The 144,179-nt window shown below is 39.6% G+C and overlaps 5 protein-coding genes across 5 annotated transcripts; 1 reads left to right on the forward strand and 4 right to left on the reverse strand.

Moving 5' to 3' along the window:
* Positions 1-971: 971 nt before the first annotated feature.
* LOC129245745 (farnesyl pyrophosphate synthase-like) lies at positions 972-20,850 on the reverse strand. The gene is made up of 7 exons (XM_054884106.1): positions 20,474-20,850; positions 3,861-3,955; positions 3,288-3,358; positions 2,343-2,483; positions 1,869-2,230; positions 1,579-1,805; positions 972-1,461 (listed from the first exon to the last, which is right to left on the reverse strand). The coding sequence occupies exons 1-7, from the start codon at positions 20,665-20,667 to the stop codon at positions 1,280-1,282; spliced, it is 1,272 nt and encodes a 423-aa protein (XP_054740081.1). The 5' UTR covers positions 20,668-20,850; the 3' UTR covers positions 972-1,279.
* A 1,289-nt stretch (positions 20,851-22,139) lies between these two features.
* On the reverse strand, positions 22,140-24,892 carry LOC129245786 (uncharacterized membrane protein DDB_G0293934). Its single transcript, XM_054884174.1, has 3 exons — positions 24,391-24,892; positions 23,664-24,329; positions 22,140-23,600 (listed from the first exon to the last, which is right to left on the reverse strand). The coding sequence occupies exons 1-3, from the start codon at positions 24,551-24,553 to the stop codon at positions 22,924-22,926; spliced, it is 1,506 nt and encodes a 501-aa protein (XP_054740149.1). The 5' UTR covers positions 24,554-24,892; the 3' UTR covers positions 22,140-22,923.
* A 2,602-nt stretch (positions 24,893-27,494) lies between these two features.
* Positions 27,495-46,584, reverse strand: LOC129246163 (mucin-2-like). Its single transcript, XM_054884735.1, has 8 exons — positions 45,902-46,584; positions 38,838-38,927; positions 38,648-38,761; positions 38,202-38,572; positions 37,929-38,140; positions 36,722-37,867; positions 27,802-27,918; positions 27,495-27,733 (listed from the first exon to the last, which is right to left on the reverse strand). The coding sequence occupies exons 1-8, from the start codon at positions 46,100-46,102 to the stop codon at positions 27,645-27,647; spliced, it is 2,340 nt and encodes a 779-aa protein (XP_054740710.1). The 5' UTR covers positions 46,103-46,584; the 3' UTR covers positions 27,495-27,644.
* Positions 46,585-58,708: 12,124 nt separating this feature from the next.
* Positions 58,709-94,011, reverse strand: LOC129245762 (uncharacterized). The gene is made up of 23 exons (XM_054884133.1): positions 93,872-94,011; positions 93,424-93,771; positions 93,247-93,341; positions 92,997-93,106; positions 89,617-89,693; positions 89,210-89,342; positions 88,940-89,082; positions 88,443-88,629; positions 81,075-81,187; positions 80,740-80,991; positions 79,422-80,552; positions 78,822-79,290; positions 78,579-78,742; positions 78,410-78,503; positions 78,265-78,349; positions 78,048-78,187; positions 70,746-70,982; positions 70,340-70,674; positions 70,201-70,268; positions 68,637-68,806; positions 68,324-68,539; positions 66,826-66,951; positions 58,709-58,944 (listed from the first exon to the last, which is right to left on the reverse strand). The coding sequence occupies exons 1-23, from the start codon at positions 93,945-93,947 to the stop codon at positions 58,890-58,892; spliced, it is 4,824 nt and encodes a 1,607-aa protein (XP_054740108.1). The 5' UTR covers positions 93,948-94,011; the 3' UTR covers positions 58,709-58,889.
* Positions 62,402-62,909, forward strand: LOC129245761 (uncharacterized). The gene is made up of 2 exons (XM_054884132.1): positions 62,402-62,501; positions 62,773-62,909. The coding sequence occupies exons 1-2, from the start codon at positions 62,426-62,428 to the stop codon at positions 62,898-62,900; spliced, it is 204 nt and encodes a 67-aa protein (XP_054740107.1). The 5' UTR covers positions 62,402-62,425; the 3' UTR covers positions 62,901-62,909.
* Positions 94,012-144,179: the final 50,168 nt, after the last annotated feature.

Consider the following 144,179-nt stretch of genomic DNA (forward strand, 5'->3'; position numbering starts at 1 on the left):
GTAGAAATTTCAAAAAAATGATTTTTTTTTTATAAGCTTAAAAAATTCTTTGAACCTTTTAAAATACAGAACAAAAAGTTTTATACGTTACCGAAGTCTATTTCATAAATATTTTAAGCTTTTAACCAAGCGTTAGTGAGTGCTACCTAACGACTTCTCCAAATTTCCAAACTTTAAACGCGTTTTTCTCAAAACACGTTTTCTGAAATTGGCACGCAGCATAACTCAAACAATTTTAAATATTTTTAATCAGGTTTTTCACTACGTCTGTATAATAACCTTCTTAAGAGAAGAGCGTAGGGGATTTTCGATAGATTAATTTAAACGATTGTTATAATTATTTAAGTGCCGTTTTTTAGTAAAAAATAGAGTTTTTTCCTTCAAATGCTTGCTAATTCCACAAAAATAATTTTTTTTTAATTCCCCTACGTGTTTCTCTAGCTATTCTTATCCAGATTAAGAAAAAAATGTTTCTTTGTTCCAGATTAAAATTTGCACCCTCTGTGCTGCGTGCCGCGGAGCTCCTTCAAGAGAAACCACATTACAAAAATGTCTCCAATGCCGCCATTTTGTAAAATTTTTCGATCAAACTTTGTAGTTTTGTATTTTAGTATATAAGTAATAACTTCCCAAATCAGAGTGATTGTGTCCCCTTTCCTTCTATACAAAAAAATTCTTTAAAAATCGTGTTTATTTTACGCGTGTACAGTGGTGTTACCCCTTAAAAACAAAAATCTTGTTTAATTTTATAATTATTAAAATCTGACAAAATAGGCACAAAATGGGCAGTGCGATCTTAGACGATCAGTATGTATGAATAAGCGAATGTATCTAAGGACTGGTGGTACGGGTGAATACCACATAAAAACAAATAAGTGTATATTTTTTGGTTATAAAATAAATTTAGAAAAAAAGAAAATTCAATATTTTCTTATGTTTTCAAATATTCCATAAAAAAAAACAGTATTAGAAAATGTACTAAACTAAAAAATTTATTATATTAATTCGTTCGTTTCGCAATCGTTTCAAATTTATACATAAATTCCCTTTATTTACTAATATTGATACCAGTTCTTAGGTTTTCAATGAAGTGTAAAAACCTATTACTTTAACTAGATAAAATTAAGTTTGTGTTCCAGATTGCACACAACCCGACCCCATCAATGTTTAAACATAAACATCCTCATAACGCGTAAAAGCCCCACACAGATTAAGAGCTGCTCGTTTAACTGCACAAATCAGCTATATTCGTTTTTGGGGTTTCTTCTTGTGTTCCGACTTATGAGTCTCTGCGATATATTTTATTAAGTAATTGTAAGAACGCTTCCTGTGGTATGCCACACGTGGCTTGCTGGATATGTGCTTTAATCATATTGTATTTTTCTTCTTCGTATATGGCAAAGCTCCTGGCAATGTCTAATTCTTTATAGAGCTGCTTAACACGCGCGATTTTCGCGGAATCTGAAATGAAAATGGGGCTCGTTTGAAATTGCTGATGTTATAGCATTTATTTATTCATTATTAGTGAAACAGCTACTATTCAGGATTTGCTGTTAATGTGTCCACCTTAATACTGACCATTTTTCCCATAACACTCCTCCATAATAGCTCTCTGCTCCGGACTAGCTCGCTGCATGCACGTCACCGCCAACCAGGAACACTTATTATCCTGTATATCTGTGCCTATTTTGCCACTAATCTCGGGATTGCTAAAACAATCAAGGAAGTCATCTTGCACTTGGAATAAATGACCCATCTCCAATAGAATGGTTTTGGATTGACGGAAAATGTCCGGATCTTTAACGCTGAAAAGAAACATTTTCTTTTTGATTTTGGAGTTTAAATGTCAATTGAGGTTGTCTACTAACCCCGCTAAATGTAAGGCCAATGCTACTGGAAAATAGAAAGTGTAATGAGAAGTCTTGTTCGAGACAACCAAATTATATTTGTCCATAGTGAATGTGTTGACACTCTTATTAGCATTCAGTAAATCCATGGATTGCCCACAAGTTGTGATGAATGTTATTTCATGGAACAATTCGAGCAGATCAACATAGCAATCCAAGTGGCGGAAATTATTGCGTAGTAATTCATAAACTCCACTCTCAATCATAAGCGCATCATTGATGGCTATAAAGCCAACCTCCTCCAATTTGTGCCAACACAGTTGACCACGACGTGTAGTGCTGTTGTCCATCATGTCGTCGTTAATGAGGAAGAAACATTGTACCTGTGGAAAATCATGCAAAATCACTGTTCACGAAATTGACAAATATTGTCTGCGAGCGCAGTTAAATCAAATAAGTAAAATATTTGATGCCTAAAAGAAGCGAAATGCTTACCATTTCGACACACCAACCCAGGTATTGGGCCAATTTTAAATTTTCCGCACCGAGCGCATCAGGTTTGACTAGATTCTTATACGTTAAAACAGTGAGTAGGCCACGATTCTTTTTGCCGTGTGGCAAATTGTACTGCAGAGCCTACGAAATATTTAAAAAGAAATGCTTTAATTATTTTTGAATGAATTAAGGGGTTATACGCAGTTATGACTTTCAAAAAAATCGATTTTTTTATTGCATTTTTGTAATGTACATATATTCAAAAGTATACGCACGAAATTTGAAGTAGATCTAAGCAATACTTTCGGAGTTATACCTAAATATGTAGAGATGCCTCGGCACGTTTTAAGGTAGGTATTGAAACTTTAAACGTGTTTTTTTTCAAAACGGCATTTTTCAAGTCGGTGTACACGATATCTCGAAAACGGCTTGTTTGATCGGTCAACCGTTTTAACTCAATCTTTAAAGATACATTTTCTAGTAATTAATCGTTCCTTTTGTAAATCTGATACTTATTTTCCATTTTATAATCAATTTACGGCCAAATTTTAACGTAAAAATCGAAATCATTTCTTTTAAAAGCTGCCATTTTGTGAAAATTCACTATTTTGATTAGCCGAACGATTAATTACTAGATAATCTAATATATTATTATAACAAAATTTGTTTGGTTTTTTGATTTCAGATAATCCAATCCTGAGTTACGATGTACACCGTAAATCGTCTTTTTTTAAAGGAGGTTCCAGAAATCGCCTGCAGCGCGCTCTATAATCAACATTTACATAAATAAAAAATTTTGTTACGTTCTTGAAGGATGCTTTTATAACCGCCAAAAATTTTCAAATTAAAATATTCTGAAGTTTCTTCAGGATAAATCCTTGACAACCCGTCTTTTATTTGCTACATAACTGCGTATAACCCCTTAAGCAAATAAACAGTTAATACCTTTGTGAACCAGTTTTCGGTCTCAGGAGTTGTGTATCTTTTAGCTGCCTCGCTGAGTTCGCGCACAACATCTGTAAAGGCAGAATCCATTACAAATTACTAATATTTCATACACAAGTACTTGGCGTGCGTGTGAGTACTGAGTAGTTTTGATGTAGTCCGATAAATGAGCTGTAGGAAGATCGCGCGGACTTTTAATGGTTTGAAATACCCAAATTGAGTAAAGTTTTAGGAAAATAAATTTACATGAAAAGGTGCTTACACATAGAAATTTATTATTTCAGTTTCAAAGGCAGTTGCAAAACTGAAATATTTATCGAGTAGCCGCACCTAACAATGGAGCATTGAAAAAATTGTTTAAATTATGCAAACTAAATGCAAGAGTTGTCTAGAAATGATTATTAGCTTCGGTTATTTCCGTTTTGTTGTAAATCTGTTAGCATTACAAAAGTAAAAGTGAAGCTGTGCCCTTTTTTCTGACCCTTCTGCGCTCAAGTGAACACAAGTGAACAATTCAAGATAACAAATAGAATATATGACAGACAAAAACCTTCTTTTTTGCTTTTAACTGACCTGGAAATACGGCCATGAATGCATTTCTCTCATCTTTTGAGGCCGTTATGCGTGCAGCTTTTGGCTCTGAATGGTTCCCCAATGTTGATAAAGAGCTAAAAAGACAGAAAAATTGAAAAATAAACAAAAATACAAATAAATTGCCATATATACCGGATGGATAACACAGCCACAAGTAAAAATAGTTAAAAAATATTTAATTCTGACACACACCACAATATATACATACATACATATTATGTAAGAATGTACTATGCACATACATATTTAGTTTTTGCTTGCCATATACAGTGGCCGACAGAAGTCTACATACACCCCTCCCTTTCGTTGTTTACAAAGTACCAACACTTTGCTTACAGATGTGTTTATGCAATTTCATTTGAAATCTTTTTCTAATCGACTTAACTAAAACCAATCCATTCTTTAACATAAAAGAACACAGTTATGCCAAAAAAACGCAAAAACAGCGTTGACAAAAGTGTCCATACAGAACCGGTTTCCTTGCTGGTACTCTGATATCCTATGTTGTGATAACGGTAAAATACCGTTTGTCTATTTCTTTCCTTTTCTTTTGTTTGTTGCTTTGCTAGTATTGATTTTAGTTGCAATTTGAATACATACAATGGCTCCTCGAAAAGAAATATCAGTTGACGTTAGAAATTTAGTTATTCAGCACAGGAAAGAAAAAAATCATATGGCGAAATTTCAAAAATCTTAAACTTAAGTCGTGCAACAGTCCAGAACATGGTAAACAACTTTAAAAATAGTGGTTCCACCAAAAATAAGCCGCGCAGTGGCCGCCCGAGTAAACTATCTCGCAGAGACGTGAGCTTGATTCTAAAAGAAGTGGACAAAAATCCAAAAGTTTCTGCTACGAAATTGGCCGAGGATATAGCAAGCTCATCCAGCAAGTGTGTTCATCCAAGAACAATTCAAAGAACTCTGAACAAAAACGGCTTTCATAGTAGAACACCACGAAAAAAGCCTCTTATTTCTGAAAAAAAAACCCTAAATTTCGCTTGGAGTTCGCCAAAGCACACAGAGAAAAGGGGATGGAGTCAGGGTCGAAGTTTAAGGGGGGGGTAAGGGTTTGTATTTTTAAAAAAATAAAAAAAATTTTTTTCTCTTATCTTATTGTTAAACATTTCAAGAATATATTCCTAAAATTTTATGTCGATCTGAGCAAAAGTCTTGAAGTTATTGTTTATTTAGCCTCTTGTCCTTTATCAGAATATCTCTGGCAGCTACGGGTGTTTTTTAGCTTACAAACTTTCAAACGCGTTTTTCTCAAAACTGCTTTTTCAAAGTCCGTGTTCACTGTCATTTAAAAACTACTTGACCGATTCATTTCAAACTTAGTATACATTTTCTACATATAAAATACCTCCCCCCAACGTTTAGTTAACATTTTTTTTTTAATTTAAGAGTGTTTTACACCCTCAAAATGGCGGAATTTTTTGCGGAAAATTGTAGTTTATATTTTAGATGGCCATAAAAAATTTTGAAGTGAAAAAAAAAATAATCAGAGAACGTTGGGGGGAGGATTTGATGATACTTTAACTAAATTTTAATGCTTTTTGATTTCAGATAATTTCCGACCGAGATATAGTGAACACCGCAAATTGTTTTTTTTTAAGACGTTCTGGGAAAAGCTTTGTCACCGGCTGGTTTTTCAAAATTTTCTCATAAAAAAATTACAGAATATTGTTAAAAGTATACTTAATAATATACAAAAGGTTTTAGTAAATTTGCTTAATCCACATTTAAAAAAAAAATTCACAAAAAAGATGTTTTTTTTACGCTGAAACCCTTACCCCGCCCTTAATATATTCGGAAGCGATGGAAGAGCAAAAGTGTGGAGGAAAAAAAATACTGCACTGAATCCGAAGAATTTGGTATCAACAGTGAAGCATGGTGGTGGCAATGTAATGGTTTGGGGAGTTGTTGCTGCATCTGGAGTTGGAAGATTAGTATTTATTCAAGGTAATATGGATCGTTATAAATACAAATCACTATTGGAAGTCAATCTGTAATCTTCGGTGGATGATTTGGAGCTTTGTCCAGGTTAGGTCTTTCAACAGGATAACGATCCAAAGCACACAGCACACATTGTGAAGGATTGGCTGCTTTACCATGCTCCAAGGCAATTAAATACACCACCGCAAAGTCCAGATTTGAATATTATTGAACATGTCTTGCAAATTTTAGATCGAAAGATTAGAAAAAAACCGATTTCAAGCGCATCAGTACTCAAAGAACGACTAATAGAAGCTTGGAACAATATAGCTTCCGCAGAGTTATCAAACTTAGTCACCTCGATGCCACGACGGCTTCAAGTTGTAATAGATGCTAATGGTGGACTAACTAAATATTAAGAAGCAATATTACTTAGAGTTAAGTGAAGTTTTTCACACTGGATAAGATATTTGTACAAAGTCTACTTCCACTACGACTTTTGTCGATAGAATAATAGTATACAATATTGGGTTTGGGAAAAAGAAATGTCGTATTTGTGATCAAAATTTGACGCTTTATTTAACGTACTTAGAATTATCCGATTCAAGTCAAATATGCCCCGTTTTGTTCGCAAACTTGTTGCCATTTAGAAGGCAACTTCAACTCCCGATGTAATAAGTACAACGCAAGATATGTTTAAATGTCATGCTCAATTGACAAAATACGACATTACTTTTTCCCCAGCCCAATATTTCATTGACTAAAATTAGGTTCTGCCTCTCTCGGTGCAATAACTGGCGGTGTTAGTCCTGGGAAAATTAAGTCAATAATATAATATTAGAACACAGTACTTATGTATATAAAAAATGTGCTTTTTTGATTAGAAGTAGTGCATTTCCTATGCCCTAAACCATAGATTTTCATCTTACCGGAATTCGGATTTGTTACCACTCAAAATGCGAGATCTTTGGACGTTTCCATTGGAAAAATGTGAATTTCAATCATATTATCTCTGAAGACAACAGGCTAAATTTCTGATTCAAAGGTTAGTTTTCCTTTAAGAATCAATCGCATTAGACATCTTTACAACATCTGTACAGTTCATGAATCTTGGATGCAGGAGTATGAAACAGAAACCCAATTTGCTCCCTTATGAAGTATACGTTGTGATCGTAACAAACTAAGCTCTGTCAAATTGGTGGTCTATTTGGAGAGGTTCGGCTGGAGGGGAAATGGTTGCAGAGAGAGGGAGAGATGAGTTGCATTGAGCGGTCATGTGAAGATTAGGTTAGTATGAAGATTAGGTCCTTCCACATGTTGGACTGATTTCTGATATGTCCAGAACTATAATACATATTCAGGTAGGAGTTTAACTTACAGAACGCGATTGTGTTAGTATTACACTGGTCTCACGAGTCAGCTAGAGCACTTCCCCTGCGGTTGTTGTTGAACTCTGAGTACAGTATGCACAGAGCGAAAGCTAGTGAGGGAGTTAGTCGCCTCTTTGTGAATTTAATTTACGAATAAGGAAGCACGAATGTTTTCAAAAGAGAACTTCCAATGTCCCTCTTTTAGACTTTTCTGTGTGTAAATCGAGACAATTCAATTTAAATTTATATCGAACACAACATACAAACATACGTAGGCCATCCTCCCTGTAGGTCTGATTTGGTATCAAATCCTTTTTTTTAAATTTAAAGTTTTTTAAAGCTCATGTTTTGGTGGCTCTTGAATCAAACTGGTAATAATGCTGTGACGTATATAGCATCAATACTATTGGTTATTATGGAGAAAATTTTGAAAAATAAAAAAATATATGGTCGATGCCAAATATGTCTGCTCTATACACAAAATACATACAAGGTGGCGCAAAATTAGTCAATCCATCATAATTTTTGCAGTTAGCATCGTACGTCAGTTCTATTTAAAACTAGAGAACTAGACAGTGATAGAAATTGTTTCACTATTTCCTAATTCTCATTTTTGCTCTTGCTACTGCTCTGAACTTGAATTTTGCTCCGCTCTAAGCTACGTTTCGTTACTGCTTATTGCTCAGAGCAATAGCCAAACAAAATTTTAAATGCTCTCTCACTTAGACCGAGGACCACAGTTGTTAGTTGCCTAGTTTTACAGTTTATTTATGCAATTTAATTATGTAAGTAAATTTACTAAATAAATAAATAAATGCTCTCTCAATTTGGAGTAGTAGCAAAAAACTTGGAAACAGCCGGAGCGCTACTAACGAAATTACTCATGTATACTCCAGCTACCCCTGTTGCTATGCTCCTGTTGCTCTGCTACTATTCTCATAACTGCTATTTGGGCATTGTTCGTTTTCGTTTTGTTAGAAATATTTTGTATTCGTTTTCACGGTGTTAAACTGAAAATATAACTGACAAATTAGGTATGTCAGTATACTGCAAGTTGTAGGTATGCTTGAACGCCACTTAAAATTATACTTTTTATAGTTCCTGAACCCCCTAAAGTTTCATGCTTAAAAAACCAGAGCATGGGATAGAATTAAATGGCTTTAGAGAAGAAATATTTGCAGAACATGTTTCTACTACTACTAAGCCGAGAGACTGGGATGAAATATTTGCCTAGAATCTGAAGTTCTCGTAGCTTCGTCCTGAAGTAAGGAATCTTAACGTAGCGAATAATCTCACGTTTAGCGTGCGGCGTTATCAATTCGAGAATTCGAGTTATTAGTCTCCACGTCCACACGCAAAAAATTGTTATAATTTCTAGAATCACGACAATTCAAGATAATTTAATAGCTTTACATGGTATCTTTCTCCTACTTCCATTAGCCAACCATTCACGCATACTCTTCTGCGTTTTGCTTTTGCCCTCTTTCTTTTTAAATAGGCATAAATAGCAAATGAAAATTAAAAAACAGGTGGACAAAACGTGATTCTATTATTTTGTCTACAAGTGTACATATATTTTTTTATATACTATAAAATCAACCAAAATTAAAAAAAAGAAAGGTGGTCAAAGCAGATCAAAATACCGCGATTCTATTATTTTGTCCGTAAGTGTACATATATTTTTTATATATTCAATGAAAATTAAAAAAAAGGTGGTCAAAACATGATTCTATTATTTTGTCTGCAAGAGTACATATATTTTTGTATACAAAATCAACAAAAGTTAAAAAAAAACAAAAGAAAGATGGTGAATGAAAACGGGTCAAATTACCGCGATTTTATTATTTTGTCCGCAAGTGTATATATATTTTTTATATACTATTCAATTAAAATTAAAAAAAAAAAGAAAGGTGGTCAAAACAGATCAAAATACCGCAATTCTATTATTTTGTCTACAAGTGTACATATATTTTTTATATAAAATCAATGAAAATTAAAAAAAAGGTGGTCCAAATGGATCAAAACATCGCGATTCTATTATTTTCTCTGGAAGTGTACATATTTTTTTTTTGTATAAAATCAACAACAATTAAAAAAAAAACAAAAGAAAGGTGGTCAAAACGGATCAAAATACCGCGATTCTATTATTTTGTCCGCAAGTGTACACATATTTTTTATATATTCAATGAAAATTTAAAAAAGGTGGTCAAAACGTGATTCTATTATTTTTTCCGCAAGTGTACATATTTTTTTTTCATATAAAATCAATCAAAATTAAAAAGGAAAGAAAAAGGTGGTAAAAACGGGTAAAATTACCGCGATTCTATTATTTTGTCTGCAAGTGTACATATGTATACATATAGACTACAGTTAACAGTTGGTAGCCTACAAGTTTTTATGTATCTTACTTAGCGTTTTTTGTGGGCTTGCATGTACATATTTTGTATTTGTTTAAATAAGCAAATATGCATATTGTTTTGTTTACTAAAATTAGTTTGAGTGCTGAAGCACATATGTATGTACGTGATTGTACATACAGACATATGTATGTATGTAAGTATGCTAATGCTTTGTGGATGTTTTCATTTGTAGAAATCAGTGGTGTGTTTTACAAAAAAAGGTAAGATTCGGCATAGCTTAAGTACAAGTACATAACAAATTAAAAAAATTTACAAATTATCTTTTGTTATAATACATAGTTGTATATTAATATGCAGGAGTGAGAAGTTTTGCTGCTAATCGAGATATCGGAATAGTTTACTTCCGATAATAACAGAAGACAAGTTTGCGCGGAATTTGGAGAGTAATTTTGCCATGTAGAAAATTTAGGTTGAGCTGCGAGGGAGAACGAAGTGAAAGTTGTAGAATTACAAGCTTATAACGGTTATATAACAAGCAATAGCAAGAAGAGAGAATGAAAATTTTTGTATTTAAGAAAAACTTAAGTGTAACTAAAAGCTACGTTAAGGAGTTGTTTCTAGTGGTAACTTTCAGAATATTGAATTTATTTTATTACACTTTCTTTAAGTATAGCTTTTTGAAAATATGTCCAAAAATTCAAAGTCAAAATTTACAATATTTGCTCATAACTCAAAATGCCAATTTTGAAATTGGCGACCTTTTGTCTCAAACAGCTGATTTTAGTTTACATTTGAGCTTTGCTGACGGTCATCAAAGCCGTTTTTATTTTTATGTAAAGGGTATCATCTTCACGTCTCATACTTTTGATTTGCCTCTTTAGTACTGGTTATTTCCAAATGAAGACAGTATTAAGGGGGAACACCACTGTGAGCGCGTGAAAATTAAGTGATTTTCATGAATTTTGTGCTATATATAGACATGATTATTTGAGGATCGGGCAAATTATAATTTATTTAACATATATTCAACTAAACTGACACAAATATTTATTAAAAAATATTAAAAATTACACCCTGGTGCCCAGGATACAGCGGGGAAAATCATCTGAAAGCAAAAAACCAAAAAAATTCTTAATCTATACATCAATGGCTGTCGTCGTAAGTGGCGGTTTTTTTTATTTTTATTATTATTATTTTTTTTTTTTTTGAGAAAATGAGTTCGTGTTTTTACGCTTTTTTTGTTTTCGAAAGGCTTGAAAAAATTTTAATTTTTGGAAAATTTAAAAACGGCTATGTACGACTTTAGCCAATACAGGTACAAAAATTAAAAGAAAACATTGAAATCGGTTCATAAGCCTTCGAGAAATTGAGGCCACCCTGTTCAGAAAAGTCGTTTTGAGAAAAACGCGTTTAAAGTTTCCATTGGCCGTTGTAACTCACTACCTGCACTTATTGTATTGGGTATAACTTCATCAATTTTCAAGATTTTAAGTAAACATTTTTTTTACATATTTTATTTATTTTAAAAAATTGATTTTTTTTGAAAAATCATAGTAGTGTTCCCTCTTAACTTCGTATATTGCAGAAATCATTATATAATATATTTTTATGCTAAAAATTGTTTTTTAAACCTGCAATTCTTGTTGCGCCTGAAAATGCCTTGTGAAAAATTTTAGGTTTCTAATACTGCTATCACTGCGAATGGAAATTTTTCTATTAAACCAGTAAAGTTGAGTTAGCTATTTTCTGGAAAAGATTTTACGAGAGATTGTCGGCTCAATTTCAAGACTGAAATTGTTATCGGTATTAATGCTGACTCCTAAATAAATGTAATTTCTTACTATTTACTATAAAATTAAGTGTCCTCCCTAATACTGACTTAGTTGGTGGTATTTCTCAACGTCATTTTAGACAGCCGTATTGGTTTTTTTGGGGATACTAAATCGAGACAACGCGGCGTAAAGGTAACTCATACTGTCGACTTTAAAATAGACAAGGAGATAGTGCTTGTCGATAATATTTTTCACGGGAAGTATAGGTATATAGTTACACCTAAGATATAAGATATACTTTTGATAAAGCCACTTATAATAACTCGACTAAGCACTTTTTCTGTACAGCACTAAATTACTTGCTTTTCTTGAAATATTTAATCAATTTTGAATGTATACTCGTAGCTTCAGTAACCATCTTAACAAAAGTTTAGTAAATACAAAATTTTTTTATGAAAAATGTATTGGCCGCAAAGCAAAGCCTTCTAAATGTAGGAGGAATGATGCTGAAGTGACAGTCCTTGGCCGAATATAAATCCGGGTTGTTCCGTTAACGTAAACTGTTTTCAGCGGCCTACTTAATTGGCGGCACAGTTCTTATGGAAGATAGAATTCTATGAAGCAGTATAGGACAGCATCAACTTTTTGTTAACATTTGCAGTTTTGTTTTGTTTTCTATCTGTCAAAGTTCTACCCAAGAACCGTTCCCCCCGACAGTCGGTTCTACGTTACCGGAACGACCCGGATTTATTACGTGTATTGTATATTCGGCCAAGTACTGTCACTCCAGCAGCAATCCCCGTTCATGTTTGGGGAATGTTTTTGCTGCTACAACAAAAACAACCACGTTTTGTAATATTTTTCATGTACACAAATCTACTTTTGTGTGTAGTAACAATTGTTTCATACCAGCATACAGCTACTCACACTCACAGTGAGACCCTAAGAAAATATTTACCTTGCAATAGTTGAAACGCTAAATAAAAGCCTGCGTTGAAATTAATAATTTACATTTAAAATACCACTCTATTTTATTAAGGAAATACAAAAGCAAAACAAGAAATAGTTAATAATAATAAATTCCATAAATCATTCTGAATTAACCACTTCGTATACCAACTGAAAACACAACTCACTGTTAGTAGTCCAAAGGGTATTTCTTTTTGTTTCACTTGTAAGAGGAACCTAAGTAGATTATGTAGATGTTAGAATCGAGAAAAGTTGGTAACACTCAAAACAATGATTTTAACTCAGTTGTGGATTTTGGCGTTAGGCTTTTTCATACAAATTATAGGTCAGGTTAGGCAGTGATGGTTGCCCAGAGAGTGGGCCCACTTGGACCAAGGAGTTTGGTTCATCCTTTGTGATACCATTGCAAGAGGGGGAAAAGAGGTGAAAGAAAAGAGAGGACGAAAGGTAAAGGGATAGGGAAGGTTGACTGTTTGGGGACTACGTACGGTGACTAGTCTGCGGTTGCTGATGAAGTTCATCAGATTTTTGTTTTCAATACCTGCTATATCAACAAGCGCAGAAAAGAAGAGAGAACCAAGATGCTTGAATCTTAGTCCCGCGTGAGCGGGGCAGCTGAGGAGCAGGTGCTGAGATGATTCAACCTCATCCTTCATGCAGCTGACGCAAAAAGGACTCGAAGCAATTCCGAGTCTCACGGCATGCATACCCTGCGGACAGTGCCCCGTGAGGATGCCCACGAAATATGAGAGATGAGATTTTGTCATCCTCAGAATATCCCTCGATGGCCTCCTATCCAAACGTGAACTAAAGAACTTCGCGACCTTACACGTTCGTGTACTTGCCCAGCGCTCGCTGAGTTGGTGCAAAGCCCATACTTCCAGGAGTAGAGCGCAGGTTGTCAAGGGGATCCCGATCTTCCCCTTTCGCGGGCACACTACCTCACAGGTCCCTTGTTTGGCCAGCTCGTCGGCTTCCAGTTTCCAGTAATGTCACTGTGACCAGGTACCCAAATTATCTTTATATCGAAGAATTCTGATGCAATCGAGAGAGAGACCAGGCATTCCCTGACCAGTTTCGAATGCACCATCATAGAGCCTAGGGCCCTAATTACCGCTTGGCTGTCGGAGTAAATATTTACCTTCTTAACAGTTATTACGCAAGTAAGCAGCCAGTCAGCTGCTTCTTTAATTGCGGTAACCTCTGCTTGGAACACACTGCAGTGATTCGGTAGCCTGAAATTGAGTTTAATGGGGAGCTCTTTACAGAATACTTCTCCCTCACCCCTTCCGTTCAGCTTCAAGCCATCCGTGAACAGGTTAACTAGGCCCTGTCCCTAAGTGTTCCCCCCTGTCCATTCCTCCCTTGGTGGAATGTGGGTGGAGAAAGTTCCGCTTAGACTAAGTGAGGGCACACACTGATCCGTCGACGAGGGGATGAACTCAAAGCTTCTGAGGATGCTTGAGTGCCCATATGTGAGATTGAGCTTATAGCCCAAGCCCCTCAGTCTGATTGCGGTTCGTGCAGCGGCAATTATACCTGCGATGTCTATAGGTACCACATTCAACATTACATTAAGCGCCAGAGTAGGAGTAGTTCGAAGCGCCCCACTGATTCCAATGAGTGCAGACCTCTGAACTCTCTCTAGCTTTTTAACTGATGTCGTCCTCTCCAGTGAGTTCCACCAGACAACGACTTCATATAACAGGATTGGCTTTATTATGGTATTATAGAGCCAAAATACAACTCTAGGCGAGAGCCTCCATATATTGCCAATTGCGCCCTTGCATCTATACAAGGCGATTGTTGCCTTCCTTACTCTCTCCTCAATGTTGGGCTTCCACGTTAGCTTACTGTCAAGGATTAGACCTAGGTACTTCACCTTGTCAAAAAACACCAACGGAGCGAGGGGAGTTGATCTCTGGGTATTTTATATTTCCTCGTGAGAAGGACGAGCTCCGTCTTAAGAGGATTCACCGATATGCCGCAGTCTGCTGCCCATCGAACAACTACGTTCAGATATCCCTGCATTAAATCGTTCAGGGTATCTAAACTTTCCTCTAACAATTAATCATATAAATTATATATTCCGTATAAATTAACTCAAGACTCGGTGGACTGTTTCAACGCATCAAAACTTTTTTTATTTGTTTTAAGCTATTTTTTATGTTAATTGCTCATAAAAGCGGGTCTTGTATTTGCTCCTATTTACATGTATGTATGTATATTTGCTTATATTTTAATGCCATTGGTGCATTTAAAGCATTTATTTCAATCATTATACTTTTGCCTTTTTGCTATTGTAATTTCTCTCATACAATTTATTGATATGTAACACTTCGATTTTTATTACTTTTTTTTTTAATACTTCGAACAGATTAATATATCGCACCCTAAATATTATACAAGAGGGTCACAACTCAAAATTTTCCAAAACTGACTTTTTTGCATAAATTTATTCAGAGTACACATTTCTAAGACCCGATTTACACGAGGAGACATCTGGAAGGGAAACATTTTGTTCAAGGGCGAAGGACGGTCGGGGAAGAGAGAAGGGATTTTGTCTCCTGTACTCGGCGACACGCTTTGCTCTTCTTATTCGTATTTCCAATATTAAAGCAATTTTTGACAGTTGCTTCATTCGTTTTCTTCTTTTGTGGAAGAAAGTTCTAAGTTATGTATTGGTTTTCAATCAAATGGAAGATAACAACGATGACAAACATCCGAACGCTGTTTGGGAAATGCACGATTATTTTTGCTAGTAAAGTAGGTATAATTTAAAATAGTTATGGGACATATTTATGTTGATTTCAAACTTTTCCTTGCATTTCTAGATACTCGAGTTAATTTTAAGTTAATTATTTACATATGAAGTATTTTTAATTTAATTTTTTTTATTCAAGTATAAGAATTTATAAATATATTTCAATAAAAAAAAACAACAAATTATTTATTATTTAACCAGTTTGCATTTTTCATTCATATATTTAAGAAACTCTTGTCGAACGCTCTCTGCTTTACATGTAAGCGCGTGTTAGAATACATCCGAACCAGACGATGCTAAAGTATTGAATGTCAAAATGTCGCGGAAACATTTTTGCCCGTGTGTACGCGAATGAAACATCAAAAGAGAATTTCCAGTGTCTCCCTTCCAGATGTCTCCTCGTGTAAATCGGGACTAATTGCTGCAAATATTTCGTTCACATAACTATCTTCTTTAACTGGAAAAATACAGTGACGTCTATTTTTATGTCAAGTGTGTTGCTTTTGCACGATCAACCAAAGAGAATTACTTTTAGTTGCGTTAATGGGCTCAAGAACAGCTGATTACTTTTATTACATATAAAGAGTTTTATTTTGAGTTCTGCCTCTATAACTGTAAAAAGTGATAAATTTCGTGGTATATTATTTTGCATTGTGCCTCTTTAATTGTAAAAAGTGAGTTCAATTAGGTTAGGAAACTTATAAAATTAAAACATTTTATCAGTTAAAAAGGCACAACTTAAGATAATATCACTAGTTAATCGAAAAAATTTCAGTTAAAGAGTCATAAATCAAAATTTTGTTTTATTTTCGCAAACATAATATAAAATTGAAAAAAATATAGTAGAACCTTCTTCAATGTTGTATATTTTCATGATGGAACAATATTTTCTTTAAATATAATATTACAATAATTTTTACATAAAACGTTTTTCGTCTCTCCTGAAAATCTTAGTATTTTGAGTTGTGAACCTTTTGTATTTAGGGTGCGATATGATTACGATGAAATAACATAGAACACTGATTTAAACGTGTTAAAACACGTTTCTGCTGATCGTCTTACATCGGTTCATCAGGGGAATGTTTTAGGATGTTACAATAACAACAGCAGAATAGAGACAAATCTTAAACGACATTCGCTGAAAATTCATTACAACAATTACGTTCTGGATGTCGTATCAGGTTGAACTTTTTTCTACACGGAATCGACACCGATCCACTCAATACATTTCCGACACGAGAAAGTACTCTACAGGACACTAACCATACACTCCTCTTTTGGCCCAATCCCGTCGATATCGCTCGTTTTCTGGGCCTATCGTTAAATGATAACGATGATAACGACTGAAAGCAGGGCTTTGCAAGCTCCTACATCATTAACAACAACAATAACTATTACATATTTTACAGTATTTGCTTTAATTTCTTTTTTATAAAATGCATTTTAATATAATTGGAATAGATGACTATTCCAACCGACCACGCTTCCACGACAGTCGGTTCTACGTGACCAAAACGACCCGGAATTATATCCGGCCAAGGACTATCATTCCAGCAGGATTCCCTGTATGTAAGTATGGGGAATGTTTATGCTGCTACAACAACAACAACTAGTAGTAAGTCAGGAGCTATAGTTATTTGAATAAATATATTTGAATAACAGTTTTCAAAGCAACGTATTTCTCGGTCTTGCTGGTATTAGCAATTTGGGGATTCTGCTGTTTCCGTGGCGCCGCAATCTTATGGCGGATTCTTATAGAACTCGACAAAAGAAAACGAAATGAAGGAGTAAATTTTTTTGATATCTCGCTTAGTTTTCGAGATATTGAATAAAAAAAAGGCTGGAATTTAGAATAATGTAATAGGACTATGAATAAGTTCCTTGCGGTTTTACAACAGATGGCGTAACTTGATTATTATTCCATCGATCCACATTTCCAAACATTCATTGGAGAGCTACTGTCGTAAGGCACAAACCTCAGTATAAGTTTTTTATTTGAAGCGTAAACAACAATATTTTTACCACACTTGAAAATGTCGAATTTCGTGCCAAATAATGTGTTTTTGCGGGGAATTCTTCTTCATTATTTTAATATGAAGAAAAAAGCAGCCGAAAGTCATCGTATCTTGGTGGAAGTTTATGGTGAGCATGCTCTAGCTGAGCGAACGTGCCAGAAGTGGTTTGCACGCTTTAAAAGTGGTGATTTTGGCTTGAAAGACGAAGAACGCGAGGGTGCGCCGCCAAAGTTCATGGATACCGAATTGGAGGAATTGCTCGATCAAGATCCGGCTCAAACGCAAGAAGAGGTTGCAAAAACTTTGGGAGTTGATCAATCAACCATTTCCAAACGTTTAAAAGCCATGGGAATGATCCGAAAGGTAGGCCATTGGGTGCCGTATGAATTGAAGCCAAGAGACGTTGAACGCCGTTTTATGGCATGCGAACAACTGCTTCAACGGCACAAAAGAAAGGGTTTTTTGCATCGAATTGTGACTGGCGATGAAAAGTGGGTCCATTACGACAATCCAAAACGTCGGGCAACGTATGGATACCCTGGCCATGCTTCAACATCGACGTCGGCGCAGAATATTCATGGCCTGAAGGTTATGCTGTGTATCTGGTGGGACCAGCTGGGTGTTGTGTATTATGAGCTACTGAAACCGAATGAAACGATTACGGGGGATGTCTACCGACGACAATTGATGCGTTTGAGCCGAGCACTGCGAGAAAAACGGCCGCAATACGCCGATAGACACGACAAAGTTATTTTGCAACATGACAATGCTCGGCCACATGTTGCACAAGTGGTCAAAACATACTTAGAAACGCTCAAATGGGATGTCCTACCCCACCCGCCGTATAGTCCAGACCTTGCGCCATCCGATTACTATCTCTTCCGATCGATGCAACATGGCCTGGCTGACCAGCACTTCCGTAATTACGATGAAGTCAAAAAATGGATCGATTCGTGGATTGCGGCAAAACCGACCGAATTTTTCACAAAGGGAATCCGTGAATTGCCAGAAAGATGGGAAAAAGTAGTAGCAAGCGATGGACAATACTTTGAATATTAAATTTATAACCATTTTACGTCAATAAAGTTTCAAATTTCGAAAAAAAACCGCACGAACTTAACCATAGTCATATTATATTGGGCAATTTTTGGCAAACTATTATGCTTTATTAATGAAACTTGATGGAGATGTTAGTGAGGTGTTAAGGAACACACTTTATAACTCCCAACTATTCGGGAAATAATAATTTCATAATTATTTGCCTTCAAAATGCCCTTTGCAACTTCACACAAAGAAACTTTGGAACTTTCGGCAATCCACGCGAAAAGGAGTTCTACGCAAAAATACGGTGGATTGCGTAGCCGGAGTCTGACTGATGAGGGTTATTTTTTTGGTGCGCGACCGAAGGCCGCCCACGTGAAAAGTTCTACTCAAAAATACTGTGGATTGCGTAGCCGGATTATATACAGTGAGTCACAGTCAAAGTGAGCCACCAATTCCTTGAAGATATTTGTTTAAACAACTTTTGTAAATACTTTCAAACACCCATTATTTTTTGTCAACTTTATCAAGTGAGCATGCTTGTGTAATCTTACTGTATTTTTTCTGTTTGTTTGCTGCCGAAGTAAGAGTAATAATGAAGAACAAAAACAAACGCACAAACTAACGTCACACTCAAAGTGAGCCACCTAACATTGTTTCTTTTAAAATAACGGGATATGTATTTTTGGATATTAATTTTCGCTTGCATCTTATTCTTAGTGTTTTAGTTGTTTATTATCAAGCTGGTTATAAAGATGGGTCGACAAACAGGTGTTGAAATTAGACAGTTAGTAATTGATCTTTTTAAAAAATGAAAATCCCAAAGAAAAATTGCGGAATATGTGAATAAAAGTCGAGGAACTGTCCAGCACATCATACATCGCTTTACTAGAGGAGGAAGAGTAGGAAACAAGCAGTAAGAAAGCAAAAAAAAGGCGTTTTCAGAAAGGGACGAGGCATTTATTTTGCGGGAAGTGAAGAAAAATCCTCATCTTAGTGCTCCAAAATTGACGAAGATGGTTGAGGAGCAGCTAAATATCCACGTTAACCCCGAAACTGTAAGAAGAGTTCTCAGAAAGCATGGTTATAATGATCGTACGGCCAGAAACAAGCCATTTATTAGCAGCAAAAATCGAAAAAAAAGGTTGAAGTTTGCGCTGAAATATGTCTACAAGGATATGAGTTTCTGGCAAAAGGTTCATAACGGTATAATGCACCGTAGAGGCTATAATAATATTTTTGTAGGTTCTCTTTACAGACGAAAGTAAATTTAACTTATTTGGCTCTGACGGTAAGAAGATGGTATGGCGACAAAAAAACACTGACTTTCAGCCGAAAAACCTAACTCCCAGTATGAAGTACGGCGGTGGCTCCGTCATGGTTTAGGGCTGCATGGCAGGTGGTGGAACTGGAAATCTTCAACATATTCCAGGCATAATGGATAAATACGTTTATATAGACGTTTTGAAGCAAAATCTTAAGCCAAGTGTCGAAAAACTAGGGATCGAAGGCGACTTCTATTTTTACCAGGACAATGATCCTAAGCACAAGTCGTTTGTTGCGCGGGAATATCTATTATATAACTGCCCCCACGTATTGGAAGTACCACCGCAGTCTCCAGATATAAATATAATTGAAAACTTATGGTTCTGTCTTGACCAAAACCTGCGGAAACAAAGCATTTCTTCAAAACAAAGTCTTTTAGATGCCTTACAAGACGAGTGGCGTACAATTCTTTCCACATATACCTGTAAGTTATTAGAATCAATGCCCCGACGTCTAAAAGCCGTTATTTCCGCCAAAGGTGGCCCAACAAAGTATTAATTTGTTATTTAAGTTCAGTTCAGCTAAGGTGGCTCACTTTCACTGTGAGATAGATTTGTGAATTATTTTAGTTTTTGTTCATTTTTTTATAATAAACAAAGAAGGTTCTTCATGTAAGCGATGAATTATTGAAGCTAATATTCAAACAATAAAAACACATAAACCTTTTTTCCAATCTGTGGTATTTTTAAACAAATTTCTGATGACTAGGAAGTGTGGCTCACTTTGACTGTGACTCACTGTATAATATTTTGTCTTATCTCGCCGAATTCTATCGAAACTGAAGAAAAAATTATTATTATTATTATTTTTTATTTAATATCTCGAAAACTAAGCGAGATATCAAAAAATTCTACTCATTCATTTCGTTTTCTTTTGTCGAGTTCTATAAGAATCCGCCATAAGATTGCGGCGTCACGGAAACAGCAGAATTGCCAGTAATTTATACAAATAAAACTAAAAGGACCTAACTTGTCTTATCAGATAAAGAGCTTGTAACTTTAAATAAACTTAAAAGTTGACACAACCAACTATGCACATACCGTTGGAATCTCTTCCCGAGTGTGTGCCTTTTCTCCGCTTTCACAATTAATTGTTTATCACTGGGAGTTATTGTACAATGGTAACGTGCTGAATTGCCAATATTGTTGTTGCTTCTGGTATTGGTTGCACTTGCTCCTGAGATTGCATTTATGCTGGAGCGTAGTTGTGTCCATTTTCGCGACAAAGAAAACATTTTCCACGTGATCGTTTATTTGCTAATTCGAGAATGTAAAACTAAAACTAATTAAAACAAATTGTGCTGTTAAAATATTTGTTATAATTTAATTCACTTTCTTTTTCAATCTAGTTATCACGCGAAGATATGCACTCCATACGAACTGCACTTTAAGCGTTATCTATGCTTTACGCCTTGAAAACCAAATCTTAAATAAACGAAAGCAGCTGATTCGCCAAGAAAGTGCAAGCGCCTACGAATTCAAATATGACGGCGTTGAATTCTTTTATTCACTATCAGGGCCGGCACCTCTTTACCGACACTACTTAAAGGAAGTTTTACCAGATGCTTAAGAACGGCTTATGCTGAAAACAGTGAACGACGTACACAGTCCCTTACCACAGCCCCTAACGAGCACAAAAACTCTACCTATGAGAACAGCTGCGTTCTTTTTATTACATGTTTACACAATACATCGGTTTGTGTGTGTATGTGTTTGGTTGTATCTACACAATGTTGCCATAGATATTTTTGCTAACACACTTTTTCACACATTCGCGTTATCGGTTGCAATTTTTAATTGTATAACAAACCAAAGCCAAAAACTAACATATGTGTTTTTAAGTTATTTTAACAAAAATTATAATTTTTCCAAGTTTATTTTGTAAATGATTTCGAAATGTACTGCTTGGCAACACTGTGTGGTGAGGGAGCAATCAGCTGACAGGGTATTACGGGATGTTTTAAAAATCGTGAAATAAAATCTACGATACGGAAGGAAAGAATTTTTCATTTACATGAGGTTCTCATTAGTTTGATCGTAACAGCTGACAGGGGACTGCATTTACGTCGTTCACTGATTTCAGTATTACACACATCCGCGTTATCAGTTACAATCTTTAATTGTATAACAAACCAAAGCCAAAAACTAACAAATGCAAATAGTTTTTAAGTTATTTTAACAAAAATTAAAATTCGAAATGTGCTGTTTGACAGCACTGTGTGCTCAGAGAGCAATCAGCTGTGACGTTTCTACGGAAACAATCCGAAATCCCACGTCAACGATCTGTGATACAGCAGAAGGGAACAGTGGTGAGAATTTATTTACATGAGGCTCTCATGAGTTTGATTGTGCCAGCTGATACGGTCGTACGTTTACGTTGGGGAGTGTAAGCACCATATGGCAAGGATTGATAACTACCAAAAATACTAAACTATGAAAGACAAAACTATTACTGTTAACAAACAAAAACAAACAAGCAAAAAGAACGTTCCCACAACAATCGGTTCTACGTTACCGAAACGACCCGGATTTATATCCGGGCAAGGACTGTCACTCCAGCAGCATTCACCGTATGGAAGTATGGGGAATGTTTATGCTGCTACAACAACAACATATCCCATTCCCCCTACACGTGTGGGGAATGTTTATGCTGCTACAACAATAACAACAACAACAACACCCCTAAAAGAAAATGCATGTGCAAGAATTAAATTATAGTTTTCTTTATTGTTTCGTAATATCTATAGTCGATATCGATAGATCTAAGACATATTTTTATATTTTGTATCTTATTTTGTAGTAAATGGGTCACAATTCTGCTGCGTGCACTTATTTACGTAGAAGTTGGCATAACTTTTAGTTATACAAAAATGCGAGCATACAATTAAAGTCGTCAAGTAAAAAACCATATATATGGATACATTTGTAGTTTTATGCGAAAAACTGGTATTATCGATATAATAATTCTTTGAAGTTGTATAACAGATACTCTTAAGCAAGATTTACAGACTGACTAGAGTAGAAAAGATAGGATACACATCTAAGTTTACTATGTTTAAAAAAAAGATTTAAATTTAATTTAGGTGGGTTCTACATACACACATAAAAATAAGATTCTAGAGAACTCATAATCAAATAATTATTCTTATATCTTTAAATCTAGCTGTTACGTGGAATGAATACACTTTATGCACTGCGTCCAGTTGAGAGATGGCAAAATATACCGCGTTACTATGAAGCAACTTTATTCATGTCACTTAAAATAAATAATTGGCGCGTACACTCCTGTTAGGTGTTTGGCCGAGCTCCACTTCCTATTTGTGGTGTGCGTCTTGATGTTGTTTCACAAATGGAGGGACCTACAGTTTCAAGCCGACTCCGAACGGCAGATATTTTTATGAGGAGCTTTTTCATGGCAGAAATACACTCGGAGGTTTGCTATTGCCTGCCTTCATGTCGCTTGGCGTTTAGTATTGTGTAAATTGTTGCGTTTAATCATCAAAAAATAGAATTTCTAGAATACGTTTTTGAACATGCTTGCGCCGTTCTTTTGACATTTTTAATAGTTCTGTTGTTACCAATTCACCCAACAAGTGCTCGGAACAACGCGCCGGTGCGGGATTCTGTGGTGCTTGAAACTTGTTGAAATGCTGCTGCTGCTGTGGTGTATTTATATTTTGTTGTTGTTGGTGAGGCAATTGCTGATAAAGCTGAAATAGAAAGTCGGCATTTGCGGGAAACATGCCTTGTTGTTGTTGTTGTTGACCGCTGTTGGAGGAACTGGGATTGCGTTGTATTGCCGCCGCGGAGGAAGTCGAAGCCGTATTATCATAGTGATTATTGTGATTATCATTGAGTATTGCTTGCGGTTGCAATAAACCATTACTATTATCATCGGACTCATCGTCTGTATCATCAATAAAGTGTGTATTTGTGGCATTGGAGGTATTATGGGAGCCAGCATGTTGATGCTGTGAATGATTGTTATTATGCGACATATTGCCAACATTGGAATTCAGCTGTACACGTGGCTTTTTCGCATGATAATTACTGCCGGTCGAAGAATCCAGCTCATCCGTATTGGAGTCACCATATGGATGAGTAGTAAGTTGATTAGAGGATGATGAAGCGATTGCCTGCTGCGCACTACTTGTCGAGTGGTGGTGATCTTTAACATAAAAATGTGCGAATTAACACAGTTTTGGAGCATGTGAATTTGTGTTACACTTACTTGTCCCATTGTGATTGCCATTCACACCAGCCAATGGCGAAGATAATGGTGATTTCATTGAAGACGAGGATGACGATATACCCATACCGCTACTGTTGCCATTTTGTGTTACACTATTCCCACTTATGTTGTTGCCATCACGATAGTTTTCATTATAGTTTTGAGAAGAGTCTGCTATAGCCGCTGCTACTGCAGCTGCTTGATGATGATGCAGCTGTGTTTGTGATATTTGTTGGAGTTGTTGTGAGGCTACTGCAGCAGCAAAATCGCGAAACATTTGATCGGCTTCTATTTTCACCTGACCGTTTCCGGATTCTGTTGCCGAAGTGGCCGCTGCGCTGGAACTCAATGCATTCATAGGGTGCTGATGATCTGGTTGGTGGTAATGATGTTGAGAGTTGCCAAAATGCCCTATATTCTTTATAGAGCCATTTGACTTCGAATCCATATTGAACTCACTGTAATTGGAACTGTTCACCGAGTGTGGGGATGTAAGAAAATTGGGCACATTTCGGTATGACTTGCGTGGCTGTATGTGCTGGTCGAGAAATTTCATCTTTTCGAGGTAGGGACGCGAGAGATGCTCATACACCGGCGGATCGCCTTGCTTGCGTTGCGAAACGTATCGTTCTCGTAAGTACTTCCAACGTTTCTTACAAGTTTCAACTACAATAACAATAAATTTAATAACGAAAAAAAGTTTGCAAATCACTTAAGTCACACTTACCATCTGTACGTAATTTAATTGCAATCGTTTGCCAAGCTTCATCTTTTGTTTCATACTTTCCCCCTCCACTACCAGGACCATTACTACCATTGAGGTAGTACTTTTGGCGATTGAAAATAACTCCGTGCTGTGCGACTTCATCAATTAGCTGCTCGTCCATCATTTTCTGCGCGTTGAAATCAATTTTTGTTTTTTTACTTTTGATACGTTAACGCAATTACAGCTTCAGTTTCTTGTAGCACTGTGATTCTGCTTTAACAGCGCCTCACACCGATAGTTTAATTATCGCTTAATTAAATTTGTTAATTAGAGAGCAGACTATTGCCGACATCACACATTTCACGATTACAATTTGTGGTTGAGAATATTATGAAGTGTAATATTGATCGAATTGAAACACATACAAGCACAAACTACTTTTTCACTTTATTTAAATATATTTCGTTAGTATATTACAAAATAAATTATTGGGCATGAAAACTAACTGCAGCAGAAAAGTCTTTAATTGTTTGACAATAGCAAAATGACAGTTGTGGCTGATTGTGGTTTTTTAATTGTTTAACCATCTTCTCTCTTTCACACCTCTTCGTAAAAATCTCACACAGGCTAACCCAAGTGAAATATTCTTAATGATATTTTACTCAACCTACAATATTTATAATATAATTAAATTCCGTAAGGTTTATTTAACATACATTGTTTGATGAACTAATTTTTTTCTTTGATAGTTGCAAAAAAGTGAAATCTGCAGCACAAAAAAACACGCTTTGAAAAAAAGTTGCAAAAGGGGAATAGAGGGGCGTATTCCCACCTTAAAAATTAAAAAAAAACACACGCCCTCCGGAGGTTTTTAAAGGGTTTTCCAATAACAGGTGTTATTTTGAATAGCCCGTTATTTCGGTAGATGTCACTTTTGAAGCTGTCATTTTTCGACATTTGACAAGTAGAAAGTACGCCATTAATAAAAATGGAACGTTACTCGCTTAAACGACGCATTGAAATTATTAAAATTCACTATAAAAATGGTGAAAATTTGGCAGAGACGGTTCGTAAAACTCGAACAATTTTGGGTCATCGTGAAGCACTTCGTCGGGCTGCAATACAGAAATTAGTGAAAAAATTAAAGCTGTTGGGACAAGTTAGTGATGTGAAGAATAAAACTCGTGCACGTCGCTCAAGAACAGCCGAAAATATTGCTGTTGGAGCTGAAAGTGTTGAAGAACATCCAGGTTTGTCCATTCCTCGTCGTTCTTTGGAATTAGGCATTCCACAAACGTCATTACACCGTATTTTGCATAAAGATTTGGGTCGTATGGCTTATAAAGCCCAGTTAACACAAGAACTCAAACCAGCCGTTCATCAACAACGTCGTGCCTTTGCTGATTGGGTCGTTGAAATGCATGAAATTGATACGGAACTTCATCGAAAAATCATATTGAGTGATGAGGCCCATTTCCACCTCGGTGGACTTCGTCAACAAGCAAAATTGTCGGATCTGGGGATCAGAAAAACCAAGAGTTATTGTTGAAAAGCCTCTCTATCCTCAACGTGTGACTGTTTGGTGCGGTTTATGGTCCGACGGAGTCATTGGACCTTACTTCTTCGAAAACGAAACTGGAGCAACAGTTACGGTGAAAGAATTGCGCTATGGAGAGATGATTAACGATTTTGTATGGCCGGAATTGGATGGCATTGATCTGGACAACGTTTATTTTCGACAAAACGGCGCTACGTGGCACACAAGCAACGAAACCATTGATCTTTTACGGGAATAACACCTCTTATTGGAAAACTCTTTACTCATACTTATGTGGCGCTACAATTGTGTGTAGGTTTTGGCCGAATGCAAAATGGCGCGCCAGCTATTTCTGTCCTGCGCTCGTTGGTGGCAGTTGGAAATCTTGTTCCTGCAGCAGTTGGTCTTTCCAACTGAGATGTGATCTTCCTTTTCCACGCTTTCCTTTTTGGGATACCGTGTCGTAAATTCGCCTTGCTGGAGCGTCTTCTTTCATGCGGGTGACATGGTCAAGCCAACGTAGCCGCCGTATTTTTACACGCTTAAGGGGGTCTTCTGGTCTCGAGGCCCTGAAATGAAGGGTTTTTTTGGGGATTGATTGTGACAAATCCTGTGAATATTTAAAAAAATTTTTTATTTTATTTTAAAGGTACATGTCTTGGCTTTCAAAAAATGGTTTTGACTTTGAAAAAAATTAACACCCGCGACCTTGAAATGGCGCTGAAGACGTCCCCCTCCAAACGAAACAGGTCTCCATTTTGGTCACGGTTTTTCCACCTGGGTAATCAGAAAGCAAAAATTAGATATGCGTTGTCTTCAGAGTTGCCTTGGTTAAGTTTTCCCGTGACAGATTTTTTTTTTTAAATTTTTTCCAAAAGTTATGCAACAATTTGCAAAAAAAATTTTTTTTTGCTCATTTTTTGAACTTTAAAAGGTTATAAAAATGGAATGAAAAAAAATTTCAAAAATCGTACACGGGGAAACTTAGCGGTAAGTTTTCCGAACCTTTTAAGACCAAAACCATTGAAATCGGAGTATAACTACTATGAAAAGTGTGACCAAAATGCTTAAAAAACACGATTTTCGGGGAAACGCGTTTAAAGATAAAGTTTATGATAAAACGGCCGGAGGAGGGTACACTTCGGTGCCCAGAAAAATGTGAAAAAATGCGATTTTCAAAAAATCCTTTCTGTGGCGTATTCTCGCATACACATACAACAAAATTATGCAAAAAAAAAAATCGATTTTTTTTTCGCTGGAGACCAGAAGACCCCCTTAACTATGTCCATATCCCCATATATAGCTCATGCAACTCGCTGTTCCGCCATACGCGGTACTCCTCACTAACGCGGAGGGGCCAAAGATCTTACGCAGAATTTTTCTCTCGAAAACTTCTGCGCCATATATTAGGACGGAAATGATGAGCGTTTTGTAGAGTGTCAGTTTAGTTCTTCGAGAGAGAGAGAGCTTTACTTCTCAGTTGCCTACTGAAGTTCCAAATTTATATGCAAACATATTTTCAACTGAGTTGTATTTGTTTTCATTTCATTTTATTAATTTGCAACACTTCGGATGTTAAAGTGAAATTAATTGAATATTGTTAATATTAATGCCCTAACCTATTGAAATAAATTAAAATTATTTTTAACATTTTGCTAATTATACTAAATTTAACTAGAATTTATTATAATATTTTCAATTATAGCGAATTTAAGTCTCGGAAGTGCGATTAGTTCAGCTAACCTGTGATAAGACTCATGGTTTTGTTCGATTTTGCTGGATCCCAATATATGCCCACCACATGCTGATCCCCAAGTGCTTTCTTATCTGAAAGTAGAAAAGCTATTTTATAGAACAGAAATACAAAAATACAACATTTGAGTATTGATGCTGACCATATTTGTGTTCATGGGTTTTGGTACAATCCGTTGGGCAGAAGAGAACTGATAAATCGAGATCGCCAAAGACCAACAGCTCTAACTTAGGTACATCTGTGGAATTCGCTGGATATCCTATAACATTTTGGGAATTTGAATTAGCCTCTGGTGTTTGAGTATTTTCACTTTTATTTTTTCGTAAATAATGTATTGAATTTTCTGCATTTCGTGTCGTACGCAAGCCCTTGGGCTTGATGTTTACAGAGCTGTCTTGGAATAGTAGGCCTAACTCGGTTTTGTGATGTGTTGTGGTTTCGTAATTTTCTAATGTTTTGGCTGATGCTTCATCAACTTGGCTTGTTGTTTGTGTTGGCATTGTTGTGATTGTGTTTGTTGCCTTTGTTGAGGGTATACCATGCGCAGTTATTTCACTAATAATATTTGAATTGCCTACAGTGTAATTCGGCGTCGCAATGAAATCTTTTGTTGGAGCTAACCCCGGATTGCTTTTGATGACCTTGAAAGTAGTTGACTCAATTTGTGTTGGGCAACATTTTCATTTAAGGCGTAATTTTGTAACGGATCATCTATTCTTATGAGACCAGTGCCCTACTTTAAAGAAGTGGCAGCACTAACCTTTTTGACAGTTACAGCACTTAGGTTAGATTAGGTTATGGTGGTAGTCGGTCTACACGACCAACTCACTTAGAGCTACAGGTCCGTTGTGATACAACTGTGCTACACGGGAACCTCATTTAACTTTCTTCGTGGAACCATTTTGTGGCTCTTATGAAACGTAGTATTGATCCCAATCCCACGCCAGACAGCTCGGTAAGAGAATTAAAAAAGTATTTATCTAGACAACCTGCTCTGATTTTAGCTAGGGCTGGACAATTGCAAAGGAAGTGCTCAACTGTTTCTTCATCTCTGCAATATTCATGGGAGAAAACTCCTAGGAATGCTTGCCAAATAGCCAGTGACCGGCTAAACAAGCCACGACCTTCGGGATATCATCTCTTGAGAGGCTAAGCAATTCCTTTGTTCTTTTCTTTTTGAAGTGAAAACTTCTTTAGAATCGTTGGGAGTGATTTGAGAAAAAGTGAAACGAAAAAAGCGACACTCTTGGCTACGAATATTACATATAAACGTAGCGACGAACTAAATAACTTTTAGGTCAGCGCCGACAGCATGGCGCCTTAGCCGAGCGGCTAGCAATGTGAGCTTCCGATCCAAAATCCTTGGTTCGAAACACAAGAAAAAAATTTTTTTTATTCAGTTATTTTATTTTATTTTATGATATGTTTATGAGGAGCTTTTTTTCATGGCAGAAATACACTCGGTGTTTTGCCATTGCCTGCTGAGGGGTGAGCGCTATTAGAAAAATAGTTTTCCTTAATTTTGGTGTTTTCACCGAGATTCGAACTGACGTTCTCTCTGTGAATTCTGAATAGTAGTCACGCATCAACCCATTCGGCTACGGCGTTTGTTTAATTTTACTGATGCAAAAATGAGGAAAAATATATGATTTTCAAACAAATACGAGTGCATATGTGTAATTGTGTTAGAGTTTCGGTCACGCAGGTTTTGCTGGGGACGCTCATAATAGCAACCGCGTGTGTATTTTTATATTCGTAAATATTTTCATTTTTAAATATTTACCGCAATTATGCCGAAAAATAATGCAGAAAAGTGTCGTGAATATCGACAGAAAAAAAAAATCAATAAATAGCATCACGGAATTCATTCACGAAAATTTAATAAAGTATACACCAGAAGTATCGCGGATACTTAGAAAAGATTACGATAAAGTTCCAATGATTTTAAGTGGCGATTATAACGTAAATTTTGCATTGGACACAGCGGTTTCTTTAATTGACGTTCTCAATACAACATTCAATTTAAAAATGTGTAACAATCGCACTGAATCGACAACACGATCAAAAACAACCATTGACGCGGTATTTCAAAGATATGTTGACAACATCGAAACCAAAGCATTTGTATCATATTTTAGCTATCATAAGCCACTCGTATCATTTGTGGAAATTGAAAACATTGAGGATGAATAATAATAAAATGAAGAAAATAAAATATGAACTTTATAGCAATATTATAATGAACCTATAATTATCCCGCTCCTAATGCTGCTTTCGTCTCATTCTCTCTCAGTTTGTTTTACGGAAGTTTCACTTCTATCGCGTCTAACCGTTAGACTGGTATTTTTTTTTTTTCGTTTTAAGCGATTCCTAATAATTTCAGAATATTCACACAAAATTACAGAGCCTAATTCTCAATATTTCCGTATATACAAAGCCAAAGGTAGGCGAGCGTTAGGTAGTTACGCTGTGACCGGACAGCTATAGTACAAACTTTATCTTCTTTTCTCTAACGGTTCTAAATTGAGTCTTTTCTGTACTGCAGTGCGCGGATGATGATGTATCTACTACACTCGTAGTCGTTGTACTAAGCTCAGTAATCAAAGTTTTCATTAAATTTATTAATGCATTTTTCTTGCTCTCACGGATTTGTTGCTCAGCTAAACCATTCACATCAGCCACGATTGCGCTTTCGGAATTCATCGTAGGCTTGAATACAGTTGGTTCGGTTGCTTGAAGAGGACGCAATAAACTCAGCGAATTCAAATCAAAAATAGTTGGATTAGTGATGGGAAGCGTCGTGGTGGCTTCACCGCCTACTGCCATTACAGCTGGTTGTAAGGCGTTTTTCAATAGGTGCGCTTCAACTTTTTTCCGATAGGGAGGGCGAACGACGCAATATTTTTTATTTTTCGCTTGTCATTTGTAAACTTCATTAGTATACATTTCATCATGGAACGCTACACACTTGAGCAACGATTGCAAATCGTGCAAATTTTTTATGAAAATAATCGTTCTGTTGCTGCTACTTTAAGAGCATTACGGCCATTTTACGGATCTTCAGTGATGAAGCTCACTTTTGGCTCAATGGCTTTGTCAACAAGCAAAATATGCGTTACTGGGCAGAAAGCAATCCACACGTGATTCATGAGGCACCGTTGCATCCCGAAAAAATCACTGTTTGGTGCGGTTTACATGCCGGCGGCGTAATTGGCCCATATTTTTTCGTTGACGAGAACGATCGCCACGTTACTGTGAATGGAAATCGATACCGCGACATGATAAACGATTATTTTTGGCCGCAATTGAATGGTATGGACTTAGACGACATGTGGTTTCAACAGGACGGGGCCACAAGCCACACAGCACACGCTACAATTGATTTGTTGAAGAGTAAGTTCGATGAGCGCATTATTTCCAGAAATGGACCGGTCGAATGGCCGCCGCGCTCGTGTGATTTGACGCCTCTAGACTATTTTCTTTGGGGTTATGTGAGGTCATTGGTCTACAGTAACAAGCCGGCGACGATTTGTGAGCTCAGAGCCAATATTGAACGCGAAATTGCTGGAATTTCGGCCGATTTATGCACAAGAGTGGTCGAAAATTGGGTTCAACGATTAGACTTCGTAAAACGTGCACGCGGTGGTCATGCAAAAGAAATCGAATTTCATACTTAAATGTATATGTTCAAACTCGATAATAAAAAAAAATAGTTAAAAAAGTCAAACCGTTTGTGTTTTATTAAAAAAAAAAGTTGAAGCGCTCTTACTGAAAAACGCTTTATATGTTTTCTAGGAGTGGTAGAGGCATTCACTTTGAAGCAAATTTCGTTTGTAGTTTTTGACATTTCATGCTTGGAGTTTTCAGGAGTGTCAAAATGCGTCACCGCTTTGTCCGAAGCGTCGACAGTACAATCGCTATTTTTTTGGTTATTCCACGAATCGTTCGCTGGCGGATTTTACCACCCTAATTTGCGCGCGTTGGCAACGGCGAATATCGCAGACGATGGAACGATGAGCTGTATGCGCTTTAAGACGACATAGACATAGCGCAGCGAATAAAGATCCAGCGGCTACGTTGGCTGGGTCATGTCGTCCGAATGGATACAAACGCTCCGGCTCTGAAAGTATTCGATGCGGTACCAGCTGGTGGTAGCAGAGGAAGAGGAAGACATCCTCTGCGTTGGAAAGATCAGGTGGAGAAGGACTTGGCTTCACTTGGTGTGTCCAATTGGCGCCGGTTAGCAAGAGAAAGAAACGACTGGCGCGCTTTGTTAAACTCGGCCAAAATCGCGTAAGCGGTTATCGCGCCAACTAAGAAAAAGAATTTGCGCGCCCACAAGTGCCATTCGCGCTAAACTCAATTGGTGCTACTGTCAAGAGTAGCACTCTTTTCTTCTTCACTGGGCTGGGCTAGTCTCGATCTCGAGCGGTTGTGTTGTGTTTAATTGCGCGCCACTCCCGCTAGCCTCGTTACTTGTGATAACTAAATTATTTGTTTCATGCCTTCCTAGAGAGCCAGTTGTTGAAAGGTTTTGACTGTCCTTCAAATTCTTTGCTTCATTTTTTTTCTGTACAGCAGCGCTAATTCTATGCGCATGGCGTCTGAATTGGTTTGCCGCAGCAGGTGCGATCTTTGCGCTTTCAAAGGAACTGTGCTTGTGTATTGTTTTCAAGTACTCAACTTTATTCTCGGTTGTATTTTTTTCGGTTTCCGTATTTCCAGATGTAGCCTCAAAGCTTTCTGCTATGGGGTTTTCGGTACTTAACCTCTTTGCAGTACTTGTTTTACTCGGTTTTTTAGCCACTTTCAACCCTTTCCTATCCTTTTTAGCTTTCTCCGTCGTGAAAATTAAATCCGCATTAGCATTGTTAGCCTCGCTTGTCTTTTCTTTAGTAGTCACCGATTGTTCAACCAACGTTTTTTCTGTACTAGACCCCTTCATGGATCGTTTCGCGTTCTCTTCAATTTGTCTGGTAATCACATTTTCTTCATGTTCACCAAACGATCTTTTGACTATGGGAATTTGAGGAGGCTTCTCAGCTTCCAACGTCATCTCAAATCCTTTATCAGCCCTTCTTTGTTTTATAGAACTTACAGCTGTTGGCAGTGTTCTGAATTCTTCAGTTTCCTATTTAGATGTTGGCATATTGGTGGTGAGTTTCAACAATGTAGACTCTATACCTAAACCGAAACTTTCCTCAGCATCTTCTACTTTGGTTGCATGGGAACTGGTAGTGAAGTCTCTGTAGGTTGATCGTTCAGTTGTCAACACAGCCTCAACATTTGGCCAAACTTTGTGAATTGCAGCTAATACTTCATTGTACTCCATGCCTGCATCGTAGTAACTAGCATCCTCAGCTCTATTCCCTCGTGGGTGATTCAGTTTGGCCTTTTCGTTCCTTCTTTCGGTGGCTCGTTTTGAATTTTTCGGTACTACATTATCGGTACTTGTTTCCGTCAATTGGATTATTTGGTATAATTTTTGTAGTTTGAGTTCTATTCTCGTTTGTGGAATTGTTTTTTCGCTTATTTTGGGTTGTTGTCAACCACGAAGAATCGTCCGCATTGGAATAGACAGTGTTTTCTACTTCGTCTGACTGGACATCACTAATGTCTGTATCGTCGAATTCATTGCTTTCGGGTTCCCCAACTAACATCGTCGCTGTGTTTGACCTCGCATATCTGATTTCATTCTGCATTACATTATTTATCTCAGTGTTGTGTGTTTCTGGTGGAGTTTGTATTGAGTTTCGTATGGAATTTTGTGTATAGTCTGTAGGGATGTGAGAGTGAAAGTGAAAAGTAAAATGTTAAAGTGTAGAAGGTATATAAATTTTTAATTTATTTTAAGCTTAACTTTAAAATCTTATAAATTTCCAATAGATTTGAAACCGAACATCGATTGAAAACGTACAAAATATAGATGAAAAGTAGTGAGTGTGAGGAGATTGAGCTGCTGGCAGGTGAAGGAAAACGTCCGGTAAGGTCTTGGACTCAAACTTGCAGCCAACAGGTATGGTATGCGTGCATTGTTTCCTGGTATGTAGGTTACACTTTGAATAACGCAGGCGTTGGAGCGAAGAGCTTTACGACGCCAGAGACATAACGCAGCGGACAAAGATCCAGCGGCTACGCTGGATGGGTCATGTCAAGCGAATGGATATAAACGCAGAGTCGGCTGAAAGTATTCGATGCGGTACCAGCTGGTGGTAGCAGAGGTAGAGGAATGCCTCCTCTGCGTTGGAAAGATCGGGTGAGGAAGAACTTGGCTTCACTTGGTGTGTCCAACTGGCCACGGTTAGCACGAGAAAAAAACGACTGGCGCGCTTTGTTAAAACCGGCCAAAATCGCGTAAGCGGTTATCGTGACACCTTGAAGCTTTTTGGTACACTGGCGCAGCACAAGTCTTCTAATTAGAGATGATCTCTACATGAAAGCCTTCCGTCGCTCAATTGGTCATCTTTCGACTCGACAGATGCAAACAGCTTCCTCAGTGGCACGCGGCCAACGGCCATGAAAATATTCTTTTCACAAATGAACAAATTTTCACTTTTGAAAAAGTTTTTATTAGGCAAAACTAAAAAAAGTCTAAGCTAAAACTTCTAAACACGCAACAATGTTGTTCCAAGGGTTCAGTATTCAGTCACCATCCAGCCTCCGTAATGGTTTGGCGGCGAGTGGGTTTTGTGAAGACATTCCTTCTCTTCAATTCTGCGAAACAGAGGTTAAGACCGGGACAAAAGTGTACCAAGAGCATGTCTTAGAAGACGTGGTGAAGCAGTTCTCTCTTCAATGCAAAGCGTTGGATCTGCCAGCAAGATTTCGGTGTAGCCCATAAGGCAAAAACCACTCAGAAGTGGTTAAAAAACAATAATCCTGGGTCCATAGCCGCAGCAGATTAGCTGACTGGAAGTCGAGATCTGAGGCAGTTTGTGGCCAGAATCGGCGAACATGGCCTGTTGAAGACCTCACAGAAAGTTGGAGAGCCTCAAACAATCTTTGGCTCGAGCAGCGACGTCAATATGCATGGAAACCGTGCGTGCTGCAAAAGCTGAATGGCCGAATCGTTTGAAGACTTGTGTAAAAGCAAATTGTGACCTTTTTTTTAATATTTAACTGATTAAATAAAACTAGCTTCATTAAAAAAAAAAAAAAAAAAAAAAAAAAAAAAGAAAAAAAACTATTATAATTTCATATTTATAGCAGACTTAACTTGTAACAGAACTTATGGCAAAACTAAGTATATAAAGGGTGTTTTTTTTAGAGGTTAGGTTTTCAAGTTGGCACTACTTTTTTCGTAGATGGTCTTTTTGACAGCTGTCACTTGATTTATGCTCAGTTTGGTTTGCCATTTCATAATGAATAGACTTACACCTGAACAACGTTTGCAAATCGTGCAAATTTATTACGAAAATAATGGTTCGGTTCGCGCGACGCATCGAAGAAAATTTTGTTCAGCGATGAAGCTCACTTTTGCTTGAATGGGTATGTCAATAAGCAAAATTGTCGCATTTGGAGTGAACATAATCCACAATCCATTGCTGAGACGTCGTTACATCCTCAAAAAGTCACTGTTTGGTGTGCTCTATGGGCAGAGGGAATCATTGGTCCATATTTCTTTAAAAATGAAGCCGGCCATAATGTTACAGTCAATGGAGAGCGCTATAGAGCCATGATTAATGACTTTTTCGTGCCTGAATTGGACGATGTTGATGTGGACGACCTTTGGTTCCAACAAGACGGCGCTACATGCCATACAGCCAACGCAACAATCGATTTATTGAAGGAAACTTTTGGTGAGCGCATTATCTCGCGCCGCGGACCTGTGGTGTGGCCTCCAAGTTCGTGCGATATAACACCGCTGGACTATTTCTTGTGGGGCTATGTGAAGTCGCTTGTCTACGCAGATAAGCCCGATACGATTGACGTCTTGGAAGAGAATATTCGGCGCGTTATTGCTGACATACGGCCCCAATTGCTGCAAAAAGTGGTCGAAAATTGGGCCTCTCGGCTGGAATTTATTCGAGCCAGCCGCGACGGCCACTTGCCCGAAATCATTTTTAAAACATAATGGCAAACCCTTATCTTTATAATAAAGCTAAATTCTTGGCCATAAAATTAAATTATATACGTTGTATTTCATCTTGAAAACCTAATCTCTAAAAAAACACCCTTTATATAAAAATGGTTCATCCTTTCTTGGGTGTTTGGCCGAGCTCCTCCCTCAACTTGTAATGCGCGTCTTGACGATGTTTTATTTCCTTCAGTTTTATGCCGCCTCTGAACGGCAGATGGCTTTTCATTAGAAATTCTTTCATGGCAGGTTTGTTTCAGTCGAAGGTTTGCCATTAGAAAAATCGTTTTCCATATTTGGGTATTTCAAGACCACAGCGGGACTCAAGCCCGGGTTTTGCCGAATGGCAATCACGCACTGCGTCCGCCGTAGCCGAAAGGGTTGCTGCATGACTACCACCTCGAAAGTGTGCAGGTTCGAATCTCAGTGCAAGAAACCCCAAAATTATAGACAAAGCTTTTTTTCTAATAGCGGTCGCTCCTCGGCAGGCAATGGCTAACCTCCGCGTGTACTTCTGCCATGAAAAACCGCCTCATAAAAAACATTTGGCGTTCGGAGTCGGCTTGAAACTGTAGGTCCCCCTATTTGTGAAACAACCTCAAGACGCACACCACAAATACGAGGAGGAGCTCGACCAAACATCCAAAAAGGGTGTACGCGCCAATTAATGTTTTTTATTCACGCAACGAACCATGCGGCTACGGTGGCCGAGCGTATTACAACAATCCTCATAAGAGCATATCCCTTTTCGATTTACGAAAAACTCGCCATATTAGCAAGTTTAAAATATGTAACCTAAATCCAACTGAGGCTACTTTTCGGTATTGTAGCCAGAACTGAGCGGATTTCAGCAAGGGGCTCCGGTATAAGAAACATTTTTCAAGTCACATGTGTACTATTTTACATTTCCAGTTCGTATGTACCTACTACAACTTGAAAGTAAATTTAGATCATAGTTACATTGCATATATTGGCCCCAACGTACCTGTAGTTTGGAGTGTTTTGGGCAGCGAATATGGATCTGTGGTAGGAGCAGGACTGGAACCAGTAAGGTCAAGTGATTCCAACATCAATTCTTCACAAGAAAGTGCTGGTAATGGACTTTCTGTGGATGGGCTAAGCGTTGAAGGTTCCATTGTAGATATGGGAGACTCTGTTGCAGGTGTAGTTATTGGAGGATTTGAATCGATGGGGGAATCAGTTGACATCGTAGTTACTGGGTCGGAAGTGGTTAACGAATCAGGATCTGTGGTAATAGCAGCATTGGGATTAGTAAGGTCAAATGGTTGAACGTCGAATTCTTCATTCAAAAATGTTGGACTTTCTGTGGGTGGATCAAGCGTTGAAGGGTCCATTGTCGTAGTTACTGGGACAAGATTGTCTGGCAGTGCATCAACATTTTCTTCTTCTGAAAACTGCGCTAGCGTAGAATGGTCAGGGCCTTCATTTGAACCGATGGTTGAATCAGTTGACATCGTAGTTACTGGGTCGGACGTGGTTACCGAATCGGGATCTGGGGTAAGATCAGCATTGGTATTAGTAAAGTCAAATGATTGTACGTCGAATTCTTCATTAAAAAATTTTGGACTTTCTGTGGATGGACCAAGCGTTGAAGGGTCCATTGTCGTAGTTACTGGGACAAGATTGTCTTGCAGTGCAGCAACATTTTCTTCTTCTGAAAACTTCGTAGTTAATGGGTCGGAAGTGGTTGACGAAGCGAGATCTGTGGTAAGAGCAGGACTGGCAGGAGTAAGGTCAAATGATTGTACGTCGAATTCTTCATTAAAGAGTGATGGACTTTCTGTGGATGGGCCCAGCGTTGAAGGGTCCATTGTCGTAGTTGCTGGGACAAGATTGTCTTGCAGTGCAGCAACATTTTCTTCTTCTGAAAACTTCGTAGTTAATGGGTCGGAAGTGGCTGAGGAAGCGTGATCTGTGGTATGAGCTGGTGTTGTCAATGGACTGTCTGTGGATGGACCCAGCGTTGAAGGTTCCATTGTATATATAGTGGGCTCTGTTGTTATCGGGGCAGGAGTTAGTTGCGGTAGTCCAAAATATTCTTTCCTTGAGAAACTAGTTTGCGTATTTTGGTCATTCTCTTCGCTTGAACCAACGCTTAAGCTAAATGTATCTGCACGGAATGGATAAAAATTTTAAATTTTCGACTACTTACAAGTAATTCTAAATCATACCCTCTTTGGAGGACGACTTTGAGGAGTCCATTGGATATTCGCTATCCTCTAGAGAGTCCCAGGGATAATGACGAGGATAAATAACCGGTAGGTGGGGCAGCGGTGGGGGTCTGGGATATACCAATTCTGATAATTGTATGCAATCGCAAGCAACTTCGTGTTGCGGCCAACACGCTCCTCTAGTTCTATCGTAGAAAGTGAGTTCAGGACACCTACAAATGAAATTTAATCAATATGTATGTGATCTCGTTTGAGGCTTTTCAATGCACTAACTTGAAACGTGTCTGCAAGTAGATCCCTTTCATTTGCATGGTGCAAGTATAGAATAGCGAACAATCAGTAGGTGAGCGAAAAGTTCCATCATGCAGACATGGTGGGAATTTGTTCACGCAATCTTGTGGAATATGCGAACCATAAGGAGAGACTTCCGTTGGATAACACTGTGCACCGCTGATGCACTTTTCTTTCTGCGGCGAAAAAACGGTATTTTTCGGACAAGTGTGGATTCGTGGCTTTAGGTTTTCGTCACATCGGTAGTAAATCGTACAGTCGGATAAAATGGGGAAACGGCCGGGTTTCGTGCAAACTGGTGTGTAATTCGGCGTGGGATAGGGAGTACATTGGTTTTTGGTTGCATCGAAGTACTTAAATAGAATATATTAAATAATGAATGAAGGAATTATAGGAATTGATATAGAGTTTTGCATTTCGTTTGCTACCTGTAGATTTTGGCACTTTCCAAAAACGACACAATCCCGTTTGCAAACGTAATAGTATTGACGTTGTTTGGGATGCGGTTTAATGCCCACGAAATTATTAGAACAACGCTTATGCTGCAGAGGCGGGAATAAATGAAATATTATAAAAAAATTACAAAAAAAAAAATTGTATTAGAATTTCAATACATACATAGTCGACTAACACTGGCAGTCCACCACCTGGGAATGAGCGCAGTATGCCGCGTTTGCTGTCATAAAATGTACCAACTGGTTGAGGGGGCTGCAAAAAAAATGCCATATATATGTAGGTACATACAAAACATAGTGCTTAATGAATATAAATTTCTAATTCGCTTTTATTGTTAAAACTATACATATATTGGGTTGGGGAAAAAGAAATGCTGTATTTGTGATCGAAATTTGACGCTTTATTTAACGTACATACTTAGAATTATCCGATTCAAGTCAAATATGCCCCGTTTTGTTCGCAAACTTGTTGCCATTTAGAAGGCAACTTCATTATCCCCCCTTTATAAAACCCCCCTCCTTATTTGCAAAAAACTCAGACAACCAGTTTTCGCAACCTTCTTTTGAGGCAAACTTGGTATCACCAAAGGCGTTTTGCATGGACCGGAAGAGATGATAGACACTTGGTGCCAGGTCCGGACAATATGGTGGGTGCGATAGGACATCCCATCCGAGCTCCAGTAGCTTCTGGCGGGTCATCAAAGATGTGTGAGGACGAGCGTTGTCTTGGTGGAACACAACACTATTCCTATTGACCAAATCTCGCCGCTTCTGGTCAATCGCCTGCTTTAAACGGTCAAGTTGCTCACAGTAGAGGACCGAATTAAGGGTCTGGCCATAGTTGAGCAGCTCATAGTGGATAATTCCCTTCCAATCCCACCAAACACACAGCAAAACCTTCTTGGAGGTCAATCCGGGTTTGGCGATGTTTTGGGCCGGCTTGCCGCTTCTCGACCACGATCTTTTTCGCTTGGTGTTGTCTTACGTGATCCACTTTTCATCGCCAGTCACCATCCGCTTCAAAAATGGGTCAAGTGCGTTCCGTTTTAGCAGAGAATTCCAAGCGTTGATTCGGTTCAAGAGATTTTTTTGCGTCAACACGTGTGGCACCCAAACATCCAGCTTTTTTTGGATTCCAATCTTCTGCAAATGGTACCAAACGGTTTTGTGGTCTACACTTAGTTCCTGACTAATCGAGCGAATGCTCACATGCCGGTCTCTTTGGATAATTTCAACGATTTTATCAGTCTCTACGACGATTAGCCTACCAGTAAGGGGTGCATCTTCGACATCTACTACACCAGAACGAAATCGATCGAACCAACGCTGTGCTATGGGAATCGTTACAGTATCAGGCCCATAAACTTCACAAATTTTTGCCGCCACCTTCGTTGCATTTTTACCTCTAAGGTAGTAAAAACGTAAAATATGACGAATTTCTTGCTTGGTGGACTCCATCTTTGACGCGCTATAACTTAAGACTGAAACGTACGATCACAACACGGTCAAAGATACACCTGTAGTACAGATTGTCGTCTTCAAATCGCCGTTTAGTGTGACCCGATGCAATACGTACAACGCAAGATATGTTTAAATGTCGCGCTCAATTGACAAAATACGACATTACTTTTTCCCCAACGCAATATTTCATTTTTTTTATGCGACGTTTTTTCATGGCAGAAATACACTCGCATGTTTTAAATTGCCTGCTGAGAGCGACCGCTATGTGAAACAACTTTTTCTACCCTTTGTTGTTGCATGCAAGAAGATGAAGGAACGACGGTGCACATCCGACTGGTACTCACGCGCCAACCCATTTGGCAACAGCGCTCGTTCAGAATCGGTTTAAAACTGTACATCACTCAATTTGTGGAATAACATCAAAGACGCACACCGCAAATAGGAAATGGAGCGCGGCCAAACACCAATAAAAGGCGTAAGAGTCAATACAAATTGACTATTCTTATATAATATATGTATGCATGTATGTGCATATGTGTGATTATATGAGAGCGAATGTAGGAGTTGATTTAAATCTCTTGATAATTTCAAATTCATTTGAGTAATTTATAAATTCAGCATAATTAAACCAATTTTGTTTTTGAATAACTTTTTTTACAAAATACAAAAAAAAAAAAGATTTCAGTGATGGGAATCTGTATTTTGAACTTTAAGCGCTCTAGCTTGAAGAAATGTTAACGATGTTGCAGAGTGGAAATCAGCCGAGAAGGAGAAATGTTATAGTGTTAGTTGGAGCATGCTTTGGTGTGACGGCACCTTTAAAAATGTTTTGCCATTTCGATGTCAACCTCCTTACAAAACAATAAAAAAAAGACACTGTAGCTGCTTATTTCACAAGCGCCAAATATGATTGACGTACGACGCAATTTGCAAAAATTATAAATCTTCCGATAGAGCAATAAATTTTGCACCACCTTATATTTTATGTATTTCATAACTGCGATCAAGCAGTTGTGTTTGCAGAACTCGGAAAACCAAAAAAAATATCATCTACCAAGCATGACAACTAGCCTCTTCTGTGCCTGATTTTTCACCTAAAAAGTAGTTAAAAAATCTGTAGTCTTCACTTGTTTTAAGCTGAGGTGTGTGTGTGATTTGCTCCCTTCTCTAGAAGAGGCTTTTGTTGTATTGTCATATTCCGAATGTCGTTCGGTGTTTATTTTTTTTTCTTAACAAATTTCATTATAAAATTTTATTTCAAACGATACAGTTATATTCCCTATGGCAACAACGAGCCGGGTGCCAGCTACATTGAAATAAAAAAAAACAGCGAGAAATTAATGCAGACTACACCAATTGGGCGACATACCGTCCATTGAACTGGTCTCGTATATCTTTTAGTCTCAATTTATGAATAAATTTTTGAATTTGTGAATTTTTGAGTAAGTTTATGAATAAATTTGAGTGGATTGTTGGGTTAAAGAGCTAAAATCTTCTGCTAGCACTTGCAGTGGTTTTTACAGCCAAATGGGACTGTGTATGCCGAATAGATTTGGGAGAGCGGCTCATGAAAAATTGCCGGGCATCAGTCACAAAAATCTGCTTATATTGAGATCAGTCCCGCAATATTAAAGTATTCTTATCTCTTTATATTGGCGTGAGTAAGTTTTTCTTTTCATATGGATTGCTCTCTTACGCTCTCACTTTAGCTAGAAACGAAGACGAATCTGGTTTCGCTCTGCTAGAAATCAATTTTTATATATTTCATAGAGAAAATTTTAACAACTGATATTGATTTGTATTAAAATGTGTTTCAACCTTGGACTATGACTGAGGGTCAGTATTTTCATTATATTTTAGAATATCCTCGAGGGAGCTGAATAACTGTCGTAGTTGAGTAAATTTTGAAAATTCGTACGTTGTGATGCCGTTCGTCTAAGTGTGCCCTAAACTAGGGCAGCCATTTAACCTAACCTAACCTCAGAAAATTTTCATAGACTACCTTTTTCTTTTGGTCCCTATAATGTCAAAATCTACAAGCAAAGATTTGCAGTTTAACGTAATTTAATTAATTTTAATTTTTAATTTTTTTAACTAAAAACATCAATTCAGCTGATCTACTCTCACTATCTGTTCAATGCGTCTTGGTGAAACCTGATGCATGGATTACCCGATGATTGCATTTCTTTGCTGCCAATGCTCCGGACTTTTTCAATCAAAATATTCCCATTCAAGATAAAGCCAAAAATGGCTGAACGCTTACAGTTTGTGTAAGTAATAAGCAAATTGAAAACTTGCCGAAATTTAGTAAACCTAGAAATTTATATAACTCGTAATTTAAGCGACTTTGTGTCTGATAAAACATAGAAAAAAAAATTCTGTGTTAAAAAAATAGTTTCTAATTTGCCTTGCATGTTTTTAATTTTTATTATATATTAATTTTGGGTTTTTTCCAATTTTCGACACTTCTGACCGCAAAACATCAATCTAAAACTTGGTTTTAAAGTATAAAAATCACGTTCATGTTCCCGTGAAACGTGAAATGTCTTTTTAGAGATAAAACCTGTTTTAAATTTACTATAACATAGTTAAAACCTGCCTCTTTGTAATTACTCGCCATTCATGGCCGCTTAATTTGATAATTTCCACTATGCCACAAAAGAGCTTTGTAGTTTACACCACTTCAGTCATAAAATTAATAAAAGTATTTTCTATATATTAGCTTCAAAGCTTATTGAAGAAGTAGGTAGCAGTCAATACTCGTAACAGACCGTTAACCGGCTCTCAGCGTATTTGACAGAACTAGCTGATAGGCTAACGAAACATGGGATGTTGTGTTGGTGATATACGAAAAAGATCAACACAGTCTCCGCTTTTCGTTGTAAGTATGCCAAGGATGATAGATTATATGATTGGGCCCTCAGCTACGGTGAAAAACGAGCGAGTAACTTCGGCTGCCACGTTACGGGTACTCGCCAGTGGATTTCTGCCCGCTCATTTCACACGTATTCACACACACGTCCAACCAGTCGTTTGTTCAGACCGCAACGAAGTAGCTTGAGCGAGTACTGCGTTCACTTTTTTCTTACTTCACTAACACAATGCCAGTTTTTTCGTAAGCCTACCACCGGCAGAGCCACAGTTACGCCAGCCAATCAGCTGATTCATTCAAATTCGTTGAAAGCCGGTTAACGGTCTAATTCACCTTCTGTATTTTTTCAGCCAAAGCAAAAAGTGGGGAAATTGTATTTATGAGATTATATATAAACTGTTGCTTTCTAAAGAAATTTCATCTAAATCTAAGTCATATTTACGCATAAGTTTTATTTATTTATTTATTTATTCATTATTGCCTAAGAAAATTCAGAACAGACATTTAAGAATTTAATTCAAAACTGAATTTAGATGATTTTAGATTATTTAAGACTAATTATAGTGCAATTAATTATCAACACAAAAAACCATTAAATTGGTAAAAATACATACAAGTTAAAATTCAATTTTATCGAAATTAATCATTATAATACTAAAACAACAAATATTTTCAAAGTATTATTTGGATTTATTACATAGAAAGTAACTTTTTACTTGCATTTGAAATACCTGTTGGCCCCAGAAAGGTCCAACGCCAACAGGTTGAGAGATAATTAAAGTCGGGCAATGTTCTAACAATGGCGCATTAAATGCCAACGCGAAAAATCTTAAAACAACGAAAATGTTTCCAAGGAATATTAAACTTTATTCTTTCTAGAAGAGCTGTGCAGTCAATTTCGCCATTGACGAGAGCAAAGATAAATTAGACTGCCTCCCTTTCAATGGGAAAATACTCATCAATCGACAACGGAATTCGTATGATGTTTTCGGGTCTGAGAAATTGAGTGAATGTAGTGCGAAACGCACACAAATTTTTTGAACCCATCAACTCGATTGATATGGACTGCATGATAAGGTCTCCAAATAAAAGCAGCGTAATCTAATTTGGACCGAACAATAGGCCTCTTCTATTCGCTATTTCGCCGCTCGCTATTTCTATGCTCGAATAACTTGACGAAAAATTTGCATTCGAAAGCAACAACAAAGTTATCGAGGAAGATTCACCGCTAGCGAGTATGGCTATAGCTCATTAGACTGGAATAACTCACTGTCGCACAAATACATGCAATTTAAGGCAGCTCTATTCGTCTATTCGCCACTTGCTAACGCGAAAAGCGGAGACCTGTAATTGAGGCTTGAATCAAAGAAACCCCCTACATCTTTAATCACATCAAACGATAAGAAGTATTCAGGGGTTTTTGAAGCTTAGAAAATGTGATTTTATGACACTTTTCCATATTAAGAAATAGACGATTCGTAAGGCACCAGGAAAATAAATCATTCTGCTCAGTCTGTAGAACGGCTGAATAACTAAAAGTTTGTATTCCAGCAATAAACTTTTAGAATATCAGCATAGAGAAGAAATTTAGCAAAGAAATTTGCATGTAGTCTAAAGCTTTGATTAATAAATCGCACAAATTTCGCCAAAGATATTTGAAAATGTTTACAAGTCCATCGAAATTATAATGAAAAACCTTTGGCTTCTGCCTGTTATATAAGTATAAGTAAAAGATATTCTGAATAAAATATCAAAGAGTGCATGCAGAATATTTATTTTTTATTATGATCTGTTTTAGCGCCGCCATAGGCCAATGGGTTAATGCGTGACTACTACTTGGAAGTTCAGTGGCGCCAAACCCCGGGCACCAAACATCAACTGTAACTTAAAAACCGCTTGGTAGATTTTAATAAAATCTGAAAAACATAAAAAACTCGTGTCTTATCGAAGGATTTTTTTCAAAATTTCGATTTTTTTTAACAATCGATTGTCGGTTTTTTTCTCGAAAATCTGAAAAATATTTCCTGAGACCGCCATATTGATAATTTTGAGAAAAGCTTCCATCAGGCGCAAGATTATCTATTAATAAAAGTATTTTCTCTTGTCCGATTGATTTTAGATGAATCTCCAAGGGCTTGTGATGATCACCGCAAGGGACTTCTGAAGAAATGGGCTCCACACAAACAGCGATAACTTTAACAATTATTAATTTTTTTTTTTAAATTTTGCTTAAGTCAAGTCGAAACGGGAGGTATTAATGCTATGTTTTTATTTTTGTAAAATAAAGCAATTGACTAGTAAAAACAAAACTATTGAAAATCATAATTTTTTTGGGCCTCTGACTACCCCTAACCCCTTATAGAAATTCTTTTTATAGGTTTTTGAGTAAGAGCCTATTTACACGATGACTTTTCATCATGGGGGTTTTGCACATTTTCGTTTAAAAATGTCTTCGAAAATCTTTACACTATCACTTTTTGTTTGCAGCATTGCTTATGTGTTTTTGATGTTTGAATGGACACTTTTCTTCGGTGATTCACTTGTATGAATATGACACTTAAAATAAAATAAAAACATGTGAATACGATGAAAGCGAAATGTAAAAAAAGTCCTTCGATTTCGCTGAGCGTGCGTGCATGTCTGCCCCGTTGACTTCTCTACACTTTTTTGCCATCAACCTTGATACGCATGACCCAGGGTGAAAAGCCATCGTGTAAATTGGCGCTTACTTAGTTTTAATTGATTGCTGCAGTTTGAAGAAGCTCTTATTTTTATTATCTTTTACCTTATCTTTTCTATTAACGCATGAATTTCTACATTTAAATTTTTAAAACTTTTTATTTTTTTTAATTTTTAAATTCTTAACCTAAAAATTTCTATTTGCAGAAACTCACTTGATACACTTGTGGAATTTGAGGATTATAATAGCCACCAAGCAGTGCTGGAGTGCCTTGAAAAGGATATGGATATTGCAAAGCTGGCATTGGACATGGCGCATTTCCAGTTGGCAAAGAACGCGAAAACACATACCCCAAATTTGCGATTACAACTATTCCGAAAAGGAACTCTTTCACTTTATAGTCACCAGCTGCCATTTTTAAAAGTACATTCACTTGTTAATTAACTGGGCTTTGGTTTTCTATTTTCTATACACAAATTGAATGCATATATGGGCAACAAATGTCAAATGCGTCAAATCATTTAGTTTTGCACTCACTCACTGCGAATATTCCACTTTCACACTCAATTCAAAATTTTCAAATATATTTATTTTTTTATTAATTAAATTATTCTTTATTCAATTCTTCAATGGCTTTCTTTTTTAATCGCCCCTTTTCTTTTCACTTTTCAATTTTTGTCCTTTATTTGAAATGTAGCCGTTAGGAAAATACTACGGTTGGATTTCCAAGCCACTCATTAACACTTCCGTTTCCTCTCACTGTACGTTCGTGCACTTTCGTTGTTTTGTGTTGTTTTAGTTTTTGTATGTGTTCGTTAAACTTATTCCGCACTTGTGTGTGGGCGTTCGTTAATGTCGATTGCTATTGACTGAGTTTGGTTCTCGCTGTGCGAAGCGTTCACCTCGAATGTTGTGTTTACATTTTGTGTCAAGCGCTTTTAATGCATTTTTACTCCACTCTGACGACTACTTGCATAATTCGGTCAGAACGTGTAAGTTGTGATATTTTTGGGAACATTTTTATTGTGTATTTGCACCTCTTATCATGTATGTATTTATGTACACATTCGTTGCAGTTCTATGCATGCGCGGCTGAGCCAATACAACGAATGTGACGATGGTTATGCGAGCGAGCACCCGCTCACTTTTTGGCAAATGCTCTATGTTGCTTAGCGCTTAAACGTTTGATAAGCCGGTGTTCTCTTTCAATTGTATTATTATGGCGTCATACATACAAGTGTATGTAGTCGGTCAAATTCGTTGATGACTTTGGCGGCACCACTTAAGAACTCCCAAGTTCATGACTCACGTAATGTTTTGATTCGTTCAACACAATTTTGTTGCTGGCCATTTGGCACTGTGGCAAAACAAGTAAGAGCGTTGATGTCTTCGGCTGTGTCGTTAATTGAAAATGTTTACATATTCATAAAAACGTTTTTTGTTTTTTCATTCAGAAACGATACTCAGCTCCCTAGCTGTGGGGTCGTTAGTTAATGGGTTATATACATACAGTTAGGATTTTCAAAAATCAATATTTTTACTTATTTTTTCTTAATGTACATACATATACTTAAAAATACACACAGAATATTTAATATCGTTCCGGTGAATATTTTCGAAGCAAATATGAAAAGGCGTTTCAGACTTAAGTAGACTCAGTGCTTTTCAAACTTTAAACGCGTTTTGGTCAAAATGGTGTTTTCAAAGTCACTGACCAACATTACTCGAAAACGGCTAAACCGATTACTCTCAATTTCTAACACGAGCTTCTTAAATATATTTTTTAGTAATTAATGGAAGATTTTTTCTCACCGATAAATATATATATTATATTTTTATAGTATAATAATAATAATAATAATAATATAATAACGACCTCAAATTGCCGAAATTTCGATCAAAAATTAATTTTTTTTTTGAGAAACCACTATTTTGTCAAAAAAATTTATTTTGATTCTTACTTCGATTAATTGCTAGATTTGACATTGCTTTAGCGAAATCTGTTTGGTTTTTTAATTTCAGAGGATCCAGTTCAGAGATATAGTGGTCATCGCAAAACGTCTTTTTTGAGAGGAGCTTCCGGAGAGTATCTGCAGCTCCTTTCTAAATAAATATTTTTACTAGAATACAGTTAAAAGATAACATAATATGTGTTAACATTTTTCGATCAATAAATTTAAAAGTTTTCTCAGAAAAAAATTCTGGAAAATTCCCTTTTTTCGGCCTTCTAACTGTATATAGCCGCCGTAGCCGAATGGGTTGGTGCCTGACTACCATTCGGAATTCACAGAGAAAACGAAGGTTCGAACCGCGGTGAAACACCAAAACTAAGAAAAACATTTTTCTAATAGCGGACGCCCCTCGGCAGGCAATGGCAAACCTCCGAGTGTATTTCTGCCATGAAAAAGTTCCTCATAAAAATATCTGCCGTTCGGAATCGGCTTGAAACTGTAGGTCTCTCCATTTGTGGAACAACATCAACACGCACGCCACAAATAGGAGGAGGAGCTCGGCCAAACACCCAGAAAGGGTGTACGCACCAATTTTATATATATACCTTCTGCTCAAATATGAACGAGACTGATGTAATAAAACACAAACGGTTAATTATTGTTCAATTTTTATTTTATCTCCTTCAAAGTAATCACCATTGGAGGCGATACACATATGCCAACGTTTTTTCCAATCATCATAGCATTTCTGGAAGGCCGATTTCGGTATGGATTTCAGTTCCTTTTTCGAATTCTCTTTTATGACTTCAATTGTCTCAAAATATTTTCCACGGAGTGGCAACTTGAGCTTGGGAAACAGGAAAAAGTCACATGGAGCCATATCAGGCGAATACGGTGCTTGCGGAACGATATTAACATTATTTTTGTTCAAATAATCGCGAACAAGACGTGATGTGTGAGCTGGTGCATTATCGTGATGTAAGAACCATGACTTGTTGTCCCACAATTCCTTCCTTTTAAGACGAATGTTCTCGCGCAAACGCTTTAAAACGTCTAAATAATATTCAGCGTTAACCGATCGGCCTTGCGGAAGGAACTCCGAGTGCACCACACCTTCGTAATCGAAAAAAACAGTCAGCATAACCTTAATTTTTGAGCGACTTTGGCGTGGTTTTTTGGGTTTCGGCTCCTCCGGGGAGCGCCATTCCGATGATTGTTGGGCTCGTGCACGCGATAGAGTCCCCATAGGTTGTCTGCAACATTTTTAAGGCGTTTGAAGCCGAAATTTTGTTGGAATAACAAAATTTCAAACAAATTCTTTGTTCAACTTGAATTTCCATCGTTAAATTCGAAAAACACACTCGAGCTTGACTTGTTTACAGTAGCACAGAAAACAAACTATGTGACATATCACGCTGACATTTGCCATGTAAGCTTATAACAGTCCTACCATCCAACAAAAAATTTATTTTTGCCATATGTCATTCGCGGACCGTTTTATTGATAAAGTCTCGCTCATATTTGAGCAGAAGTATATATAAAGGGTGGTTAAATTTCAAGGGCCAATGTTGAATGTGCACCACACCTAAACGTCCAGCTTTTTTCTGCATTTCATTTGATATTTTTCAATTTCAGACTAACTCAATTTGAAGCATGGAAAATTGAGCAACGCGTTAAAGTTATTCAGGTTTATTATGAAAACGGGCGTTCAAATCAAAATGCATATCGCGCACTTCGTCTTCATCTTCATCTTCAGTGATGAGGCACATTTTTACCTCAGTGGATTCACAATAAACAGAATTGCCGCATTTGGGCGAATGATAATCCAAGAGTGATGGCCGAAAAACCAATGCACCCACAAAGAGTGACTGTTTGGTGCGGTTTATGGGCGTATTGGGACGTATTTTTTCCAAAATGAGGCTGGTCAGGCAGTTGCTGTGAATAGTGTTCGCTATCGTGAGATGATAACGAACTTTTTATGGCCCTCATTGGAAGATATGGATGTGGACGATATGTGGTTTCAACAGGATGGTGCCACTTGTCACACAGCTAACGGAACAATGGCTCTTTTGCGCGAAAAATTTGATGGCCGAATAATCTCACGTCGCGGCGAAGTCGATTGGCCGCCAAGATCATATGATTTGAGACCGTTGGACTTCTTTCTTTGGGGTTATTTGAAAGGAAAGGCGTACGTCGATAAGCCAGCAACAATTCAAGAGCTAAAGGATGAGATAACTCGGCATATTAATGGCATAGAACCTCAGTAATGCATCAGCGTCGTCGAAAATTTGGACCATCGGATGAAGGTGTGCCGCTAAGGCCGCGGCGACCATTTGGCCAATATTTTGTTACATGCGTAATTGAGCCGTACCAATTTTATCATAATAAGGAAAAATGACAGTAATTTCTTACAAAAATTGTATTTTCTTCAAAGTCAACACCGGCCCTTAAAACTTAACCACCCTTTATAATACCCAACGGATGCCCAGATGCGTCGCCCAAAGAAGCCATTTTGAAACAGATCTGCTGTGGGGGTCACTGTATTCACGAACAGACGACAAGCACGAACGCGTGAGGTAAAGCATCAAGACCAACCCAAACAGACGACAACTCGATATCGAGCAACAATATTGCAATTTTCCGATGCCCCATTGGTGACAAACCAATGGATGCTATCGATAGCGTATCACTCCAATACGCAATTAATAGAGGAACCTGGTACCTACGGTGTGTCTAAAAGGCATAAACACGGCTCCACCTTGATGAAATTGCTTTTAGCAGTCCCAGGGTGGAATCAGCCGAGAGAGGAGGAATGTTATAGGGTTAGTGGGAGCATGCCTCACATACTACTGGTGTGACGGCACCTTTGATGATGTCTGACATTTTCGATTTTAACCGCCTCTGCAAAAAAACAAAAAACAAAAAACAAAAAAAAGGCACATACATTCAAATAATACTTTAAATATTCCACACATTTTCATGAAAGGTATACAAATGCCGTTTGGCTTCCAGGAAATACATACATGCATACATATTTGCATTGCTGGAGAAGAGTCAAAGCCAACACGATTTCTACGGTAGCATTACATTTCAAGCGAATTATGTAGATTTATAGCGTCCGATTATTTTGACGCGCTTGCTTATGTAACATCTTTTTGCTCTTATATTTATTTTAAATAATATATTTTATGATCAAATGTACGTAATTTCTCATTCAACTTTCTGATTGTTGCGCTATTGAGCCAATCTTTCGTTTTACGTAACAGAAGCCCGGTCTTCATATGTAATCACCACATTGTGCGCACCAAAGTTGAAATGCGAAACTAAAACGGCGAAATTATAGAACGGCGCAGCTCCAAATTGTTTCTATGTTTAGCTGTCGTTGCTTGGTGCACGTCACTGCATTACTCAATAAAACCTCAGATTTCGTATAAAACGCGATATCTTCTTTCTTTTGTTAGGCATTTCTGGAGCCGCTGATGCAAATATATAGGGTTTTTCAGTAAGAGCGCTTCAAATTTTGAACTTTTTTGAATAAAACACAAACAGTTTGACTTTTTTAACTAATTTTTTTTTTATTATCGAGTTTGAACATATACATTTAAGTATGAAATTCGATTTCTTTTGCATGACCACCGCGTGCACGTTTTACGAAGTCCAATCGTTGAACCCAATTTTCGCCCACTCTTTTGCATAAATCGGCCGAAATTCCAGCAATTTCGCGTGCAATATTGGCTCTGAGCTCACAAATCGTCGCCGGATTGTTACTGTAGACCAATGACTTCACATAACCCCAAAACGGGACGGCTTGTTAAATGGCCGTAATGCTCTTAAAGTAGCAGCGACACAACGATTATTTTCATAAAAAATTTGCACGATTTGCAATCGTTGCTCAAGTGTGTAGCATTCATGATGAAATGTATACTAATGAAGTTTACAAATGACAAGCGAAAAATAAAAAATATTGCGTCGTTCGCCCTCCCTATCGGAAGCGCACCTATTGAACAACCCTATAGTATACGTATAAATATATGTGATCCTCTTCAAAGTACTCCCACTCGGTCTTATAGCAATCAACGTGCATTGTATGAGTGGGAGAACTAATTCAAGCACCATGGGTATGTCACAAGCGTATTTTTGGTCTAGGTGCTATGTCATGGGCCCAAATACTTCATTGCGAAGAGAGAGTGAGACCGCGAGCTGTATTAACATGCCAAGGTTGATCGAACACACGATGTTAAAAGAGCTATGCTCCAGAGATATCTTTGTTGCAAAAATAAAGTACTGGAAGAGTGGGAATAGTGTCGAGACTATTATAGTTTTAGCCTACCTACCCTACGACTCTTTACAGCCACCTCCTTCGAGGGAGCTAAGAGAAGTAGTCAAGTATGCAGAATTCAATAATCTGGGGCTAATAGTGGGCTGTGAGCGGTATGGGGAAGCAGCAAATGCAACCCCACCCAGAGGTCGCAAGTTACTGGATTTTATTCTGCCATCTGATTTGGTCATTCAAAACACTGGTAACAAACCAACTTTTGTGACCAAAAGGAGACAAGAGATGATTGAGTTAACACTTACCAATAGGTCAGTTGGAAATCAAATTAACCGTTGACGAGTTTTGGAAGAGGACTCTCTTTCTGATCATCGTCTTATCGAATTCCGACTGGGAATTGATACAATATCAATACCTTCCGGTAGGAATCCTCGAAATGTGTACTGAGACAGGTATGGTGAGCTTGTAACAGAGCGATTACCAAACCTGAAAAAACTCAAATCAATAGAAATACATAATTGAAGATGCTACTGAGAGATTAGAAGGTACTTTAATCAATTGCTTTGAGGAACTGTGCCCACTCAGGCAAAGTAGACAGGGGAAAGCGGTTCCTTGGTGGAACCTTGAACTCTCGAAGCTTCGTGTGCGGTCCAGAAACTTTCTTAATAAAGTCCTAAAACAGAAGAGGACTGGACCAATCATCGACTTACACAGGTAGAATATAAGAAAAAAGTACGGAAGCCAAACTCGAATCCAATAGAAATTTCGGCAGTAACGTCGAAGAATTGAGGGAAACAGCAGGACCTTGAAAGGTCCTTCATCTAGACTCCTCAGTAAGGTTTGATTCCATTCGAAAACCTGATGGTCCATACACCATTTCCAAATCGGAAAAGTTTAATACTCTACTCGAAACTCATTTTCCGGATAGTAAAACACTCTCTAAAGTAGAGAGTGGCATGAACAATCACGGTAGCGACGGTGGAACCTCTAGGTATAGCTGGTATATTGCTAGTCGGATAGTGACAAAAGAATCGATAAGCTTTGCCTTATCTTCCTTTGAAAACTTTAAGTCCCCGAACTTAGACGGATTATATCCAGCAATGCTTAAGAAAGGAGCAGACAGGCTGATTGAGGTCCTGAAAAGAATCTTCACAGCCCGTCTTGGACTTGATCATATGCCATCCCAATGGCGACGCATTCTACGTAACCGGAACGACCCGGATTTATATCCGGCCAAGGACTGTCACTTCAGCAGCATTCCTCGTGTATACACGGGAAATGTTTATGCTGCTACAACAACAACAACAAAAGTAGTATTTATTCCGAAACCAGGAGAAGATGACTATTCCCTAGCAAAAAGTTTTAGACTAATCAGTTTGACATCGTTCGTGTTGAAAAGTCTAGAACGAGTGGTGAAGAAACATATTCGAGTGAGGGCATTAGTGGGAAGTCCACTTAGTAAAAATCAACAGGCTTACCAGAGCGGAAAATTATGTGTATCAGCCTTATGTACACGATATTTCCAGCAAGATTAAAGCCGAATTCGAAGCTGACGAGTAGACATTGGGTGTGTTCGCGGACATTGACTCAATATGTTCCTCTATTGAACGACACGGAATTAATCAAACCATTGTAAAATGGATACATTCCATGCTCTCTGAGAGGCTCCTAACCGCTGGAGTGAACAGTGACGAACTAATTACCATCAGGGCCAAGCAAGCATCTCCCCAAACGAGTGTTCTTCCTCCGCTGTTGTGGTGCTTCGTCGTAGACTCTCTGCTAATGGAGGTGCAGGAACTCGGATTTCATGCCCAAGCATATGTGGACGATGTCTGTGCGCTAATATCGGATAAATCACTTAGAAGACTTTGCATGAAAGTGCTGAGAATTCTGGACAAAATCGATGACTGGTGCACGAGACAAGGTCTTTCCGTTAATGCGAACAAAACTACCTTAGCCTTTTAACGAGAAAACGGAAATTGGATGGAGTTAGTCTTCCGGCACTGAAGGATGTGACTCTCATTCTTGCTGTCGAAGTTAAATATCTAGGTGTAATCTTGGATAAGAAACTGACTGGGAAGACACATGTTGCGCTGAAGGTGGATCGTGCATTGACGATTTTTCAACAATGCCGCAGAGTCTTTGGTAAAACCTGGATTTTGATGCTGTGGTCCTGTGAGTATGCACACCGCTGAGCAGACCAATCCTCACTTATTCTTCTGTGGTTTGGTGGCGACGGACCATGGATAAGTCCACATGCCAGGAATTATACAGACTGCAAGGAATAGTATGTTTATGCATTACGGGTGCCATGAGTACAACCTCCGGCGATGATCTAAATCCGGAACTTCGGGACACAGGGACATCTTTAAGATGCTGTCTGAGCAGTATCAACTCTTTTTGGCACCTAGGGACGCTCCGGGAGCCGAATTGTACTTAAATTGTGCGTAACTACCATTCGGAATTCAAAGAGAACGTAGGTTTGGACTTCGGTGGAAGACCAAAATGAAGAAAAAGTTTTTTTTCTAACAGCGGTCGCCCCTCGGAAGGCAATGGCAAGCCTCCGAGTACATTTCTGTCATGAAAAAGCTCCTCATAAAAAATATCTGCCGTTCGGAGTCGGCTTGAAACTGTAGGCCCCTCCATTTCCTGGAACAACATCAAGACGCATGCCACAAATAAGAGGAGGAGCTCGGCCAAACACCCAGAAAGGGTGTACGCGCCAAGTATATAACCTCAAGCAAATCTCAAAGATTGTTCAAGAATGTAAGAAGAAGCTTAATTTTGTTGCAAGATGGAATAAACTTGAACTTATATAGGTTCCAGGACAATGCGGTGTTCAAGAATATGAAATTACGATAAATTGGCCAACTGCGGATCAACTTTTTCACCACTGGGACCAGAGCCAATAATCGGAATCAGTTCTACAGGAATCATGAACTGGATCAGCGATTATGTATGCAATTTACATAAAGAGCGATGGTCCGGTCTATAACGCTGCATGCAAAGTGTTTTGTGACAAGTACGAACAGAAAACTGTCCATCTTTTTTCTAAAACTTGGTAAAAAGACGTTCGGCTGATGTCGATATTATTACAGGACACTATCCATGGGGTCAGCATATGACCATCATTGGAATATTTTTTGTTTTTCCTTGTTCACTCCTCTCGGGAGCATAGGACCTCGACAAGACTCAGTCTTGAGTTGGTTTCGTTAATCTATTTGATTTCTGACAGGGTAGGTGATTAGCCTGCCGCTGTCGTCACCACATGTCGTTGCTTAGGAACAACGCCTTCTTACTGCTTGGAGCGCCATCTGTGTTTTATATTTTTCTGCTAGAAGGAACGCACAGATGGTTGAAGACTTCGCTAAATTTGGTATGCCTGCGCTATTACTGCGGTTGCCTACTTCCTCTTGCTGGCGCCACTGATGCAATTGTATTGCTGTGTGTTTTTTTTTTTGCTTGTTTTGCCAGCCACTATGCAAATAATGCGCTATTGCGTGGGAGTAAGGATGGAAAGGATATGCTTTTGGGGTTGAGGAATGAGATTTTTATTTTTATTTTTATTTTTAGAAACAGGGAAAGTAAGTACATTTCAAAAGTGCGAGGACCTTGCCTTACGTGGGGTTCGAAGCCTCTGAGATGGCGGGCAGTGAACCTACGTTAGACTACCGAGGCCGGTTGGAATAATAGAGGACCCAATTAGGCTGTCTTACTTAGAGGAGCCTGATAGCCCTGAGATTTTCTCTGCAGTGTCCTCCATTTGCTAGAGCAAGGCTACTAGTTTTGGGTTTCGATGCCATGGGAATGGGTAATATTCAATCTCACATATTGGAAAATATTTTCAAATTTGCCAAAGAATCTGAAAAATGCTCACATGACTAGCTACCTAGCGTGTACTATATATTATTTGAAGGATGAATATTATTTTAAGGAAATCGCAAAAATATCATTACAAGAATGAACCGTTTGCGTTACGCTGACGAAATTGACTTGGACTTTTTGAACAAAAGTTAGTATGTCTGGTATCCACTCCAATTCGACGTCAATTTGATGAAATTTAAAAAAAATTTAAAAGCTACCAAATTTTAGTTTTGTGGATTTATGTAATTTACGAAAATGTGCCTTGATTTACTTTTATAATAAGTGGAATCAGAAGGTTACGCTTTAAAATGAACTGCTCATTGTCACGTAATTAAGCTCACACTCCTAAAAAATGCATAAATGTTTAGATGCTGTGCACTCAAATTAAAATTGTTGCTTTAAATGTCTGGTCAAACTAAGCTACGTGCAACTGTTATGAATATTGCAAGCAATTATTTGCACAACTAAATCCAATGGCAAATTAAAGTATGCTACGTTGAGTTATGTATATCTATGTATATGTTTTTGTTGTTGTTGTTGGAGTTATGTAGTATTTCTGTTGAAGTAATCCTAATTAGCGACTAGCGCCGTTTTACTGCCACTGTTCTCGTGTGTTGTCTTGTTTTTTTTTTGCTTTTTTTGTGAGTCAGATGTCATTAATTTGCTGTAAGAACGACCTACCGAAACAGCGAGGTCTCACTCTAGCTAGACCTGAACATTCGCATAAGTTGTGGAAAAGACTTTCTTTCACCTCGTCCTTGTCTGCAGATGCGATTGAAACGAAGGCTGAGTCTGGCTGCAAGATCCCCTTTTTTTGTTTTTGTTTTGGTTCATCAAAGGAGTATCAAAGGTGCTGTCACACACCCTAATGCTATGTGGTTCATGCTCCCACTAACACTATAACATGCCTCCCCCTCGGCCGATTTCCACCCTGGGACCACGTTAGCATATCCTCAAGGTGGAGCTGCGTTTATGTCAATTGGTCAACAGGTTCCTGCTTCCAGGTTCCGCTCATGTGCGCGTATGGAGACTTTACACCATCGATAGTATTCACTCCTCCCTGCCTTTTCAGGCCATTGTGGAGGAAGTGAAACATCGGAAAATGTGCAATAGCCTGATACTCACAAGCTATTGTCTTGTCTTCTGTGTGGTACTGTTGTGAGTGTTTGGCTCAAGCGTCTGTACCTGTCGTCGGTTTGTCTAAAGCATTTGATCTCCACTGTCCACCTGTTAGCAAAGGTACAAAAACTTACTGATAAACGAATAGACTATATATAAATTGTATTATTTATATGGTTGTTTTTTGTTTTTTTTTTTCTTCCTTTTTCCTCAAAACTGCGCGAATTATGACTTAGCTAGATTGAGTACACTACTTAAGAAATAATTTAGCTGGCCTTACTACCTAATTAAATATTTTAATAGTATTGAGTACTTAATCCATCTTTCTGTTTCTACTGTTGCTGTCGCTGTTGTTGCTGCAATTGCAACTGCTGCTGTCGTTTCTGCGCTTTCCTTTCCCAGTCATTGTGGTTGAGCCTCGATACGTCTGTAGCCGCGTACGTGTTTGCGGCGACGCATTTAGTGATGGTCCCAGGTCACATATTCTGGACAAATCTTGTGTGGGATGGCGGGAATTCCGGCCAATTGATATCGGAATTTCGGCTGATTTTTCGGTTTTGAAAAAACGGTAGCCAAAAGTTCGAGTGTAACTTTGGCAGTGTGACAAGTTGCACCGTCCTGTTGAAACCAAATGTCGTCCAGGTCATCCTCTTCAAATTTTGGAAACAACTCGTTGAGCATGTCACGGTAACGCTCGCCATTTACTGTAACCGCGGCTCCTCGCTCATTTTCGAAAAAAAATGGCCCGATGAGGCCGCCAGACCAAAAACCGCAAAAACCACCCAACAGTGACTCGTTGTGGATGCATTTGCTTCTCTACAGTAACGTGTGGATTTTCTGAGCCCCAAATCCGACAATTTTGCTTTTTGACGTAGCCACCGATGTGAAAATCAGAAAAGAAGAAGAAGACTCACCACTTTGGAAATAGGTTTTCAATATTTCCAAAATTTGTTCAAGCGGATAGCGTCCCATTTCGTAAATGTCAAACCTTCAAGTAAATTATGAACACATTTGACATGTCATTTGTGTTACCATTCTCAAAAAAATTGGTGGTTCAAAAAGCAAACGCTATATGGTCCACCCTGTACAATTTCATGCAAAATTAACGAAACCAATAGGTTAAGTTTAACAAGTGATTGCATAACTTGAAGCCGACTTCTTAATCAAACGGATTTTACAGTGGATGGCGAAAAATTACTATGATAAAAAAAAACGTGGGCACTTAAATAAATTTAGAATCTTAGTAGTGCTTATGGCTCATTATAAAGGGTGGTTAAATTTCAAGGGCCGATGTTGAATGTGAACCACACCTAAACGTCAACGACACCGTTGGACTTCTTTCTTTGGAGTTATTTGAAACAAAAGGTGTACGTCGATAAAACAGCAACAATTCAAGAGCTAACGGAGCTACTAGGATGAGATAATGCGGCACATTAACGGCATAGAACCTCAATTATGCCTCAGCACCATCGAAAATTTGGACCATCGGATGGAGGTGTGCCGCCAAGGCCGCGGCGGCCATTTGGCCGATATTTTGTTTCATACGTAATTGAGCTACACCAATATTATCATAATAAAGAGAAATGACAATAGTTTCCTAAAAAAATTGTATTTTATTCAAAATCAACACCGGCCCTTGAAACTTAACCACCCTTTATAATGAGCCATAAGCACTACTAAGATTCTGACCGCAACTGTATAACTGTGTATGTATGTAATTTTGTATGCGCGCACGCTACAGTTATCCATTCCATATTTGCATTCCAATTATATTTATTCATATTTATTTTATGAAACAAATGCATGTACAAAGATGAGTGCGTGTACATATGTTTTTTGTTTGTTTTGTTTAAATTCCAAGTGCATTTTTTGTATACGCATTTTTAATTAATTTTACTCCTCCGCAACTTTTTTCATTTACTTTGTTTTGGTTTGGTATTTATGGATGTTTGTTTGTGCTGCGGTCGGTTGTCTGCTTACACTTTGCTTGGGTATTAAGCCGCATGACGATCTTCAGCTCCATCCTCGGTAGTTAGACTGCGCAATGATCTGGAATAGATTAAATATTTTAAATGCTTTTTTTCAGGAATGATTACTAATAAATTCCTTAAAGCCAAGTGAACTTGTGGAATTTTTTTATACATACATATTTACATGTGCATTAAGTGCAAGTGCTGACAGCTGTTATTGGCCTATGTGAACCAGGTTAATATAATATTAGTTTGGCGGAAAGAAATCCATTATTTTTACGTAAAACTGTTTTATGGTCGATCTTTAGCTCCTGGGCTCCTGGGCTATACATACATATATAATTTTGGTATCGCAGATTTGTATGTATTCGATCGTCGCTAAATTACTGTCGCCTGTCACAACGAAAATCGGAGGAGCTTGCTTCATTTTTAAGGGGAGAGTAAGGGTTTCAGCTGAAAAAAACACTATTTTTGGGAATTTTAACGTGATAACGTCTTATAATTTGATTTAGCCGGCTGCACGCACGAAAAAATGTGTCGTTACCTTGCTCATATGTCGTTACCTTGCTCATTGCCGTTACCTTGCTCATTGCCGTTACCTTGCTTATTTGTCGTTACCTTGCTCATTGCCGTTACCTTGCTCATTGCCGTTACCTTGCTTATTTGTCGTTACCTTGCTTGAACAGCATGTTATGTTATGTTATGTTATGTTATGTTATGTTATGTTATGTTATGTTATGTTATGTTATGTTACGTTACGTTACGTTATGTTATGTTATGTTATGTTATGTTATGTTATGTTATGTTATGTTATGTTATGTTATGTTATGTTATGTTATGTTATGTTATGTTATGTTATGTTATGTTATGTTATGTTATGTTATGTTATGTTATGTTATGTTATGTTATGTTATGTTATGTTATGTTAAAGTATATTATGTTAACTTAACTTTTTCGTTTCAGAAAGAGTGGAGACTGTTCATTGACAGAACTGAATTGCAAAAAATGTTCGTTATAAATGAAACAAAAACCGGCGCACATTGCATTAATGTAGACACGCTAATGGTAGCTATGCGCATTGAAGGACGTTGTTTGGCCATACACTCATTTTTTATAGATATTTTTTAGGATTGTTTTTTTAAGAATATATTGGTAGTCGAGAAAGTCTTTTCGTATTTCTAATCAAACTTCAATTCATTTGTTTATATTTATAATGAACTTTATTAAACCAAATATGTAGCCAAGCTCTCCCAGTTTTTGCTGAGTCATCAAAGATGTGTGTGGCCTAGCGTTGTCCTGATGGAAGACGACGCCCTTTCTGCTGATCAGTTCTGGCCGTTTTTTTTCGCTAATCCATCTTTGATTTGCGTAACTGATTAGTGCGTCCTTAATGAGAAGCTTAAAAGTTGCGAGAGGCGTCTCCATAAAATTACTTATGTCTGGCATACAGGTACCTTCTCTTGCAAGTTGGTCTGCCCTACAGTTCCCTGGTATATCTCTGTGGCCTGGAACCCAGCATAAGATTATACGATATTGCTTGGCCATCTCATTTGGAGATTGGGCTCGTAGGGCAGCTGGCTGTTTGATAGAATGTAGATATCCGTTGATGATATTCTGTTTATCTTTAACCATTTTAAGGCTCCATGAATAGCCACTAGTAACTTCCAAGTTTTCAACTTAAACTCCTCTATCGTTTGGGATGATATTTTGAGAAAAATGTTTTAAAACTAATTTTATTTATAAAAACTCGACTTTTGAAGGTATTTGCAAACCGGTTTAGCACATGAAATTTTTTATATTTTTTCCAAATATTATACTCTGACAGAGTAATTTCATAATACTGCGATTTTTTTTTCGTGAGACACCCTAATGTACATACATACATATATACTCTGTGGGCAAAAAGTAAGGTGAATTTGGTTGTAAAATGAAAAATCTTTATTTATTATTGTAAATAAATTCCTTCCCATTCAAATTAATCCTCTCTCGATGAAATACACTTATGCCAACGATTTTTCCAATCCCCGAAACATGCCAAATAGTCCATTTCCGGTATAGCCATCAACACCTTCTTCGATTCAGCTTTTATCTCCTCAATCGACTCAAAACGCGTTCCCCGGAGTGGTCTCTTGAGTTTTGGGAATAGCCAGAAGTCACACGGAGTCAAATCTGGCGAATACGGTGGTTGCGGAACGTAATGCGTGGAATTTTTGGCGAAATGGTCTCGAAGAACGAGTGCAGTGTGAGACGGTGCATTATCGTGATGCAAAAACCAAGAGTTGTTGGCCCATAATTCTGGTCTTTTTATACGAATTGCTTCACGTAAACAACGCATAACGCTCAAATAATATTCCTTATTAACAGTTTGGCCAGGTGGAAGGAATTCATAGTGCACCACACCACGAAGATCGAAAACAACTGTCATCATGACCTTTATTTTTGAACTACTTTGACGTGCTCTTTTCGGTCTGGCCTCGCCTTTAGCACGATATTCGCTTGATTGGTCGGTTGTTTCAGGGTCGTAAGCATAAATCCAAGTCTCATCGCCCATAATGATGCATTTAAACTTGTCCTGATAGTCTGAAAGCATTGTTTCACACACATCAACGCGACGACTTTTTTCCAAGAAATTGAGAGTTTTCAGTACCAAACGAGATTTGACTTTTCGTAGGCCCAAATGGTCTTTCAAAATGGTTTTCACAGATCCTTCTGATATTCCGATCATTTCAGTAAGGTCTTTAACAGTCAACCGACGATTTTTGAGCACTAACTCCTTCACTTTATTGACGTGTTGGTCATCTGTTGACGTCGATGGTCGTCCGGAGCGCTCCAAGTCATCAACACGTTCTCGACCCTCTTTGAAGTCTTTGCACCACTTATAAACATTTTTCTGCGACATGGTCGAATCACCAAATGCCTTCTGCAACATGCTAAACGTTTCCGCAGCCGAAATTTCATTCCGCAAACAAATTTTGATGGCACTTCTCTGCTCAATCAAATCAGACATTGTAAAAATCGAAAAATGCACTCTTGGTCGTTTGGTAAACACAAGCGTAAATATATTACTGTTAATGACATTCACATAAAAGTTGGCCCAGATGTTATTAACAGTGCTGCCAACTCATGAAAAAAATAATAATAATTAACTAGAGCGAAATTTTAATCCCGCGAAGTGTGACAAATAAATTCACCTTACTTTTTGCCCACAGTATTACATGTAGACGTAGACATATTGCATACTTTTATTTATTTATTATTATTTGATTTCTGCTGCTGTTGTTATTGTTGTTCTATCATTTTATAGCTCATATTTACTACATGCATATTTCGTATACGCCCCTGAAAATCAGAAACCTTCGATAAAACGAAATCAATAAAAATTATTCTGCAGTAATTGACGGCGCACTGCATCTGCATTTGCTCTAAAACCCAATCAGTGTTTGAATTTTTGTGCGGCAGATCACACTCTTTGGCGGATATTTGCTATAATAAATACTCAAAATTTATTTCACCAAAATCGTAGGTGGTTATTTGGATTCGCCTAAAAAATAATTTAAAATATGATTTTCTTCCGCACTTTGATGATTTTACTCTCATTTGTTGTTGTATGTGGCGTTTATGCCTTACCGGTTGAGGGTTAGTGAATGTAAATTTTTTTATCATTTATTTGTCTTTGGGAAAAAGTATTTAATTGCTTTTTTTTGGTGTTAAACGCCATACAAAACGACTTTCTCATGCAGCTGGCGAGTTTTAAGAAACTCTAAAAAAAAAATAAAAAATATTCTAAAATAATTTTATCTTCACTGCTTTAGATGTGTAATTATTTATAGAATCATTGCTTGACACATTCCAAATATCTTAGTAATTTTTTTTAATATTCACGCTTTAAATATTTGTGTATTTACAGTTAATCTGCTAACTTTTACGGGCGTGTGTGAGTTGAGCGGCGATTGGTGTACCGTAAAATGTCAAATTGCTGGTGGACGTGACGGCTATTGCAACAAAGTGAAAATATGTCATTGCAGGCAATTGTAAAATGTTGATGGGCATGCCAATATTTTGAAATAAATTTGAACACAATTTTGTATGTGAAGCAAAATCTGCGTATTTTACTAAGGACTGGCTAATATCTGACGTGTTTTGCGCGTCTCTTATCTGAAATTTCGGAAGGAGCATTGGCTGTATTCAGTTGATGGACTGCCTGTTGCGGACTTAGAGTCAACTCTGACAAATCGGAGTTGATGCTATTCACCAGGAAATACAAAGCTCCACCTTTTAGAGTTGCCAGATTAAACAACCGGTTTTTTACGCTGTCGTCGGAAGTAAATTATCTTGGTCTAATACTTGGTTCCAAGCCCCATTGGAAGCTGCACATCGAAAATTGAGTTAAGAAGACCTGTATAGCTTTTTACTCCTGTAAATCTATGTTCGGTTAAAAATGGAGCTCAAGTCACTTGCCCTACTCTGGAAGTACAACTGCCAATTTTAACGTTTGGTTGCCTAGTTTAGTGGACAACTCTTCGAATGGGCTGTAACAGCACTACGAGTACATTAGAGCGAGTGCAGAAGATTGCCGTCCTTAACGTTATTTTGCACTTACTTCCAGTTGTTCTTCAAGTTCAATCCATTGCTCGTTACTGGCGAAGAAAAGTAGGCGAGAGGAATAGCAATTACTAAACACAAGAAATTACTCTACAAGACAGCTGACTATGGGACTTGTTCTAGCTATGGGAAAGTTCTGATAGTTTCCCCTTGTCGGTTTGATATTCTATCTCTCTTTTACCAATAGCAATTTCTTATAACTGAACAATATATCTACTATGCTCTAAAGGTTAGGCAACTGCTCATTTTCGTCATTAAAAAGTAATCAGCACAAACTCCTCATTTTCGTTAAAAAGTAATCAGGCTGAGGAGTTTCGTTAAAATGTTTTATTTAGAAATTATAAAATTTGAATTTTTTTGTTTTCATTAAAACACTTTTACACACCAATTTGGTGATTCATCAACGGAGATTCGAACTCACGAATTTTCAAGTTTTAGCCAAGCATCTACTCATTCGGCTATGGTGACTATACAACAGATGGAGCAAATTTCAACTTATTACTTTTTTCAGAGCAGCTCATTATTACTCTGATGACAATAACTTCTCATTTTCGTTAAAAAGTAATCAGACTGAGGAGTTTCGTTAAAATGTTTTATTTATAAATTTTAAAATTTATATTTTACGGAGATCCGAACTCACGAATTTTCAAGTTTTAGCCAAACATTTACTCATTCGGCTATGGCGACCATGCAACAAACACAGCCAAACTTCACTAGAGCTTCTTTCAGAGCAGCAACACTAGAAGCATACAAATGAGTTGCCTTGGCGTTTAAAGTACAGCAGATATATTTTTCACTTATATGAAATTGCTATTGGTAAAAGAGAGATAGAATTCACACCGAACAGGGGAAAAGAATATCAAATGAAATATTTGATTTCCCCATTAAAAAATGTTGTATATGCTATTTTGATAATGCGCATGTATTAGAGACTAATAAAATACTCGTAACCCAGCAAGAAGAGTGGCGGTCATGTTACCCTTCACGTAACCGCCACGCGTGGCCGTTAAACTGTCACAACCACGCCCCTTTACAATCACGTTGTTAAAAGCGTTGGGAAAATCGTGCCAAAACTTTGTGTACGTGTGATTTTCTATCCTTTTCATACATATGGATTCGTTTGCCAGTGCCAGTTTCATATAAACGTAGCGACGAACAAAATAACTTTTAAGCCAGCGGCGGCAGCACAGCGCGATAGCCCAGCGGCTAGCAATGTGGGCTTCCGATCCGAAATCCTTGGTTCGAATCACAAAAAAAAAATTTTTTTTATACATTTATTTTATTTTGTTTTATGATATGTTTATGAGGAGATTTTTTTCATGGCAGAAATACACTCGGTATTTTGCCATTGCCTGCTGATGGGCGACCGCTATTAGAAAAATGTTTTTATTAATTTTGCTTTCACCGAGATTCGAACTGACGTTTTCTCTGTGAATTCTGAATAGTAATCACGCACCAACCCATTCGGCTACGGCGTTTGTTTACTTTGAGTGATGCAAAAATCAGGAAAACTATATGAATAAAGTTTGCTTACTGCTTACACATTTGCCAAAGGTTGACAATTTGATTCTCGGCCTACTTTGATATCAAAAAGAGAGAAAATATATCTTTTTGACTTATTGCTTTGACAGCCACTTGCCGTTTTTTTTTTGTTTTTTTTTCTATTGATGCAAAAATGAGAAAAAATATATGAATGAAGTTTGCTTACTGCTTACACATTTTCCAAAGGTGACGGAGAATAAAAAAAAAGTCGATTTTCAAACAAATACGAGTGCATATGTTTAGTAACATACAAAAAAGTGTAATTGTGTTAGAGTTTCGGTCACGCAGGTTTTGCTGGGAAATGTGAGAAATTATTCTCATTTCTCTTTATTGTGATAATATTGGTATAGCTCATTTACGTATGGAACAAAATATTGGCCAAATGGTCGCCGCGGCCTCGGCGGCACACCTCCATCCGATGGTCCAAATTTTCGATGACGCTGAGGCATAATTGAGGTTCTATGCCGTTAATGTGCCGAATTATCTCATCGTTCAGCTCTTGAATTGTTGCTGGCTTATCGACCCAAATTGGGGGACATCAGAATTCGTTTTAGAGGTATGGTTCCTTCGGCAAAGTTTCTTATTTTGATCCCTAGAATACGATTTTCACAGAGCAATGAGCGATTTTTAAATCGACTCACCCTAACGCACACACACTTTCTGGCCACGGCGTCATCCGTATAAAAAAGCAATAAATAAAACTGCATTTGGAGGCTTTATATTAATTTGTGCTTTCACAATTTAACACGCGGCACTTCGTTTTCATTAGTTTAAATGACACAAATTACAATATTACTAAGTCATTCACTGACTTTTCATAAGCTTGTATTTTCTCCTCCTTTGTTTTTGTCTTGTATTGGAAAGGAGTCAGACGTCAGACTTGTCAAAATAACGAAAAATAAAATAATTGTTTTGGGAAGACGCCGCCTTCAGTATTCAATTCTCTTGCCCTATTATTACACTCAACGCTTTACCGGCGAAAAGAGCACCATTTTGCGAACGAAGCATATGGCTACATTGATTTGTTTACAGAAGTGAGAAGTATTGCATTCGAAGGAGAAGGCTTCATGCTAAACAGATTTTTCAATAGCAGTGTCACCCCCGTTATTTACGAGTCACACTGCGCTCTTTTCGAATCATTGACAGAGTTAAATTGTTAACTTTTATATTTATGTATGTGTGGATGTAGTATATACACTTCTGATTATGACTTCGTGTGAATGAAGGGCTTGCGTTAATGAAATGCTTTCATACTTAAATGTACTCAGAACGGCTTATTCTTATGAATGAACTATTTGAGGGTTTTTTTCAATTTCCCTAACATATTTTCATAAATTATTAAAAATCATCATTTTTTCGGGCCTCTGTTTACCCCTAACCCGGTCAGTATGTACTTTTATATGTGCATGGAAATGTGTTGAATGAGTTAATAATTTGTTTTGCATTTAAAAAATTTATTTTTTTTTTTTGCTAAGTGCAATGGAAAATAATTTATAATAAATACGAATAATATATTAGAAGAAATATTTACAAACTTTTAGCAGCGCACCTGTAAACTTTTTTATAAAGAAAAGTGTGAAAACTGATATGTAAGAATGAGTGTTGTTGTTGCAGGCTCGATAGTTTCATTGAATGCTGCGCGCAATTAACTTATCTATGTATGTTTGCACTGTGTATGTACATATGTATGTTTGTATGTATGTATGTCTGTAGGTATGTACCGATTGGATGAAATATCAGGCCGTGATAACACAACATTCATTACTTGTGGAGTATCTTGCGATTTGCCGCTCCATAAAAATTCAAATCTACGAACCTAGAACGTTCGAATAGCGACGGATCGGTGTAGATTGGTTCACTTGGGTCTTCGAATTGATGATTTGCATTGGCGTTATTGCGCATCGGATTGATGACGGGCAGCTGGCACATGCGCGCTAAATTGCTGTTAAAGCAAGAGAAATAAAACAGAGATATAAGTGCGGGCATATCAGGTAAAGGATAGATATAATCTATATATGTTTTAATATGTTTCAATAAAATTAGTTAATTAAATTAAAAAAAAACGAAAGTTGGAAATAATAGAACTAAAATTTACAATCTGATATAAGAGATATATATTTATATTTTTTTTTACATGAAAGTATAAGGTGGACCATGCAAAATTTGCTTTTTGAATCGACTATAAAAAAAAAACTTATCAATATTTTTTCAAACTTTTTTTTTTATTTTAAAGGTTGAACATTGTCATTTATGAATAAAAAATAATATCGTTCAAATGACTGCCATGACTGGCTTCACAGTAGGCCCAATTTTTAAGAAAATTTTCGATTGTTTGGGCTCCAATTTCATGAATGGCAACTTCGATTTCGTGTTTTAAAGAATCATTTCGTCTCTGGATGGTTCGCATAGCATTTGTCCTTAACGGCTCCCCACAAAAATAGTCCACCGGGCTTAAATCACAGCTCCGAGGCGGCCAATTGATATCGGAATTTCGGCTGATTATTCGGTTTTCAAAAACGGCAGCCAAAAGTTCGAGTGTAGCTTTGGCAGTGTGACAAGTTGCACCGTCCTCTTGAAACCAAATGTCGTCCATGTCATCCTCTTCAATTTTTGGAAACAAAAACTCGTTGAGCATGTCACGGTAACGCTCGCCATTTACTGTAACCGCGGCTCCTCGCTCAGTTTCGAAAAAAAATGGTCCGATGATGTCGCCACACCAAAAACCGCACCAAACAGTGACTCGTTGTGGATGCATTTGCTTCTCTACAGTAACGTGTGGCTTTTCTGAGCCCCAAATCCAACAATTTTGCTTATTGACGTAGCCACAGATGTGAAAATCGGAAAAGAAGAAGAAGACTCACCACTTTGGAAATATTTCCCAATTTTGTTCAAGCGTATAGCGTCCCATTTCGTAAATGTCAAACCTTTAAGTAAATTATTAACACATTTGACATATCATTTGTGTTACCATTCTCAAAAAAATAGATAGTTCAAAAAGCAAACGCTATATGGCCACCCTGTATATAGAATATCGGCTTGGGATCTTATGTGACTTCCAGAGACTTGGCCCGAGAGGTCATATTATTTGAACTTTTAGGTTCGACAACTCGAAGCTTGAAATCTTAGTATTGATTCAAACCCAACTTCCACGACTTTAATCACTACAGGCAGGAAAATCTCAATTACCGGAATTACTACATGTCTTCCCCGGTTGAGTTTAAGCAGTGCTGTTTGTATGTAATTTAGCGCCTCTTAAAAATTTTCACAGTTCAGTTCTTAAACTAAGACATAATTCTATTAGTAATTTAAATTACCCAGTTGCAAAAGTCTTATGCAAACTTCCGCCGAATATCGACATGTTCGCGCGGAAAGCGCCCGCCGTGCGATTTGGCATCGCATTTCCACTGCCACTTGGCATTTGACCGATCTCACTGAAACGCTCGTGTGTGCGTATCGACGAATGCCCCATTGAATGGATGGGTGAGTGACGATCGGCAATACGATTCTTCGACATAGTGCTCCAGTAGCGTCTATTAAAAAATTTCATAAAGTGAAAAAATTAGTACGATTTGCTTGCGCTAAATGAATTTAAGTAAAAAATGTCAGAATTTTTATTCGCAAACTCACCTGTAGGCCAAACCGGACACCAAGGTAATGCTGAATAGTAGAACCATAAGCAGTATAATTGCTGTTATGAGGCCGTGATACTCGGAGGGTGTCATGCAGACGGTCTCGATGGGGGCGACCAGCTTACGTGGATACGACTCTTTTTCGATCTCCTCGCGTGTTTCAAATACCTTAGTCAAAAGATAGAAGCAACGGGATTAATACCTGAACTACGACTATTTATGCAGTGTGCTTCATAACCAAAGCACGGGGACTTGTTGACAAGTTTTGACAATTTACTTTTTGAAGTGAAACTTCATCGACGCCTGGTCGATGGACGTGCGAGAATTGAGAGTAAAATTTCAAGGCCATGCAACGTTTGGGGCATTTTCGTTCCGCGAGAGAGAAAAAAGATATAACGTAGAGGAAAAGGAGAGAGAGAGCTATACCTTTTATATATTTTATGGTGAGTTTTTGTTGTACAGTACAATAGTTGAAACTGTTCGGCGCCGCTGTGAATATTTCAGCACTGTGGCAACTAGAATGATGGCCGTTATGGCTGCGCCTATTATTGCATTTTGTTCTTGTAGTCGCTAGGCATAGAACAGAGCATAAAGCTACAAAAGCAATTAAAATCTGAGTTTTAAACCTAAAACAAAATCAACAGATTTCCATTAAAATTTCGAACTTTTTAAGCAGAATCTTTAGTAAAGCTTGCAAAGAGTCATCAGATTGGAGGTACTTTTTCCAACAGAGGTTTTTTGACAGATCACGCGTGCCTACTGTCAAACTAAATGCATAATTTTTGTAGTATTCATTGACAGTTTATCATGGAAAGACTAACGCCTCAACAAAGTTTACAAATCGTAAAATTATGTTACGAAATTCGATGCCCTCTGAAAAGTGTTCATCGCGCTTTTATGGTATACAGCGATGAGGCCCATTTTCGGCTTAATGGCGAGGTCAATAAGTCGATAAGTCAAGAACAGCCATTACATCCATTGAAAACAACCATTCGGTGGGGCCTATGGGCTGGAGGAATCATAAGCTCATATTTCTTTCAAGACGAGGCTGGCGCCAATGTAACAGTAAATGACGAACTCTCTTGCGAGATGATAAACGACTTTTTGCTGCCGGAAATTGAAGCCCGTGATCTCCCCCAGATTTGGTTCCAACAAGACTTGCCATAAAGCCCATGAAACAATGGATTTATTGCGTCGTCGTTTCGGTGCGCAATTTATCTCCGTCTCGGACCAATGAATTGGCCAAGAAAGATCGTGTGATATCACACCTTTGGACTTTTATTTGTGGGGTGTGTAAAGTTTGAGGCGTTGGAAGCCAACATTACTAAAGTTACTCAGGAGATACCGAACGACCGGCCGAAGTTCTCCTGCGAGGCATTCAAAACTGGTGTTTACGGTTGGACCAGATACGGCACAGTTGCGCCCAACATTTGAAAGGGATTATCTTTAAATATAAATATTATGAATACTTCTACACAAAAATAATAAAGATTTCCCACTCAATCTGAATTTTCGTTGTTTTATTTCAATATAAACTCCGATGCCTCTTAACAAAACCTTACCTCGATCATTTCGCGCACTTGTTCCGGTTCTTCCATTTCCTGATTCGACTTATCCTCGCTTGTGGAAGCTGTAAGAGTGTACATTTGTGTAGGATTACAAGCGGTTCGATATGTTTGCTTCCTCATAGAATCTACTCACTTTTGTTAAATTCCCCCAGCGTGCCCGTCACCTTCGTGCTATTCAGCTCCGACACATCGTCGACCAAACGTTCAGCTACCGGTTCGGTATTTGATTCAATTTCTGCAACATCTGTTTCGTTCAACGAACGCCTGCGTCGCCCGAAAGAAGGCTCTTGACGACCGGCTGCACCTGGACAATAAGCCGGCTGACAACCATCGCGACAAGTGCGCACAGTGGCCTCAAAGACAAGGAAATTAGATTCTGGTATTTTAAAAGCGTTGAAACGCGCCTCCAGCGTATCGCCATCGCGTAATTTATCCAATTCCGGGAAGACATACGGATCCACGGGACATCTAAAATTTGACAACCAACAAGAATTGGAATTGGTGGAATTATTTGTTTCATTAAAATTATGTCGACCTACCCAAATCTATCGATAAGTTGTATACTCCTACCGGAGTAGGGATCGCGTGCCACTACATTTGTGGCAAATATATCGGTGACGTGATTGTAGCCATCCTGCGCCTCCAGGCGGAAGGTTAACGGATCGCCCACCGCTATGGTGGTGGTTGGTCGTCCTTGGTAAAGTATCATGAGACGCACTTTGGAGCTCAGCGTATTCTCGGCAGGCAAGTACTCGATCGGTATGGGGCTGCCGGATCTGTCGGAATCGGAAAGACTTTATACAGAAACGCATTGTGGCAAAGGATCAACAAAATGATAGACGATGGAAGTGGGCATGAAATGAGGCTTAGTTTTAAACGAAGAATTGGTGATTCATTCATGCCGCCTTATCGCTCATTTCGTTGCGTTTGGAATACGACAAAATAATGGGATTAGTGATAGCTAAATAAAATTAATATTAGCTTATCGATAGAGCAAAGACTAGCAGTTGTATAGCGTAGAATAGAAAACTAGTAGAAAGCATGCGATTTTAAGGGATTATTCTGGCGGAAAAGGTCCCTAAAGTGGACTAATGTTTCTGTTTTCTTTTCCTCGAAGTGCTCATCTCTTGTCATGGAAAGGCTGCTCCAAAAAACTATTTAGTACGTTTGTCATCGTGTGCTCGGAAAGAAGTAAGTACGAATTTTGGTACTAATTGCAGGCGTTTCGATTAGCACTAAAAGGGAACAGTTCACAGTAGACGAAACAAACTACTTAAGAAATGGAGGTTACTAATGCCAAAATTACTATTGAAAGTAAATGGTTATGAAAAAATGTGTGGTACTGCTATGAATTGTGGAACGTACACAGCAGGCAGGTAGAGCTTTTCATTGACAGTCAGACTTCTTGTACGCGACCAGGTAGGCACAAATTTTATCTTTATTAACTCTTAAAACAGAGGAATCTAAGCTGAGGGCTGAAACGATACTGATTTTTAGCAGTTTCGCATTCTGGGATTAGATTGTGGAGCACGTCTCCATATATAGCATTGGAATCAGTTGTAGGTAAAAGTTTCATACCAGATTTACAAAGTGGACAATAAAGAAGTAAGGAAATCTTAAGGGTGTTTCAAATACATACAAGGCTGGCGGACTGGGTAGAAAAAAATGGAATTTAATTGGAATCGGCCGCCGTAGCCGAATGGGTTGGTGCGCGACTACCATTCGGAATTTACAGAGAGAACGTCGGTTCGAATCTCGGTGAAAACACCAAAATTAAGAAAAATATTTTTCTATAGCGGTCGCCCCTCGGCAGCCAATGGCAAGTGTATTTCTGCCATGAAAAAGCTCCTCATAAAAATATCTGTCGTTTGGAGTCGGCTTGAAACTGTAGGTCCCTCCATTTGTGGAACAACATCAAGATGCACACCACAAATACGAGGAGGAGCTCGGCCAAACACCCAAAAAGGGTGTACGTGCCAATTATATATTTATATAAAAGAGCAGGATTTAGAAAGAATTACTCGACGGTTGATAATATTTACGATCTGGCGTTAATAGTTCACTTAAAACTCAATGAGCGAAAAAAGTGTATACGTTTTTTGTTGACTTTAAAGCCACCTTTGACGAGGTACCTAAAAAATTGCTAGTTTGCAAATTACGCGAAATGAGAATTTCGACACAATTTGTTAACTTTATTGAAAAAATATATCAGAAATCCAACTCAATCATTTGGTAAGGCAATAATAAATCTGAACGATTTGAAACAAGACTTTTCGCCTTATGCCGACACTCGAAGTGTAACCAACTTCAGACCGCTCGCGCAGCTCATGCGCAGGCTGTTAGTTGACTAAATGACAGTCCAGAGTATTGTTTACAAGCGCGTGGAAGCATTTTGCCGAGAGTAAACGCGAAAAAAGAAAATCAGTAATGGATTTCAAACGTAATAGTGAGATTGCATTATATTTGGCTGGAAAATCACAACCAGCGATTGTTCGTGAGCTCGAGTACCTTAAAGTAAATGAAGTTTTTGTTTATCGCACCATTACTCGTTACAATGACACTGGTAGCATCGCCAAACGTCATGGAGGTGGTCATCAAAATACTGCAACGTCAAGTGAAATCGTTCAAAAAGTGAAGAAGCGACTTGAGCGAAATCCCCGACGAAGTGCCTATCAAATGGCGAAAGAACTGAAAATATCTGACCGTAGCATCCGCCGCATACTCAAAAATGATCTCAAAGTCAAGCCTTACAAGATCCAAAATACAAAAGGCGCATGATCTCACACCAAAGCAGCAACAAGTCAGATTTGAGAGAGCAAAAGAGTGGCTTCGCTTGGCCGAAAGCGGTCAATTTCCGAACAATTTTTCAAATTGTGCAATTTGTAAACTCCCAAAACGATAGGGTTTATTTGACCGACCGTTCATACGAGAATTCGAGTCATCGATTGGCCACCAGGAGGCAGCACCCGCCACATGTAAAGATTTGGGCCACTGTAACCGCAAATGGGTGCCCTCCAATCGTTGTCATCGAGCCTGGCGTCAAGATTAATGCGAAATGCTATCGGGGAAGTGTTCTGGAGAATGCTTTGAAGCCGAGTGCAGACAAACATTTCGGTGGCAGTCAATGCACCTTTTAATAGGAACCAGCACCGTCGCACAAAACTCGAGTGAACCAAGAATGGCTAAAAAACAACGTTACGAACTTCATAACGTCCACACAATTGCTCTCAAATTCAGCAGACGCGAATCCGATGGATTATTCTTTTTTGGCCATTTTGGAGAGCTAAGTTTGAACTAAGAGATTACCCAGTCTCGAGGTGCTGAAAAAAACCAATATCCGTGAGTGGGTCAAAATAACTGCAAGTCACATTCGGGCAGCTTGCGATTCGTTTCTGGACCGCCTTAAGGCTATAGCCAAGGCAAAAAGTGCTCATATCGAGCAAAAGTAAATTGATTCTTAATTTTGTATTATTTTCACACATTTTTTACTTTGAATTGAATGAAATTAATTTTCCAAACTAAATTTATGGTCTTTTAAATTGGTTACACTACGAGTGCCGGACCCTGTATCTGTTTCTGTTCCTATTCCAGTGAAATCATAAAAATCTTACGAATGCAGCACTGCATTTTTTATTGTGAATAAGTTCAGTGGATAAGAAGAATAAGAAGATATATTAAAATTTACGAGAAAACGTGAAATTTCCTCGTTGCTTGTGAATGTTGTAAAACCGAGTTATTCAAGAAATAGGAATATGTAGAGAGCAGCTGGAGCAATTTCTTGATTGGTTTAGCTAATATTGGAATTTCATGCGCTTGCGTTAGTATTTTGCTTTAGGCATAGTTCCAAGATTGATAAATTTCCCGATTTGGCTTTCAGCTAAGGAGGAAAACGAAATAGAGCGACTAATTCCAGCTGCCAGTGCACGCTTATTTCACATAACGATGATAGATCTCCCAGGTTTGCTCTTTAACTATGATGAAAAAGAAAATTGTGAGGTGAACTTCGGCTTCTACGTCACTTGGGAGTTTCAGCAGAATTTGCACGCTCATTTTCACACACTCGTCCAGCCAGTCGTTGTTCAGACAGCAACGAAGTAAAATAGTCGAAGTAATACAATCTAAGTTTTATCGTAGACAAACCACCGTCATCGCCCATGCGACGTCAGCCAATCAGCTGATTTCTTCGAATCCGCTGAGAGCCGGTTAACGGTCTAATATTGGCCACATCTTCTGACTTTTTTTCACTACGTCTAGTGCCATTTCGAATCAATGAGTTCAGCTAAACTTTCAACGAGAAAGGAGTCGACCATATGGTGGGTCTTATGCTAAATATTTGTAGATAAGACACGTGGGGCTGAATTGTTTCTAGGGGGGGAAACTTCAGATTCTCTACTGTGCAGACGGTTTTGCAATCGAAAGTCAATCAGAGTCTGAAGCGACAAGCGCCCTAAAGACGCTCAATAATGCTCGTACCTCTACCCGTTTTGGCCGAGCATATCCACGTCTTGATGCTGTTCTACAAATGGAGGAGCCTACAGTTTTAAGCCGCCTCCGAATGGCAAGTATTATTTTTAAGGAGCTTAATTATAGCAGAAATTCACTCGGATTTTTGTCATTGCCTTCTAAGGGCCGACCGCTATTAGAAAAAAACTTTTTCTATTATATTGGTGTTTAACCGAGATTCGAGCCTACATACGTTCTCTCTGAATTCCGAATGGTAATCACTTAACAATGTAAATGAAATGTAGTAATGTTCGCTCGTACCTCTTCAGAAGTAATACAGGAATGTAAATTGAGAGTAAATTGCGTCGTGTAGAAGAACAAGCCTGAACGTGTCACGCACCAGGAAGCGTTAGGTGAATCTGAGATATGAAGTATAAAAAACATGGATTTTGGGTATCGAAGTGCTTCGTAAAGAAGCGGAGCATATCGGTAGCGGACCTCTTTATCAAGCTGAAAAAGAGTTACGATAACTCGTTCGCTTGATTGCGCGACACAATCCATGGGACCAACGTGGATATTAGAGAGAACCCGATAAAGCTTCCAACCGGAAGCAGGCTGAAAATTCAGATCACATTCTCTGTTTTTTATTCCACATCTGCAATACAAAAGGAGACACAACTTCTTTGGCCCGGAGCCCATTCTGTCACTCCCTTTTGTAGCCATCAAAGCCACGATTAGCAAGTGGGTTACTACAACCCACAAGCGAGCTGGGCAGGGGGAGACAGACTGCAGATGGACAAAACTGATATTACCGACAGTCGCAGTTCCTCCTGCCACTAAGCAGAGGGGACTGTAGGCAGCTAGTTGGACTGATGACGGGCCACTTTCTGTGGGCAAAGCACATGGAAAAGTTAGGCATCTCAGACAGTGCACTCTGTCCTGCATGTGTAGAGAGGATGAGACGGCGGACCACTTTCTGTGCGTTTGCCCGGCCTTCACACGAATCAGGCTTGAGGTCTTTGACACTGATGTGTTAAGCAGCGAGCACCTTGGCTCCTTGGCCCCACAAGACACAAGAATCAGATTTTTTCGGAGTTCGGGTAGATTTAAAGAAAATTGAAAAGGGAATCCGAGTGCACTGCAATGAACTTAATTGTGTCTGAGTGCTGTACTAGCTAGGTGTCCCGACAAAATCGAAAAAAAAGTTTACCCATTTCTGGGTCAGATACATAGACAATGGATTCAGCTGTATTCTGTGTCTGATCTCTCTGTAACAGATCTCTCAGATATCTTAAGAAGTCCGCAAAGTTTATAGAGGAGCTAACCTCGCCCTATCCATCCACTTTTTCCATTTAATCAACCTTACTTACAATCTTGGACCTCAACCATAGGCGTAGTCTAAGCCTAAATGCTTGGGTCTTAAATTATGAAGTTATGATCTCCTGCTCGCCTCAAATCTAAGTCATTCACACAAAGTTATGTAATCTTGCGTGGGTTCTGGGACTCCGCAAATAAATAATAAATTCGTTTTCAAGGAAAAATATTGTTTTCAAGGGCCACAACTACATAGGCCAAGTGAATTTTAGACATCGTAAAAATCTTTTCACCCTGCGGCAAAGCAGTTGCCGATATTTTGCCTAGTTTTGACAATTTTTCTAATTTTTTTAATGTTAATTTTTTCTATAAAAGTACTGTCCACTGTCTAGCAAAATCCATATAAGTCCAAATTAAAAATTTTATGCCTACAAAAAAGTTGTAAAATTCCACAAACATTTCATCCTAATTCCACGGGGCTTATTTAAAATATCTAGAAAGATTTGCGGTATTCAATTTTATCGCTAATTAAATTTTAGTACAAAAAAGTGCAAGTTTGACGTAGCTGAAACATTGCGCAGATTTTTTTTACGGTGTTGCCTTTTAGAACACAGTCGAGATACATATTTCTCGCTCATAAGAAATTGCTATTGGTAAAAGAGAGATACGAGTAGAATAGCGCACCGACAGAAGCTATCAGTTTTTTCCCATGGCTAGAACAAAAATGAGTAGTTTGGTGAACACTTTTGTATTTAGGGACGATGATAAAATGAGTTCTTCTATGATAGTCAGCTGTCAGTTGTCAGCTGTCAGCTGTCATAGTCAACTGTGTAGCGATATATTCAAAATTGTTAGAAATTGAGATGGTCTCGTTTGCCGCGGGCTGCGTGATTTCTTCCCGAAACTCTGTATTGCCACTCTCCTTTTAAGAGGGGAGCCTGCTTTAGAGGCTTAAAAAAATCGATTTTTTCGTGGATTTTTTTGGGAAGGAAAGAAATATTCGATTGAAACGAAACTTTCTGATTTTATTGTTATATATTTCAACAGTCTTCTCAAATTTTTTCATTAAAATATATGTCATATTATGTCTGGTACAAAAATTTTGCCGAGGCGCCTCGAGTGTGCATGTGTCGTGCGGCGGGAAAGATGCAGGTCGCAGTTTTCATCTGAAGCCAAAAGCCCAAAAAAATTTTTATTTTGGTATAGTATAGCTTCTAGTTAAACCAAGAAAATGAAACAAAAAGTGAGAAATTCAATAATTTTTCGCTAATTAAAAAAAAATTAGTTTTTTTGGAAAATCAAATTCACTTTAAATTGTTTAAAAAATTTTTTAACTTTCTTAAGTTTTTTTAGGCTCAACTAGAAGAGAATTTAATTCCGAATACAATCAATCAATCAATGTTATCTCGTTTCGGTAGGTCGTTTAACTTTTTCCCTATCTTTCCCGCCAATTAGGAAAAATCGCAAAAATAAAAAACCGAGAAATCGCACTTCGAGCGATCCGGCCGCTCGTATACCTGCTCGACGCTTGTTCACAATTTCTTCTGTAACTCCGCAAATATTTTGAATTTGTTTCTGAAATTTTGAGCACACATTCTTGGATAGTTTGGGAAGACATTTATGAAAAAAAAAATCGATTTTTGCCTCTAAAGCAGGCTCCCCCCTTAATACAAACACTTGCGAGCGTTTTAGTAGACACTGAAAATTAGCTCAGACTTCCTTTCCAACAAAAATTATACTTACATATAATTTTCTGCCTATGTGTTTATTATTATTAACGGTGTAGGAATTTTTTTTTAAAACCTCAAGTCAAACCTTCAAACTTCATGCCATTTGCTGTGAAAAACAAAAAAAAAATATAAAGCACAGCGCATAAATTTGTGCATGCAATTTAATAACTGAGGCCAGAATAACACCTTATACGCATATTCATAGGTATAGAGTTGTTTTTGTATCTAAGTATTAGCTACCTAAGGCCGCTAAGCTACGCTACTCACTACCAATCAACTTCACATACGCCTACAAGTATGCAAACCCATTTCGCGCTTCATACAACCGCGCGTATTTCTATGCATTTGTCTTACCCTGCACCAATGTAACCGGAAGTGACAATCGCTTCACCCGGTCCGCGGAAAACACAAGTCAAATTATAGCGTTTATCACGACTAGTTTGTACATTGTCGGAGAATTGCACAACAACAATATTGGTCAGCGTGTCGCCGTACTGCGAAAAAAAGTTAAATCATTTTTTTGAATTTCGATATGGCAACTGCATTTAATTAGGTTAGCAAAAAAGCCTACTCTTTGTGTGCCGCAATCGGGATAGCCTTGTGGACCGCTGATGCGTAGCACGTTCACGGTGCCGCCATTGCCGCGGAAGAAACATCTACAAAACAAATTGCGTGTTAGTACAACTCAAATATTGATCGCTTCATCGCTCACCCACCTGTCATAGTAGCCGTACGTGTAGATGCGCCCAAGAAAGCCCTCCGGCGTGCGTATAGTGAATTCCATGCCCTCTTCGTTGCAGGTTTGTGTTACTGCAAGTCAAAGCGTATTTATTATTGGAATGTATTAAAATACATTTCCTGAGACTCAATCGCTCATTCACTCACCGTCCATGCACTCGCCATCGCTGCGCTCCAAACTGCGTTCGTAGTAGTCATAATTGGCTGCATCAAAGTTGCTCGGATCGTGCACGTCCAGTTCGCGCGAATCGCGATCGCTCAGCTCACAATTAGGCAGATCGCGCTCATCGTAATTTGTAGCCGCCGCATCTCTGCGCAGGTGAGAAATGTGCGCATGTAAATAACGACTTTGCTTGTGCCGCATCGAAGCAGGCCATCTGGACCACTCACCTGTAATTAAAGCTGCGGCATATGAATTCGCGCGACTCGATGCACTCGCGCTCGCACTGGATGAGCGAAGGCACGACTAGTGCGCGCCGCACGTAGTGGCGTCGCATTTTGTGTCTGGCTGCGATTTGTTTAAAATTATCAGTCTCTTCGCAACGCGTCAACAGTGGCCGCGGGGGACCGCCAGTTGCCGCACCACCAGCAGCTGGACCGAGGCCGCTTGGAACGCCGGCGCCGTAAGGATGTAGTGATGGCGGTAGAGGGCGATTGTCGTCGAGCGGCGGTGGTGCACCTACGCCATGTCCGTAGGGACGATTGAAGGGACTCTCATAGTGGGGATAGCCGCCGCCGATCGCAGGTCGTCTGCCTATTGGAATCTCGTACTCACGATCATAACCACCATAGCGATCGCCGTAGCGCTCGTCATAGTCCATGTCGTAGTAGTGGGGCGGTGGGCGTGGCCGATCGTAACCTACATGAGAAGATTTGGTTAGCGCTTTTTACTCAGCTCTGATTCGATCAGTAATTTCGGTTAAGCACACGAAACCTTTGCTAGTCGATTAGTGTATTTGTTGTAATTATTTTATAAGTATTTACGCTTACCTGGTCTAACGCCGCCACTACTACCGCTGCTGCCAAATCGATTGCCATATTTGTAAATATCGATTGGAAAGCGTTCGGTACCTACCGGGAAGCGATTCGGCGATGAAGGGTATTTACTTATTGTTGTAGGCGGCACTAAAGGTGCGGGTGGATATCGCTTCGCGGAGTCTGGTTCTGGTCTGCGCGCACTGTGTATTAGGTCATCTGGTGGATAACGTCCGTCGGGGCCGTAACGTGACGGCGTGCCACCACGACCATCTGTTAGTAGCGGGTAGCGCGAATCAAAGGAGGAGGGACGAAAACGTTTGTCAAGGAAGAAACTATCCGGAGCATCGCGTCCTGTATACCCACCCAAGGGTTCTCTGCCAGGTGCATAACGCGAAGGGTACCGACTGGCATAGCGATCTTCGGGGTAACGCCCAGCTGTGCCATATGGACGATAAGACAGATCATCGTCTGGTGGGTAGGGTCTCGTATGCGGCACATCGCCCGGCAAGCCATTGTCGGTAACTGGTGGTATGGGATAACGGTCCAAAGGTCGGTAAGGATAACGGTCACGTAGTGGGTAGCCACCAGCCACTGGATAACGTTCACGATCGCGTTCTCCATAACGACCGGGCGGGTAACGATCATCGACAGGGATGGGATAGCGCTCACGGTCACGACCACGATCACCTAACGGATAGCGCTCCCGCTCACCAATCGGATAACGTTCACGATCACCAATCGGATAACGTTCACGATCACCGATCGGATAACGTTCACGATCATCAATTGGATAGCGGTCTCTGTCACCAGGGTAACGATCTCGGTCACCGCTTGGATAACGTTCACGATCACGCTCACCAATAGGATAACGTTCACGATCACGATCAACGGGATAGCGATCACTCGGGTAACGGTCACGATCTGTTGGGTAGCGTTCACGATCGCGATCGCCAGGATACAAATCTACACCGCCGCCTGGGTAACGATCTCGGTCACTCGGATAGCGTTCATGATCACCAGCAGGAAGACGTCCGGGTGGATAGCGTTCATCGTAAGGGTCACGACTGTCGACGGGTGGTGGGTAACGGCCATCTCCAGCATAACGATCACCGCCGCCGCCTCCGCCGACGCCTGGATAACGATCTGGGAAAGGAGGGTTAATAAAGCGCACGTTGTTAGTTGGTTAGCGAGTAAGTGAGGGTGCAAGCAGTTACATACACAAAATGCATACACTTGTGTTTGTATGTATCGGGAAATGCGTATGTGGTAGTAGTATTGCAGTTAAACATTGAGCTACATATAAAAGTGTGCACAAAGCGTAGACATTTACCATATTCATTGGGCGCTGGGTAACGGTCATATGGACGGCCGTAGTCATCAACGCCAGCACCACCGCCTGCGCCTGCCCCGCCACCTCCACCAGGATATCTGCCACCAGCATTGCCGCCACCGCCAGCACCATATCGATCGTCATCTTTGTTTGGTGGGCGCCAATTAGAGCCGCCATGTTCGCCAGGCCGGTGGCTGCCACCGCTACCAGTGCCGCCATGCCCATCTGAGTCGCTGCCACCAACCACGTTTACTTGAACCAAAACAAAGCAAATTATTTATGCGCTCATTGAGGCGATGAAAGTACGAGTGTGGCCGCTTTATTGCACTACTTACACATCAGATTCTCATAGTAGTCGTAGTCAGCGTCGTAGATGATGCGCATGCCGTCCTTCTGATTGTAGCGACTCAAGCGGCAAGTGCGAAATCGATCACTGTACACGGCCGAGCTGTAGTAAAGAAAATTAAATTAAAAAAGAGGTTGTCTGTAAAGTCGGTTTACTGACGATAGTTTAACGAGATAACGTCATAAGAAAATACTAATTGAATGGTTGCATTTTTCAAAAGAAAATTTTAATTTTATTTGTTTGATAGATATTTTGTATGGATATAGAGAATGAGTTAACATTAACATAACATAATATACTTTAACATAACATAACATAACATAACACAACATAACATAACATAACATAACATAACATAACATAACATAACATAACATAACACAACATAACATAACATAACATAACATAACATAACATAACATAACATAACATAACATAACATAACATAACATAACATAACATAACATAACATAACATAACATAACATAACATAACATAACATAACATAACATAACATAACATAACATAACATAACATAACATAACATAACATAACATAACATAACATAACATAACATAACATAACATAACATAACATAACATAACATAACATAACATAACATAACATAACATAACATAACATAACATAACATAACATAACATAACATAACATAACATAACATAACATAACATAACATAACATAACATAACATAACATAACATAACATAACATAACATAACATAACATAACATAACATAACATAACATAACATAACATAACATAACATAACATAACATAACATAACATAACATAACATAACATAACATAACATAACATAACATAACATAACATAACATAACATAACATAACATAACATAACATAACATAACATAACATAACATAACATAACATAACATAACATAACATAACATAACATAACATAACATAACATAACATAACATCACATAACATAACATAACATAACATAACATAACATAACATAACATAACATAACATAACATAACATAACATAACAAAACATAACATAACACAACATAACATAACGCAACATAACATAACATAACATATCATATCCTAAAGCATTCACCAACAGCTTTCATTTGATACCCATATTGTACATACACGTCCGAAGGTTACCCGGGTCCACGTTTTGACCTATATCTCGAGACCCTATCTACCAATAGGTATTCAAACTATACGGAAATCATCTTCAATACCTACTTAACAATGTGTGTAAGTTTGGTTTACTTCGGTTCAAAGACACGGCGGGTCCACGTTTTGGCATATATTTCGAGACCCTAGTCATCAATAGGTATGAAAATTACCCCGTTTTAAAGCACTTATCAACAGCTTTCATTTGATACCCATATTGTACATATATAATAAAAAAATTAATAATAATAACATTAAAACAACAGGTATTATTAACAAACTTGGTTTTATTTTAAATTCTTCAAGTGAATCAAATTAATAATAATCAATAAGAAGGCATATGCAAATACAAATACGTGAATTTATATATGTACATATGCGCATATACATACATATATACGCTCACTTAAGTAGGAGAGAGCAAGATGTCGAACGTTGCCGTTCGTTTGCTTTGTCGTTTGTTCCGCGCTTTCGCTTGCAGTTCATTCAAGGTAACGGCAATGAGCAAGGTAACGACATATGAGCAAGGTAACGGCAATGAGCAAGGTAACACTAATGAGCAAGGTAACGACACATTTTTTCGTGCGTGCAGCCTGTTAAATCGGATTATAAGACGTTATCACGTCAAAAAAAAAAAAATACAAAAAAAACTGTTAAAGCATTGCGGAGCAAAGGTAAAAGTAAAGTGGGTATGCAGCAAAGAATTTAATATGACAAGTTTATTTAATGATTTTGATTTGTTCGCTGAACCGTTTACTGTTCGTTGTTCACACAACTTTAAATGCCCACTTAAATGTCAGTCAACGCGGAACAGCAATAACAGTTACGTGCAACACATATCGACAGCGTTTGAGTCTTGCGACGACTTTCCATTTGTTGAGTTAATTAATTTTCCATCACAATCGGAATCATTAAAGTGTGCGCAGAAAATGTTGGCAAAAGTCGCATTCCTTTGGTTGACGACAATCAGATCAATGGACAGCTTGGGTGCCTGGCAGTCGCCTAAGAGGAGCATCTGCGCGCAACGATCACTTTGTGAAGGCAGCAGCAGACATTTTTTGAAGTAAATTAAACGCATGCGCACTAAGAGCTTCGTGGATGAGGAATTATGTAAAGAGGTAAGCGGAAAAGTGTCACTCAGCGCTCAAATATTCTTGTCTAATTGACACAGAACAGACCGAGACTTCCTTGTGATAAAAAGGTTAATATTTATTAGTATTTGAAGCTAATTTTAGCAATTTGATGGCGCCGCATTCGAAGCTCGCTGAATACTAGAAATATGAAATTATATTCGGTGCGCAACTAAGTTCAATAGATGCCGCCAGCAGTGTGCGCTAGTCGACTCTAACATAACCTCAAAACGTCATAAACCAAGCTTAGACGTATGGTAAATAAATTGGTTCGACAGATTAGTGATTTTGTTTTGGTTTTGTGAAAATGTCTGATTTTATGCCGAATAATCGGCATTTGCGGGAAGTGTTGATTTTCTTCTTTCATTCGAAAAAAAACGGCGGCTGAAGCGCATCGAGAGCTACATAAAGTTTATGGAGATGTTGCTTTAAGTGGAGCAACGTGCCGGGATTGGTTCCGTCGCTTCAAAGACGGTGAGTTTAATGTTGACGACCGTCCGCCTGAAGGAAGACCAAAAACCTTCGAAGACGCTGAATTGGAGGCGATGCACAATGAGGATCCGTGTCAAACGCAAGAAGAGCTTGCTTCAGTATTAGGAGCTACCCGCCCATCCATTTCCAAGCGATTGCATGTTTTGGGAATGATTCAGAAGCCGGGGACTTGGGCTCCTTATGAAGTAAAACCAAGGGATGTTGAATGTCGTTTTTTTGCCTGTGAACAACTGCTCCAGCGGCAAAAAAATAAGGGTTTTCTTCATCTCATCGTGACGGGTGATGAAAAATGGATTCATTGCAGCAATTCAAAGAGAAGAAAGTCATGGGGGCTGCCCATTCATGCTTCTACGTCGACGCCTCGGCCGAATGTTCACGCTGTGAAGGTGAATATTCACGCTGCTATGTATTTGGTTGGGACCAAGTTGGTGTTATTTATTATGAGCTGTTAAAGCCAAGCGAAACCATCACTGAGAACCGGTATCGACTTCAGTTGATGCGATGGAGCCGAGCACTGCGCGAGAAGCGGCCGCAGTACACGGAGAGGCATGAAAAAGTGAGTCTACAGCATGACAACGCTCGGCTTCACGTTGCCAAACCCGGAAACACTGAAATGGGAAATCCTACCCCACCCGCCATATTCTCCAGATATTGCGTCGTCCTGTTCCGATCGATGGCACATGGTCTAGCTGACCAGGAATGGAATGTCATATGAAGACATCAAAAAATGGCTTGATCCGTGGATAGTCTCAAAAGGTGAACAGTTTTACCGCGACGGTATACGAGATCTACCAGAAAGTTGGGAAAAAGTAGTCGCCAGCAATGGGCAATACTTTCAATGATTCACTTGTAACCATTTTTTCGGAATAAATTTGTATTTTCACTTAGTTGCGCACCTTATATAAAAATTTATGACGCGAGGAGAAGAAACTGCATAGGAAAAAATGAGAGTTTTTAATAAGGAACTGTTTGAGCAACTGGAAGCTGACTTCAACTGCCGTAATTCACGAAGATATTTTACATACTACTGTAAAAATGAAGATGGTTCACTCGTAACGAAAAAAAACAAATCCTCGAAAGGTGGGCAACATATTTTGATAAACTTCTTGACAGAAACCGTACAGGTATTGAACCCGAATACCCACAGTTAAAGTTGTCAGAAAGGGTGGAAGAACTTACTTTTCATGGCGGAGTTCATGACGGCTATTAAAGCCCAAAAAAACCAAACATATCCTGTGGTTTTGACGAGATCCCAGCAGAGCTCTTTAAACACATGAGTAATAAAAACCTCCTTACTATATATCAGCTGGTTTGCAAAATCTGGAATGAGTAACGGATGCCAAAGATGTGGGAAATTGGAATAATTTGCCCTCTACATAAAAAGGACACATGTTGATTTGTGAAAATTATCAGGCCATAACTCTTTTGAACAGCATCTACAAAATATTACATTTTCAAATATTCTAAGCGCTAGACTTAAAACGCATCATTGGTGGCTACTAGGCTGGTTTTCAAGAGGGAAGATCAACAACGATTGACCAAATTTTCGTACTAAGACAGATTTTAGAAAAGTCTCGCGAATACGACATGACGACGTATCATCTTTTCATAGACTTCAAAGCAGCTTACGACAGCATAATTAGGAAGCAGCTCTTCTTAGCGATGGCAGAATTCGGTATTCCCGATAAGTTAACACGTTTAACACGCTCGACCATGCAGAATGTAAGGAATAAGGACGTAGTAAGAGTGCAGAACAATCCGTCGCGAGAGTTCGGATATTTCATATTCTTTTACGAAAAATTGGTACACTTTCGGTATTTCCATAAAGGCTTCTTCTAAGTTCATACGCCGTGTAGTGAAAACATTTCTTCATCCTCAACTGCTTACATCGAATATCACAATTCCGAGAGTGTACGCCTTCTCGCATGTGTTGTAGCTGCTTTACTGAGAATCTTTTATTGTTGGCATAGCAGCCTACTAAGCGTTGTCAGTGCGATGTAGTTACCGTCGTCTTCGTCTAGCTCATCCAACGATAGATCCAGGAAACGTGCTGTTTCGACAGGTTGGGTCCAGAGGGAGAGGAGTGTTAGATGAGTCAGTTTTAAGGGGCATGTGAAATGGTGGTTAGTGTCGTGCGGAGTGCCTTCACATGCTGGACATATGTTAGGGTCGACTCTGGATAGGTAGGACTCGAGTCTGCTATAGTATCCAGAACGTAATTGTGCCAAATTTACGCGAGTCTCTCGGGGTAGCTGAAGCTCTTCATCTTAAACAAGTGGGAGTTGGACTCCGATGACGGCATTTACAGGTCGGGATTTTAGGAAGGTGGTAAGTGTCTCCCGTCTGTCCGGTCCAGTAGTTGTAAGTGCGTTTTGTCGTGGATCTCGCCAGAATAGTTGAAGAGAGACCGCCTGACGTGCGTGGGATGCGGTCCAGGTTCTAGCAAGAGCCTACAGGTGAGAAACTCAAAGTGCAGGTGTTGTAGGAGGGACATCAGGAGGCAACCCGTGGCTGTTTTGATCACAGTATTTTTTCAGGTCTGAAGCTTAGGTAATCCACTGCGATTCACTAGTTCAACGCGACCAGACCGCATAGTTCACAAGCGGCCTGTCAATTGCTTTAAATGTCGCTAACAACATTTCTTTGTCTTTGCCCTAAGTACTGCCGTCAAGCGACTTGATTGTTGGACTTTAGTAGCAATTGCGGTTGTGTGCACAGAAAAGAAGAGCAAACTGTCGAAGGTAACTTCCAAAATTTTGAGGTGGTTTACTGTCGGTATTGGTGTGTCATCGACTTTGACCTTTAATTCTAGTTTGACCTCCTTTGTCCAAGTGATTAAGAGGGCCGCCGTGGATTTAGTGGGGGGAAGTTGGAGATACCTCTTAGTGAAAAAGCGAAGAAGGCTGGTGAGGTAATCATTCACTTTAGAACACAGGCCATCGATGTCATTGCCCGACGGCATTATCGAACAATTGTCTGCATGACCAGGGAGACCAGGGAGGCACGCTTTGGTGGCTGGGGGAGCTTCAATATGTAGAAGTTGAAAAGCTGGGGTGATAGGACACTGATAGGGCAAGGACCAAAACTGTTTTGAGTTTTGGTCTCGAAAGATGACTGACGAGTGCCGATCACCCAAATAGTTCGTGGACTACCTATTCAGGCCCGGAGGGCTGGTCACTTGTATAATGCCATCTAGTAGCGTGGATTGGCCTGCTGTATCGAAAGCTTTCTTCAGGTCCAGCACAACTGGGATAGTCCTCTCGCAGGGGCGGTTGTGGTTAAGCCCTCTGTTAATTTGAGTGTTTATGGCGGTGAGTGCTGTGATGATGCTGTACACTTTTCGGAATCCATGCTGATGTGTGGCTGGGTCAGGTGTTTCATGTAGAGTGGGAGCAGGAGGGCTTGTAGAGTCTTCACTATTGGGGAAAAGAGAGTTATCCCTTGGTGGGTGGGTTTCCCAGGTTTCAGTAGCAGTGGCAATTGAGAGTGGTGTAAAGCTTTTGTTTTAGGATATTTTTTGTGAGTCTATTTCGTCTAGAGAGCCACCGTAGCCGAATGGGTTGGTGAGTAACTATCATTCGGAAGTACGTAGGTTCGAGTCTCCGTGCACGAAACACCAAAATGACAAAGAAATGAGGGAAGATAGTGCGGGTAAGGCGACGTGGAGTAGTTTTTTCTGCCAACAAATCAAGTACAATGAACGAGGAATAAGTGGGAGTGTTGCTATGGTACATAATTCAGTTGTTTCCGGCGATTTAGGATCGCACGGGAACACCAATAAAGAACTTTTTAGTCTCTGCACGGCAGGAAGATATTTGCGTTGAGTGATGAGGCTTTTTGTCCTACCTTCCCTACCTTGAAGGCGCGCGAAACGTACTCTTCTCATGTCCCAGGTTTGCAAGAGAATGTGAGGAGTTAGCCATGATTTTTGGAAGACAGCCACGTGAGAAAAATTTAACTGACAGTTTGTGCAATGCAAAACATTGCTTGGATGCTAAAAAAGGCGAAAAATAGAGCTGTTTCAGCGGCGGCAGCTAGAGCTAAATAATATCAACGCTCCGGGCCGCGTCTGATAACACTGAACTTTCCGACAAGTGAACTGAACTGAACTTCACGACCATACCAAACGCACATAAGACGGTAATGAACAAGACATTATCGCACACTTTCGAGGTTCCATCTGCTTCATAACGAAAGAAATAGAGACCGTCAGCGACGTATAACATCCAAACGTCATAAGCAGAGAGCCAGCAAATGAATTAGACGCTGCTTCCCTTAAATTCATTCAGCTGATTCAGTTCAAAAAAGGTCATGTCACTTCTCCGAGCTTTAATCTCAAAAATATAACGTAAAAAGAGCAAAAGAGAAAGACAAAACCAAAAGTATTGCAAGTATCGAGGTACAAATTTTCTGATGTCACAAGTACTGAGTACGCAATGAAAAAAAAATTGTATCGCAAGTATCGACGTGCGCAAAAATCGGGTTTCTACTGTATTTGACCTTAAAATTTAATATATAATATATATTAATATAAATTTGAATTCGAGTTTTTAAGTACTCACCGACACTGAAAGCTTGTTTGACGAAGACACTCGTCCAAGCATTCACTTAGAGAACGGCCCGTAATCTCGGAATGGAACTCGCCGCCCAGGCGTGAATTGCGATAGCGTTGAAAGGCGGTATCGGGCCGGCGACCCGACGAGAACAGATGCGATGTGACTGAATTATCGGGATAATCAGTAGCGCGTTCTGCAATCAAAAATGAAAAAAATGAAAAAAATGAAAAAAAAAATGAGAAAAACAACAACATTAAGAAACACTCTGTAATTATTATTGGCATTTTAATAAGTTTGAGAAACAAGTCGCCTGAACAACGCCTGAATTAGAAGCTAATTTGTGCAATGTTTGTGCGGTAGAGTGACTGCGCGTGGAATCGCCGCACGTATGCCAGTTTATAACAGGTGGCCACATTTGTCGGATACCACGGCAACACTGCGGGCATTTCTCATTTTCCACTTTCCGTACCGCAACCCCCACTCGCCCTTGTACTTGTACTTACGATTGTCTAAGCAGACCAGATCATAGAAATGATGAGTCGGACTGGAACTGATGCTAATGTCGTCTTTCTGCGAAATGGAGTCCTCTTCAGACAAAATGCACTGTTTCGTCTGATCATCAAACTCGACGGAACGACAAAAGTATCTGAAATTGCACAACAATTACCGCGTTCATAATTGTTTAATTGTATTTGCACAAGGCACGCTAAGTGAGGTTATGTAATGTGCACGTATAGGTTGGTTGTTTGTATGCTGCCTTAGTGCTTACTTACTTCTCGGCGCGCAGACACATCGTCTGACATTCTTCCAATGTCATGTTATTAAAAATATCCACTTCGAAGGGACCGCCCAGTCGTTTGTTCTCCTCCTTAACGAACACGGCCAAGCCGTCACAACGACGCTCAGCTGGAGAAAAGAGGGGGGAAAAATGTGAAGAATTGCAATTTCATTACCGCGCCAGGTGTATATTCTACTTGTGTATGTGTGTGTGTGTGGGTATGTAAGCAATTGATAAGTGGCATTTGTTTTGATTTGGAATGATAACAAGGAAGAAACAGGTTTGCATGCATACATATGAATATGCGAATGTATGTGTGTGTGTGTGTGTGTCTATGTACGTATTTGTGTGTATTCGTGTAGCTGAATTAATGTAATGACTATGGCAGTGGAATTTGCATACCATTCAAGCAGGTGTTCTCCAGATAATCAGAGTTGGGGTCATCTTCGAGCAATTCGGGATGTGTGCGACGTGTGAATCTGTTGATGAGAAGATAAATATTTAATTGCCGTTATATTTTTGCATTTGTTTGCATTTTGTAAGTATTGGTTTTTAACAATTCAATAGAAACATTCGTACATTAGGGTGACTCAGCGAAAAAAGTTGCTGTTTTCCCCATCGGAGTTATAAAATTTATTATATTTATTTTAAGGTACTTAACAAAATATTTAAAAAAATTATTAAAAATTAACTTTTAATATTAAAAAAATAAATAAAAATAAATACATACAGTCACTCACATATTATTTGATACAGATACGATTTTTTTTTTGTAAAGAAAATAAAGCTGCGGCGTGAATTTTCTGTATAGTTTTTTTTTGGTTTTATTTTTGTGTATTATAATGAAATAAGTGGGCAATTTATTACACTGCGTTACAAAAACGAACTTTTTTTCTGTCCTATGAACCAAATATACTTTTTCGGAAAGGGGAGAAAAAATAAAAATATGTATCGGCGATTTTCATGTACACGTCAGATTTTTTTTTTTTATGTATAAAATATAGAGCTCGTAGTCTGTCTGTGTGAAAAACTTTGGATCAATTTTTAACCCTTTTTCCGTGATCCAATCCCGCTGCAGGCAGACTCGTGGAAATGTTTTTATTATGTAAAATTAAAAAAAAAAAATTTTATCAATTCTCAGATTTTCTTGAATTTTTTTTTTTCTAAAAAACAATTTTTTTTCTAAATTTTCGGCATAACTTGAAGGGACTCCAAATTTGTAAACAACTTATTAAAATTGGTTCATAGGACAGAATGTGTGTAACGCGGTGTTATATTTAATGTTGAGGTATGAAATAAAACAAAATAAATAGAATATCTGCATACTCGTTTTTTTTCATTTTCGCAAAATATTATGAAATATAAAATACTTTACAAAAAAATCGCATCTGTATCAAATAAGGTGTAAGTGACTGTATGTATTGGGTTGAGGAATAAGTTCACAGCGTTTTTATATTTCCCTTTATTTTACAACGATTTTTTTGCACTTTTGGCAAAGGATAAGTATTCATTTGATAGAACTCTTTCTGCTCATCACAGAGGACGAATCCGCTTGTGTGCTCATTCCTTGGGCAACCATTCCAACCTAACCTAACCTAACTCTTTCTGCTCTAAAAAACCCTGTTAATAGTATTTTTGAGTTATTGAATTTTTTATTAGTTTGGAGGCTTAGAAGTGGAATACCCAGGAGGCAAAAATCAACATTTTCCAGACCTGCTCTTCTTTGCTTTTCATCGACGCCAAAAAGTTGCCGACGCAGCTCGGGACATTGCGACATGTATGGAGAAGGTGTCATAGGCGAGTCAACAGCGCGGATATGGTTTGCAAAGTCCCAAAATGGCAACTTTGACGTCGATGGCATACATGTCCCGCAGCGGAAGGCCTTCTGGGCTTGATGAAGAAACGTGTCAAATTACTTTTGAAGGAAAGCGGTTGCCAAACCAGGCGAGAATCGGCGAAAAAAAGAGCTGCGATCATAAAACGATACTCAATCACCTTCATTCAATGGGATTTATCGAAAAATTGGGAGCCTGGGTGCCTCACGAGCTCAACGAAACAAAAAAAAAAAGAAACTCGCCTTCAAATTGCTCCTCAGCATCTCGCCCGTCATCGAGCAACTCGCGGTCATAAACAGCGTTTCGTGTACCGAATCGTCACGGGAGATGCGAAATGGTGGCTATATATCAATATGGAGCAAAGAAAGGAGTTGGTGGCTCCAGGAGATACGCCAAATACGAGAGTCAAGCCGGATCTTCATTCAAAGAAGATCATGAAATGTGTTTGGTGGGGCTGGGAGGGCATGGTGCACTGGGAAATGCTTGAAAAGAATACCACGGTCAACAAGGAGCTGTACATTGCCTAACTATACAGCGTTAATGAGGCTATTCGATTGAAAAAACCTGATCAACATGGTCGAACCATACTCCTTCACGACGACGCCAGGCCACATGTTGCACAAGTCCTCAAAGCCGCACTCCAAGAGCTCGAATGGGAGGTCCTTCTGCATACGCCGTATTCTCCGGACCTTGTACCAACCGATTACGATCTTTCCCGCTCCCTGTCAAACCACATAAAGGGCGTTACCTTCGATAACAAAGAGGTCCTTAAAAATTGTCTGAACAACTTATTTGACACCAGAGCAGGTGATTTTTGGCGGAACGGCATCAACAAATTGGTCGAGAGGTGAGAAGAGGTTGTAAACAGTAACGGCGAACATAAAGGGTTTTCCAAAAAGAGGTGTTATTTTGATACAAGATGAATGGTTTCGTTGCTTGTGTGGCACGTAGCGCTGTCTTGTTGAAAATAAACGTTGGCCAGATCAATACCTTCCAATTCCGGCCATAAAAATCGTTAATCATCTCTCGATAGCGCAATCCATTCACCGTAAATGTTGCTCCAGCTTCATTTTCGAAAAAGTAAGATCCAATGACTCCGCCGGACCGTAGACCGCACCAAACAGTCACACGTTGAGGAAAGGGAGGCAATTTCAACAACAACTCTTGGATTTTCTGAGCCCCAGATCCGACAATTTTGCTTGTTGACGAAGCCACCGCGGTGGAAATGAGCCTTATCACTCAAGATGATTTTTCGACCAATCAGCAAAGACATGAAGGTGTTGATGATCCGCCGGGTTGAGTTCTTGTGTTAACTGGACTTTGTGAGCCTTAAGACCCAAATCTTTATGCAAAATATGGTGTAATGACGTTTGTGAAATGCCAAAAAGAACGAAGAGGAATAGACAAATATGGGGTTTCTTCAACACTTTCGGCTACAACAGCAATATTTTCGGCTGTTCTTGAGCGACGTGCACGGGTTTTATTCTTCACATCACTAACTTGTCCCAACAGCTCGAATTTTTTCACCACTTTCTGTATTGCGGTCCGACAAGGTGCTAAACGATGACCCAAAAATGTTCGAGTTGACGAACCATCTCTGCCAAATTTTCACCGTTTTGATAGTGAATTTTAATAATTCCAATGCGTTGCTTATTAATGGCGTCAAAATCGGCGTCTACTTGTCAAATATCAAAAAATGACATCTTCAAAAGTGACATCTACCGAAATAGCGGCCTATTCAAAAGAACACCTGTTATTGGAAAACCCTTTATAATTTATTAATTTATTGATATAATTATTGTTCTTTGTTTAAATAAAAATCTTCGATAAAAACGCCGCGAACTTATTCCCCAACCTAATACTTTGAAATGCTAACTCATTACATCCGCATAGTGCGAAGGCGCCTTAAACATGTTGCGCTGCACTTGCATTCATCATCACACTCACCTGCTCAGAGTACAAGATCGCATAGTTGAGTCGAAGTTGGCGGAGCGACAAACGAAGGCGAATTCATTCAAACATTTATCCTCACAATCCGAACGATTTGCTGCCGTAAACTGTATGAATACAAACTTGAATGAGTCAACGACAAAAGTGTTACATTCGAGCCATAGACAATAATTATAACAACAACAACAACACTAGCTAATAATAGACAATCAAACAACAGTTGCAGTTGCTGATAGCCATTACACACCTCCTTAACATCCGATATTGGCAATTTCAATTTCTTGCGTGGATGTCGTTCGAACACATAACGCCGACTGGGACATTCTCTTTCCGGGCGACTAGCTGTATGATGACACAACAACAACAACAAAGATGGTAATTATATATTTATTTTATATCGCACTAAGTAATCAGTGGAACTTACAGGTCAAACAAATCTCATTGAAGTGCACACTATTCGGCACTAACATCAGACTGCCGATGCCCTCAGGACCCGCTTGTTCCGATGTCAAATAGCAAAGGGATTCTTCGTATTCAGAAGTGCCACCGAATGAGGTAATGCGACTGCCGGGCTGAAAGTCGAAACTGGTGCAGGTGCGCACCAGATTGTTGGTGCCGGTGCGATCGCGCAGACATAAATCTTGACACTTTTCTAGTACGCGAAAGGGTGGCGCCGTATCGCGCACCACATCATCATCGTAGCCCTGTAATTGTTGGTTGGGCAGTCGTTCGTAGAGGACGCGTCCCAGTCCGTTTTTGCAGGTTGTTTGTGCTGAAGTGGAGATTGTGTTGGTGAATGTGGTTGGTTGGTGGAGGGTTGAGGGTGAGGACAGATGGTGGTAATTATGTGGGCAATGCAGGGCGTAACTTACCATAACTGGTTTGGATGCCTATACTAAATACTACAACTAAGTATATAACATGTAATTTTTGATTTGTTTTCGTCATTGTTGTGTTTGCTTGTGTTTATGAGCTTAATTGGTTTGGGTTTGCAGTGAATTGCTGTGGGAACCAATACTTTCGCAGTCTTGGTTGAATCTTCATACGATGGATGCTTGCTTAGGCCGCATTCTTACAGTGCGGAAACTGGTTGCTTGGGCTGCAAACGAAAAGACAATAGGAAATTATGTATTAATGTTATTTAATGGACTAAAAAATGTTAGGCTGAAAATTTAAAGACATAGATTTCTTTGAAAGAAAGAAGGAAAGTAGAAATTCATTATTTTTGTGTACATTTTTTTTGCTAAATGGTTTAAAACTGTCGATCTTCAGCTCCTGGCCGACATTTTCGACATTATCGACATCTTCCTTAAGGGGTTAGGGATAATCAGAGGCCCGAAAAATTATGATTTTCAATCATTTTTTCGCTAGTCAATTGCTTTATTTTCAAAAATAAAAACATAGCATTAAAATATCATATTTCGACTTGACTTTAGCAAAATTTCAAAAAAAAAAAAAACATTAATAATTGTAAAAGTTATCACTATTTGTGTGGAGCCCGTATCTCTAGAAATCCCTTGCGGTGATCATTACAAGTCCTTGGCGAATCATCTAAAATCAAACGGAGTTTTAATAATAGATAATCTTGGGCCGAATGGAAGTTTTTTTTTTCAAAATTAACAATATGGCGGCCTCAGGAAACATTTTTCAGATTTTCCAGAAAAAAACCGACAATTAATTGTTTAAAAAAGATCAAAATTTTTGAGAAAAAAAAATCCTTCGATAAGTATACATTTTATTGAAATCTACCAATCAGTTTTTAAGTTACAGTGATCACCAGTTCAAACAACATAGTTTTGAGAAAAATGCATTTAAAGTTTTGCTATCGTCGGTTGCTTGCTTCCTCTCGAACGCTCTGGAGCGCCCGAGCGCTCTTCGTTAATTGTTGAATAACTCGAAAAGTATTTGTCGCATTCACTTCAAATTTTTACACAATATTTTTAAGGTATTATACTTTAAGAAATTCAGACTACCATTCAGAAATTCAGATTAACATCAAAAATGCCCGAAAGGATCGACGACACCAAATTTGCACGTCATCGTTCACGATTCCAGCGGCCTGGCTTGCATTTGTGCCTTTCTCAAAGAACAACTGTAAAATGTGCCGAATTCGAATTTTCTCGAAAATTTACAATTTTTAGTTTAGTTTCTTTAGTTTTAGTTCCTTTTCTCATGTAAATGCCAAAAATGGTGGTATTTTGAAATGATTGTATGGGGAACCCCCCAGGGGAGTTCCAGGGAGGGTGGATCGGCCGTCCAAAGTTAGTGGGGGTCAGTCATACATTTGGACTCGATTGGAGCACTCTAAATGGGTCAAAGTGGGATTTTTCGTTCGACCCAAATTGGGGGACATCAGAATTCGTTTTAGAGGTATGGTTCCTTCGGCAAAGTTTCTTATTTTGATCCCTAGAATACGATTTTCACAAAGCAATGAGCGATTTTTAAATCGACCCGCCCTACTGTACATACTATCAAAAGCGGCATTGTCATACTAAAAATTAAGGGGCTTCAAAACTGCGTGCATAATTTTTTTTTTATTCTGATTAAAAACTTTGAAATTTTGATGAAAATTTATTGAATATAAATTTTGTACAAAGATTGAAAATGGAATTTTTTTTTCAAAATTTCAGTAAAAAAATTTTTCAAAATTTCAATAAAACTTTTAAACTTATACCCAAATATTAAAGTTTTTATTATTTTTTTGCTTTTTCATCCATATAAAAAATTGGAGTTAAAAAAACATTCTGAAAAATCGAAAATATTTTGAAGTTACTTGAAAGTTTCGTATGAACCGCTTCAAGCTACTAATGCATTTCATCAGGAGTGTGACATGTAAACGCGCAATATACGTAAGTGTAGCAAAACAGTGATAGCCCAAATGTCTAAGTCTTTGCCCTACCAGAGCAGGACAGCTGAAAAGAAGGTGCTGAAATGATTCCACCTCGTCTTCTAGACAGCTTCTGCCGAAAGCACTTGAAGCAATCCCAAGTTTCACCGTTTGGACACCTAGTGGATATTGTCCGGTAAGGATACCTATAAAATTCGAGAGTTGCAGTTTTGTTAGCCTTAATAATTTACCGCGAGCGACCCCAATCTACCCGTAGCCAGAAGGATATGGCGACTTTGCACGTTTGGCCCGCACTAGCCAAGCACTCGCTGAATTGACGCGAGACCCATCTTTCAAGGTGGCAGACCACAGGTTCTCAAGGGAACCACAATCCTTTCGCTCGTTTTGCGATGAAACCATCTCCAGGGTGCCCTGTCTAGCGAGCTCATCTGCAATTTCCCTTTATGTCGCTGTGACCGGGAGCCCAAATGAGCCTGATATCGAAGTTTTCGGATGCAATCGAGAGTGAAGTCAGGCGTTTCCCGACTAATTCCGAACGCATAAACAACGAGCCCAAGGCCCTAATTGCCGCTTGGCTGTCGGAGTAGATATTTACGCCCTTTACAGTAATTACAGAAGTAAGCAACCAATCAACTGCTTCCTTAATTGAGGCTACCTCCACTTGGAAAGCACTAGAGTGGTCCGGAAGCTTAAATTTGAGTTTGATGGGGCGTTCCTTGCAGGTGGGGGAGCACCAACTCTTTCGCGCAGGTGCGAGTCATCCGCAAACGTGTTTGCCATGCTTTGCCTCCAAACGTTGCACGCCGCTCACACCTCCCTTGAGGGAATATATATGTAGAGGGAAAAGGTAGACGAAACCTTTGTGGAAGGCGTCTTGGAAACTGGCAATCTCAATGAATGCTCTCCATCAGACAAATCAATATTTTCTTTTTCGGTTCGGTTCGGCCTTAAAAATCGATGTTCATAATTCGATTTTCAAATAATGAAAATTTAATAAAAATCGGCTTTTAGTCATTCAAAAAATTTTAGAATTACATAGGAAAAACCTGAGGTTAGAGGTGGCTGATGCCTAATTTTAGAATATTTGAACACTTTTTTGTTAGATTTGAAGATTTTTTTAAATATGGGTTAAAAACTCAAAGATTTCAGAAGTGAACGAAGTCCCCCACGGTAATGTAATGTCACGTTAAGAATCAGAACTTCAAAGGGTAAAGTATGTGCAGACACTTTTTTTTATATATAAAAGTTACATTTTTTTTAAGCGTATACTGAACCCAAATTTCCAACATCGGCAAGCGTCGCTAACTGTCGAAAGCTTCAGTGAAATTAAAAATCAGAAGGAAAAATATTAATTATCACGGAAGATATTACTTGCTATTTCAAAATAAAATATTTATAGCTTAGTTTAAATGCGAGAATTGAAAAAAAAAAGTTTTCAAATTACATAAATAACCCGAATTTGTATTACTAAATGGGATCTTGCTTAGAAGCTTACGGATCGTACTCATCATTTTTGTGGAACTCTGAAAATTGGTGCATCTGGCTTGAGAAGAAGTGCAAGCCACTGTTTTAGTTTAAAAGAACTAAAATCATCGTTTGAAAATTTTCTTAAACATTTTGTTCTAAAATTAAAAAAATGCTCGTATATTTGCACTGAATGTAATCAACAATGTCGAACATGAAGCTGCATGCAAGATCATTATAACTCATATAATACATATGTACGAGTATGTGTGTACCCACAAAAATAAAATATATGCGAGCAACTAAATCAAAAAGACACAAAAAAAATTAATTTCCAATCATCCTGCGTACTCTTCTTCTTCTTGATTGGTCGAGTTTATCAAAACGCGCCAGTCGTTTCTTCGTACACATCTTCCTACAAAAGCAAATTTTATGCACAATGCAGACGACTCACATACTCGTAAATACAAATACATACATACATATGCTTCGCCACACATTCGCCTTTTCGGCAAACCGACTTACAAATACAATTTTTATAAGTTCTCTGGATATGTACTATACTTGTCGGTTCTGTTCGATCTACTTGTTGTTGCTGAATCAAGAAGCTACTATCACTATTGCATTTATAAGAAAGCGCGTTGTGCATAAGAGCAATAGCATATGACTCACAAGTACATACGAGTATCCTTCGCCAGGCATTCGCCTCTTCGGCAAACTAACTTACAAATACAATTTCATGAGTTCTCTGGATATGCACTATACTTGTCGGTTCTGTTCGATCTATTCCTTGTTGCTGAACCTAGAAGCTACTATTACTATTGCATTTATAAGAAAGTCCGTTATGCATAAGGGCAAGAGTATGTAGAAGACTCATATGCACATACGAGTATACTTCGCCACGCATTCGCCTTTTCGGCAAACAAACTTACAAATACAATTTTCATGAGTTCTCTGGATATGCACTATACATGTCGGTTGTGTTCCATCATTGAGTAAGTAATAACTTCGTAATCTTATTACTAACAACATCGTAATCGTATTACTTACTCGATGGGTTCATCTATTCGTTGTTGCTGAACAGAGAAGTTGCTCAAGAAACATTATTCTCTCCATCGTGGAACCTACTATTACTATTACATTCATAAGAAAGCCCACCGGTGTAAACCGTGTTCTCTCATTTAATTTCTTTGCTATCAAAAGTTGCGCCGAGATATTTAAATTTGCACAGAATAGAGACAGAGAAAGTGGTATATCGTGCAATACATACAAATCGTGTTCTCTTGTGTTCCTTTATCATTCATTTGCCTGTAAGAAGTGCATAAAAGCAATCGTAACTCTCTGGCACGGGATGACATTTTATATGATATCACCTGTTTAACTTCCACATTGAAAACCCAATAATTACAACAATAGCAAACATGTAAGCCAATTGCTTTCTTTCTCAGTAGCTTTGAAGGTTTTACAAGCTAAGGTTGCTTATTATGTTTGCGATCGTTAAGAAGTTAAAATTTGGCTGCCTTGTTAACAAAGTATTTAAATGATATAGCTGTGGTGTCAACTAAATTAGTTTGTTGTAGTTATATTGCGATATCTCACTATAGGTGTATTATATCATTTACTCACTTTTTCTGTAAATAGCCTAACAAATTTACTTAATCAAATTAGCGCAAAAAATAGCGATTAAAAAATGCACTCACACAGTTTCAACGGAGGAAGTTAATATTGTGAAATACAAATGGCCGTATTTGGGGTTGCCAGACTACACTTACACGTATATTAAGACAGGTGCCGCAATTAATGTGCGTACCAGGAAGGACAGATTTGTGTTCAGAAATCCGAGAAAGTGGTTTTCGTTTTTAATTTGTTATTCGATGTATTCCGATGAAGAAAATTGTATTGTACCTTGCTTTACACAGCTGTGGATATTAAATGAGCTCGTCATATTTTGTTGTATAGAAACTCTTCCTTTCGTACTTGTCAGCGTAAGTATCGTCAAACTAACCAGCTTTCAAGGGATTCCAACTTTATGGATTTCGTTGCCAATGGATTCTCTATGGAGACTCTCGAACGCTTCTTTGAAGCCAATGCAGAGGAGGTGAACGTCAAAACTCGATTCAAGGCATTTGTCGATATTTTGCTTAAGTAGAAAATCTTGGTCTATTGTGGATCTATTTGGTCTAAAACCACATTGATATTCATCCAGTACCTGCTTGTCTAGGGCTTTAATGCGCTCCGATAACAGCCTTGAAAACAATTTCTAGCATACGTTAGGAAATGCCAATTCCCTGCAGTTGCTGCAGTGAGTCTTGCCTCATTTTTTGTGAAACGGGATAATGCCCCCGTGAGCTAAGCAGATGGTAATGTTTTTTCTCGCCATACTTGTACCAGTAGGATGTGTAACGGTTTTAGCAATGCTTTTTTAATAATTTCCTAAGCTTAAAACAGCTGAAGAATAAAGTACGACCGTGTTTCTATAAAGAGGTGAGGTTAGCTTAGGTTTTTGTGGCACTTGGCTTAGAGTAGCCAATTCACTTAACCTCTGAAGGCCCATTGTGGCACCGCTGTGTAATACGGGAACCTCCATGGCACCAGTTAGACTCTCTGATGAAGCGTAGGGTAGGTTCTATCCCAACACCTGATAGTTCCGTAAGAGAGTCAAATTGTTATTTTCTTAACAACCTTACTTTACTCCTACCAAAGACTGGGCAATTACAGATGAAGTTTGCCACTGTTTCTTCTCTTCCTCATCCTTACAACATCTGCAGTATTCATGCGATAATACTTCTAGGCTAGATGAGTGCCTACCTAGGTTAGGTTGTAATGGTTGCCCAGAAAGTGGGTCCACTTGGACGAAGAAGTTTAGTTCATCCTTTGTGACAACATTGCAGGGGGAAGGTAGAGGAGGTATTTGTGGATTACGAACGGTGACTAATTTGTGGCTGTGTTAGCCGCTTTATGCTGCTGATGAAGTTCATCAAACTTTAGCAGGGCTGTGAAAGAAGTGAGAACCAAGATGCTAAAATCTTAGTCCTACGAGAGTGGGACAGCTAAGCAGCAGGTGCTAAGATGATCCCACCTCATCCTCCATACGGCTGCCACAAAAAGGACTCGCAATAATTCCATGAGGACGACCACGAAATTTGAGAGCTGAGATTTTGTCATCCTCAGAATATCCCTCAACCGCCTCCGATCCACCCGTGGCCAGAAGGATTTCGCGACTTTACAAGTTTGTGTACTTGCCCAAGGCTCGCTGAATTGACGCGAAGCCTATCTTCTCAGGAGTAGAGCGCAGGTTGTCAAAGAGATCCCGATTCTCTCCTTTCGCCGAGACAATACCTCACAAGTCCCTTGTCTGGCTAGCTCGGCCGCTTCGCAGTTTCCCGCAATGCCACTATGACCAGGTACCCAGGTTAGCCTTATGTCAAAGAGTTTGGATGCAGTCGAAAGTGAAACCAGGCATTCCCTGACCAGTTTCGAGTGCACCATAATAGTGCCCAGGGCCCTAATTGAGGCTTGGCTATCGGAGCAGATGTTTACCTCCTTAACAGTTATTTCGCAAGTCAGTAGCCAATCAGCTGATTGCAGGCACCTCTGCTTGGAATACACTACAGTGATCCGGTAACCTGTATTTGAGTCTAATGGGAAGCTCTTTGCAGAATACTCCCCCTCCAACCTTACCATCCAATTTCATGCCATTCGTGCCCAGGTTAACCAAGCCCTGTCCCCTAGTGATGCAGCTAGACCCACTCGTCCGCTTGGACTAAGCGTGTATACACACTGGTCCGTTGTCGGCGGGATGAACCCAAAGTTTCTGAGGGTACTTGAGTGTACGCAAGTGAGATCGAGCCTAAAACTCAAACGTCACAGCTTGATTGCAGTTCGTGTAGCGGCAGTTTTGCTTGCAATGTTTACAGGTACCGCACTAAACATTACATTAAGCGCTAGAGTAGGAGTGGTTCGAAGCGTTCCACTGATTCCAATGAATGCAGACCAGCTTCTTTTCTTTCCAGCTTCTTAACCGATGCCATCCTCTCCAGTGAGTTCCACCAGACAATGACTCCATATAACAAAATTGACTTTAGTATGGTATTACAGATCCAAAATACAACCTGCCTACCTTACAGCCAATGACCGGTGACCTAAATCACCACCTTCGAGATGTTCTCTCCTGAGAGGTTGAGCAATTCTTTTCACCTTTTTTTATATTCGCGGCCAAGTTGGCGGCCAGCCTGGTATTTTCTTCTCTCTAAGATTTACTGTCCCCTAGAGCATATTGTTTTTTATCCTTAATTTGCAAAGAGGTTCTGATCATTGCAAATTTTCCATTACTCGATCGAGTGCTGCCAGTGCTCATTTGATTGCCGTCATATATCCCAAATGATTGCTATATATTAAATGCGTACATTTTTACTTGCATACGAATAGGTGAGTATACCCATGCCTAGAAGTCAACGATAGATGCAGTATCTTCAGCAATCCAGCTTGCAACGAAAGCAATCAGCGGCACCCGCTGGCTAAATGGCACCAAAGAGTACTGCCTGATTATTACCCTAGACGTCAGAAATGCATTCAACTCTGCAACTGGGATGAAAACCTTAGACGCCCTAGAGCGAATTGGGGTCTCCATGTACCTGAAGAGATGGCCGAATTCTATGGTACAGTACATCAAAGGGACGAAAAAAAGTTAAAATAACAAGTGGCGTTCCACAGGGATCGGTTCTCGGGCTATTGCTGTGGAATATAATGGCTAATGTTCTCCGTGTCAGGATTCCAGAAAGAACCAAGATGTGGCAACGGCTAAAAATCTAGACGATATCAGCAACAATGCGATCCATGCGGTTTTCAGCGTGCAATCTTGGCTAGCCCAAAATAAGCTAGACCTAGCGCAGCAAAAGACCGAAGCAATCCTTATATCCAACAGAAAAAAGCCAGAAGAGATCTCTTTTAGAATCGGAGACTTCAACATAATGACCACTCCCGCAATCAAATACTTGGGAATAATGATAGATAAAAGGCTGACTTTCAAAGCACACTTCGAGTACGCCAACAAAAAAGCATCCACCACCACGACGGCGCATGCTGTCGAGGCTGATGTTAAACGTACGAGGACCAAAACAAAATCGCCGTCAGCTTCTGGCTAATGTCGTGGCAAGCCAAGTTTTGTATGTTGTTCCAATCTAGGCGAATAAAACTGATCATGTATCACACGTTCGAGGTCTACAGTCTTGTGCGCACTACGCGTATGTAGCGCATTTAAAACTGTGTCCGACGATGCAGCCTTAGTAATATCTGGCATGCACCCTCTAGGCATATTAGCATATTGGAAACTGCCCAAATAGCGGGAGCACAGTGACCTATAAGTCCGTCTACTCGGGCCGCGTTACGAGATAATTGCATCGACGAGTGGCAAATTAGGTGGGACAGCTCGGCCAAAGGGCGTTGGACGCACAGATGCATTCCCAACCTAAAGCTTTGTTTAAAGAGGCCACATGGAGAGGTGGATTTTTACCTGATCCAGTTTTTGAGTGGTCATGGATGCTTCAAAGCATATCTATATATGTAGGTTTAACCACGACGACAATCCCTATTGCGACTACTGCGATAGAAACATTTTAGAAGACGTTCACCACATATTCTTCACATGCTCGCGCTTCCGTTCTGCAAAAGAAAGACTCTATAGAACCTTTGGAGAACCTCCTTCGCCGGAAACATTCGGACATCACATGCTGCGCTCGAAGGAACAGTGGAGTGCGGCTTGCGACTTAGTGGCCGAGATTATGAAAGAGATGAGGCGTCTGGGAAGACTTTGACACAGCAACGGCAACTAATCGCCTTCCTTCCCCGCGAAGTAATGCTTGACGGTTGTCCCGCGGTTTCAGAAGGCCACTTGAGGGTAGCGCGCTACCACAACGCCTATGAAAAAACAAAACAGCCCATGCCCAGAAAAATGATTTTGACCTCAATAAATGGAAATTATGATAATTTGAATCACGATAGCAATGAACGTATCGGCCAACGCGATATTTTTCCTCGTATGCTCGTTGAAACTAAACTATTTCGATTCTATCAACGGCAATCAACCAACAGTTGTTGGCCATTAAAACTGGCTCATTTCTGGTTGCTCAGGCGCTGATCGGTTTGTAGCTACTTTTCGGTCAATTGTGCACAATGCGTGACACAACAACAACCAAACAGATTACCATAAACCCAGAGCCAACATCCAACATCCAGCAAACCTGTGGAAAAAATGAAGATATGAAAAATTCGTAGCTGCGCTTGAATTCTCTTCATAAAGCCACCAACAATACTGCTGATTGTTAACAACGTGGCCGGATGTTGGTTCCGGTTTTTTATTACCAATTGCAGACACACACACACACAGGCACTCTCCACTTGTCACGGTATGGGTATGAGGAAAGTGAAAAATGTCAACTGTCACTTTGACATTTACTGTTTACTGTTCGCTTGGCCATTCGTTCTAAATTTGCATTGTATATTTTTTTTTATTAATAGTGGCTTAGCTTATTTTCTATGCGGCATTGGCATTCGATTTGAATGATTCGGACGCTTTTCCTACCACTTTCCCACTCTCTGCTGTTATGCATGTACATTTGTATATATGTATGTATGTGTGCTTGAATGCTTAGTGTAGCGCATAATGGTGAAATGCTCATTCCCGTAAATTTGTATGCATTTGTTCATGTAAAAGTCTTTGGAAAGTGTCTGGTTCTGCTTTATGGGAGCAAAATTGTGGGCAGTAAACTGTTCAAATGGAGAGCATCAATTAAAACCGTTATGAGTGGATCAACTGTAATTTTGTAAATAGTGAATAGCTATGATTTTGAATGTCTATGAATTGGATGTTTACGTGCAATAATGTTTCCAATTATGTTAAAGCATTTTTAGTGGCTTCAATTCTGAAAAAGTTGTGATGCAGTTTTAGTCTAAAATCACTTTCATATTATATGTTTGTACTATAAATGAAACCTATAAATGCAGAGTTGGAGGCACTTCAATTTCCGTGTTGTAAAAATCGAGGCCACTGATATTAATTCATCAAACGATTACCGTCTCAGGCGGGCAGATGAAACTACATAAAGCGCCGAAAATTATTACGATTGCCAACATAAAAATGTTGGTGTCCATGTGAAAGTAGTCACATTTAGATTATTGCGGGGTTGTTAACTTAAATGTTACTTGGACGAGATGTTAAACTTCTTTTATTGGAAAAAAGTGAAAAACATTCGTAAAAAAGGCAGTGACTAAGCAAAGGAAGTGTTTTTCAGGCCGCAGTCTTTGCGATCTTGCAGGTATGCAAAATGCTTAGGGAACGTGGGAGCGAGGGCGTCTGGTCAAGTGCTCATTTTTTATAAATATTTTTTAGGAATTTCTGGCGGGCGCTACAATATGAAAAAGTAATAAAATGGCAGACTTTTGAAAAAAAGGTATGTTTTTCGAGTGAAAATCAGACTGTAGTGTGGAAAGCTGGCTCTGCAAAGAAACGAAAGTAGCAGCAACCAAAATGACAAGCCTACAAAATAATAATCAGTTTAACTTTTTAGTTTCAAATGTCCTGAAGATCCAAAATCCTGTTGACAAGCCACCTATCTTTTTTTCACACGCTTACTTTGGTGCCACACTACTAAAAACAATATGTAAAAAAAAAAAAAAATGTTTTTGTATACTTTTTGATGTCAATAATAATATACTATAAAATCAAAACCAACGCATTTTATTTTCTTAAAAAAAATTCCTAAAAAATATCTATAAAAAATGAGTTTTTGACCGGTAGTCAAGCCGTGATTAAAGCTCTGACGACGCCATGTGATCTCCTCCTTACAGGAGTTGAGTAGTTTGGATCTGCACCCAGAAGGAGATAAAATCACTTGAGTGTGTTGGTAACATTTCTCTGACCTAGGTTCCAGGACATAGGAACATAGAGAGAAATGAAATTGCTGGTGAGCTTGCCAGGAAAGGGACTGAATTGGTCTCAGAGACCTCCATGCGATCACCAGTATCCCTCTGACTGTTGTTAAAGGAGAATTGCACAACTTATTTCTCATGAAAGCGCAGAAAAGACGGAGCTCCATTTCTTCATGGCCCTAATGTGGCCCTTCGGCCACAGTACAATAGAACCAGGGCCCAGAAAGTCTTGGGAACTCCACGCCATTCAATTTCCAAACTCGTAGCTGCGTTTCCCGGTCATTTGATGATAGGCGCACACGCGGAAAAGCTAGGTTTACCATGTAACCTCCATTGCAGAAGTTGTGGGGACCTGTCAGAGAAGGTGACTCGTGAGCATTTTCTCTGCAAATGTCCGGGTTTGGCAGCTAGACGATTACGGTCACTCGGTGCTCTGTTCCTCGACAGCCAGGCACAGTGCGCCAACCTAAATTCCATCAAACTTCTCCATTACATCAATAACTCTGGCTGGCTGTAGATATTGCGTCTAAAATGTTAGTATGTTTGTGTCATCGGTATAAAAATGAGTTTCGAGCAAAGAGCTAATATCAAATTTTTTTTTTAAATCGGTAAAACGTTACCGAAACATTTGAATTCATGGAAAAAGTTTATGGCGATGAGCCCTCGTGCCAGAGTTGATAAGTGATTTACACGTTTCAGAGATGGGGACATAAATAACAATGAGCACGCGGGTCGCCCAAAATCAGTAATCAGCAAAGACTCCATCGAAACTGTTCGTAAATTTATAAGAAATGAACCGAAATCATCGTTGAAACTAATGGAATCGGAGTTGAATATTTCCAAAACATCCATTTATATCATTTTAACTGATCATTGGGCTTAGGAAAGGTCTGTGCACGTTTCATTCCGCACAAGTTAACTGAGGACCAAAAATTGCTCAGAACTCAACGTTCAAAAAACCTGATGCAACTGATGATGAAACGTGTTGTTTCCAGCATGAACCTGAAACTAAACGTCAAAGTGTAAATGGAAGGCTCCAAACGAGCCACCATCCAAACAATCGCGTTTGGAGTTGTCAAAAATCAAGTCGATGTTCATTTGTTTTTACAATTATAAGGAAATTGTCCACCAGGTCTTCGTGCCAATGGGCCAAACCGTCAATGCAATTTTCCATCTTGGTGTTTTGAGCGTTTGTTGCATCGCAATCGTCGAAATCGCCCTGAATACAAGCTGGCGCTTATTGCATGATAATCCACCATCTCATCGACTCACTCTTGTGACTGATTTTTTGACTAGAAATAGCATTTGAACCATCAACTACTCGCCGTATTCGCCTGATATGGCGCCCAGTGACTTCTACCTATTCGGAAAACTGCATTTGGCCATGAAAGGAAACGCTTTGCGTCCGTAGAGGCCATCCAAAAGGCTTGTACCGACATCCTAAAGAAAATTTCGGTCAATGACCTGAAACACTCTTTCAAAAATCTTTGAGATCGCGCAAAATAGTGTATCGAGGCCAGAGGGGACTATTTTGAATAAATAAACTCGAAGTTATCAGAACGAAGCTTCTGTCGATTCTATTTTAGCTCAATATTGTTTATTTTGGTCTTCACCTTGTATTTTGGTCTTCACCTTGTATTATATAAGGGTCGAAAATGTTGGAGCCTGCCAGGTGAACCAAATGAACCAGCTTCATCGACAGCAAAAAAAAATATTCATGCTTCAAAGGTTATGTTGTGCATCTGGTGGGATCAGAAGGGTGTAATCTATTATGAACTTCTTAAACCATCTGAAACCATCACTTGCGATCGGTACCGACTGCTGCTAATGCGTTCGGCCACACGTTGCTAACTCGGTTCAGAAATATTTAGAGAGACTGAATGTGGAAATTTTGCCCCAGCCGCCGTATTTCCCAGACATTGCTCTTACGGATTATAATCTGTTCCGATCAATGCAGTCAGCTTTTATTGGAAAGCGGTTTACCTTTTACGAGAGCATTGCAAACTGGCTCAGTGAATGGATCAGCCAAAAGAACTCGAATTTTTCGGCTCCGAAACGAGTTCGTGTCCAGAAATCGGCAATTGGCCAAAAATGTGTTAGCGTCAGTTGTTTTGGGATGCCAAAAGAATTTCTTTGTGGATTACTTGTCAACTGGTAAAACAATAAATTCTGAATATTATTGTAACCTTTTAGACTAGGTTAGGTTAGGTTAAATGGCTGCCCTAGCTTGGGGCCCACTTGGACAAATATGCAAAATTCGACCGTTATGGTGCCATACAGGGGAAAGCAGAAAGGAGAATGGAAGGAAGCCTTGGGATTAAAGATGACCACGCACTTACGACGACGCCGACGGCTGCTGATTTAATAATAAATAAATAAATAATTGGCGCGTACACTTCTGTTAGGTGTTTGGCCGAGCTCCACCTCCTATTTGTGGTGTGCGTCTTGATGTTGTTCCACAAATGGAGGGACCTACAGTTTCAAGCCGACTCCAAACGGCAGATATTTTTATGAGGAGCTTTTTCATGGCAGAAATACACTCGGAGGTTTGCCATTGCCTGCCGAGGGGCGACCGCATTAGAAAAATGTTTTTTATTAATTTTGCTTTCACCGAGATTCGAACGGCGGCTGATTTACGTTCATAATTAGTCGCAACAAGCTACTCGTCCTCCAGATAGCTTCTGCAGAACGGACTTGAGACAATCCCAAGTCTCACCGCATGGACACCTAACGGACAATGCCCGTTAAGGATACCCAGCAAACTCGAGAGCTGTTGCTTTGTTAGCCTTAGGAAGTCCCTCGAGCGTCCCCAATCTACCCGTGGTCAGAACGATCTCGCGACATTGCAAGTTTACGCACTAGCCCAGCGCGCGCTGCGTTGACTCGAGGCCCATCTTTCCAGGTGGTAGACCACAGGTTCTCAAGGGAGCCCTAACCCTCTCGTTTTGCGACGAAACCGTCTTCAGAGTTCTCGGTCTAGCCAGCTCATCAACCCAGCAGTTTTCCTCTTTTGTGAGTTATAGACTACTCCCCTACCAACTCATCCGTCCAACTTTTAGACTAGCTGAAGAAAATAATCGGGTGAAAGACTCAGTTTGGAAAAGAAACAAATTCTTTGTCATCAGGACAATGCCAATTGCCGTGTAACACAAACGTTTTGACAATGGCTTAAATCTGTGAATTAAAGTTAGAATTGTTAGAGCATCCATCTAGACTCAAGACTAAGCCTTGCCTTGGTTTCGTTAATCAGTTTTTTTTTATTCTGACAGCGTAGGTGATTAGCCTACCAGTGCTAAATACTGGGAATTCCCACCTGTCGTTGCTTAGGGACAACGCCTTCTTACTGCTTGGTGCGGCATCTGTGTTTCACATTTTTCTGGCAGAAAGATCGCACAGATGGTTGAGGACTTCGCTAAATTCCGTGTGTCTGGGTTATTACCGCGGTCGCCCGCTTCCTCTTGCTAGCGCCACTGATGCAATGTGTAACTGGGTCGTTTTCCTTGTTTTTTTTTTTTTTGCTTTTAGCAGCCACAATGCAAATAATGCGCAGACTATTGTGTGGGTGTAAGGATGGAAAGGATCATTTGGCGACAAAAGGGCAAAAAAGTTTAGGCCCTGCACATTCTGTGACGGCTGCCTGGAAGCATTTGGGGTTGAGGAATGGAATTGGAGGATTTTTTTTTTGTTTTTTTAGATACAGGGAAAGTAGGTAAATTTGGAAAAGTGCGAGGACCGTGGTTTACGTGTGAGTCGAACCCACAACCTCTGGTATGGCAGTCTAGTGCAGTTACGCTAGACTACCTACTACTAATAATTCACATTGGATGGCATCAAAATGAATGAATTTAAAGACTGTCGAATATCTAAAATTTTTGGTTTTACAATATTTATTATGCGTTTCAATAGCTTGGCAGGCTGAGAGAGGCTGCAGATGGACAAAACTGATGATGCCTGTCATGCCCGACCGACTGTCGCAGTTCTTCCCGTCACTAAGCAGAGGGGACAGACTGTAGGTTGGACTGATGACGGGCCACTTTCTAAGGGCGAAGCACATAGAAAATGTAGGCACCTCAGACTCTCTGACACTCTACCCAGCATGTGGAGAGTAGGATAAGACGGCGGACCACTTTCTGTGCGTCTGCTCCGCCTTCTCTCGAATCAGACTTGAGGTCCTTGGCACTGATGTGTCCTTGGCACCACAAGATCTGCTCAGATTTCTTCGGAGGTCGAGTAGAGTTAAAGAAAATTAAAAAGGGAATCCGAGTGCAGGACAATGGATTTAATTGTGTCTGAGTGGTGTACTTGCTAGTTGTCCCGACAAAAAAACAAGGCTTTTCAATTTATATATTTTCAAAATTTTCATTTATTATTTTTATCATTTATTGTCTTTTTTACATTTTTGGCATTTTTTAATAGTTTTATTGGTTTAAAATTGAATGAATGAAGCTCATTTTCACATCGGTGGCTACGTCAATAAGCAAAATTGTGGGATTTGGGGCTCAGAAAATCCACACGTTACTGTGGAGAAGCAAATGCATCCACAACGAGTCACTGTTTGGTGCGGTTTTTGGTCTGGCGGCATCATCGGGCCGTTTTTTTTCGAAAATGAGCGAGGAGCCGCGGTTACGAGTACAGTAAATGGCGAGCGTTACCGTGACATGCGCAACGAGTTTTTGTTTCAAAAAATTGAAGAGGATGACATGGACGACATTTGGTTTCAACAGGACGGTGCAACCTGTCACACTGCCAAAGTTACACTCGAACTTTTGGCTACCGTTTTTGAAAACCGAATAATCAGCCGAAATTCCGATATCAATTGGTCGCCTCGGAGTTGTGATTTAAGCCCGTTGCACTATTTTTTGTGGGGAGCCGTTAAGGACAAATGCTATGCGAACCATCCAGAAACGATTGACGCTTTAAAACACGAAATTGAAGTTGCCATTCATGAAATTGGAGCCCAAACAATCGAAAATGTGCTTAAAAATTGGGTTGATCGAATGGCCTACTGTAAAGCCAGTTATGGCAGTCATTTGAACGTTATTATTTTTCATTCATAAATGACAATGTTCAATCTTCAAAATAAAAAAAAAAGTTTGAAAAAATATTGATTAGTTTTTTTTATAGCCGATTCAAAAAGCAAATTTTACATGGCCCACCCTATAGTTATGAAAAGTTTGTCAATTTTTCATAGATTTAGGCAGTAAAATTTTCATTCGTTGCATTGTTTAATTTATTTAATAAAAACAGGTCTGATTCCAAAATTCATTTCAATTTATTTCGCATCAACTTACTTTTTCAGCTCTCCTCCGGAAGACCTTCAGGATTCAAAACTATCGTTGTTTGATTTTAACACTTAGCCACTTGAGAACTATTTGAGTATTCGAATTTTTCTGTTAAATTCTAAAAATATTTTCTTAAATATTTATTGAAATAAACGATTTCTATTTTTGTTTATTTTTCAATAGCTACGTTTGTCTATTTCATTCACTTTTTTCACTTATCTATTAATTTTCAATTATTTTTATTTAGTTTTATTTAATGTAATAAAAGAGTTCACTAAAAAATTTTCACAGGATACCCAGTGTCTGTGTACAGTTGGCGCCAACTGTACGCTTTGCGATTTCTAAGCGAGTTATCCGGAAAACTCGACCGATCGTTAGAAAATTTCGCGCTGAACTGAAAATTCTGAAACGCGCGTCAGAACTCAAATCCCTGATGTGGATGGATGGATGGTGATTTTAGGTTTAGGTGCCAGCACACAAGATTGCCATCAGTAATAATAACACAACCAACAACAACAATTGCACGCAACGAATAATAAAATTGAACATTAAAAAAAGACAAAAAAAAAAACAAAAAACAACAAACAAATAAAATATTTAGAACCACGCATTCAATAGAAGCAGAGAAAACAAAAAATTAATTAGATGCGCGCACATAATAGTAACAGAATGAAAAAACTGCTAAACCAACAAAAAAACAATCCATTAAAAACGACAAAAATGAAAATTCACTTGTAATGTAAATCCGCACCACGAACAACTACACCAAAGCCACCACTACCATCAGCAGCGCACACGCATTTTCGCCTGGTCGAGCAGCAACGCACGAAAATCACCGAATCAACGAGCGAACGAGCCGAAACGATTGCCGGGTAGCCGTGGCGTTATTTGTGGGAGTTGACGGCGCGCACAAGTGCCACTAATGCCCGCTCAAACACTACCACAGGGATAATTAGCACATGCACGCACTTACACACATACACACGCATGTAAAGTTTGAGTTGCCGCGCCCACTCTTCACACAACGCCCACACACGCTGACCACTTCGATTCCTCCGGCGATTGCGACTGTTGTTGAGTTGATGTCATCAAACTTTAGTCGGGGCGTTTGGTCGCTTCGTCGCCTTATTTTCACTGAGTTCTCCGAAATGCCGTGTTCGATCACCGAGGCCTCTGGATTTTGCAGCCTATTTCAGCGAATATCATTTGCGTTCTGAGTTTAATTCTGCTGTTAGCCATAAATGGTTGGGTTGAGTGCAGAAATTCGCCCTCGGCAAAGTTCGTTGTGGCTGCGCTGTTGGTCATGTCTGAATGAGCAGCGCATACATTTTTTTTGTTCTTTTGTTCATAGCTTCATTTTTGTTATTGCGGCCACTGAAGTTGCCTCTCAACTGGGTAATCAGGCAGCGGCTGACGGTCACAGAATGTGCAGGGACTAAAATGGTTTTTTCCCCAGTGATGAACGAGCGTTTTGCAGACGCTTTTGTCGCCAACCGATCACCTACACATGCATGGAACTATGAATACGTGTGTGTGTATTTGTGTAAGGTGCAGTTATATGCATACTTATATACATACAAATATTTGCGATCATCTGAAAGGTCAACGAATTCTTAATTTATCGTCGTTGAAGTGGAGTCGATTTAGATATTTCGCAGGTTTTCCAAGCATTTTTTGTGAGCTTTATTTAGCAGATCAAAACCTTTAGCAACTCCTCTGTGAATGTTCTGCAATTCGTAGTATCCGCCTCAGATTCCTGTAGAACCACTTCGACGAGAAAGTGGACAGCTGAAGCGCCATCCCACTGGTAGAACTGATTGGTTACGCTAAAAGATCAAAAGGACATGCAGAGGTTAGAAGAGCGGAAATATTTTATGGGCAGCGAAGTGACCTCTGTGCCCATCAAGTACGCCCTTTTTGAGACCAACTCAGCTAGGCTAATCTAACCCAAATAATATAGGGTTGAGGACAGCATCAATAAAATTAAGCAATTGTTACAATCATCTGGGCTAAGACTAACAGATACCATTAAATATTTGAGGGGAATGATCGACAGAAGGCTCAATTTTAATAAGCATCTGGAATACGCAAGCTCCAAAGCTGCAAACTCCTGCGCGGCTTTATCGCGAGTGATGCCCAATGTGGGTAGGCCAAGACAACAAATGATAGCATTGCTAGCAAGCAACTTTCTGCAACTCGATCCTGTTTTACGCTGTGGAAGTTTGGGGAGACCTAGTGAACTATCCCAGCTGCTTGAGACAGGCTCAACGGGTGTACAAATTATGCAATGTCAGAATCATTAGAGGCTATAGGAACATATCTGACGAAGCAGCAGGGATAACAGCAGGCAGAATCCCCCTTGAGATAAAGGTAAAATGCATGAAACAAAAATACCAGCATGCAAAAAACGCGTGGGTACCTGTTAACAAAGCCTTACTGAGGAACGCTCTACAGAGGATCGATGATACCGCTCTGCAAAATTGGCAGACCAAATGGAACGATAGCGGGAAGGGAAGAACCAATTTCACTATGATCCCCTACATACAGAAATGGATCCGGAGAACACGTGGAAATGTGAACTTCATGCTGACACTGTTTTTAACTGGGCATGGCTGTTTCAAGCAGTATTTGTACAAATACAAGCACACAGACTCCGCATTTTGCCTATACTGCCAAGAAAAACATGAAACGCCTGAGCATACCCTGTTGGAGTGCTCTAGATTTGATGGGGAACGAAGCACGTGGCGCTCAAATATCGGCGAGAGCATGAAAGCTGCTAGCCTATTGCAATATGTGCTAGAATCTGAAGAATGAATTATGATCTCACATTATGCGTATCAGAAACTTTCTAGAATGTTTAAAGCACTTTTATCAAGAAGTGTACTACACGTAAGTATCCTCCTATGTTAACTTCGACCCTTTCGACAGATCCATATCGTGAGTAGGTAGGTAAGTGAAATGGTTGAAGTACCACTCAGACACTCTCCAAATATCACTATATACATCCAGCCAGAGCTGTTAATGTAATGGAGAAGTTCGATGGAATTTAGGTTGGCGCACTGCTCCAGGCTATCGAAGAACGGAGCACCCAGTGACTTTAATCGTCTAGCTGCCAAACCCGGACATTTACAAAGAAAGTGCTCACCAGTCTCCTTCTCTGAGAGTTCCACACAGCTTCTGCAATGGAGGTTAGATGGTAACCCTAGCTTTTCCGCGTTTGTGTCGCTCGGCCAGTGACCGGTAAACACAGCTACGCGTTTGGAAATTGAATGACGTGGACTTCGCAGGACTTTATGCGTCCTCCGTCCATTATACTAAAGAGCTAAAGGGTTTTCGAAATAGCTCATAAAGAAATGGAGCTCCATATTTTCTGCGCTTTCCCGAGACAAAAGTTGTGCAATTCCCCTTTAAAAACAGTCAGAGGGATACTGGTGATCGCATAGGAGTTCTCTGAGACCAATTCAGTCCCCTTTCTCGCAAGCTCATTAGCAATTTCAATCTCCTCTATGTTCCTTTCTCCTGGAACCTAGATCAAAGAACACCCAAGATATTTGATCTCCTTCTTACAGGAGGCTTGACTATCAGAAAAAGTGTTAATATCTCATTTGCTCACACGTTCGCTAAGCATTTTGGATGAATGCAAGATCGCAAAGACTTCTGCCTCAAAAACACTAGCAGAAGGAACCAGATAAATTGGCTGATGTAACGCAAATTATTTCTCCGACTCCCGAATCCATTTTGGTTCCATCAGTGAAGACAGAGGTACCAGCTTCTGTGCAGATTTTTCCCTCGATCCAATCCTGCCTCATTGGAACTGTCCAACTCCAGTTTGCGGAGACAGAGAAAGAGAGATCTTTCGGCTCTCATAATTAAAGGATTTACCATATACATATATAGATTATGTCCACCTGTTCGCATAGAAATAAACAAAATTACCTAAGCTGGGGATCAGCACATTCGCGTAGAGCCACTGTTTGGCTAATTTTTTGGAAATATACGAGCAAACGTAACTTCAGTTGATGGTCAGCGTCACCTACCGCATTTTTATGGCGAACTGACCCTTCGCGCCGAAAGCTTGGAAATTCTGCCCCATAAGCTGCCGCCGTAGTCGAATGGACTGGTGCGGTACTGACATTCGAAAGTGCTCCGGGTTCAATCACCGGATATGAAACACTAAATGATAGAAAACATTTTTTAATAACCGTCGCCTTTCGGCAGGTAATGGCAAACTTCCGAGTATATTTCTGCCCTGAAAAACCCCCTCATAAAAACCATCACCCATTCGTTTGTGGAGCAACATCAAGACGCACACCGCACACAAGAAGAGGAGATCGGCCAAACATTCAATAAAGGGGTTTAGGCGCCAGTTATTTATATAAGTAATACAAGGTAAACTACGAAATAAGCAAGACTGAACTAAAAAAGAAACGACAGGAACTTTGTTCTGATAACTTCGAATTTATTTACACGGTCTTGCGTAGTTTAAATGGTTTTCGAAATAGTGTTTCAGGTCATTAAGCGGAAAGGCCTTCACAATGTCGGTACACGCCTTTTAGGTGGCCTCTACGGATGCAAAACGTTTTCCTTTCATGGCCAAATGTAATTTTCCGAATAGGTTGAAGTCACAGGGAGCCATATCAGGCAAATACGGTGAGTGATTGATGGTTAATCTGCGATTTCTAGTCAAAAACTCAGTCACGAGAGTGGATAGCTGAGATGGTGGATTATCATGCAATAAGCGCCAGCTTCATCCCTTACGGTATTCAGGGCGAATTCAGCGAATGCGATGCAACAAACGCTTCAAAACGCAAATATAGAAAATTACATTGACTGTTTGGCCCGTTGGCACGAACTCCTTGTGGACAATTACCTTGGGATCGTAAAAACAAATGAGCAACGACTTTAGTTTTGACAACTCCAAACGCGATTGATACAGACCTGGTTTCTTGTCTGGGGCCTTCCATTCGGCACTTTGACGCCACGTTTCATCACCAGTTACAATGTTGTAAAGGAGGTTCTCGTCTCTTCTCGCCTCTTTAATGAAGTCTTTCGAATGTTGAGTTCTGAGCAATTTTTGTGACACTTTAGACGCAATAACTTCGCTTCCACTGAACCGAATGTCACCAAACTTTCACTGGAAGTCAGATAAATTATTAAAAAGATGGCGCCATCAAAAACCCTTTTATAACGCTAGTCTTGATTATTTTGGACTTTACGTAGTTCAATGTAAAGTTTTATTTCATTTCTGCTGAGATTTAGGACCGCCTCTACCTTTATTCGTTCGGGATCAATGAGTCTGCTTGATTGCCGCATGCCCGCCTGGGATCTCCAATACTCGATTAGGCCTCGCTGCTCCTGTTCACGTCGTTGCTGCTCACTTTTGAAGCTGTTATTCACCCCGCAAAAAGGTTCAGGCCCTATGAAGCGAGTGTTTGCACCCTTTTTCGCTAAAGTGTCTGCAATTTCCTTCCCTTTGTGCCCCTTATGCCGAGGTATCCACATTAGAGTAACAAAGTTTTTCTGTTTCTGTTCCCAGACCAGTCTTGAGTAGAATGAGAAGCGATTTAGCGATTTTAGAGCTGCTTGGCTGTCAGAGAGAATGTTGGTATTGGCACTACGCGTGCCTCTAGGAAGACATTCTCTGGCACATAGCTCGATGGCGGGCACTTGAAAAATGCGAGTAATTTTTCTCACTTCAATTGCCTTCTTAAAAAGCGGTCCGACAATATCTGTCTCGGCATCGCCGTCGTTCAATTTGGACCCATCAGCAAAACACACCTGTGCGCCCTGTTTTAAAGATACTTCATTATTGCTGCACGCTGAGCGATACCTCAGGACTACCTTGAAATTCTTGGTGAGTTCTAGTTTTCATTCTATCTTGTCATAGACCGTCAGGCATGAAGAGCTTAGAATTGAACTGAGAATTCTTGCACGCCCTGTAGGATTGCCTTTTTTAAATGAAATAGATTAGGAAGCCTTAGGACTACACTAACTTTCGCTTATTTGTCTTAGTTTATTTAATTTATTAAAGAGATTACGACTACTCGGCCCACAGTGCGTACCAATATCGCTTGCCATTAAGGTATTGTGCTGTCTTTGATAATTACATGCACCGCGCACCCAGAATGTTAGCTTTAGCTTCTCATTCAGCAACGTCCATGAGCTCAGCTAAGCAGAGCGATCGATGCAATTCCATAGCCAGCAGAGTAGGCAACAGCAATGGCGGGCAGAACTTTTAGCTGTAGCTCAATGTATTTGTGTATATACACACACACACACGCACTTGTATGTATGTATGTGTGTATGTATGCATGTGACTTCTCTAACAAAGCGCCATACATATCTACATTTAGTTACGGTTTTAACATTTCTGTCGCTGCCGAGATCCAAAAATCAAAATAAATACGAACTCGCTTATACTAAAATGCCGATTGTTGTTGCTGGTAATGGTAACTATGAAGAATGCTTGTGGCAAACTGACCGGAACTATAACTATTGTGCCTATTTTAGTGGAAATGGCATTAAGAACAAAGACAAAAACTGTTGTACAAATAGTAAAATTGGAAATTGCATATGTGAACATTTGCCGAAGTACAGCCGATGGCAAAGTGTTGAAAAAAAAGAAGTGTACTTACTGAGGCTGGAGTTGCTACGATGGCGAACAAACTGACAATTTGGCAGGCGGCAAACAGCAGACGTGCCACACAACCGGAAGTCAAAAGTTCGCTGATCGGATGTCTGAAGTTCAGCGCACTATCAACATTCTCAATATACCGATCGTCACTTGCACATTCATACACACATTCATACACACACACACATACAGACATATGCAGGCACATAAATGCAAATTATTCAACAACAGGCGGAGGTCAACTGCCAGTTAATATTGATGCGGCGCCATTTTTTGCTCACGCCACTTAAGAATTTCAGTTATGTTTTGACATTTTTTTTTGTTTTTTTTTGGTTTTTTTCACATTTCAGACGGTGTATAAGTTGTGTGGCGTTCAGTGATCTAGAAAGTTTATTGTGTGCCGCCAACCCGAGCAGAACGCGATTTTAATAGGGCAATAATTAGTTGATAGCCAAAAATGAAAAATTCGGTAAAAAAAAATTATAGCTTCTTTTCAAATCATATCCACGCATAGAATATAAATATTTATAAATTATTATTTTGGTAGGTTGGATTTAGTTTTTTTAAAGGACAGCCCTGCAATTATGCTCGAATTGAGAGCATGACAAATTACACCACTAATTTTACGAAAACTATTTTCAATACAACATTAAAGTAATTTTTTTTTCATTGCGATTTTCGTATTAAGTAAAGAATGAAAGTTTTGCTTTGGGATTTTGTGAATTTTTTATAATACAAAAATAAATACATGGTTTTGGTATGAAAGGTATAATGTGGAGTAGGCTGGTAGTTGGACCTTGATGACATCTACAATTCGAATTCACTAATTTGTGATAATTTGCTAAACAAAGGCCATTTATAAAAAAATTTCTAAAATTAGAAAAAAAAAATAAATTAATGATAGATAGATACATTCACATGTAGTGGATTTTTTTAAGGTTATTTTTTTAACCCTTATGTTGCCACCAAAAAAAATCTACATCCTCTACCACCCGGGTACCCCGACGGCAATTTTTCGGCTATAAGTCCCCTATATCTCGAAATGGTTGTATACATTCGATAAATATTTATTTGTTTATGTTGTAAGAACATATTTCGAACTGAATACATCAATAATATTATGTACAGCAACTTTCGTACCCCTATAACAGATATAAAACGTAGACAGCTGCACCCTAAATTTCTCGTTTTCGTGAAGGCCAGGTGGATTGAACTTGAGAGGTAAGCGGAAAGGTCGGTCTTCTTAATCGTTTATACCTGAGGTATGTTCGAGAACACTTTTAAAACCAATGTGGTTGAACATTTTGAAAAGCAGTATATGTAGTTCAGCAGTATATGTAGTCATTACTAAGATAAAGGGTGGTTAAGTTTCAAGGGCCGTTGTTGATTTTGAATAAAACACAATTTTTTTAAGAAATTATTACCATTTCTCTCTATTATGATAATACTGATATGGCCCAATTACGTATGGAACAAAATACTGGCCAAATGGCCGCAGCGGTCTCGGCGGCACACCTCCATCCGATGGCCCAAATTTTCGATGACGCTGAGGCATAATTGAGGTTCTATGCCGTTAATGTGCCGAATTATTTCATCCTATAGCTCTTGAATTATTGCTGGCTTATCGACGTACACCTTTTCTTTCAAATAACCTCAAAGAAAGAAGTCCTAACGGTGTCGTTTACGTTTAGGTGTGGTTCACATTCAACATCGGCCTTTGAAATTTAACCACCCGTTAGTTTGGATACTTTAGCGTACGTGAGCACGCGTGTGTTAATATTTTATGTGATTGTGTAACTTTAAATTATGTGACGTATTTTCAGAAATTTGTGTGTACTTTTTGAAGTTTTTTATCTAAAATAACAAATAAAATAGGAATAAGTGTAAAATCATGGAGGAGTTATCGAGATGGGATTTTTAGAGGTAATGTATGAAGATCTGGCCGAAACATTAGCATGGACAGATTTTTTACAACGTTACCTCTGGCTAAAAGTCTTCTTTCGTGGAACCTTACTATCGTTGGTACTTTGAAAAAAAAAAAAAAAAGAAAAAAAACGTACATTCCTCCAGAAATGAAACCGTCGAATTCTAGAGAACATTTATCAACACTTTGTGGCTTTGATGAACAAGTTACCATGTTTTCATACGTACCAAAGAAAAACAAAACCGTGATCCTTCTTAGTACGACGCATTACGATGCTATGATCTCTGCTTTAGCACATCAAAAACCAGAAATGATTTTATTTTACAACAAAACCAAAGCCGATACTATGGATCAAATTGCATGAGGCCGCTAGCTTTCTTCTTCAATATGTTGGATATTGCTTGTGTTGCTGCTTACGTCATTTATTATGAAAATAATAATATGCTTTCCAATAAAAGCAATCGACGTAGAATCTTTTTGCGCCAGCTTTCAGAAGAGTTAGCTATGCCGGTGATTTAAGAGCGAGCTTCCAACCAGCAGGTTATGCGAGACCACGCAACGAGGCTTGCAGTCGAAGGTTACTTCGAAAAACCAGTAGCGGTGGTAGTATCTGCTGACAACCAACGTCGAGACGTCACTGCCAGAAAAGTTGTAGTTGGGTCATGCTACATTTGCAACGAGCAGCCTATTCGTAAGCGAAGAAAGACAAGGAAGTGTTGTGCCGAGTGCGAGAAGCCCATTTATGATGAGCACTCAGTAAAGATCAATAAATGCTTACATTGCGAAAAGTAATTTGCAATTACGTTAAAGATTTAATTATTTATATGTATTGCTCTATTTATTACTTTAGGATTTTAGGTTGTCAATTCACACACATAGGCCTGCTATACGCTCATTGTGATACCACCAGAGCTGTACTCTCTTCTTACTCTATATTGTCCTAATTGAACCAACCAGTGGCTTTAATATATCTAGCAAGGCTTGTTGTAGTAGATGTAGAAAGTATGTAGATTGTATCGGGGTTACCCTAGGAACATGTCCATCTGTGGTACCACAAAGCATAGTAGGACTAGAAAATTTCGTTGACAAGATTACCTACAACATGAATGCTGCCTTAGCGGAAGCCTGTCCCATAAGAAGACTGAGGGGTAAACTTAAGCCTAAGTAGTGGACGGTTGAACTAAGCAAGCTTCAAAAAACAAGCAGAAGCGCTTTTAATGAGGCAAAGAAAACACTTCTCGAAGAAGATTGGAAAGGCTATAAAGATGCTCTGAGAATCTACAAGAAGGAAATCAGAAATGCCCAAAGGCAATCTTGGAAATCCTTTTGTGAAGAGGTTGAGGGGGCAACTGAGGTCTCCAGATTTCGTAAGATTTTAGCGGGAAGTCCTCAAAACTCGGGACTGCTACAGAAAAGTGATGGTACTTTCACTACAACCAGTAAAGCGTCTCTTTACTCGACACCTATTTTCCAGGCTGCTCAGATATTACTGTGCATGACATGGAAGATACAGTACACTGTCGTGAAGTCAGAATAGACGCTATATCTGAGGATCGGCTCTTATGGACGATTGAAAGTTTCAAACCTTTTAAAGCACCGGGCCAGATGGTATTTACCCGGTAGAACTGCAAAAGGCCGCCGAATATCTAGCACACCGGCTACTAGCAATCTTCAAAGGTTGCTTTCTTTACGGTCATGTACCTCTTAAGTGGAGACAAGTCAAAATTGCTTTCATTCCAAAAGCTGGTAGAAACTCACATACCCAACCAAAAGACTTAAGACCGATATCTCTTTCTTCTTTCCTATTGAAAACTTTGGAGAAGTTGATAGAATTTCACTTAAGCCTAACTATAGATAGAAATCTTATCACTACGTCACAACATGCCTTCACGAAAGGGAATCGGTAGAGACAACTCTACATAACCTTATTATGCCGTGTAGGCAGAAAGTTCACAAGCCTTAAAATGGTTAAAGATAAACAGAATATCATCAACGGATATCTGCATTCTATCAGACAGCCAAACTGCCCTACGAGGCCTGGATGCATTCCAAACAACATCAAGGAGTGTCTTACATTGTCGCCAATCTCTTAATGAGATGGCCAAGCAATATCGTATATTCTTATGCTGGGTTCCAGGTTACAGAGATATACCAGGGAACTGTAGGGCTGACCAACTTGAAAGAGAAGGTACCTGTATGCCAGAAATAAGTAATTTTATGGAGATACCTCTCGCAACTTGTAAGCTTCTCATTAAGGACGCACTAATCAGTTCTGCAAATCAAAGATGGATTAGCGTCATGACCAAGGCTAAGTCTACGTCAGTCCAAGAATATTATAAAATTGAGTAGACTTCAAATTAGGACCTTAGTAGGGGCCCGCACAGGACATTGTCTCATAGGAATCATGCAAGGAGATAAGGCTTTAACGTGCATGATTTCTGAGGTAGCTGCAAGAATGAGGACGAGTTGGAAACAATTCAACAACTTTTTTGCACATACCCAGCTCTAGCCGAAAGCAGGAACCGATATTTAGAATTCTACTTCATAATGAATATCGATGATCTATACGCTTTAGGTATCAACAACCTTTTACGCTTTGTCAAAAGCTCAGGATGCTTCAATATGGAGAGGGAAATGTAGCCCAGCCCCCGCGGTTCACAACGGACGCATTTCGTGGTCTAAGTGGCATCGTTGTCTCTATGTGCGATGCGGCTGCCAAACCTAACCTAAGGCTTGTTATTTTTTAATTGGCTATTTCTGCCAAGTAACTCGAGGAACTTTTTCCTCGATTATTGAGTCTTCTTCTACCCAGAGCCACGCACCCACGTAGAAAGTGCTCTATAGTCTCTTCTTCTTCAATGTCGCTACAGCTGCTGCAGCAGTCGTTATGTGGTACTTCCAATCTACTGACATGCCTGTCAAACAGGGCGTGTTAGAACCACAAGAAGATTTCTCATGTGGTTCCTGTTCAGTTTCAACAGTCGGTTTGTGCGGCCAATGCTCCATTCTGGTCACGTCATCCTACTTAGTGCACAGGCATCTATAAGCATCTTACAAGCTGCTAAATGTGTAGGTATGTTCGCTTTGTCTGGTTGGATCGGTAGTGAGGTACCCAATCTCGCTAGTTCATCTGCTTTGCAATTGCCTGCTATGTCGCTGTGACTCGGCACCCAGAGCAGGTTTATTACAAAGTACTGTGATGGTTCTGTCAAAACGTCGATACATTCTTTTACTGTCTTCGAGTTAATATTAGGCGATTTTAAAGCTTTCAAGGCCGATTGGCTATCTGAATATATACTTATATCTCTTGTTCTGAGAGCACTTTTATTTAGGGCGAACAGTCCTTCCCTGATAGCCAAAATTTCAGCTTGAAATACACTGCAGTTACCCGGTAACCGGTATGAGATGTTGGCACTCTTTTCCTCAGAATGAAGGCCTCCGTCTACTTGTTCATTTAGCTTGGAACCATCAGTGGGGATGCTGACTCCGCTTCCACTGTCCATTACCCCATTGTCCCAATCTTCTCTCGTTGGGAAAGTTGTGGTAAAGGATGTATTTACATGCAGCTCTACTGAGTTATAAAAGTATGTCGTTTGATGTAAGAAGGGGTTTTCATCTAGTATTCTTCTACGGGTTAGGCCAAGGTCTTTATGCATAGGTCTTTATGCACAGCGTCCCGATTGATCTAATTATTTTCTGGTTTGGGGAACTACTTTACTGCGTTTTTATATTTTCTTTTATTTTACCTGTACAACGATTTGTTTGCTGTTTGGCAGAGGATAGGAATTCATTCGACAGAATTCTTTCTGTTCTATAAAACTGCGTTTATTGTATTTTTGAGTTGTTTAATTTTTTATTATATTAGTTTTGAGGCTTAGAAATGGAATACCCGCAGGCAAAAATCAACATTTTCGTCACCTGCTCTTCTTTGCTTTTCATCGAAGTCAAAAGGCTGCCGAAGCAGCCCGGGACATTTGCGACGTGTATGGAGAAAATGTCATAGGCGAGCCTACAGCACCGAAAAGGTTTGCAAAGTTCCAAAATGGCAACTTTGACGTCGATGACACGTCTAACAGCGGACGGTCTGTGCCAAATTTTTTGGACGGTAAAATCTTTATCTCAAATGAACACGTCAAAAATCACCTGGATCAGTTTTTTTGCCAGCAAAGAGCAAACATTTTAAGGGCATGGAATCATGCTATTACCAGAAAGATGGCAAAAGGTGTTGGATCAGAATGACCAGTATATAATTTAATTAAATATTTATTCATTATACGAGGACCGTCTTTCATTTTCACTACAAAAAAAAAACGAAATTACTTTCCGAACAACCCAATAGAATTATTATGAAAACAATTTTTATAATATTGTATTAATCCTGTTTTTTTTTTTCATTACAAGATGATTGCCATTTTGTGCCAATAATACAAAATCAACAAAAATGCCAGTTGCTTGACTTATAAAATTATTCGCGGAAATTCCAGCGTCATTAGCAGCAACATGAATTCCGATCGCTAGCGGCATTGTGATATTTTTAGCATAACCAACAACACAATCATATAAAATTATTGATCAGCGCTAACTGTTTCGCATTTCACATAACTCACCTGTGGACCTGGGCGCAGAGACGTCGAATGTCAACGTTTCCTCAACAAATTCAACAAATTTAAACTTCCTTCCGTCAGCGATGTTTGTTTATATGCAGCAGCTGTTGCTACTTAGAGTTTTGCGGTTATATCATCAAATCACTGCCACTGCGAGAGCCACAGTTCCATACAGCTGCCATGACTGTGCAATAATATTTTATTTGAAGTCGTCAATTGAGTGTTGCAATTTTATTGGCTGTTGTAAGAGCTGAAAAGTGCACTGGAGTTAAGTACGCAACGCTTGGGAAATGCAAGAAAAAAGCAGAGGAGCTGGTTGTAAGTTACAGTAGTGGCAGGAGGAGTACAAGATAATTTAAAATCGTCGCTCGTGAAGTAGGATCTTCACGAAGGTTCAGCTGAATGTTATAGCCTTGAATGCTTGGAAGTGAGCTGGTCTCCAACTCTTCAGGCAATAAATATCAGAATTGTAGGGTAGTCTTAAGTTTACTTTTAAATGTAAGTACTTTTCCGCTCGACATCATTACTGCCAAACTGTATCACACATCCGCATAACCAAATAAATACCTTTACGGTGGAACAAGGAGTATGAACATTACGGTACCCAGCGTATACTTTTCATGCGGAAATCTTCATGGAAAATTTCTAGCTCGATTTTTAATAATCTGAAGTTCTTCGGCTCTCTTTTTTTTCCTTCACCACCGTCACTGGACGACCCAGTAGAATTTCACGCACCAACCTGATGAGAAGTTTGCACAAAAATTAAATCGGATTATTCGCCTAAAAAGTTCAGTTTGCTCAGCAATCGGATCCACCATTTTCCAGTTTGGCTGTTACCGCTTCTCAGTTTGGTTCTGAGAGCAGCGCGAAACGAACTGGGTTTTCAAACAAAAATCACGCTTTTCTGACGACACGCATTTCTAGCTCGGAAGCTGTTAACAATCAGACAGTAACAGATTCTACTTCTTCTTGATTGGGGCGATAACCGCTTATGCAATTTTGACTTTGGAATTTGAGTTTTGTTTAACAAAGCGTGTTAGTCGTTTCTTTCTCGTGCTAACCGACGCCAGTTGGACACACCAAGTGAAGTCAAGTCCTTCTCCACCTGATCTTTCCAACGCAGAGGAGGTCTTTCCCTTCCTCTGCTACCACCAGCTGCTACCGCATCGAATACTTTCAGAGCCGGAGCGTTTGTATCCATTTGGACGATATGACCCAGCCAACGTAGCCGCTGGATCTTTATTCGCTGCTATATCTCTATCGCCGTAAAGCTCATACAACTCATTGTTCTATCGCCTGCGACGTTCGCCGTCACCAACGTGCAGAGGTCGAAAAATCTTCCACAGAATCTTACTCTCAAATACTCCAAGGGACGCCTCTACGGATGTTGTCATCGTGCAAGCTTCTGCGCCATACGTTAGGACGGGTACGATGAGAGCCTTATAAAGTGTTAGTTTTGTTCGTCGATAGATGACTTTACTACTCATTTCCCTACTTAGTCCAAAGTACCGACAAGTTTAGCAAGAAATATTCTCCGTTGCTGACTATGCTGACTAACCAGAAACAATACAGGCCCTAAGTTTATAGGATTGTAATAAAGCACCGAAACATACCTAGAAAGGGAGCGCAAAGCGGAAGCAAGACGAATGCGACCGAGCTAGAACATTCAACAGATGCGTCGCTACAGAGTACAGTTACTCGTTTGACTTAGTCAATATCTCCGTAAAACTCATACAGCTCGTGGTTCATTCGGATGAAGCAACCGTCATCTAAGCTAAGATCTTGCGAAGTACTTCATCATATTAGCAGGGATACCGAACTCAGACATTGTGCGATATAGTTGGTCGCGCATCGGGCTATCAAAGGCTGCCTTGTAGGAGACGAATAGTGGTGCGTATCAATTTGGTCCTCATAGGTCTTCTCCAGGATCTGACGCAGTGTAAATATTTGGTAGACGGTGGAACGACCAGGACTAAAAGCGCTCTGGTATGACCCAATTAGGGATTGAGCGTATGGTTTCAGGTTATCACATATCATCTAGAATAGATTTTTATATGCGATAGCGATAAGGCTAGTCCCTGGAAAGTTGGCGTAGTTCGCCGATAGTACCAATGATACTTTAGAATAGAACAAATGGTACTGAGGCTCCAATTACCGGACATGCATTTCCAAAGAAGCTATGTTGAAGCAGATCTGCTGTGGGAGTGACTGTATTTACTAGTAGACGATAAGCACGAATGCCTGAAAAAAGCCTGAAGACGAGCCCAAGCAGACGAAAAGTCGATATCGAGCAACAGTATTGCAACTTTCCGTTGTTCCATTGGTAACAAAGTAGTTATGTAGGCTATTGACAGTATATGACTCTCATACGCAACTAGGAGAGGAATCTGTACGCAGGTACCTGATGCGTCTAAACAGCACAAATGCGGTTTCATCTTGATGAAATGCTTTTAGCAGTCCCATGGTGGAATAAGCCGTGAGGGAGGAATGTTATAGTATTCGTGGGAGCATGCGCCACATACCCACTGGTGTGACGGCACTTTTGATGGGGTTTCTAACACTTTCGATTTCAACCTCCTCTGAAGAAAATACCACTAAGTTAGGTTATACCCTTTGTAATATGCATAAGTATTTAAAACCGGTTGATATTTGACAAAAGTTTCGATAAGTGCTTAATACTCATGAAAAGGAGACACTCAAGCTCCTTAAAATAGTATCTACTGAGCATTTGAGTGATTCCTTAGACAGTAGAGGATTATGATAGAGTATTGTATTGCCTTCTTCTTTCAAATCGCGGAAACATATACAGAAGTCGTTGTTCGGCGAATGCCTAGTCTATTGAGAGTGGGTATATGTAAATATCTCGGTTTAGCTAATTTTTTAGACCAACGTAACGTAGTCGAGCCACATGGCAGGTGGCTTTCGAATGCCCCCTTTTGTCCGCAATGGTATACAAACTTTTCATTGATAAATAGTTTGTAGTATTAGACTGAGTGTTGCCTTGAGAAGGCAGCTCATCAAGCTTGCAGTTACCCTCTGCATTCCACCAAAGTTGAGCCCGTTGCGTACAAAATGCCTCCGCTGACTAGTTAACAGATCGAACGCATTTCATATCCAGTTGGTGTTTGAAGTCAGTGACGTTTTGTTCATGGTTTTGATAGCCCTACAGCCGATCGGTTAGGGTAGTCTGAAAGGCAGTTGAAAACTGAATGTTATGTGAAGTGATCCGAATTGGCCTGTTTCTAATCTTTCCATAATTTTAGACCCTTTTTTGTACAAATAGAGTGATCCACTCGGCTCGGCTCGGTCGGATCTTGAATTTGGTATAAGTGGAAAGGCTTGAAAGGTCGGTTTTCTTACTAAGAGAACGGGAACAAGAACCCACAGCAAATGAAATCGCATTCTATAAATAAAGGGAATGCTTGCTCCTTCTAATGAACTGTAATCGAAAAATTAAGATTAGTTTGCCAAAAAGTGAAGTATCTGTCGCAAGGTTTAAAGGCCGGAGCATCATCCTGTAGAGACGAAAATGGTGATCTGATAACGGATTCGCAAGGTGTACTCTTATACTTCTCCAAGCCGTTGGCAGAAGCAGAACACAACAATCGTACCTCTGAAGCATATATCCCGCAATGATGGGATAGCCGGATGATGGTGAGCCGACCCTGCCCTCAAGTCTTGCCGAAGTGAGAGTTGCAATGCGGCGACTCAAAAACAACAAAGCTGCTGGAGCTGATGGTCTGTCTAGCGAGTGGTTTAAAGCTAAATGAGTTTAGTTGGTAGGGAGCTTACACCGACTTATCGGCGTGAGATGGCAAACAGAAAGCATGCCCGGTGAGTGAAGACTCAGTACTCTTTGCCCTATTCTAACGAAGGGTTACTCCACGAGCTGCACACTATCCCATATAAAATTCTATTCTGCCTGTGATAACCTGAAACCTTACGCTCAATCCCTAATTGCGTGATACCAGTGCGTTTTTAGACCTGGTCGCTCCACCGTTGACCAAATATTCGCACTGTGGCAGATCCTGGAGAAGACCTATGACTAGCAAGTTGACACGCACTACTATTTGTTGACTACAAGGCAGCCTTTGATAGCCCGATTCGCGACCAACTATATCGCATAATGTCTGAGTTCGGTATCCCTGCTAATCTGATGAAGTACTTCGCAAGATCTTTGGCCCTGCTCGCATAGATGACGGTTACTGCGTTCGAATGAGACACGAGCTGTATGAGTTTTACGGAGATGTTGACTTAGTCAAACGAGTCACTGTACGCTGTAGCGACCCAAGTGGCTGGGTCTTGTTGTCCATATGGAAGGAACTGCTTTGGCGAAAAAGGTTTTTGAGACGGTAATTGGCGGTCGACGGCGCAGAGAACGTCGTCGTGTCCAGTGGAAGGACAAAATTTCAGATGTCCCGGCTTCTCTTGGCTTAAGAAACTGGCGAAGGTGTGCGGAAAACCGAGACCCCTGGCGATACATTAGGTAACTGTAAACTGTAACTCGGTAATGGATTGTTACGGCCAATTAAGTAAGCAAATAAGTTGGGTCAAAAATTTTGTTTAAGGTTGAATATTTACAAAATTTAGCGCTTTTCATGCAAACTAAATTGGAAAATATTGGAATCGAATATCGCAAATAGAATATAGAACCGAAATGTGGCAACAACATTTAGCTAGAGGGACCACCCTGTATTATTATCACTGCGCATTAGTTAAACATAGCTGATAACAGAAATTCTTCCTGCAAGCACACCAATCGACCTGCTACAACAACGCTTCAAATAGAAATCATGCCCCTCCGTATAGACTTTGTTGTTGTGTAGTGTAAAATCAGATGTGATCGTCATTGCGGATCTTTAAAAACTCGATTGCCGCAAATTGAAGGTGTGAGCGCAAACCAGTCTATGAAACAGAAAAAAGTTAAGTGCTGGAATCGCCAGGTCGATAAAGTTGTAAAAAAAACTAAAAAAGTAAAAAAGTAAAAACCACACAAATAAGAATGATAATCACAACAAGTCGGCAAGTGCGAGGGTTATCGGTGTGGCCACTTATTGTGCGCGTACACCGCCAACCAAAGTCTCCCACACAACAGTACCGCACGCTTTGTAAACGTTTTGCAAAAAAGTCTCCTCAATGCCTCATTTCATGCGCGAATTCGAAAGTCACGAAGCGTTACTGCAGCTCCATTCACAGTGGCTGCAATAGAACTCCATACTCCTCCCCTTTTGCTGTCTGGCCACCGTCAATCGCTTCTCAACTGCCATTGTTTGTTAGTCGCTTTCCTCCGTCACAGCGCAGGTTGCGGTTGTGTGTGGCATCTGGCTTCTGCTTGCTGCCTTCTATCTGACTAATGTTTGTTTTATTGATATGCCGTCTGGCCATGGCAATGGCGCGCTGCTGCATATTGTTGTGGCATGCAACTTATATGTATTTGTATGTATGGCATCTCGACGTTGTCACTGGCAAGTATTGCCCTCATCATACATTGGCTTGCTGGTGCCAAGTGATCGATGTTGTTTTCGCGCGCTCTCGGCGATTATCGTTGCTGCTCATCGTTCACCTTCACCCAGGGGCATCCCTATTGTTGTTGTTTTTATGTTATGTTTACAGACATTGTTTTCCGTTGGCGAAGTGTTTCCGTTATCACTCCACACACACACACACCACATCAATACACCGGTTTGCCAATTTCCATATCGCATTGGTGATGATCAGTTATTGGTGGCGGATCCATAGGCGTTCCAAGCAGTGCACCGAGGTCACCACCAACCGAATGACAAGTATGCATATACTTGTACGTATTTGTTGTAGTGATCTGAGTAGGCACTGCAAAAAAAAGGTGAAAAAAATGCATAATTTCAGACTAACAAATGCTGAGAAGATTGAGAAATTTTTAAAATTATTTTATCAGAATGTTTGTGTGATCTTTGTTTGCCAATGATTATTCAATGTCAAAGCCATGGCCTTCGTTTTCAGCGTATTTTGTATAGGAAGTAACATCTGGACACTTAAACTACCAAAGTGAACCTAGAGAGAAGGATAGCACAGCCCCTGGGCCTAAAATTTCCAGTTTCTGAATACACCAACTGCATTTAGGTAACGTTTTTGTAAAGGTGAGGTTAGCTTTTGATCAGGACAACTAGCGAGTACAGCACTCAGACAACATTAAATCTATTCTGCGCTCACTCACCCTTTTAAATTTTCTTTAAATCTATGCGACCTCCCAATAAATCCGATTGTTGTGTCTTGTGGTGCCAAAGAGCTAAGGTGGTCGCTTCTCTACACATCAGTGCCAAAGACCTTAAGCCTGATTCGAGCGAAGGCCGGGCAGTCGCACAGAAAGTGGTCCGCCGTCTCGTTCTCCTCTCCACATGCTGGGCAGAGTGCACTGTCTGAGATGCCCACCTTTTTCACGTGCTTTGCCCATAGAAAGTGGCCCTCTGCTTACTGACAGGAGGAACTGCGGTAGTCGGTCGAACATGAGTTTTTTCCATCTGCAGCCTCTCTCAGTCTGCCGAGCTCGGTTGTGGGTTGAAGTAACCCGTTTGCTAACCGTGGTTTTGATGGCTGCAGAAGGGAGTGGCAGAACGGGCTCGAAGCAAAAGATGTTAACCTCAGAGCCCATCCTAGCCAACGAGTCAGAGGTCTCGTTATCTACGACATCCACAGCTCAAGGGACCCATGCTGGCATCAGGCTATTATGTGTACCGACATAGTTCAGCCTGGATTTACAGCGCTCGACTACCCTTGAAGTGGTTGGAGGGCTGTCTAAGGCCATAAGCGCAGCTTGGCTGTCGCTGCAGACACATATAGATCTGCCTCTCCATCGTTTTTCCACAACAAAGTTCATTGCTTCTTGAACAGCACACACCTCCGCTGAAACACAGTTGCGTACATTCTAAGAGCAAAGTGGCCGAACCGTGTTCGATCTTGGAGCCATCCGTGAAAATGCGAAAACAGTGTTTGCCGGGCTTATTTTCAGAGTTTGACCATAAATGAGACTTTGGCAGCGCCGCACTGTATCTCTTTTCAAGTACGACTTCAGATGGTATGGAGTCAAGGGCATGGGGAGAATTGTTGGATCGAAGTCCATGCCTTCTTTGTTGTCCAATGCCGGATAGAGGCCGTAGCAGTTTCCATTCTGTTTCAGCCCGCAAATAACCTTCAAGGCCTCTGCTTCGACGAAAGCATCAAGTGGTGTTAGAGCAACCAGAGCATCTAATGCCGGGCCGGAAGTCGTCGGAAAAGCTCCGGTGCAACAGATGGCCACAGTGCGTTGTAATCTCGATAAAGTCCTCCTGACTTTCACGAGAGAGAGAGAGAGTCTACTCATCGAGGTCCCTGATGCATAGGTAATAATAGGTCTTATCATAGGCGTGTAGATCCATAGGATCTTGCTAGGAGAAAGACCCCACGTTTTTTCAAAGACACTTTTGAACTGCCAGAAGGCTGTCAGTGCTTTGGATGTCTTTGTTTCAATGAGTGACTTCCAAAGGAGTTTACTATCGAGGATTACTACACGATATTTGATTTCTTTGGATAGCTGGATTGTGAATCCTTTTAGTTTAGACCGAACGAGTGCATGAAACTAACCAATGAATTTTTAATCGGCAGCCGAAATGGGTTGGTATTAGTAGTGACGCACCTACAGATGTACCTAGGTAGCTTAGAACCTCCGTGCATGAAACATCAAAAGACAGAAAAAGTTGTTTCTCATAGCGGTCGCCCGTCAGCAGACAATGGCAAACCTTCGAGGGTATTTCTTTCGGAGTCGGAAAAAAATTGTAGGTTCCTCCATTTGTGGAACAACATCAAGACACACGCCATAAATAGGAGGAGGAGCTCGGCTAAATACCTAACGAGTCGTCACGGGAGATAAGAAATTGTGCCTATATATCAATATGAAGCAAAGAAAGGAGTGGGTGGCTGCACGAGAAACGCGAAAGACGAGAGTCAATCTGGACCTTCATCCAAAGAAGATCAAGAGATGTGTTCGGTGAGACTGGGAGGGCATGGTGCACCAGGAAATGCATGGTCAAACCATATTCCTGCACGGCAACGCCAGGCCACATGTTGCACAAGTCGTCAAAACCGCACTCCAAGAACTCGGAGGCCTTTGCACCGACCGACTACCATCCTTTCCGCTCCCTGCCAATCCATATGAAGGGCGATACCTTTGATAGCAAAGAGGTCCTTAAAAGCTGGCTCAACAACTTCTTTAACACCAGACCAGTCGATTTTTGGCGGAACGGCATCAACAAATTGGTCGAGAGGTGAGAAGAGGTTGTAAAAAGCATAGGCGAATATATAATTGATTAACTTATTGATGTAATTATTGTTTTTTGTTTAAATAAAAGCCTTCGGTAAACTCTCCCTATTCCCCGAACGTAATATTTTTTACAGTGCACACAAAACTGTTAGCTACTCATAAAGATCGAGTGGCGTGTCTCCTCGTGTTAATGGGGAGGTTAATTTTAACCTGTATTGATCGAGGCCACAAGAAATATTTATGTAAGCTCGTGAAACGGAGAGAGTGTCAACTGGCCTGTTGAAACAGGAATACACAGGAAACTTGTTGCGATACAAAAGAAGATGGCTTAAAAGAATATCAAAGTGCGTAAAAGTTATGAAACAACCATTGTTTGCTAAAACAAAGCAACAATAACAAAAGATTATATTTTATGCCAACAGGTGGCATTCATGAAATTGTCAACGAACAAAAGCTCCAGGTTTACGACTTACGAGTAGACTCTGCTGGTTTGTTTTTGTTTTTCAAATGGCACAGAAATGGCAATGGAAATTCTATGCGAGAATCGGTTGAAAAAGGCAACGAAATTCTGTCTGGAAAGATCGATACAAATGAATGTGTGCGCGTAGTGTTTGCATACCGTTGAATGCAGTGGATGGGATAAAGCGAAGTACGACGCGTAATAGATAAAGAGAAAGGGTGAGAAAAATCGACTAGCAGAATTGCAGACATGGGCGCAAGTGAATTGAAGGTGCCGCTTTGGAAAAGTGGCTGGGAACTGCTGGCCTAGCATTGGAAATAAGGCTCACACAGTTGACTGAGTTGACTGAGCTTGGCTAAGCTAACGGGGATCTAAGTAGTAGAGGTGGTGGCAGTAGTTGTGGTAATAGTAGTAGTTTGGATGATGCAGGCAAAATACTGTAATCGTGTGGCGTTGGCAATCAAAAATAGCGATTTGTAAGGCTTAACGTCCAGCCAACAGCGTTGGCCGTTACAGCGACACAACAACAATAATCAAGTAGTACCAAATACCGCTGTGGCCTTACAACAAAAGTTGTACCATTAGCAACTTCTTCTCCTGTGATGCACGTGAGGAACTTTTGCGTACATTACATACATATGTACATGTATGTATGGGTGTGTGCAAGTCCTCATGTGGTTGCGTTCTACGTAATCTTCGTAGTCATAGTGGGTAAATAACTTGACACAGCGGTAGCGTGCCAAATATGTATGCCCAGTAACGTTTAGGTGCGTACATACCCTGTAGGGAAAATATGAGCTGATGCGAAAAATTTGTGGTTTAAAATTAGAAGCATCCCACAGCAATTTCGGAGTGTCAAGGCGGAAAAGTAAACACGAACAATTGCTCTCATAGCCATAACTGCACTTTTCTATTCAGTTGCCCCGACGTCGGCTGAAGTAAATTTTTTTTTTTTACCAGATGGTAACAGAAATCAGTAGAGTACTCGAAAAATTAGTATATGAATGACCAAATCAGATCATAAACGACACTCGCTCTTTGTCAGAATTTTGTTTGTTTCAGCTAGAGGAATTTTTGCCTTATTATTGCTGACCATGGAGAGAGGGGGTGGCCATGTCACTGCCTACGCAGATGATCTGGCAATTGTTGTTAAAGTCAAATATCCTCACACCCGTATGGATATTCTGCGCTCTGACATGGCCACGCTTAGAAGTTGGACGGAGAGTAGAGGGCTCGGTATAAACCCCTCAGAAACTGAGCTAATTCCTCTTACAAAGAAACACAGGCTTCCTATAATCTGCCGGCTAGTTTTTAAGGGTGTGGAGATACCTTTGAGGGAGAATGCCAAGCATTTAGGACTCTGACTGCTTAGCCAGGATGGGCTCTGAGATCAACTCCTTTGGCCCGTAGCCTGTTCTGCCACTCCCTTCTGCAGCCATTAAAGCCACGGTTAGCAGATGGGTTACTAAAACCCATAAGCGAGCTTGGCAGGCTGAAATAATAGAACACGTTTTTTTCTAATAGTGGTCACCCCATCTACCACGCAAAGAATGTTCAACATCGAAAAGCTGCAATCACAACAGACAGCCAGAAGACTCACCACTCGACTCTCACTCCTGCTCTCAGAGAGCATTGCCCATCAAACCGGCATGCACGAGCAACGGTGCAACATTTCTCTTTACCTACGTACCGCCGCTAAAGAAAAAATCGGATTCCGGCGAGCCCGAAAAAATAGTTGGTACGACGAGGAATGTCATGCTGCCGCAGAAAGAAAGGATGCTGCCTATAGAGCTACGCTGCGATCGGGCGCCATGTGGGATCGCTACCGGGAGCTAAAAAAGGAAGAGAGACGTATTATCCGAAAGAAGAAACGAGAGGCCGAAATACGTGAGTGCGAGGAGCTTGAGAGGCTGGCCGCTAGGAACAACGCACGAAAATTCTAACAGAAAGTTCGACGACTTACAGAAGGTTTTAAGACCGGGCCGTTTTCCTGTAAAAACAAAGACGGCGAACTGGTGACTGACATCCAGAGCAATCTTAAATTATGGAAGGAACACTTCTCGAACCTGTTAAATAGTGATAGCTGCGCATGCCACAGAGAATGTGAAGATCCCCATACCCCAACCGTCAACGACGGAATTGACGTTCCGCTATCCGACCATGACGAGGTGAGAATAGCGATAACGCGGCTAAAGAACAACAAAGCCGCGGGCGCCGACGAACTGCCGGCTGAGCTATTCAAACAAGGCGGCGAGGAGCTGGTAAGGTGCATGCATCAGCTCCTATGGAAAATATGGTCGAATGAAAGCATGCCTGCCGAATGGAATTTAAGTGTGCTCTGCCCAATCCATAAGAAGGGGGATTCTGTAATTTGTGCCAATTATCGCGGGATTAGTCTTCTAAATATCGCCTATAAGGTTCTAGCGAGCGTATTGTGTGAAAAGCTTAAGTCCACCATCAATCAAATTATTGGACCTTATCAGTGTGGCTTTAGACCTGGAAAGTCTACGATCGGCCAAATATTCACAATACGCCAAATCTTGGAAAAGACCCATGAAAGAAGAATCGACACACACCATCTTTTTGTCGATTTCAAAGCTGCATTCGACAGTACGGAAAGGAGTTACCTGTATGCCGCGATGTCTGAATTTGGTATCCCCACAAAACTAATACGACTATGTAAGATGACGTTGCTTAACATCAGCAGCACCGTCCGAATCCGGAAGGACCTTTCCGAGCCGTTTGATACCAAACGAGGTTTCAGACAGGCTGACTCGCTGTCATGTGACTTCTTTAACCTGATGTTGGAGAGCATCCTACGAGCCGCAGAACTTAATCGCTCAGGCACAATTTTTTATAAAAGCGTACAATTGTTGGCGTATGCCGATGATATCGACATAATCGGCCTTAACAACCGCGCTGTTAGTTCTGCCTTCTTCAAACTGGATAAAGAGGCAAAGCGAATGGGTCTGGTGGTGAACGAGGACAAATAGAAGTACCTCCTGTCTTCAAAAAAACAGTCGGCGCACACGAGTATCGACACCCATGTCACTGTTGACAGTTATAATTTCGAGGTTGTAAAAGGCTTCGTTTATTTAGAAACCAGCACTAACACCGATAACAATATCAGCCCTGAAATCCAACGTATAATCTCTCTTGCCAACAAGTGCTACTTTAGACTAAGTAGACAATTGAGCAGTAAAGTCCTCTCTCGACGAACAAACTTAATACTCTATAAGGCTCTCATCATGCCGGTCCTAACGCATAACGCAAAAGCGTGGACGATGACAACATCCGATGAGGCGCCCCTTGGAGTGTTTGAGACGAATGTTATGCGGAAGATTTTTGGACTTCTGCACGTTGGCGACGCCGAATATCGTAGACGATTCAATAATGAGCTGTAAGAGCTTTACAACGACATAACGGCGACATACAAACAGAGTTAAATTTCAGGCAAATTTATTTTCTCTTCTTCAAAATATGACCCGTCTGAGGCAACACACATGTGCCAACGTTTAACTCAGTCCTCCATGCACCTCTGGTAGGCCGACGTAGGGATGGCCTTCAGCTCCTTCGTCGCATTCTTTTTGATCTCCTCTATCGACTGAAATCTCCTTCCACGAAGTGGTAACTTCCACTTGGGAAACAAAAAGAAGTCGCACGGGGCCTTATTAGATGAATACGGATGCTTTCCATTTCAATTCAACCGGGCTATTCGGGACATGTTCTTAGATTTCGATGTAACTCAAATATGTTGCTCCCTGGTCGAAATAATGAGACACGTATTTTTTTGTTCGCCCGAAAAAATTTTTTTTCAAACTTTATCGGCAATTTTGTTATTCGGCTCAAAATCGATTTTTTTTAAATAATATAAGAACTTTTTTTTTTTTAAATGCTCATAACTTAGTGAAAACTGAACCGATTTTAAGAATTTTGGGTTCAAAATGATCGTCATTACCTGCGCAAGCGATTTCATGTAGAAACAGTTGCCAAAAAGTAGTTGAAAATATTTTATTTTGCAAAAAACAAAAAGTGCGAAACAGGTTTTTTACTCAAAAATTCATTACTCAAAAACAACTCATTTTAGCTACTGGGCATTTAGATAAATTGAAGTTTGAAATGTCCTCTTGATTTGGAAAAAGTTATAAAAAAAAAAATACACTTTTTGAAATATTGAATTTCGAAAAAATTTCAATTTTTTTTCTTTTTTGCTAAATAAAAAATGTTCAACTATTTTTTTGCAATTATTTCTACATGAAGTCGCTCGTGTAAGTAATTACGATCATTTTGAACCCAGAATTATTAAAATCGGTTCATGTCGCCCGAATGGATACAAACGCTCCGGGTCTGAAAGTATTCAATGCGGTACCAGATGATGGTAGCAGAGGAAGAGGAAAGCCTTCTCTGTGTTGCAAAGATCAGGTGGCGAAGGACTTGGCTTCACTTGGTATGACCAACTGGCGGCACTTAGTCAGAGAAAGAAACGACTGATGCGCTCTGTTATACTGGACCAAAATCACGTAAGCGGTTATCGCACCAACCAAGAAGAAGAAGAAGATCTGAGAAGTTTTTCTTACCAGGACCGGAGTCAGATCGCGTATCAAACTTCTTTATGGAGTGTTCACTTTTCAATTTCACGGTTTCAAATTCACTAGTAGCGCACCAGTTCGGTGCTATTGGATATTCCTGCAGGGTGCATACTTGTATATGTACATCAACCTATAAGAATGTACGCGTAAGTGCCTATGAGGCAAATAAGCCACATGCAAAATCTTGCTGGAGACAATAACTTTTAGCCTTTTTTGTATAAATCGCACAGCCACAGTTAGGCCTGGAAGGTTACAACTAAAACAGCCAATCAATAAAGCTTTGCAAACGAGTTCTACCACATTTGGCCATTGCAGGAAAATGTTGGTCATTGATTACTTCACGTATACATAGCGAGCATTTTGATTAAAATAATTAACAACCGAAAGCCAGTACATAAAACTATGATTCTATGACGGGAGCAGAAATTTAAATTAGTATAATGTTGTATGCAAATAAGCTTGCAGCCTATATTTGTGGCAAACATAAGGAAGTGTAAATGCAGCATAGACTCATTGACGTGCTTAATCGTAATGAGCACACAAATTGCGCCCCGTTAATGTAGCCATTGACACTGAGGAAAATGTTGCCAGTGTAAGGATAAGTGGAAATTCAAATAGAAAAATCATTAATATTAGTGAGCTCATAAATACATAGAATGTAGAGAATTGAGCAGTTGCATTGCAAAATTGTTGGACATCCACTTACAGCAACACATAATTGTAATAGCGCTCACAATGGTCCGCTGATGACACCGCTCTTCATTTGCTCTTTTATCAGAAGCGTGTCGATTAAATATGACTTGGTTAGGTTGAATTGGGAGAGCGCTTATGCGGACGTCTCATAGTTGTACTCGAAAGCATAATGGCCCATTTTAAATGCTCACTGTGACTGACAAGAGCAGGCAGATATTTGCTGTTACAACACTAACGACTCTCCTAACCTCGAGGTAAGAGTGTAAACGGGGCGATGAAAGGCAGGACGAGTCCATCTATGTATGCACAGATGGGTCAAGGCTCGCGGGAAGAGTGGGCGGAGGTGCATATTTCGACCATCTAAGGATCTCCCTTAGTTTTCGGCTCAGCGACTACTGTAGTGTCTTTCAGACTGATCTTCAGGGCTGAACTATAAAACGAAAGCCATAACCCTGGTACAATGTGACGCGAAACCTGCAGATAACATCTACATTTTCACTGATCGCCAGGCGGTGTTAAAATTCCTCACAAAGCAGTCGAGAACCTCCATGATAGCCTTGAAATTCCGCATACCCCTTAACGAGATGGCTGAGTCATTTCACCTAAATGTAACATAAGCTCTTAGCCATTGTGGCACTGAGTATGACTGCAGAATCAATGAACTAGCAAGACTCGGCTCCAAATTGATCGATGAGTACACAAGCAGGAAGTACTCATCCGAAGCTTTGCTTGTGTTTTCATTGGAGTGGATTTTTATGTGGCGGGTCCCGAACATAGCGCACAACCAGCTATTCTGGGATGCTGCGCCTTCTTACGTTGGCTCGCTCTCGAGCGCGTATTCGGAAGCTACCCAGAGGATACTTGGGCTAATCCCGAAAATTGTGAGCTGTTTGAACCATATGCAGAAGAATCGTTCTAGCCACTCCAAAATTAATGGCGATCAGTAACTCTCCCCACAGGCGTGGAGTTCTACACATGGAATCATCTCCAGAACCTCTACATATGGAACCATCCTCCCTTGAGAGAAAGATTCTGCGCCAGATTTTTGGACCTTTACACGTTGGCAACGGCGAATATCGCAGGCGAAGGAACGATTACCTGTATAAGCTTTAGGATGACATAGACATAGCGCAACGAATAAAGATCCAGCGGCTACGTTAGTTGGGTCATGTCGTCCTAATGCAATCAAAAGCTCCTACTCTGAGAGTATTCGATGCGGTACCGATTGGTGGTAGCAGAAGAAGAGGAAGGCCTTCTCTGCGTTGGAAAGTTCAGGTGAAGAAGGACTTGGCTTCACTTGGTGTGTCCAACTGGCGCCGGTAAGCACGAGAAAGAAACGACTGGCGCACTTTGTTAAATTCGGACAAAATCGCGGTTATCGCGCCAATTAAAAAGAAGTAGAGTACACAGACAAGGACATAGGCATACCCTTATTTGTGAGAAAATTGTAAGAGCAGCGAATGAAAGATGAAGTAATGGAACCACCAGAAGAATAGCCCGACAATTGTGGCCGACTCTGAATGCTTAATGCACAGAATCTCTGCTAAGACAAAATAAGCACAGCTTGATCTAAATGATAACGGGGCACAGCCTAATAGGCAGACATGCCCAGAGGACGGGTATGCAAACACATGACTTCTGCAGAAGCTGTCAAGATGAGAACGAGGAAGAGACGATGTCGCACCTTCTGTGCCATTTTCCTACTCTGTCCAGACGTAGGTTTACTATTTTAGGTAGACATTCTTTTAATGAATTGGAAGGTATCAGTTCTGCAGAAATCAGGGATATTCTAAAATTATTGAAAAGCACGTAATAGTTTTAGGAGAGATAGGGACAAGTTCGCCACGCGATATCACAATGGGTTATGAGCCTGAATATGTCCCACAGGACAACCGCTTCAATTTAACCTAATCTAGGCTAGAAGTATCTGCCGGGAGCTTATATCAAAAATCAAGATCTGTTCTCTTAGATCACTTCCTGAGTTTTCCGATATTTCCACCGACATTAGAGCAGGGCATAGGAAAAGAAAGTGGGGAATAGATTTGACACTTGGTGTCAGCTTGACAACTACTGCATGGAGAGCTTGTTGGAAAATCCCGTATTGCAGATTTATTCAGTTTCATGAGCTTATTAATTTTCCTTTCTATGTGACCCTGGCCAAAGGGTTTTCATAACTCACAATCAAATTACTTGGTCCTTAGCCCATTTGAGAGACTACATAAGTTGCGCATATCACATATTGCTACTTGGCAATTCGTGCAATACTTCAAAGAGTTTTGAGCCACTCACCTAGTCCAATCAACCTCATACGGGACATATACGCGTCCAGTACTAAGTGGGAGGCGGTTCGAGCGTTTGCCAAAAAAAAATGCTACGACTTCAATTCATTAAATGAGAGCACAAGGGCTAGCAGCAGCAGCTACAGTTGCAAGTACGACATGGAAATGAACTGTTTCTGGACAGCACGACGACAAACGCAGACGCTTGAGCCAATCACTCACAATAACATCAGACAGAAGACAAGACGATAATTTGTAAATATTGCGCTGTCTCAAATTTTCCTATGCTCCATTTCCTCCAGAACCACTTCTGAGAACAGTGAGAGGAGTGGAAGCTATCGCTGGTGCAAAATCTTCATACGAGAGGGTCTTGGACGCAGGTACCTGGTTGCGACAATAGACATAAATGGGGCTTCATCTTGATGAAGTGCTTACAGTGGTCCCAGGGTGGAAATCAAACGAGGAGGAGGAATGTTTTGGTGTTAGTGGGAGCATGCCGACGGTTGCGGTGATGCTGTTTCTAATATTTTGTTTAACCCTCCTTCCAAAAAACAAAAACAAACAAAGTCTTCCACTTTGTCTTTTCTTTCTTTTACAGAATTAGCTGCTGAATTGACGTAATTGTAAATTTTTGTTTAAATTTTTATTGCTTATAAACCTCTTTTTTTCTATTTCCTTTTTTATTTTTTTTTATTTTGACTGTTTCTTCATACACCTCTTTTAAAATTACGCTCATTTCCCAATTAAATCTAATTTTGTATTTATCACTTTTGGATCCATAAGTTTTGTGCATATGTGGATTATCCGTAAAATGTCCTTAGTAGATCGAACGGTGGTTGTATTGGTCCTCTTTCATTTGCTTCAATATTTCAATGCGACACTCGAAACTGCCTAACAAATCTCTTGGTTTCACTACTTCGGATCTTACAACTTTTTAGTATCAGGTATATACCTAATAAGTGACACTTTCAGCTATTACTCCATAGATGTCGCTAGGAGTATTTTTAAACCTTCCCAAATGTCTTGTTTTTTTCGTCTATCATCTGCCAACAATATTCAGTTCATAGTTTGTTACGTTTCATACAACAATGCATTTTTGTCGCTCTTAAAAATGTCGAATTTCGTGTCTTCAAACAACGATTTGCGGACATCGTTGAGAACCGAAAAACCACTTGTGAAATGCTGCTCTCCCGGTTCAAAAGGAAGTCTTTTTTTGCATCGAGTCGTTACGGGTGATGAAAAATGGGTGTATTTCTCCAATCCCAAACGTAAACGATCGTATGGTCCGCCCGGCCACAAGCCAAAAACAACGGACAAACCAAATCGCTTAAATATTAAAACAGTTGACGGTGCACGCTACCAATGACAATTGGCCGATTTGAACAGCGCTATACACCGAAAACGCCCAGAATATGCCGATCGGCGTCACAAAGTAATTTTTCTTGATGACAATGCACCGCCACATCGAACAAGAACGACCCGGGAATTGGTGGAGACGTACGATTGGGAACCGCTGGTGCATGCGGCTTACTCATCAGACTTGGCGCCTTCCGATTATCATTTGTTTGCATCGATGGGCCACGCACTTTCCGAGTAGGGCTTCAATTCTCACGAAGAAGCCAAAAAATGGCTCGATGATTGGTTTGCGACCAAAGACGGCTAAATTAGCGATGGAACATCAATACAACGAGATTCCAATTTATGAATTCCATCCCTGAAGTGAAAATCTGAAAGGGCCGCAAAATTTGTTTCCACCGCTGTAATTACTTCATCATTGGAAGAAAAACGCTTTCCCCGCAGGCATTTTTTAGGTGTGGAGGCAGATGGAATTTTAGCCATTGTCAAAATGCTCTTGCGACGAAATTTCCCTGATGAAAAATAATTTTTTCTTTTACAAACTAGGTCTTTTTGTACGAATTTTTCCTTTCAGCTGGTCGAAAAGGTTACAAGAATATTCAGAATTTCTTATTTTACCAGTTTGCAAGTAATCCACAATGTGCTGATCCATTCACTACCAACACAGGCGTAATGCAAAGTTGTCCCCAGTCTCCCCTTCTCTTCACCATCGTCCTTGATAACGTCATGAGCCAACTGACCCTGCAGAAAAAAGGCATCGTATGGAGTTTCACCAGACATCTTGAGGACCTGGACTTCGCCGACGACATAAGCCTCCTCTCGCACAAACTCTCTGATATGCAAGAGAAGGCGGAAAAACTAGTTGCGCTGGCACGCACTGTCGGACTGGAGGTCAACATCGCCAAGACCAAGGCCATGAGAGTTAACCACAATAAGGCAAGGCAGATACTGGTTGACGGATGCCCGGTGGAATTTGACGAAAGCTTCTGCTATTTTGGCTGCATTATCATGGCAGATGGTGGATCAGATGAAGATGTCAACTGCGGGCTAAACAAAGCAAGGACGGCATTCGGTCGAATGCATACAATATGGGGGAGTTCGCAAGTCTCCAGGCGCACTAAACTACGAATATTCGGCTTATGGGTGAGGTCCGTATTGTTGTACAGAAGCGAAACATGGCTGGTCACATAGAGGTTACAATCCTTCATCAAAAAATGCCTCCGCATCATCTGCAGAATATTTTTTCCAAACACTATCTCCCTATGCACTAGGGAGATTAAGGAACGAGGAACTCTTCCTGTGGCAAATCAAAAGCGAGTGGTGGCGATGGATAGGTCACACATTGGGAAAACCACCAGATAGCATCACGAGAATTGGACTGGAACCCACAAGGGAGCAGAGGTCGCGGTCGCCCAAAAAAAAACACTTGGAGAAGGTCGTTGCTGCGCGAACTAGCAGATGCCGACGCCTCATGGGACGGTGCAAAAACAACAGCACAGAACCGTGTGCGATGGAAGAGTCTTAGCTCCCGAGAGGAGTGAACAAGAAAACAAAAAAACAAAAAATACATTAGTGCTGGGTGGACAATACTTCTAATTTTTTTGTAGTGAAAATTGCTCTAAATAAATTTCATAACATGAATTTGCTTAGACTCATTTCTGTTGAAATAAATACTATGAACGGATATTTTTGCGTGATGTAATTAGATTATCGCCAGCATTATTTGAAATTAACGTGTGTGTGTATATATTCGTAAAAGTATATATGTGCTATATGTACAAGAATGCGTATGTATGAGTGTGCATTTATTTTAAACTTAGAGGTTAATTGTGCACTATTATAAAAGCCAACTGAAGCGAATAGTTTTGGAATATAAATTCATTCTGTGGATAAACATAAATGAGTTCATATTTTTATTTGCACGAAATCGTATTTCATAATCGGATTTCGTCATAATCGCTGGCCATTAGCCCACGTGAGAGGCATTGAACTTTAAATGTTTGGTTATTATTTGTTATATTGCTTTTTTTTCTTATTTAGATGACGAAGTTCTGCCACATTATCCGATGGCTAAAAGTTCATAAAATATCTAGAAAGCTTAGATTCAAAGGCTAGCGTTTCCTTAGCTAGCTCTTATGTGATTTCGAACTAGACGCTAGAGAACTCGTTTGTATGATCAGTATTTTGGCACTCGATAACAACCAAGCACGGAAACTTGATTAGAGAAGCAGGTAAGCCTACAATAAGAGGAGCGACCAAGCAGATTCTTCCTGAAACATAATTCACTGGTATGCTGCATATTACCTGCGAACTGCTTATAGAGTTTTCTAGTAGGCAAACTAGTGAGTGAAGGATACGCAGCGCGGCTTGCCATTTTTCAAGGAAACGTGGCTGAATTTCAACGGGAAATGAATGCGAGCTGTTTATCCTCTAAAAACAGACAATGGAAACTATATATTATTTATTAGGCTATCATACAGAAATACTGGCTCTTCAATTACTAAGATACCGGAATACTTTCTAGAAACCAGAAACTACGGGGTGGGCGAAATAAGACCTACTAATGTTAGGCACAAATAACTTTTTTTTTATTTTTTGACATATTTATTTTTCTCTTTTTGTAGGTTATAATTGAATTGTTGGAAATTTATTATGGAACCACCAACCACGACCACCAACAACGGCTACAATGCGCTATTCGTTTTACACAATTAGCCACACAAATTCATTTTTTAAATAATGTTTTGATGTCGGATGAAGCGCATTTCCATTTAAATGGTTATGCCAACAAACAAAACTGTAGATTGTGGGGCTCTGAAAATCCAAGGGCAACACACCAACATCAGTTG

Source organism: Anastrepha obliqua, chromosome 4, assembly GCF_027943255.1.
Source record: "Anastrepha obliqua isolate idAnaObli1 chromosome 4, idAnaObli1_1.0, whole genome shotgun sequence".
Lineage (NCBI taxonomy): Eukaryota > Metazoa > Arthropoda > Insecta > Diptera > Tephritidae > Anastrepha > Anastrepha obliqua.

What these genes read in the sequence shown, in the direction of transcription:
- LOC129245761 (XM_054884132.1), top strand. Translation starts at nt 62,426, where the DNA reads ATGATTTTCTTCCGCACTTTGATGATTTTACTCTCATTTGTTGTTGTA. An exon ending in TTATGCCTTACCGGTTGAGG is followed by an intron (nt 62,502 to 62,772) that starts GTTAGTGAATGT and finishes GTGTATTTACAG; the next exon opens with TTAATCTGCTAACTTTTACG.
- LOC129245786 (XM_054884174.1), bottom strand. Translation starts at nt 24,553, where the DNA reads ATGATGGACGAGCAGCTAATTGATGAAGTCGCACAGCACGGAGTTATT. An exon ending in AATTAAATTACGTACAGATG is followed by an intron (nt 24,330 to 24,390) that starts GTAAGTGTGACT and finishes TTGTTATTGTAG; the next exon opens with TTGAAACTTGTAAGAAACGT. An exon ending in TGGCAATCACAATGGGACAA is followed by an intron (nt 23,601 to 23,663) that starts GTAAGTGTAACA and finishes TTTATGTTAAAG; the next exon opens with ATCACCACCACTCGACAAGT.
- LOC129245762 (XM_054884133.1), bottom strand. Translation starts at nt 93,947, where the DNA reads ATGACGAAAACAAATCAAAAATTACATGTTATATACTTAGTTGTAGTA. An exon ending in CGATCTTGTACTCTGAGCAG is followed by an intron (nt 89,694 to 92,996) that starts GTGAGTGTGATG and finishes TCTCATCAACAG; the next exon opens with ATTCACACGTCGCACACATC. An exon ending in CAACTTATCGATAGATTTGG is followed by an intron (nt 70,675 to 70,745) that starts GTAGGTCGACAT and finishes GTCAAATTTTAG; the next exon opens with ATGTCCCGTGGATCCGTATG.
- LOC129245745 (XM_054884106.1), bottom strand. Translation starts at nt 20,667, where the DNA reads ATGTTTTCTTTGTCGCGAAAATGGACACAACTACGCTCCAGCATAAAT. An exon ending in CTCGGGAAGAGATTCCAACG is followed by an intron (nt 3,956 to 20,473) that starts GTATGTGCATAG and finishes CTGTCTTTTTAG; the next exon opens with CTCTTTATCAACATTGGGGA. An exon ending in TTGGCCTTACATTTAGCGGG is followed by an intron (nt 1,806 to 1,868) that starts GTTAGTAGACAA and finishes GTTTCTTTTCAG; the next exon opens with CGTTAAAGATCCGGACATTT.
- LOC129246163 (XM_054884735.1), bottom strand. Translation starts at nt 46,102, where the DNA reads ATGGCAGCTGGTGACTATAAAGTGAAAGAGTTCCTTTTCGGAATAGTT. An exon ending in CAAAACACTCCAAACTACAG is followed by an intron (nt 27,919 to 36,721) that starts GTACGTTGGGGC and finishes AAAATGTTATAG; the next exon opens with GATATCCAGCGAATTCCACA. An exon ending in AACCCATGAACACAAATATG is followed by an intron (nt 27,734 to 27,801) that starts GTCAGCATCAAT and finishes TTCTACTTTCAG; the next exon opens with ATAAGAAAGCACTTGGGGAT.